Source organism: Pelobates fuscus, chromosome 8 (genome assembly GCF_036172605.1).
Source record: "Pelobates fuscus isolate aPelFus1 chromosome 8, aPelFus1.pri, whole genome shotgun sequence".
Taxonomy (NCBI): domain Eukaryota; kingdom Metazoa; phylum Chordata; class Amphibia; order Anura; family Pelobatidae; genus Pelobates; species Pelobates fuscus.
Window position 1 is genome coordinate 179,555,499 of NC_086324.1, and position 142,886 is coordinate 179,698,384.

At 44.6% G+C, this 142,886-nt stretch overlaps 2 protein-coding genes across 6 annotated transcripts; one reads left to right on the forward strand and one right to left on the reverse strand.

Moving 5' to 3' along the window:
- Positions 1 to 38,912: 38,912 nt before the first annotated feature.
- On the reverse strand, positions 38,913 to 56,657 carry PRR14 (proline rich 14). 3 transcript variants are annotated; one of them, XM_063430932.1, is made up of 9 exons: positions 56,492 to 56,657; positions 46,358 to 46,559; positions 43,099 to 43,130; positions 42,972 to 43,021; positions 41,536 to 42,478; positions 41,235 to 41,349; positions 41,042 to 41,157; positions 40,633 to 40,704; positions 38,913 to 39,626 (listed from the first exon to the last, which is right to left on the reverse strand). In XM_063430932.1, exons 1-9 carry the CDS (start codon positions 56,551 to 56,553, stop codon positions 39,362 to 39,364), a joined length of 1,857 nt encoding a protein of 618 aa, XP_063287002.1. In that variant the 5' UTR covers positions 56,554 to 56,657; the 3' UTR covers positions 38,913 to 39,361. The 3 variants fall into 3 exon arrangements, with proteins under 3 accessions (XP_063287002.1, XP_063287003.1, XP_063287004.1); XM_063430933.1 differs by having other exon boundaries at positions 46,358 to 46,533; positions 56,492 to 56,575; XM_063430934.1 differs by lacking the exons at positions 42,972 to 43,021; positions 56,492 to 56,657 and having other exon boundaries at positions 46,358 to 46,422.
- Positions 56,658 to 58,203: 1,546 nt separating this feature from the next.
- On the forward strand, positions 58,204 to 118,943 carry RUSF1 (RUS family member 1). 3 transcript variants are annotated; one of them, XM_063429127.1, is made up of 15 exons: positions 58,204 to 58,239; positions 59,829 to 60,005; positions 78,565 to 78,642; positions 80,307 to 80,421; positions 80,866 to 80,911; positions 100,267 to 100,299; positions 102,588 to 102,693; positions 104,662 to 104,763; positions 104,853 to 104,923; positions 107,298 to 107,482; positions 107,563 to 107,620; positions 108,379 to 108,449; positions 109,740 to 109,838; positions 117,858 to 117,929; positions 118,757 to 118,943. In XM_063429127.1, the coding sequence occupies exons 2-15, from the start codon at positions 59,862 to 59,864 to the stop codon at positions 118,843 to 118,845; spliced, it is 1,269 nt and encodes a 422-aa protein (XP_063285197.1). In that variant the 5' UTR covers positions 58,204 to 58,239; positions 59,829 to 59,861; the 3' UTR covers positions 118,846 to 118,943. The 3 variants fall into 3 exon arrangements, with proteins under 3 accessions (XP_063285197.1, XP_063285196.1, XP_063285198.1); XM_063429126.1 differs by lacking the exon at positions 58,204 to 58,239 and adding an exon at positions 58,546 to 58,653; XM_063429128.1 differs by lacking the exons at positions 58,204 to 58,239; positions 100,267 to 100,299 and having other exon boundaries at positions 59,825 to 60,005.
- Positions 118,944 to 142,886: the final 23,943 nt, after the last annotated feature.

Below are 142,886 nucleotides of genomic sequence, written 5' to 3' on the forward strand. Positions count from 1 at the left end.
GTGTGTGTGTATTCAGCAGACTGTGTGTGTGTGTGTGTATTCAGCAGACTGTGTGTGTGTGTATTCAGCAGACTGTGTGTGTGTGTATTCAGCAGACTGTGTGTGTGTGTATTCAGCGGACTGTATGTGTGTGTACTCAGCGGACTGTATGTGTGTGTATTCAGCGGACTGTATGTGTGTGTATTCAGCGGACTGTATGTGTGTGTATTCAGCGGACTGTATGTGTGTGTATTCAGCGGACTGTATGTGTATGTATTCAGCAGTCTGTGTGTGTGTGTGTGTGTATTCAGCAGACTGTGTGTGTGTGTGTATTCAGCAGACTGTGTGTGTGTGTGTATTCAGCAGACTGTGTGTGTGTGTGTATTCAGCAGACTGTGTGTGTGTGTGTGTATTCAGCAGACTGTGTGTGTGTGTGTGTATTCAGCAGACTGTGTGTGTGTGTGTATTCAGCAGACTGTGTGTGTGTGTGTGTGTGTATTCAGCAGACTGTGTGTGTGTGTGTATTCAGCAGACTGTGTGTGTGTGTGTATTCAGCAGACTGTGTGTGTGTGTATTCAGCAGACTGTGTGTGTGTATTCAGCAGACTGTGTGTGTATTCAGCAGACTGTGTGTGTGTGTGTGTATTCAGCAGACTGTGTGTGTGTATTCAGCAGTCTCTGTATTCAGCAGTCTTGTGTGTGTATATTCAGCAGACTGTGTGTATGTATTCAGCAGTCTCTGTGTATGTATTGCATTTGTTGGAGATACTAATAAATATAAGCTTAATTTTATCTATTTATATCATTATTTAAAATTTGTATTATTGAACTCTCTGCTGTTGTGTTCTTTTAAAACAAAAGTTGTTAATTAGTTCGGACAACACTACGAGTTGTTTTTTCTAAACTTAAACCTCAGTATTGAGGTTTAATTGCCGTGTTGGCACTTTAAGGAAAAAAAAGTTGGCATGTATTGCGGTTTGGGCACTCAGGCTCAAAAAGGTTCGCCATCACTGCTATAGGAGAACAGTATGAGGAACTGTTCCCTATTTGTGTCAAAAAAACTTGAAATAATTATATATGGTGTATACGTCTTTAAATCTGTTATAGACAGAGTTAAACTTTGTACTAGAGATATAAACCTCTTGTATTATGTATTAGATATACGGTATATATGGCTGTATTCTATAATGTAATATAAGCCATATCTCTTTAAAACCGTTAAAAAATATATATAAAAAAAGGAGAAAATGAATAAGTGAATAAATGCAGTAATGTGGAATTTATTGGATATAATTTGAAATTATATCCAATAAATTCCACATTACTGCATTTATTCACTTATTCATTTTCTCCTTTTTTATATATATTTTTTAACGGTTTTAAAGAGATATGGCTTATATTACATTATAGAATACAGCCATATATACCGTATATCTAATACATAATACAAGAGGTTTATATCTCTAGTACAAAGTTTAACTCTGTCTATAACAGATTTAAAGACGTATACACCATATATAATTATTTCAAGTTTTTTTGACACAAATAGGGAACAGTTCCTCATACTGTTCTCCTATAGCATCCTTTCCTGTTTGGAGCTTTAAATCAAAAGTATATTATTTGGTGTGTAGCAAAATTTGACTCTGCCTTTAGCAGATTTAAAGACATACACTCCATATATGCAAGTGCTGTGCTCCTTCTGAATCACCAGAATACATTAGAATAAGCCTTTCTGAATGAACTGACTCCTGGACCCACTGCACCTGATCTCTCTTTTTTTGATTTCAGTTGCGACCCAAAATAATGAATCTTGCTAGCCGGTTGGATTTCGCAGTAACGCTTTTCAATAATCCAGCGTCTTGAATCTGGCGCGGTCTCATTATGTAGCGTGGGGAGACCGCGTCAGAGAAGGGGGTGTGGCCAAGCTCCGTCAACCCGGAAGAGACATTGTAACGGTAATGCCGGCAGTTAAGACATGACAATGTCTTTGCGTATGGTTGGGGGCACAAAGTGGGAGGGCGTGATTATGTGAGTGGAAGTGCTAGGGGTTGGGTTAATGGTAATGCCATTAACGTGAGAGGGAGCTGGGGTGGGAACCTCTATGAACTGTTAACTGTTGAGGAGATTCCAATTTCTACAGCCTAGCACTAATGGTGTTAATTGAAGCAAGCATGGAAGACATTTATACCCTTGTGTAACAAAATCCCTCATTGCTTGTAGTGATACCGGAGAAACTGACGGAAGCGAAGCACAGAGAGATGGACACAGGTTTCTTCAGGAAGGAAGAGATTCTTTATTGGATCACCGATCGGGACTCAGAGGGACTAACGTCACCAAAATACAGCAAGTTCTGAGCCCCGGACAATAGTGCAGGCTCCCTATATAGGCACATAACTCCTCCCATATTAAGCTCCACCCGCACATTCTCTTAACCAATCAACACAAATAAGAATTAACTTCCTGCTGGACCGCATGGCTTGTCCAGCACAATGGAGTAGGGGAATACTATATCCTGTATTCTTGCAAATGCTCCGTACACTACTGATCGTATCTTGCCTCGTGCAACCAACTGATCGATACGTCAGCATATGCACGTACACATGCCACGTGGTAATCTCGGCCTACTAAATTTATTTTTACCGAGATTCCACCACATTCCCCCCTTTGATGCCTCTTGATATTTCACAATTACTTGAGGCATCACTTAACCTTAGTTTGCATACACCGCAAGTTACCTTGAACCAGACCAGACTTATTTTATGATGTGAATCTTCAACACTCATCTTCCTGTATTGGTTCTCCCTGATCTAGAGCCTCATATTTATAAATTGCCATTATCTGTGCAGCAGCCTTCCTCTCTGCTATATTTTCTATCAGGCTTTGCACAGACCTAACTACTAAGGGTATAAGACACGGCAGGAGTAGACACAACATTAAAATCAGTAGGACTCCACCTACCACTGCCTTAAGCCCTCCAAACCACTCATACCAGCTACCAAACCAACTACTTGGATTGTACCCTTTCCATACCTGAGTAGGCACATGCGCTAGTTTAACCATATGGCTAGTAAGCTCAGCTATTGCTTGCCCTTCGTCATCTATTTGAAGACAGCAATTGCTCAGGTTAAACTTCCCACATACACCTCCCTCTACTGCCAAAAGGTAATCCAAGGCTAATCTATTTTGATAGACTGCTGTCCTCATCCTGGTATTATGCTTCGCTAGAAGATTGAGCGCTTGTGATGTCTCGTTAGTAATAATCTCAACCACCGCCTGTAATCGTATAATACGGTTGAGCATATAAATAGGGGTTCTATAACCAAAGGTACCATCTTCTGCCCACGTGGCTGGCCCATAATAATCTATAATACGCTGGGGAGGCCATTCATTATCTTCCCAGGCGCCTATCTCTATGGGTCCCCTTTTCTTCCTATGATTCACATCATACACTTTAACACCTAAAGTCTCACCTGTTTCAATAGGTAACAAGAAGAAGGATGGTTTGAGCATACCCAACACACATGCCCCTTCCCAGTCCTGTGGCAACTCCGAATAGGCTTTCTTACCACAGATCCAGTACAAATTTGCTGGGGCTCTCCAGGTAGATGTGATGGATAGGTCAAACCACACATCCTTTAAATTGGCGTATCTAGCAAACGGGTTAGATGGTTCTGAGACATTTGAAGCCGACCACCAAGTTGTATTATTTGTATCATCATCATAAGCTTTTTGCCCTAGACAAGTTAATTCTCCTACAGAAGTATTATACATCATTCCTTTCCTTGCTATGCAAACATAACCTATGATGGAGGTCTTTAATCTCCACTCAGATTTACCTCTAACACTCATATGATAATCGGCTTGTGTAGATATTAATTGGTCAACTGCCTCAGAACCGGACATTACCTCCTTTGCTTCCCAAGGCCATTGGTCTCCCATGTTAGTACCTCCACACACATAGCAGTTGGTAACATTAAGACTACCGGCAATACTTTCGGCTAAATCAATGAACAGGTTTTTAGCATTATGGGGGATCTTATTATCTATACTCATCTCTTCATAAAAGGAATGGTATACTTGATGAGTTTGGGAGGATACCGTATCAGTCTCTATCCCTATAAACAATACTGTCCCAGGATCTAAACCCGTCCCATATATTTGAAACCCAAATAAATTACCATATGTATCTAAGAACTTGTCGGGGTTATTTATAAGTATATGGACTGGGTTGCATTCCATATACTTACAATATGGGCTGGTAGGCAACTTAGTCACTATCATGTCCTTGTCTACTGTCTGTCCCCAAGTTGCCCACCCCACACAAGACCAATATGGGCAAAAGTTATAATCTCTATTTGGGCATCTAGGACTCACATATTTATTTTTACTACTGGGACAAATATATTTATCATTAGACCCATACGTCCTATCCCATCTAAGATCCCCACATACATTCCACGGCTTTCTACCACTTGATATCGCCTTACATGCATCAAATAGCAGAACACCCGAAGAATGTACGGATTCTAACACCGTCTTGTTAATTAGGGTCCCCTGAGGATCTCCATTCCTGAGAGTCAACCAAATTGTACGAGGTTGATACTCCGGACTGAAGCACCTAGGTTCTCCTACTCCTAAATGGCACACACTATACTCTATATTTAAGTATCTACATCTTGATACATCTCCTTTACACTCGTATTGTGAATGCCAAATTAGGGTTTGGGAAATATGGTTACCTGTTCTTGTAGTCTTAATGCACACCTCACAGCTAGGAGTGTCGGTACCTCCACCTTCCTGAATATAAAAATACACATAAATAAACATTATCATAAACACATCTTTCGTCGTCATCCTCAGTCTTCGTCCGTGCGAAGGCACCTCAGCTTCCAGGATGTAAGGGCTGCAGGGAATGGAGTTCTGCTCGTCTTCACAGGAGTCCCTTCGAGACTTTCCTGGCTTATACACTATACGTCGGTGAGCGGACAGGCTTTATTATGGCCGTCTAAACACTCACTTCACCAAATCTCTGTAACAATAAAATTTATAATCCACAAAGTTCCTCGTTACTCCGACTGAGTCGTGCGTTTTAACCGGATCTTGCAGGGATTCTCTGGATCTGCTGTAACTTGCCAAGAATCGACTGCTGCTGGCTTAACCCTGGAGTGATGTATCCACGGAGTCACTTCGGCTACTTTTATCGCTGTAGGGGTAGACAAAAGAACAACATAAGGACCTCTCCACTTGGGCCCTAACGGTACATTATTCCACTCTTTAATCCACACTTGGTCTCCTGGATGGTAACCATGAACTGGGGGATAAATATTCACAGGTAATCTATCTTGTACCCATTTCTGTACCTCCTCCATAGTCTTACCCAACTCTACAACCTGCTGCCGGGTAATTCCTTCTCCCAACTGACTCAAATCCCCCCTTAAGTTACCAAGTACGGGAGGTGGTCGCCCATACATGATTTCAAAAGGAGAGAGGCCCATCCTTCTGGTAGGTGTACTGCGGATTCGCAATAGAGCTATGGGTAAGAGAACGTTCCACTTAAGTTGGGTTTCCTGACACATTTTAGCCAACTGATTCTTAATAGTTCTATTCATTCTCTCTACCTTACCAGAACTCTGGGGTCTATATGCCGTATGAAGCCTCCACTTTATACCAAGCATATGAGTCAGTTGTTGTAGGCACTGATGAACAAAAGCTGGACCATTGTCCGATCCTATAGAGCAAGGTAGTCCATATCGGGGTATTATTTCTCGTAACAGGAATCTCACAACTTCTCCTGCTTTCTCTGTACGAGTAGGACATGCTTCTACCCAGCCTGAATAGGTGCACACAATTACCAGCAGGTAACGATGTCCACCCGATTTAGGCATCACTGTATAGTCAATTTGTAGATCGGACATGGGGAGTTCCCCCATAAACTGGACTCCTGGTGGCTTTACTGGTCCTTGTCTTGCATTATTTTTAGCACACGTTACACATCTTCGTACAATGGCCTGAGTCAAGTTGGACAATCTTGGTATGTAGAAATGTTTTCTGAGAGATTCCTCTGTGCTGTCTCTCCCAGAATGTGTCCCGTTGTGATAATTTTGGACAATTTCTACCGCTAGTGATGCTGGAATGACTATTCTTCCATCTTCTAACTGATACCATTTGTTCTCCAAATACTTTCCAGGTTCAGTCTTTAACCACTCCTCTTCTTGAGCTGTATAAACTGGAGTCCATTGAGACAGTGGAGTTGGTATAAGAGCAGCTATATGCCCCACATATTCCTGTCTTCCCGATTCAGCGGCACGCTTAGCTGTACTGTCTGCCATCCGATTTCCCTTGGTTACATCACCATCTCCTCTCAGATGCGCTCGACAATGTATGATACCGACTTCTTTCGGCTCCCACACTGCTTCCAATAGTTGTAGGATTTCAGCTGCATACTTGATTTCTTTGCCTTCTGAATTCAATAGTCCTCTTTCTTTATACAAAGCTCCGTGGGCATGAGTGGTTAAAAACGCATACTTGGAGTCCGTGTAGATGTTCACTCTTAAACCTTCAGCCAATTGTAACGCTCGTGTCAGTGCTATCAATTCTGCCTTTTGTGCTGATGTTCCTTTCGCCAGTGGCCGAGCTTCTATCACCTTGTCTATTGTTGTTACTGCATATCCTGCATAGCGGACCCCTTCTTTCACATAACTACTGCCGTCGGTGTAATATTGAACATCGTGGTTCTGGATGGGAAAATCACGAAGATCTGGTCTACTTGAAAATACTTCATCCATTACTTCCAAACAATCATGTTGACTTTCAGTAGGTTGTGGCAAAAGGGTAGCTGGATTTAAGGTGTTTACAGTCTCTAAATGCACTCTTGGGTTTTCACACAACATTGCTTGATACTTGGTCATACGGCTGTTACTAAACCAATGATTTCCTTTGTAATCCAACAACGTCTGTACTGCATGTGGGACTCGTACATAAAGTTCTTGACCCAGAGTGAGTTTATCGCTTCAGCTACTAGCAGGGCGGCTGCAGCTACGGCTCTTAGACAAGGTGGAAGTCCGCTGGCCACTGCATCCAGTTGCTTAGACATGTAGGCAACAGGTCTTTGCCATGATCCCAAGTACTGTGTCAATACTCCCACAGCCATTCTTCTTTGCTCATGTACATACAGGTAGAATGGTCGTGTGTGATCAGGTAGACCTAATGCTGGGGCACTCATCAAAGCCTTCTTCACATCTTCAAATGCCGTTTGCTGTTCTTGAGTCCATAAGAAGGGGTCGTGCTCTGTACCTTTGATAGCTGCATACAGAGGTTTTGCCAATATCGCGTAGCTGGGAATCCATATCCTACAGAAGCCTGCTGCCCCCAAGAATTCTCGCACTTGTCTTCTATTCTTGGGTATCTGTATTTGGCACACAGCTTCTTTTCTCTCTGGCCCCATAATTCTTTGACCTTCAGAGATATGGAATCCCAGATATTTGACAAACACAACTGAGCCTTCTTTCTAGACACCTTGTATCCTGCCTTCCAGAGAATGTGTAGTAGATCGTGCGTTGCTTGCTGACATATTTCTTTTGTAACTGCTGCTATCAACAAGTCATCTACATATTGTAACAATACACACTCTCCTGGGATGGACTCGAAATCCAGTAGATCTTGACTTAGAGCTGAACCAAATGGGGTAGGTGAATTTTTAAACCCTTGGGGCAGTCTTGTCCAGGTCATTTGGCGTTTTGAGCCCGTTACAGCGTTTTCCCATTGAAAAGCGAAGATACATTGACTTTCTGCGGCAATTCGGAGGCAAAAGAAGGCATCTTTGAGATCTAAGACTGTAAAGTAAGTAGCCCCGCCCGGAATTAAAGCAAGCAGGTTATATGGATTGGGTACAACTGGATGTATACTAACAACCGCATCATTGACTGCTCTCAAGTCCTGCACAGGTCGATACTCATCTGTACCGGGCTTTTGAACAGGCAGCAGTGGGGTGTTCCAGGGGGAAGTACAGAATTTTAGGATACCATACCGTATGAACTTATCCAGATAAGATTGGATGTTCTTCTTAGCCTTCTGCGGGATGTGGTATTGTCTTAGGCTCACTGGATAAACCCCAAGTTTTAGTTCAATTTTAATATGTGGAATATTGCGGGCCAGTCCTGGTGGGTTGTTCTCTGCCCAAACTCCTGGTATGTTGAATAAGGATTCATCACTCCTAAGGTTTTGGCTAGTCAACGCTGTATAAAGTCGCCACTCTTCTTCCTTTGGTACGGATAATGTCATAATACCTGAAGGTCCATTAAACTTTAAGGATGTTGTTCCATTTGGTAGGAACGTAATCTGCGCTTGTAACTTAGATAGCATATCACGTCCCGGCAATTGGACTGGACATTCAGGCATATAAAGGAATTGATGTTTTACTACATGGCCTCCCAATGTACAGAGTCGACTTTTAAGAACCGGTTTTTCAGCACTTCTTCCAGTTGCTCCTATCACAGTAATAGTCCTTCCAGATGGAGGAGCAACTAGGTCAGTCACCACCGAATGTTCAGCACCAGTGTCGATCATGAACGCACTCCTTTTTCCCCCTATTGATACATCGACCATAGGCTCCGCTCGACCAAGGGGGATGGAGCCCGGTCGGTATCAATAGTCCTCCATGACCGTGTCAGCCAATCCTACAAAGTCCCTGCCTTCTCTATCGCGGGACCTTTGCGCTGCTGGGAAATACCTATCTTCCCTAACACTTCCTCTGTTCCCATTGCTCCCTCTATTACCATTACTCCCTCCGGGGCCTCCTCTACCTCTCGCTCTGCCTCTAAAGTTTCCATAACCTGCCCTGGGTTGGTCTCTCTCGTACTGCTCTCTTTGTGGACACTCGTTCCTCCAATGCCCTTCTTCCTTGCAATACGCGCATTGATTCCTACTCAAAGGCTCCCTATTCCATCTACTATCGCCTCTATCTGGGCCCCGTCTATCTACGCCTGCGATCGCTACCGCTAACATATCTGCCTTTTTACGCATCTTGCGCTCTTCCTCTTTCTTACTTTCTGTTTCCCTGTTCATATATACTTTATTCGCTACTTCCATTAGTTGGGTGATAGACATACCTGCAAACCCTTCTAACTTCTGTAGCTTGCGCTTAATATCTCCGTAAGCTTGGCTGACAAAGGCGGAGTTCACCATTCGGGAATTATCTGCGTCTTCCGGATTAAAGGGGGTATACAAGCGGTATGCCTCCAATAATCGGTCATAAAAGACACTGGGCGCTTCATCACTTTTCTGAATCACCTCAACTGTCTTCGACATATTAATGGCTTTCTTTCCTCTGGCTTTCATGCCAGCAATTATAGCGTCTCTATAGGCTCTGAGTTGAACCATATCAGCACCATTTACATTCCAGTCGGGATCGGTGTTAGGATAATGTGTTGCGGCCCATGCTGCTGGATTGGCTTGATTCAAAGCACGGGCTCTATCCTCTAGCGCTTTAATGGCCGCTTGATTAATCCTTGTCTTTTCCTCATTGTTAAACAAAGTCATTAATAACTGCTGGCAATCAGCCCATGTCGGGTTATGTGTCTGAACTATTGAGGTGAACAGATCGGTCATAGCTTGTGGTTTCTCAGAATACGAGGAATTGTGGGTCTTCCAATTTAAGAGATCGGTTGTCGTGAACGGGACATATACGAAGACTGGGTCAGCATGTGCCATTTGACCTGCGGCATCGATATAGGCTGACCCGGGATTCAGACGAAGAGGCATCTGATAATGTTTTAATTGTTGGGTACCGGTCAGTTGTCGGGTTAGTATGGGGCTACGTGGAGGGGCGTCAGTTAGAGGTTCCGGTTGGGGGGTAATAAAACATGAGGATGTGGGAGCTTGGTTTTGGGAAAAGGTAGTAAATAAAACACTTCGAGCCGAGCTAGAAGAAGCTTGACCGGAAGTCTGAAGTGGCGCCAAATCAGGGTATTCAGATCTAATGGGGGTTGGCTCTGGTTCCGGAAGGGGAGATTTAGTACGAGAGGGGGTGGATTCTGTACTGGAGGGGGAAGCGGAAGTGGATGAGGGCAATGAGGGGAGGGGTGCAGGACTTCCTGCATTTGCGTCACTTCCTCTTAAAGGAAAGTAAGGGGGCGGCAAAGGGATCTCGGACTCAGGGGGCGTGTCCAAAATGGGCCTAACACCAGTCCTAGTGGACAAACAAGTCCTAGCCACCATGAGGCGACATTGCTCCTCGTGGCATGTCTGAATCCATTTTGGCGAGTCATTCACGGCCTGTCTCCAACAATCAATATAAGGAAACTGCCCGTAAAGTTCAGGCCTACCTGAAACAGCCACGTGTAAGCGCTGTACCAGAGTTGGATCCAAACTGCCACGTGGCGGCCATGCCGCAACCAAAGTAGGCCACTCCCTAGTACACAAAGTGACCAAACGTACAGGAGACATTTTAACCCCAAAATCACAAGTTTTGAATCCCTTTTTAAAATTCTTCACCATACAACCTAAGGGATCCGGAATCGTTGACTGCGACGCGCCCATACTTATCAATGGAACGTCGTTGACAACGAATACTATACACGCGTACTATTCAACAGTCACACCCGTTTCCTCTGGCAACAGCACCACGTGGTACGGTTACCAAGTGAAACGTACACAATAACACAATAAACACTCAAGGAATTCCCGTACACACACAGCTGTTACACCAGTCACTATATAATCAATATTATGCCCTTTGGCGAAACTATACAGTCACCCACGCTATAATTCTCTATATATGAATTACCCGTCTATAACACACCCCAGTAACATCGTCTTTTACAAATAGCGGTTACAGTACGGTTAGCATAGGTCAAAGCACAATTTAAGGTCACAATACAATTATTAGTGGTTATGGTGTTAAACATGCAATGGACGACAGTGATTAGTACTTATATACAGTGTCAGTAAATATACAGGGTTATGGTACCGTGCACTATAATACAGCAACACACTATTAACACTCTCGCTAGACGGCTGAGCTCGCGCTATCTAACAAGATATACACTTTACTAAACAATCTTTAACACATTTACAATTCCCAACTAAACTATTGGCCAGTACCTTGAATGGACTACCTAAAACTATGTACACCCGTTTTGGTTAGCCACACTGCCCAAGCACCACATATAGCGAGCTAGAGGACCGAATTTACACAGGCGCCTCTTAGTCGATAACTATCAAAAATCTAGTGGGTTCCAAATTTACACGCCTTCCCACTTAGCCAAGATAGGTTGAGAGCTAGCGAACCGAATTTACACAGGCGCCGCTTAGTCTCCCGGTCCCTCCGACCTAGCGAACGTAATATACACCCTAGAACGCTAGTCTAGACAAGACACCGGTGTCCGGCTAGGGCTATTTACACAGGACCCCGCCTGACTAACCAATTTAAACGGTCTGACTAAAGAGCGTTCGATTGAGCGGTGCGCCTTCACTCCTTCCCTCCGACAGAGGGGGCAGATTCCATACACAAATAACCCCTTATGGGCCTACCGCACAATCGGTATACCCCTAGTGGGTCTGCCGTCTAAAACAGCAGTTGTCTTACCTCCTCGTTCCTGAACCTGAGTTCACACTCATCGACGGGGACACCCCAGCACTTCTTACGTAGAGGCCGATGATCTCCTGGACAACAGACCAGTGGCGCCGAGACGAAGGGAGGTCCACGCAGAAGTTCAGGGGTGCAGCCGTAGAGAACGTGGGCAAAGATAGACCGTCTCACGCCTCTGCCTCTCAGCTACCGTTGAACGATGAGTTTCCCGGCCAATGCACCAAATGATACCGGAGAAACTGACGGAAGCGAAGCACAGAGAGATGGACACAGGTTTCTTCAGGAAGGAAGAGATTCTTTATTGGATCACCGATCGGGACTCAGAGGGACTAACATCACCAAAATACAACAAATTCTGAGCCCCGGACAATAGTGCAGGCTCCTTATATAGGCATATAACTCCTCCCATATTAAGCTCCACCCGCACATTCTCTTAACCAATCAACACAAATGAGAATTAACTTCCTGTTTGACCGCATGGCCTGTCCAGCACAATGGAGGAGGGGAATACTACATCCTGTATTCTTGCACATGCTCCGTACACTACTGATCGTATCTTGCCTCGTGCAACCAACTGATCGATACGTCAGCATATGCACGTACACATGCCACGTGGTAATCTCGGCCTACTAAATTTATTTTTACCGAGATTCCACCACAGTAGTAGTTATGGTGATTTTTCTCACAGTAGTGGTACTGGTGTGGAGCACGGTACTAGCATTGTATTCCAACCAAGAACACGCTCCTAGACTCTGGTTACCCTGGTACTATGGCCCCTGGAGTGCATTATCTGTTAAAAACGAAATTTCTGTTATTTTAAATCTGTTATTTTAAAACTGGTGTGACAAACTGCCATTTTTGCCTCTGGCTCTCCATGTGCCAAACTGCCCTGTTCCTCTGGCTTATGGAGAAGCCTGCTTGCCAGCTATATCACCAGCTATACCCTCCTGGAGGAGCGAGTCCCGCTCTACCCACTCTACAGGACCTTGAATTGGAGCTCTGCCGTGGTCTCCAGTACTGGGAAGGAGGACGCCCAGACGGCAGATACCCTACTCCATAGGGGTAACCGTCACACCTTGATTTCAGAATAATTTTCTAGTTGTAGGACAACTTCTGGCTGGGGAGTGCAGGTATTAGTGATGTATAGTCTATACAATTCAGCTTTGCGTGCTGTGGCCAGGAATGGGACCCCCATTTGTCTTAATTCGGTTGCGAGTCTAAGGATTGTCCAGTAATGTAGGGAATACGGGCTGGATGATTCCAGATTCTCAGTAGGGGTGCTTATACCGGCTGGGTGGAAGGTAAGATTCATCTGTAGGAAAAGGTTACTGTGACGAGAGCAATCTCGCCACATTGCATTGGAGAAGCCTGGCTGCCCGCCTGCTGCCTTTGGACTATGGCCCTGGGAGATTGGGCCCTTTAAAAACAGTATGCGGCCATACCAGAGTGTATGTCACTCATTCTGGCCCTTTAAATACAGTGGGGTCATTTGGTACTTGCCCTGTGTGAGCTGTGGTAACCCAGATAGCTATGCCATGGAGCCTATTCGTGTGGTTAAAGACTTTGGCTCTATGGCGATTAAACTGTATTCGGTTGGTCTGAGTGCCATTCACCTAATAATGTGCACTCAGACCTGAGCTATCTGGGGATATGTGAAATGTCTGTGTGTTATGTGTAAAATGTGACTTTATGTATTTTAAAGTGTTTTATGTCGGTTTGCAACCATGTGGTTAATGGAGTCTGCCTCTAGTCCTGGATAATTGGATTACTTCTCCAATTATCTCCAGGGCAGAAGGGAGGAAACCGGGATGCATTGTGGGGATGTTTTTTTCTGCCAGCCAGGGGGAACAAAAGATACTTTTACTAACTTTTGAACCCCTGGTCTGATTCATGCCATTTTTTAATATGTTGTTCCCCTGAATGGATTGATTGAGGATATGTATTTTTATGAATGTGATGTATGGTTTTAAAGTTACAGAGTATGTGTGGAAACTGTATTTTTACTGTATGTATAATGGGATTATGTGTCACACTAAGGGGAGGGGATGTGTGGGTTGCACCCGTGATACTATTGGTTATTTTATGCCTCCCCCTGGGTGTGGCCTGTATGTGTACTCATGTAATAAAAACCAGGCTGGGTGCCCCAGCACCTCAGACCACTGCTTGACCCTCAACACGGAGCCTTGTCTCGTTCTTGGGGGGATTCACTGTATGCTGTTGGAGATCGATTGCTAGGAGTGTAAGCTGATGTCTGCTTTTCCTGTTCGTCTGCTAGCAGCTATTCGTGAGGTTCCAGTTTGGAGTGCTATTTTGTATCCAGTTCTGGAGTTTGGTGTTCTGCAGTAGCTGTGCCTGTCTCTCAGAAAGGGGCATATCGCCTAAACGGATTTTAACCCCTTGTCTGCTGAAACGGTCCGTTACAATTGGTGGCAAGCGGCGGGATTGTTCCTACAGCCAGAAGGACAGCTACAGGAAACACCATTTCTTTGGATTTAGAAGTGGGGGCAACGCATGTCCCTGTACAGCGACTCTAAAAGCAACAGAATGGAACCAGCAGTGTTATACGAGGAGGGGGACCTGGATCGCCGGGATGCATTAAGGAAAAGCATCTGGTACCAGGCCCTGGATGTACAATATTAGCGGGGTGAGAGTCTCCCCAGTGAAGAGCAGCGGTTGCAGAAGCAAGTGGCCCTGCGGATGCCCTTCCTGGGAGAGCAGCCCCTGGAGGAATGGGTGAAGGAATTGGAGCTCCGAGTGTGGCAGGAGATTTGGCTGGAAGATGCCTACCAGGCACTCTGGTGGTATATGGCACAGTATATACCCTGGACAGCCGAGCATGACAAGCCAGAGGGAGAGGAGTTTGATGGTCCCGGCTTGTTATGGGAGTCCTTTGCAGAGACGGACTTCGGGAGCCCTGCGCAGACCAGACTTCAGGATATTTTCTACACAAGGGAGGCTAGGCATGACTGGGATGACCCCCATGAGGTAGGGCAAGACCTGCTTCACCTAGCAACCATGGAGTGGGAACTGGAGCAGGACTACCGAGATCTCTTCCACTCCATTGGGAAGGCTCAGCAGGACAGTAACGTGACAGACCCAGATCCAGACCCATTCCGCTGGGAAGATATTGTGGAGATTTACTGGGAAGAACCCCAGGTGGCCGGTAGAGATGGGACCGAGGTCTCTCCACCGGTCCTGCAGGGAATTGGGAGCCCAGTCTCCATTCCCCAGCGGCAGGCTGAGTTACAGGGGGCAGAGGTAGTTGGTCCTACCCCCCAGCAGCAGCGTGATTTTTTGGGAATAGAGAGCCCAGTCTCCTTTCCCCAGCGGCAGAGTGTCCAGCAGGGAATAGAGAGCCCAGTCTCCTTTCCCCAGCAGCAGGGCACTGTATTGGGAGGAGAGACAGTCGGTCTCCCTCCACAAAGGCGGAAAGTATGTATGGGAGAGGAGCTTGCGACCACCTCTCCCCAGCAGCGGATCCGTAATGTGCAGGGAATAGAGAGCCCAGTCTCCTTTCCCCAGCGGCAGAGTGTTCTATTGGGAGAGGAGCCTGTTACCCCCTCTCCCCAGCGGCAGCTTAAGGTACCAGGGGGAGACTGTAAGCCCCCCACCGGTGCAGATGGGACCGTGGTCTCTGCACTTACCACACAGGGGGTAGGGATGGTCGGTCCTGCCCCCCCACGACAGGGCTGTTTAGCCAAAGGGGAGACAGTCGGTCTCCAGCAGCAGAGCTGTGTAACTAAAGGGGAGACAGTCGGTCTCCAGCAGCAGAGCAGTGCAGCTAAAGGGGAGACAGTCGGTCTCCAGCAACCAGGCTTCAACCAGACTACTCCCGTGGTAGTGCTGGCATCAGGGCAGAGTACCGCTGGTCTCTGCCCACTCAGCAACCCACCAAGGCAGCCTACCAGTCCCCCACACAGCCATGGTGAGGCACCTGGACATGGACAAATTTCTCCTCTACCCAGGAGTAGTAACCAGTTATTGTGGGTGGGCTGTACTGCTGTTTCTGTTTTGTGGGTGGGCTGCTGGACTTACAAGGGCACTGACCGGCAGGAGGTCAGATACCCTGTTAGTCTGTTTGGAAAAGGGGAGAGATGTGACGAGAGCAATCTCGCCACATTGCATTGGAGAAGCCTGGCTGCCCGCCTGCTGCCTTTGGACTATGGCCCTGGGAGATTGGGTCCTTTAAAAACAGTATGCGGCCATACCAGAGTGTATGTCACTCATTCTGACCCTTTAAATACAGTGGGGTCATTTGGTACTTGCCCTGTGTGAGCTGTGGTAACCCAGATAGCTTTGCCATGGAGCCTATTCGTGTGATTAAAGACTTTGGCTCTATGGCGATTAAACTGTATTCGGTTGGTCTGAGTGCCATTCACCTAATAATGTGCACTCAGACCTGAGCTATCTGGGGATATGTGAAATGTCTGTGTGTTATGTGTAAAATGTGACTTTATGTATTTTAAAGTGTTTTATGTCGTTTTGCAACCATGTGGTTAATGGAGTCTGCCTCTAGTCCTGGATAATTGGATTACTTCTCCAATTATCTCCAGGGCAGAAGGGAGGAAACCGGGATGCATTGTGGGGATGTTTTTTTCTGCCAGCCAGGGGGAACAAAAGATACTTTTACTAACTTTTGAACCCCTGGTCTGATTCATGCCATTTTTTAATATGTTGTTCCCCTGAATGGATTGATTGAGGATATGTATTTTTATGAATGTGATGTATGGTTTTAAAGTTACAGAGTATGTGTGGAAACTGTATTTTTACTGTATGTATAATGGGATTATGTGTCACACTAAGGGGAGGGGATGTGTGGGTTGCACCCGTGATACTATTGGTTATTTTATGCCTCCCCCTGGGTGTGGCCTGTATGTGTACTCATGTAATAAAAACCAGGCTGGGTGCCCCAGCACCTCAGACCACTGCTTGACCCTCAACACGGAGCCTTGTCTCGTTCTTGGGGGGATTCACTGTATGCTGTTGGAGATCGATTGCTAGGAGTGTAAGCTGATGTCTGCTTTTCCTGTTCGTCTGCTAGCAGCTATTCGTGAGGTTCCAGTTTGGAGTGCTATTTTGTATCCAGTTCTGGAGTTTGGTGTTCTGCAGTAGCTGTGCCTGTCTCTCAGAAAGGGGCATATCGCCTAAACGGATTTTAACCCCTTGTCTGCTGAAACGGTCCGTTACAATTGGTGGCAAGCGGCGGGATTGTTCCTACAGCCAGAAGGACAGCTACAGGAAACACCATTTCTTTGGATTTAGAAGTGGGGGCAACGCATGTCCCTGTACAGCGACTCTAAAAGCAACAGAATGGAACCAGCAGTGTTATACGAGGAGGGGGACCTGGATCGCCGGGATGCATTAAGGAAAAGCATCTGGTACCAGGCCCTGGATGTACAATATTAGCGGGGTGAGAGTCTCCCCAGTGAAGAGCAGCGGTTGCAGAAGCAAGTGGCCCTGCGGATGCCCTTCCTGGGAGAGCAGCCCCTGGAGGAATGGGTGAAGGAATTGGAGCTCCGAGTGTGGCAGGAGATTTGGCTGGAAGATGCCTACCAGGCACTCTGGTGGTATATGGCACAGTATATACCCTGGACAGCCGAGCATGACAAGCCAGAGGGAGAGGAGTTTGATGGTCCCGGCTTGTTATGGGAGTCCTTTGCAGAGACGGACTTCGGGAGCCCTGCGCAGACCAGACTTCAGGATATTTTCTACACAAGGGAGGCTAGGCATGACTGGGATGACCCCCATGAGGTAGGGCAAGACCTGCTTCACCTAGCAACCATGGAGTGGGAACTGGAGCAGGACTACCGAGATCTCTTCCACTCCATTGGGAAGGCTCAGCAGGACAGTAACGTGACAGACCCAGATCCAGACCCATTCCGCTGGGAAGATATTGTGGAGATTTACTGGGAAGAACCCCAGGTGGCCGGTAGAGATGGGACCGAGGTCTCTCCACCGGTCCTGCAGGGAATTGGGAGCCCAGTCTCCATTCCCCAGCGGCAGGCTGAGTTACAGGGGGCAGAGGTAGTTGGTCCTACCCCCCAGCAGCAGCGTGATTTTTTGGGAATAGAGAGCCCAGTCTCCTTTCCCCAGCGGCAGAGTGTCCAGCAGGGAATAGAGAGCCCAGTCTCCTTTCCCCAGCAGCAGGGCACTGTATTGGGAGGAGAGACAGTCGGTCTCCCTCCACAAAGGCGGAAAGTATGTATGGGAGAGGAGCTTGCGACCACCTCTCCCCAGCAGCGGATCCGTAATGTGCAGGGAATAGAGAGCCCAGTCTCCTTTCCCCAGCGGCAGAGTGTTCTATTGGGAGAGGAGCCTGTTACCCCCTCTCCCCAGCGGCAGCTTAAGGTACCAGGGGGAGACTGTAAGCCCCCCACCGGTGCAGATGGGACCGTGGTCTCTGCACTTACCACACAGGGGGTAGGGATGGTCGGTCCTGCCCCCCCACGACAGGGCTGTTTAGCCAAAGGGGAGACAGTCGGTCTCCAGCAGCAGAGCTGTGTAACTAAAGGGGAGACAGTCGGTCTCCAGCAGCAGAGCAGTGCAGCTAAAGGGGAGACAGTCGGTCTCCAGCAACCAGGCTTCAACCAGACTACTCCCGTGGTAGTGCTGGCATCAGGGCAGAGTACCGCTGGTCTCTGCCCACTCAGCAACCCACCAAGGCAGCCTACCAGTCCCCCACACAGCCATGGTGAGGCACCTGGACATGGACAAATTTCTCCTCTACCCAGGAGTAGTAACCAGTTATTGTGGGTGGGCTGTACTGCTGTTTCTGTTTTGTGGGTGGGCTGCTGGACTTACAAGGGCACTGACCGGCAGGAGGTCAGATACCCTGTTAGTCTGTTTGGAAAAGGGGAGAGATGTGACGAGAGCAATCTCGCCACATTGCATTGGAGAAGCCTGGCTGCCCGCCTGCTGCCTTTGGACTATGGCCCTGGGAGATTGGGTCCTTTAAAAACAGTATGCGGCCATACCAGAGTGTATGTCACTCATTCTGACCCTTTAAATACAGTGGGGTCATTTGGTACTTGCCCTGTGTGAGCTGTGGTAACCCAGATAGCTTTGCCATGGAGCCTATTCGTGTGATTAAAGACTTTGGCTCTATGGCGATTAAACTGTATTCGGTTGGTCTGAGTGCCATTCACCTAATAATGTGCACTCAGACCTGAGCTATCTGGGGATATGTGAAATGTCTGTGTGTTATGTGTAAAATGTGACTTTATGTATTTTAAAGTGTTTTATGTCGTTTTGCAACCATGTGGTTAATGGAGTCTGCCTCTAGTCCTGGATAATTGGATTACTTCTCCAATTATCTCCAGGGCAGAAGGGAGGAAACCGGGATGCATTGTGGGGATGTTTTTTTCTGCCAGCCAGGGGGAACAAAAGATACTTTTACTAACTTTTGAACCCCTGGTCTGATTCATGCCATTTTTTAATATGTTGTTCCCCTGAATGGATTGATTGAGGATATGTATTTTTATGAATGTGATGTATGGTTTTAAAGTTACAGAGTATGTGTGGAAACTGTATTTTTACTGTATGTATAATGGGATTATGTGTCACACTAAGGGGAGGGGATGTGTGGGTTACACCCGTGATACTATTGGTTATTTTATGCCTCCCCCTGGGTGTGGCCTGTATGTGTACTCATGTAATAAAAACCAGGCTGGGTGCCCCAGCACCTCAGACCACTGCTTGACCCTCAACACGGAGCCTTGTCTCGTTCTTGGGGGGATTCACTGTATGCTGTTGGAGATCGATTGCTAGGAGTGTAAGCTGATGTCTGCTTTTCCTGTTCGTCTGCTAGCAGCTATTCGTGAGGTTCCAGTTTGGAGTGCTATTTTGTATCCAGTTCTGGAGTTTGGTGTTCTGCAGTAGCTGTGCCTGTCTCTCAGAAAGGGGCATATCGCCTAAACGGATTTTAACCCCTTGTCTGCTGAAATGGTCCGTTACAGTTACTGATTGCACAAGGTTTGATTTCCTGTTGGTAATTATAAGGCATTTGATTTGATTAGTTAGCTACTTGCTATTGATTGCTGTTTAAATTAGCTATTGTTTGCAAATAAGCAGAGGCCTACCCAGGTGTTAAACATTCCTAGTGGGTGGTGATTTTAGGAGTATAGAAGGGTTGTTGTCATTAGCTCGGCTAATAGAGCTTGGTTGCTTCATCTAAGTGTTGATTCTAAGTGTGTGTGGTTGGAGATATTCTGGAGAGTGCTGCTTCTAAGTGTGTGTGGTTGGAGATATTCTGGAGATAACCTGGAGGTAATCTGAGGTATTCAGGAGGATAAATAAAAAGTTAAGATTTGTTTGATTTAAATTATTCACCTCATTGGAATGGCAGACTTAGTTCAGTGTAATAGTTGTTATGCATTTGTTTCACGTTCCACTTTTTGGAGGTTTGGTTGTTGTCTAATCTGTAGACAGTTCTCTATCTTGCGGCAGGAGATTGTATTTTTGAAGTCTGAGATTTGTAAATTATCTGGTAAACTCAGGCTGGAACTGCTGCAAAGCCACTGCCGCAGAGACATACTAGGAATGGCAGATGGATCACTGTAGAATCTGGTTGTCTTAGAGTTGTGGATAAAAGGCATATTGCACAGTCTGTTGCTCTACATAATTCATTTTCTGCACTTTCAGAGTGTAATGGTGTTATGGAGACAGGCACTGAGGCTAGTGGTGTTGTGCAGAGAGGCGTTGAGGCTAGTGGTGTTATAGAGACAGGCACTGAGGGTAGTGGTGTTGTGGAGAGAGGCACTGAGGCTAGTGATGTTGTGGAGAGAGGCACTGAGGCTAGTGGTGTTGTGGAGAGAGGCTTGGAGACTATGGTGAGGCCTTATAGAAAGTAGTTGTTGTTGGGGGATTCCATCATAAGAGGTGTGGAGATGGACAATGGTGGTCTTGTGAGGTGTCTTCCCGGAGCTACTGCTCACAGAGACAGGAGATGTATCTGTAATATCGTTAAGCGAGCAAGGCAGGAAGGGGAATTGGATGTACTTGTCCATCTAGGGACAAATGACTTGGCTTGCAATGAGGTTTCAGAGGTTAAGGAAGTTTTTAGTGTTTTTGCCAATGATATACGGCAGGTTGCTTCCACACTGTCATTCTCTGAAGTTCTGCCTGTGCATAACACTCAGAACGACAGGCGGATGTGTATTAGGGACTTTAACTTGTGGCTTGGTGAATGGTGTCGGAAGCAAGGATTTGGCTTTATTTCTCATGCTAGCTCTGTTTGGAATGGAAATAAACTGTATAAAAAAGATGGTTTGCATCTTTCTCAAAAGGGAACAAATGTTCTCAGTGAGTAGTTTAGAGGTTTTGCTAGGATGTATTTAAACTAGGGGGAGAGGGGGGCAAAAGGGTGATAAAACATCAATCCAATTGTCCCCCAAAACAAGGACAGAAGGTGCCTGTAGCAAGTGTGTTAAAAAATGATAAGCTTAGAGTCATGTCTACAAATGCTCGCAGTTTAGGGAATAAGATCCATGAACTTGTGGCAATAATGGCAACTGATAGTGTAGATTTAGTCGCTGTTACGGGGACATGGTATAATGAGAAAAATGACTGGGACATAGCAATACCAGGGTACTCTTTATATAGAAAAGACAGGGAAGGCAGGAAAGGGGGAGGGGTGTCCCTGTATGTGAAGGATAGCATAAAATCTAGCCTAATAAAAGTTAGTGAGGCGAACATAGAGTCCGTTTGGGTTACGTTAGAATTTGGTAATCACAGAGCAACTCGTGTAGGTGTGATTTATAGGCCCCCAGGACAAATTGAAGAGTTAGATAATCTACTAGTTCAGGAAATAGCTAAAATGACAATGAAGGGGGAAGTTATCATCATGGGTGACTTTAATCTTCCTGATGTGAATTGGAAAACAAAAATAGCTGCTTGTGGCAGGAGCACACATATCCTAAACTCCCTACTGGGATTGTCTCTAAAACAAGTCGTTGAGGAGCCAACTCGTAAAGAGCCATACTAGATTTAGTGTTAACAAATAGAGATTTGGTATCAGATATTACTGTAGGTGAAAGTTTAGGATCCAGTGATCATCAGTCAGTGTGGTTTAATATAAGAACAGTGACTGAGTCACACCACACAAAAACAAAAGTTTTAGACTTTAGAAAAACAGACTTTTCTAAAAATTAGAATATGTGTAAATGAGTCATTATCAGACTGGAGCAATTTACATGGAGTCCAAGAGAAATGGGATTATTTAAAAGTTGCACTACTGAAGGCAACAGAAAATTGCATTAGGCTTGTCAGTAAAAGCAAAAAATTCAAGAAACCACTGTGGTACTCCGCAGATGTGGCCAAAATAGTAAAAAACTAAAAGTTAGCATTTAGTAATTATAAAAAAAACCAGAGTGAGGAAGACAGAATGACCTATAAGATTAGGCAGAAAGAGGCAAAGCAAGTTATAAGAACCTCCAAATCACACACAGAAGAGAAAATAGCACAGTCAGTACAAAAGGGAGACAAAACTTTTTTTAGATACATAAATGAGAAAAGAAAAGTAAAACAAGGATTGTTCGGTATTTACATATGAAAATGAAGGAGAGGGACCTCAGTTAAGAAAAAGGATAAATTAGTAATTTATTACATGTGAGTTTACAGAGGAAGAGGTTCTATTTCAACTGTCAAAAGTAAAGACAAAGAAGTCAATGGGACCTGATGGAATACACCCAAAGCTATTAAAAGAGCTTAGTGGTGTACTAGCAAAACCATTAACAGATTTATTTAACCAATCATTGATAACAGGAGTAGTCCCAGAAGATTGGAAGTTGGCGAATGTTGTGCCCATTCACAAGAAAGGTAATAGGGAGGAGTCGGGCAACTATAGGCCAGTAAGCCTTACTTCAGTAGTGGGGAAAGTGATGGAAACCATGTTAAAGGATAGGATTGTTGAACATCTAAAAACACATGGATTTCAAGATCAGAGACAACATGGGTTTACTTCAGGGAGATCATGCCAAACTAATCTTATTGATTTTTTTGATTGGGTAACTAAAATTATAGATCAGGGTGGTGCAGTAGACATTGCTTACCTAGATTTCAGTAAGGCTTTTGACACTGTTGCACATAGAAGACTTATCAATAAACTGCAATATTTAAGTTTGGATTCCAATGTTGTTGAATGGGTAAGGCAGTGGCTGAGTGACAGGCAACAGAGGGTTGTAGTCAATGGAGTATATTCAAAGCTTGGGCTTGTCACCAGTGGGGTACCTCGGGGATCTGTACTTGGACCCATTCTCTTTAATATTTTTATTAGTGATATTGCAGAAGGTCTTGATGGTAAGGTATGTATTTTTGCTGATGATACTAAGATATGTAACAGGGTTGATGTTCCAGGAGGGATAAGCCAAATGGCTAATGATTTAGGTAAACTAGAAAAATGGTCAGAGTTGTGGCAACTGACATTTAATGTGGATAAGTGCAAGATAATGCATCTTGGACGTAAAAACCCAAGGGCAGAGTACAGAATATTTGATAAGAGTCCTAACCTCAACATCTGAGGAAAGGGATTTAGGGGTGATTATTTCTGATGACTTAAAGGTAGGCAGACAATGTAATAGAGCAGCAGGAAATGCTAGCAGAATGCTTGGTTGTATAGGGAGAGGTATTAGCAGTAGAAAGAGGGAAGTGCTCATGCCATTGTACAGAACACTGGTGAGACCTCACTTGGAGTATTGTACGCAGTACTGGAGACCGTATCTCCAGAAGGATATTGATACCTTAGAGAGAGTTCAAAGAAGGGCTACTAAACTGGTTCATGGATTGCAAGATAAAACTTACCAGGAAAGGTTAAAGGATGTTAACATGTATAGCTTGGAGGAAAGACGAGACAGGGGGGATATGATAGAAACATTTAAATACATAAAGGGAATCAACACAGTAAAGGAGGAGACTATATTTAAAAGAAGAAAAACTACCACAACAAGAGGACATAGTCTTAAATTAGAGAGACAAAGGTTTAAAAATAATATCAGGAAGTATTACTTTACTGAGAGGGTAGTGGATGCATGGAATAGCCTTCCAGCTGAAGTGGTAGAGGTTAACACAGTAAAGGAGTTAAAGCATGCGTGGGATAGGCATAAGCCTATTCTTTTTTTTTTTTGTCAATCTTTCTTTTATTAAGGCACGGATGAAGGGTACAGAATAAAGAAAGGGAAATGCAAGGGTTTTCACAGAGTAGGATCGATACAACGATAGCACCGTTAGATACATTTCCACATTTTTTCAATGCCTCATTTTTATATTTTTGAGAGTCGCTTAGCGTACATTTATCTTATCTTAACTAAACATAAAACATGACTAAGTAGTTGTGTATATATATATATAACAAGAGGAGAGCAGGCTATTAAACACTGTTGATTGATCCATATCGGAATTCCAGTGAAACTCGTGACACTCAAGTAACCATAGCTAAGGTTCATCAAAGTGTTATATTAGCAAGTTATCTCAATGTATGGCTATTGCCGTCTGAAGCTTTACAAGAAAGAAGTACAGTGGGCTATAGCCCACCAACTAGGGGCTATGACTAGTAAAGCTTGTTCTGATGTCGCTTTGTCGTCTGGGGTGTAAGACCCCCTAACGAGAGTCATCTATGTATCTTAGGACAATATACAAGAAAAGAAAAGAAAGCTAAGTTGCTAACTGATTAACGGAACGATCTGTAAACTAAGTAAAATAAATAAGAATAATATTGTGACTATTACTGTGGTGATCATCTGCTGAAACAAACGAGGTATCCATTTCTATGTAGAGGTGCACAGGGAGGTTTCAGCGCTTAGTAAATGATCCCCTTGTTGGTAGTAAGGGTGTCTAAATATTAAGGACAATTAAGCACCATATACCATACATAAGGAAACTTAAAAATAAGATGAAAAATCAAAAAATAAGAACAACTATGGTCCAGACTATTTGTGGAAAAATACCAGTATAATGGGAGATTGAAGGTCTGCATAACCTGAGTGTATCTTAGGGGCTCATCAGGGAGGGGAGAGTACTGGAATATGGGACCTTAGCGGTTAGTCTGGATTGCTGGTTGTCGTCTGTTAGCTGGGGGTCTAGTGTGTTCCTTAACCGGAGGGGACTCCGGGGGGGAGGGTGCTAGGGAGTAGGCCTACGTGGGGCCCTTTCATGGACATCGCTATTAGTAGGGCTATGGTGGGCACAGACTTTTTCCGGGGCATTCGTCTAATCGGTGCAGTGGGGGTAGAAGTGGGGGTGTTCAATACGAAGGTCGGGTCAAAGGAGTACTAGATTCTCAATCTATGGCTGAGGTGTGATTCCCTATGTCACTGCTCCATGTTCATGTCGGGGGACAAAGGGGGTGACGTTGTCAACGTCCCATGTCCCACTGGTAGCTTGGGCCTTCCGCACTTGCGGGGCGTCTCCTATGCCAAGCGCTGTCAGAAAGGTGCTGGCCTCCGCCACATCGGTGGCCTTGAACTGGATGCCTTCTTTAATTACTGTGAGTGATCGAGGGGCAGTCCATCTATATGTTATCCCTTCTTCTTGTAGCCTTTGGGTGATGGGTTTCATGGTCTTTCTCCACATTAGAGTGGTGCGTTGAAGGTCTTGGAAGAGTGAGATCTTGTGGGCCTCAAAGTCTATAGGTGATTTATTATGGATAGCTCTCATCAAGGCTTGTTTGTCTTGCCTCGTTCCGCATCGCAGTATAATGTCCCTGGGTGCTGCAGGTGGCGCCCTAGGGGATTTTGCGATACGGTAAGCGCCGTCGTGTGTGAATTGCTTCGCCTGTTTTGCTGGGAGCAATGTAGTTATTAGGCGTCTTATGAGGTGCGGCAATTCCTCCGCTGTTACTGCTTCTGCGACCCCTCTGATCTTTATATTCTTCTGGCGGGTCCTTTCATCCAGTAAGTCTAGTCTCAGAGACATGTGTGAGTTTTGCTCTTGTAGTTTCCTCACGGTGTCCCTCACCTCTGCCAGGTTGCTTTGCAGGTCAGCTATGTTTGTGTCCGATGCCTGGATGCGGGCAGTGACCGCCCGTACCTCGGTCCGCACTGCTGCTATGTCTGCGGTGAACAGTTTTTGGATTCTGTCGAAGAGGTTATCAATGTCATGTTTTGTTGCAGGTTCAGTGTTGGCTGGGGTTTGTGGGGATGGGGGCCCTTCTGTGGGTGGTCCCTGTGTATTTTCACTCACCCCTGCTGTCATCTGGTAGTTATAGGCCTCTGGTTCGGCCTGTTCCAGCTCTTTGGGCCTGGGTGTGCGTTGAAGCAGCTTGCCGATGTCCTGTGAGTCATGAGGAATGGGTGCCTGAGATTTGTGGGATTTTTTGCCCATCTCTTCTGGCTCTGGTGCCTGCGCTTGCTGTTGATCGGGTGTAAGCCAGTCTGTATCCCACCAGGCCGCTGTTGCATGCGGCCTGTATTTCTGGCTGGCCGCGTGGGAGACCCTTGGGGGCCGACGTTTCTGTTTTGCACCCTGTTGAAAGAAAGGCATCGATGTGTGCCTTACGCTCTCCTGGAGCTGATTCTGGTCGCCCCGGTAGTTGGGGTGTGCTCGTTTAGGCGTTATTCGCTAGTTTCGTTGCTGGATTAGCGGAGCTCCCGAAATGGCGTCTGTGCCGTTTGCCCGCTAAGCCCCGCCCCCGGCATAAGCCTATTCTAACTATAAGATAAAGTCAGGGACTAATGAAAGTACTTAGAAAATTGGGCAGACTAGATGGGCTGAATGGTTCTTATCTGCCGTCACATTCTATGTTTCTATGTTTCAACTGGCTCTGGCTAAATCAGAGTGGAAAAAATTATCTGGACTACAGACAGGGGAGGACGTGATGACGTAGACCGTAAGGTGTACGGACCGCAAGGGGGAGGGAGCCGTTGGAGATGATCGATGCTTGGTAGCAGCCTCATGAAACCACGCCAAACCACGCCAAGCACGATATTATGGTACATGCCGAGCACACTGCTTAAACCGCTTAATCCCCAGTGGAAGGACGGCTTAAATAATCGTTAAATAACCCTACCTACCTCCTGCTTTGTCTTGCCTGCCGGGGGCTGAGTTGGGGGGGGCTGCCCTGCACGAAGGAGATTTCTGTTTGCCGCCGTTATGCGGATCGAGGGATGAGGCTCCCAGCGTACCTGTACTGATTCGGTTCAGCGCTGTTTATTGTCCCGTGGTCATTTGAAGGAAGGCATCGAAGGAGAAGGTGGAACTAAAAGGGCAAGTGTATCACATAGAGGTATTTCTTTGGGGGAAAAAAAATATATATAATATATACTTGCCTGAAAAAGAGGGCAAAGAAAGAAAGAGGGGAAAAGAGAGAAAAAGGGAGACGAGAAAGAGGATGAAAAGGGAAAAAGTGGGAAAAAGATAAAGCAAAGGGGTAAGAAGGGGTAAGAACAAGGGGCGAAATTAATTGAAAAATATATATTCCATATACACCCCACACCCCAATATTTAAACAAAGGACTTATCCCCATACAATTCCGATAGCTCTAAAACAACTCCTTTCATAAAAAAAAAAAAAAGGAGCAAGAGACCAAGACGAAAAACAGTTAATGGACATATCGCCTAAATTGTTAAAAATTGCTAAAAATTGGCTAAATTGCTAAAAATTGTTAAAAATAATCGGAGAAACAAAATAAAAGCAAGAAAATAAAGAAAATAAAGGAGAAGTCTATACAAAGACGAGTCCAGAACGGTAAACTCCACTCCAAAAAAAAAAAAAAAAAAAACCTCGGATATTAAGTCTGAATTTAAAGCCATACCCACCTTAGTTTCCTCCTAAAATGGCTTCTAAACGATCGCAGGAACCTAAAGTTTCATCAAAAACTGAAAAGAAATCTTTAAAACAAGAAAAGAGACTTTCTACATTTTTTTCTCCTCAAAAAATTCAAGATACCAACGAAGAACCTTCTCCAGACTCCTTCAATGAGATGATCCTGCCAGCTATAGAACCACCGATTATCTCTATAGAAATCATAAAATCACTGTTGGATAACACCTCAAAAGAGATAAAAAAAGAGATCCAGGATAATTCTATTGACCTTAAAAATGATATTTCTAAAGTACTAACAAGAATACAAACAATAGAAGAAAAACAGGATCATACAGAATTTCAGATCCAATCCTTTAAAGATTCTCATAAAGAAATGGAGCGCAAATTGGAACAACTGGAAGTCAAATTGGCAGACTTGGAAGATCGGACTCGAAGAACAAATTTAAAATTTAGAAATATTCCAGAAAGTATAACAAATGAAAAATTAAAGGATTTCCTTAAAGAATTATTCATTTCTCTCAAGATATCAACAGACCCCCATGAATTAACAATGGATCGATGCCACAGAATTTTTAAACCTACAAATATCAAAAACGACTTTCCAAGAGATGTAATAGTGGCGTTTCATTCATATGATACTAGAAACCAAATTCTGTTGGCCTTAAAAAATAATAGATCCACAGAAGGAAAATTTAAAGAGATATTTGCTATTCCAGATATCTCTTATTATACAAGAGCCAAAAGACGAAAATTCTCACCAATATTTCAAACGTTAATAAAACACAATCTGAGGTTTAGGTGGCGACATCCTTCTTCTCTCCAAATATATCACCAGAATGAATGGTTCTCATTTACAACATATGAGAAAGCCAATGAGTGGCTATTACAACTAATAGAAAACTAAAAACTAAAGATTGGAATGATAGGAAGAAGGAAAAAAGAAATAAAGAAGACAAAGAAAAGGAAGGAAAGAGGATGTGAGAGGAAGGATGAAAAAAAAAAAAAGAAAAAAGAAAAACAGCAAGAGGGGAAGAAAAAAGAAAAAAGAAAAAAAAAAAGAAAAAAAAAAAAAAGAACGGACTGGAAAATTAAAACATCAGACATTCACTACAAATTGCCTACTACTCCATCATGAGTATCAAACGCTAAAATCATATTAATAGCATATTAACATCATAGTCCTGGAAGGATATTAAAGAAAAAAAAAAAAAAAAGAAGACGTTGAAAAATACCTAAAGTATCCATACATTATAAGCTATTTACAGGACTATAAGATTAGACTTACCGTAATTCTCCACCAAAGACTAGAATCACAATTTGTTTGAAAATATTTTGGCAGAAGTTCAAATAGAAAATATATACCATAATGTATTATTACAGTATAAGATTTAATATAATATAACACAAGGAAAATATGCACTGTTAATTAAGTAATGTAAGCTAGCGCAAAATATCACGAGAAACTATGCACTTTTAATTCATGGAAAGTAGTACGGTTATCTACACAATGGAAGTTAAAGCAATATATCACGATAAATTAAACACTGTTAATTAAGGTTAATGAATTAATGTAAGAGATCACAAATGTTAATTATTGCAATTTATTATTAGAAATTAGGCACTGTAAATTAATGATAGAAAACATTGGAAATTATGTATAGTAAGTTAATGAAACATAACATATGAAATTACGCACTCTAATCTAAGGTGATATAATAAGACAAATCATACATTGTAAGTTAAAGAAATATAGTATTAGAAATGAGGCTACGCTAAAGTAATATAGCACAGGAAGTACGCACTAGAAGTCTAAAATTATAATTGTTTTGAAGTAGAAAAAAAAAGGCAAGGTGGTAACACCAGGGAACAATTTAACTATTTGTCAATTTTTCCTTTTTGTGACATATTATCCCCTCCTGTCTCCAACAAAGGCTCCCTCCCTGTGGGTATCTATATGATACTTTGATGTTGGAATCTAGTTGTATTCCAATACGGAGGTGCTGCAAAATCGCCAGCACCTACGCAGCTTGGATGCTTTTTAGTATCTTGAATGATTTGTTGTTTGTTTTTAAATGTTGTTGTATATATACCTGGTTGAAAAGGGAATGGTTAATGGGAATTGCTAAACTAAGGTGTTCGTTATGGAAACCAACTACTAAAAATGTTAAAATTAATATCAATTAATGTGCAGGGACTTAACTCCCCAAACAAAAGAGCTTATTTATATAATACCTTATTAAAAGAAAAAGCCCAAATCTCCTTTATCCAAGAAACACACTGGAAAAAAAAAGATAATCATCACTGGAACTATAAAAAGTTTAATATTATTGCTGAAGCTTCAGATCAATTTAAAAAAAAAAAGGGGGTTGCAATATTGTTTTCTAATTCGATTAATTATTCATGCGACTATTCCGAAACAGATATCGAAGGGAGATCAATTATTTGGATAGGAAAGATTAATGAGATTCAATATACCTTACTTAACATATACCTACCAAATAAAGCCCCAGTTAAACATCTATTGAAAATAATGAGAAGAGTAGAAACAATCCGCAAAGGAATACTCCTGATAGCGGGTGATTTCAACTGTGTGGCTGACCCTAAATTAGATAAACAAACAAAACCTGGTCAACACATAGATGGAAACCTGGTAAACCAAGCAGCCTCCCTAAGTAAATTAGCAAAAAAAAATGATATCTTTGATTTATGGAGAATATTCCATCCCAGTGACCGTAATTACACTCATACTTCTACGGCCCATAAAACCTCAGCAAGGATAGATATGTGCTGGGGAGACCTGGATCTTTTAAAACGAACAAAAACTATCAAAATTGAAATTAATACATGGTCAGATCACGATCTCCTTATACTAGAAATCAAAGAAAACGGGAAAAAAGAATTTTCACCATGGAAACTTAATGATTCCTTATTAGTAAAAAAACAAAATATAGAACATATAAAAAATCTTTCTGAAATGTTTTTCAAGGAAAATACTCCTGAAACAACATCTAATCAAAATGTATGGTGTACATATAAAGCAGTCACCAGAGGTTATTTTATAAAGCTTGCCAGCTATGAAAAAAAAATCAGAGGGGCCCCAATATCTGAACTTTATCTACAATTATACAAATTACAAGCTCAAAATAATAAAAATTTTTCTCAAGATACAATAACTCAGATAAAAAAATATAAAAATATGATAAATCAAAAGATTCTTGAAAGAATAGAATTTAATTTGAAAAGACTTAAAATTAAATTTTATTATCGAAGTAATAAAATAGATAAATTACTGACAGATCGTCTTAAAAAAAACAAAATGGACAATAAGATTTATAAAATTGTTGATGGTGGGAAAGTTTTGCTGTCTCCGGAAGATATAGGCGATTCATTTAGGAAATATTATGAAAAATTATACAATCTTCAATATATATCTACAGAACAAGCAATAGAAAAATATTTAAATAAAATAAAAATTCCAAAAATTACATTAGCTCAAAAAGAAAAATTAAATCAAAAAATATCCCAGATGGAAGTAGAGGAAGCTATAAATAATCTACAATTATCAAAAGCTCCGGGTCCGGATGGATTTTCAAATTTATTCTTTAAATTATTTAAAAAAACTATAAGTCCTAATATGACGGCAATGTTTAATGAGGCTGCCTCATCTGGTAAAATAACTCAAGAACTATTGAGAGCCAACATAAAACCTATCTTGAAGCCAAATAAATCACCAACAGAAATAACAAACTATAGGCCTATTTCTCTAATAAATATAGATATAAAATTATATGCTGCCATACTGGCTAATAGAATCAATTTAATACTTCCCGATTTGATACATATAGATCAAATAGGGTTTGTCAGAGGTCGTCATGCGAGCGATAATTCTAGGAGAATCATCGACTTGTTTGAATACGCTCATTTGACGGAGACGCCCCTTCTGACCCTGTCGATTGATGCAGAGAAGGCTTTCGACAGGGTCGGATGGGGATATATGAACGGAGTTCTAAGTGCATTCGGTTTTGAGGGCTGGATTGCACATGCGATTAAGGCTCTATACAAGGGTCCTTCTGCGAGAATAATAGGATATGATATATGCTCTGAATGGTTTGATATAAACAATGGAACGAGACAGGGGTGCCCATTGTCTCCCCTGTTATACGTTCTCTCAATTGAACCGTTAGCTACTGCTATCAGAGAAAATAAGGGAATAAGAGGTGTGATAATTGATGAAGTAGAAGCAAAGATATGCCTATACGCAGATGATGTATTAATTTCAATAACAGATCCGAAGATATCTCTTGGTAATTTAATGAAAGAGATTAAGAACTACGAGGATGTATCTAATTATAAGATAAATCTCCATAAAACCACAGCTTTAACAATTAATATAGACTTGTGTACCTTAGCATATCTCCACGAAAAATATAATTTTCACTGGACAAAAAAAGAGTTCCAATATTTGGGAATTATGGTAACGGCGAATCCTCAGAACATATTAGAATGTAATTTTCTAAAATTACTTAAAAATACCAACAAAATTTTAAGGGAATGGCGTCCTCTGGAAATTTCATGGTGGGGAAGAGTCAACACAATAAAAGCTTATGTTATCCCTAAATGGACCTATTTGTTTAATATGATTCCATTGAAAGTCCCAAAACCATGGTTGGATATGCTCCAACATTCCTTTTCTAATTTTATTTGGAAAGGGAAATCACCAAGAATAAAATCACAAGTTTTAACAAAAAAAATTAATCAAGGAGGAATGGCCCTCCCACTAATTAAAGATATATACAGCGCTAACATAATTTCACATATACATAAGTTCTACAGCTCTGACTCAAGGAGACAACCTTGGTATCAGATAGAATCAACAAGGATAAAAGAGAAAGATCTATCACTTATGATTTGGGATGATAAAACTAATTATAATATACATTTAATGCAGACCAATTCTATGGTCGTTTCTAATTTGATCGGAGAATGGCAGCGAATCAAAAAATTACTCAAGATATCCACAAAGATAATCGAGGGAGCAAACATAAGGGTCATCGAAAGGATTATCCCTGACATAAGTCTCTCCAAGTGGAGAGGAGAACGGGAGATATGGGTCAGAGACCTTCTCCAAAATAGAAGCTTATTGCCGTTTAAGGATCTTAAATCCAGTCTAAATCTGTCTGATACAGAGATTTTTACTTATCTAAGAGTTAGAGGATTTATAAATGAATCTCTATTAAGAAGAGATAGTGGCTTGAATAATTTGGTATATAAGATTTTTGAGAAACAAACAACAAAATCGATTTGCTCCATGGCTATAGATCTGATCAGACAAACTTATTCGGATATTCTTCCTACTGCTAAAAAACAATGGGAGAAAGATCTCAATATAGTATTGACTGATTACGATTGGTGCACTCCTATGAAAATATTGAGAAAACATATACATTGTTTAAACCTAATAGAAACTTTTTTTAAAGTCTATCATAGGTGGTATTTAGTACCAACAAGATTAGCTAAAATATCTATATCTAATTCTTCTTTATGTTGGAGATGCCATAAGCATGAAGGCGATATGCTACACATATGGTGGACCTGCCCATTAATTTCTAACTTGTGGGACCAAACATACAATTTTTTTGAGTTTTTTAATATCAAAGTCAAAAAATGCCCACAAGTAGGCTTATTACACCTTAAATGTGATAGACTCCCAAGAGTTCATTTAATATTAATTATTCACTCTTTTATTGCAACAAAGATATTAATTGCAAGAACTTGGAAACAAACCCATATACCTGACAGCAGACAGTTTATAGTACAATTATTGCACCAACTAGAAATGGAAAGAGGAGTTGCATATTCTAACAACAACAGGAAGTATATACATCATCTAGATAATTTGATACTTAAAATTAGAGACTGTTTTAGTTGATTTGACCCTCTCTCTCTTTCTATTAAAAATTGTTTAATATTAACTATACTGATATCAGCTGAAAAAAAAAAAAAAGTACTTACAAAGCAATGTACTTATACAAAGTTTCATTTAGTAGTCTGGCTCAAAATGAAAAAAAAAAAAAAAAAAAAAAAAAGTGCCGGATACTTTAATAACGATAGATAATAGATTTATTACTCTAATAATGTGGTATCTAACATGGAAGCTCATCTTGGTTAATTGACCCATGCTTGTTATTCCCTGCTCTATCCAGGTATTGTTAAATGTTTGTTAGGATATGTGATGATACCATCTGGGTAGGTCACTCAACAGGGAGCTACCCACATCGTATCATTAATATACGTAGGCGAATGTATATGTATGTAGTGATATATGCATATTTATGAATGTTTTTTTTTTTTTTCTTATGTCATTGTACTGTAAAAAAAAAAAAGGAAGTTATCCCAATAAAAAAGTATTAAACCTAAAATTATCTGGACTACAAGGAAAATGAGGCCCTGCTAGTGCCAAGAGAGGCTCTATCTATGAGGAGGGCCGAGTGGGCGGGGACCACTGAATGATGTGGCAGGAGCGTTGGCTTCACGATGACAGACAGAAGACATAATATAAGTGTGACTTTGTGAAGCCCTGACTAGTAACTGACAGCGGTTAATGGGCCGAGGGGCGTATACCTCCATTGAGGATGGGTGTTGGCCTCACAGGAGTAGATTAATTACAGTAAGCTATGGACAATACAGCCAGTTGACCAATCCTAGCCTATGGTGGGACAGTAGTATAATGTAATGATGGAGAAGTACATAGCTTACGGTATTTTCTTTACAGACAAGGATGAAAACCTAAAAAGGGAAATGTGGAAGATTACGTCATATTTGGGCCTAATTTTTTGTACCGTATTGTGAGAAAAACTCACCTGGAGAAAGAGGACAGTGATACGTAGTGGAGTTGCTAGTAGTGATTATCTGAGGATAAAACTAGTAAAGAATAGAATGATAAAAGGTTATGTGTCACTAGGTATACCTGTTAATTGTGGATGGAGTAAGAAATCCAATGAATTACCCAAACTTCTGGGGGAGAGTAGGAACGGTAACAAAAAGACCTAAAATAGAGTATGGACTCATGCATGGTGGAAATAAGATGTTAACATGATACACCAGGTATACAGTTTACTTAGGTCATCGTTATAAAAAAAGGGGAAGGGGTGTAGGGGCCTACAAATCCCTAGGAATGTGGCCAGTGAATACCCAATTGGATGAAAAGTGGCATCGGTACATTGGGGCAGATACGGCGATGGATAACGTGATGTATGTTGTAGAGCATTTTTGGAATAAAGTGATACATGGTGGTATGTTTCCTGAAAACAGCAATGCTAAAGAGAATACACAATTATACGTACCCTGTGTATGGGAGAGATTTACGTCACTAAGGGATGCTCAGTGGACTGCTGCAGTCGAATGAGACTGTGAGGGATTTATACGGTTTTGATAATACCTAGCATTAGGAACATGTAATAATACAAGGGAATTGGTAAACTAGGTACAGAAGGAGTGAAACTTAATACAGTATGACAAAACTGGATAAAATAACATTCTAATGTCTAAATAAGGACTAACCACTATCTTATATGTAAAACTAATGCATTTATTCCAACAACAGTAACTTGTGATGCAATTCTCAAGATTTACAAATAAAATGCACCTAATTTTTTTAAACAAGTGAATACCGGTGAAATAATTCATGAAGATTTGGATTTTTTAAACTGTCCTAATGAAGTTTGGCCACTAGGGCTTGTAAGTGAGCCATCTAGAGCCTTGTATTCGGTGAGTTAGATACTAACAAATGCCCTCGAACAGGAACATGAAACATAGAACAGAAATGTACGAATTGGATGGGGACGAACAAGCGTTAAGGTTAGAGGTCAGCCTGGCACTATTTCTGGCAGGCACGAGGAGTAGAACGGAGCGTACGGCTGTAGCAAGGTAGGTTAAACGTCGAGGAGCTGGGTCTGCCAGGTAAGTATTCCTATCAGGCTGAATATTCGTGGCTGTGGGCCAAAGTAGTCTTTCTTGCCTGGGAGAACTTGGCTTGAAGGAGACAGCGTGGGAACGAAGCCTCAGGTGAGTGCACCGGAAGTCGAGGGTTCTGAATGAACCCAGCGGTGACTGTTCTGTCAGTTTTTATAGCCGGGTAACCCCTCCCACAGTTACAAGCTACGCCTTCATATATATCAGAGGTTGTCTTCTGTTATAGAGTGTTGAGTATCTAAAAAAAAAAAACAAACCTACAATAGTGTAAAATGGATATTGAATAACTAGATAGCAAACCTATAATGAAGGTGTACTCACAATTTATAGAGCTGCTGAGAACTCTACTGTATTCAGCATGGATGGTACAATCCTGGTCTTAGGAAATATATATTTTTTGCAGTAGTGATGGTATATCTCCAAACAATAGTGTGATATGAAATGATAAAAATTAGAATATCCAATGGTACAGTATGAATAAATGGTTAACCATATATAAAAGGTAGGTCTCCTATTCACATGTAGCAGAGCAGATAACCTGCTCTGGTGTAATATAGCTCTGGTGGTACAACCCCTACCTGGGATGTGTGGAGTCAGGAAGCCATTAGGATGTAAAGTAAAATCCCAAATACATTTAAAGGAAATCTCCAGTGCCACGAAAACAATCCGTTTTCCTGGCACTGGAGTTTCCCTCTCCCTCCCACCCCCCCATCCCCGGTTACTGAACGGGTGAAAACCCCTTCAGTCACTTACCTGAGGCAGCAACGATGTCCCTTGTCGCTGTCTCCTCCTCCTCCGCGCCGCTCCTCCTACTGGCTCCGTTGGCCGGTTGGCGAGACTGTTCCCGCCCACCGGCCGAGGAGACCTAATGCGCATGCGCGGCAATGCCGCGCATGCGCATTAGGTCTGCCCATAGGAAAGCATTGAAAACGATTTTCAATGCTTTCCTATGGGGATTTGAGCGACGCTGGAGGTCCTCACACAGCGTGAAGACGTCCAGCGACGCTCTAGCACAGGTTTTCTGTGCTATAGAGCAGGAAGTTCCCTCTAGTGGGAAGACAGCCACTAGAGGTGAAGTTAACCCTGCAAGGTAATTATTGCAGTTTATAAAAAACTGCAATAATTACACCTGCAGGGTTAAGAGTAGTGGGAGTTGGCACCCAGACCACTCCAATGGGCAGAAGTGGTCTGGGTGCCTGGAGTGTCCCTTTAATTTAAAAGGCAACCAAGGGGTAAGCGAGTGTAATAATGAGGTTGCATAAGTATTAAGCTTTCAGTAGTTTTCAATGCATTCTAGCTATCAATATTATAAACCCTCTTAATAGAACTCATATTGACCTCAAAAAGGTTGGCTGATCTGACCGTCTGAATCTAGAACCTGCAGCCACCTCTACATATGGAGCACATGCTTGTGTAACTTAAGGGGTGTGAAAACAGCAGAGAACATATACAATTGCTTGGAAACAAAACCTAGAGAACTTTATTTTTATAACAGTTTATACAAAACTTTTTTTTAGGTTGACTTTCAATTTCAATTCACAAAAAAAAAATTGAAATTTTTAGAAAAACACATTCTCAAAAAAAGCTGACATACAGTATAGTTATGGGAGATGACAAAATGCTCGTGGTTTGCAATCTACACTGAAGGCGAATGTATAATATAGTCAGTGGAAGGTGAAGGTATGCAGAGCAAGACATTCCTTCAGGTGGACGGGAAGGTGGGTTTAGACAAATTCCATTCCTTCATGTGGACGGGAAGGCAGGTTAAGTCAAACGCCAATCTTTCAGGTGGATGGGAAGGCCATTCCTTCAGATGATGGGAAGGTGGGGTTAGTCAGACTATTCCTTCAGATGATGGGAAGGTGGGGGTTGTCAGACTATTCCTTCAGATGATGGGAAGGTGGGGTTAGTCAGACTATTCCTTCAGATGATGGGAAGGTGGGGTTAGTCAGACTATTCCTTCAGATGATGGGAAGGTGGGGTTAGTCAGACTATTCCTTCAGATGATGGGAATGTGGGGTTAGTGAGACTATTCCTTCAGATGATGGGAAGGTGGGGTTAGTCAGACTATTCCTTCAGATGATGGGAAGGTGGGGTTAGTCAGACTATTCCTTCAGATGATGGGAAGGTGGGGGTTGACAGACTATTCCTTCAGATGATGGGAAGGTGGGGTTAGTCAGACTATTCCTTCAGATGATGGGAAGGTGGGGTTAGTCAGACTATTCCTTCAGATGATGGGAAGGTGGGGTTAGTCAGACTATTCCTTCAGATGATGGGAAGGTGGGGTTAGTGAGACTATTCCTTCAGATGATGGGAAGGTGGGGTTAGTCAGACTATTCCTTCAGATGATGGGAAGGTGGGGGTTGACAGACTATTCCTTCAGATGATGGGAAGGTGGGGTTAGTCAGACTATTCCTTCAGATGATGGGAAGGTGGGGTTAGTCAGACTATTGCTTCAGATGATGGGAAGGTGGGGTTAGTCAGACTATTCCTTCAGATGATGGGAAGGTGGGGTTAGTCAGACTATTCCTTCAGATGATGGGAAGGTGGGGGTTGTCAGACTATTCCTTCAGATGATGGGAAGGTGGGGTTAGTCAGACTATTCCTTCAGATGATGGGAAGGTGGGGTTAGTCAGACTATTCCTTCAGATGATGGGAAGGTGGGGTTAGTCAGACTATTCCTTCAGATGATGGGAAGGTGGGGTTAGTCAGACTATTCCTTCAGATGATGGGAAGGTGGGGTTAGTCAGACTATTCCTTCAGATGATGGGAAGGTGGGGTTAGTCAGACTATTCCTTCAGATGATGGGAATGTGGGGTTAGTCAGACTATTCCTTCAGATGATGGGAAGGTGGGGTTAGTCAGACTATTCCTTCAGATGATGGGAAGGTGGGGTTAGTCAGACTATTCCTTCAGATGATGGGAAGGTGGGGTTAGTCAGACTTTTCCTTCAGATGATGGGAAGGTGGGGTTAGTCAGACTATTCCTTCAGATGATGGGAAGGTGGGGTTAGTCAGACTATTCCTTCAGATGATGGGAAGGTGGGGTTAGTCAGACTATTCCTTCAGATGATGGGAAGGTGGGGTTAGTCAGACTTTTCCTTCAGATGATGGGAAGGTGGGGTTAGTTAGACTTTTCCTTCAGATGATGGGAAGGTGGGGTTAGTCAGACTATTCCTTCAGATGATGGGAAGGTGGGGTTAGTCAGACTATTCCTTCAGATGATGGGAAGATGGGGTTAGTCAGACTATTCCTTCAGATGATGGGAAGGTGGGGTTAGTCAGACTATTCCTTCAGGTAAATGGGAAGCCGGGGTTAGACTGACTCCATTCCTAGGGGTACACGGGAAAGCAGAGTTAGTCAGACGCCATTCCTTCAGGAGGATGGGAAGGCGGGGTTAGTCAGACACTATTCCATCAGGTGAACAGGATGGCGGTTTAGTCACGGCACTTTTCTTTAAGGTGGAAGGTATGGAGGCATTAGATTCCATTCCTTTAGGTGGTCAGGAAGGCTTGTTTAGTCAGACTATTCCTTCAGGCAGATGGGAAGGCGGGTTAGTCAAACTTCTTTCCTTCTGGAGGACAGGAAGGTGGAGTTAATCAGACACCATTCTGGCAGGTAGGCTGGAAGGTGGAGTTAAACACCATACCTTCAGGCGGAAGGGAAGGCGGGGTTAGCCTGACGAGAAGGCAGGGTTAGTCAGACAACAATCTCGCAGGTAGGCTGGCCGGCGGAGGTAAACGCCATTCCTTCAGGCGAAGGGAAGGCAGTGTTAGCCACTCAGCTGTTTGAGGAAATCATGCACTAAGGTTACCAGTGGTGCAAACACTTCAATAAAAATTACAAACCATGAGGCACCTGTAGGTTGGCATTAGGTTCTATTTGGCACTATAGCTCCTGAGACTTACTACCAGCTCCAGATGCAGTACTTCTAAAGGCATGCTGCTGGTGAAGGCTGATGGTCAAGGCTAGCCAAATACATTAGTGCTGGAGACTAGTATATAGAATATACAATTTTCCTAAGCAACTGCAGACAATTGACCGAAGCCCCATTTCAGGTGTAAAAGAACCCCTTAAGAAAGCTCCAGTTCTTCTGCCTGCAGTGCGGCCTCAAGCTGTGCCAGTTTATGTTCTAACAAGCATTCTAAATTGTTCTTTTCCTCCACACTGCTGGTCTTCCGTCTGTGGCTCCGCACTCCTCCTTTTCCTTTTCTCCTGCGCTTTCGAGGACGGACACTGCCATCTCTAAAAACAATGAGCCTTTTCAGAGGGCGCTGGCTAGTCAGAACAAGGTTACCACTCTTCATTACAGGTTCCTCAAATATGGTCTCAAATGTTCTACAAAAAAAAAGAGAAAAGGGAATGAGAAGGGAGAAAACACCATCATCATGTTGAAAGACTACACATAGGCTTAAAGGAAAACTCCAGTGCCAGGAAAATGATGTCCCTCGCCGCTGCCTCCTCCTCCGCGCCGCTCCTCATACTAAATCCGTTGGCCGGTGGGCGAGACTGATCCCGCCCACCGGCCGAGGAGACCTAATGCGCATGCGCGGCAATGCCGCGCATGCGCATTAGGTCTCCCCATAGGAAAGCATTGAAAATGATTTTCAATGCTTTCCTATGGGGAATTGAGCGATGCTGGAGGTCCTCACAAAGCGTGAGGACGTCCAGCGACGCTCTAGCACAGATAATCTGTGCTATGAGTCAGGAAGTTCCCGCTAGTGGCTGTCTAGTAGACAGCCACTAAAGGTGGAGTTAACCCTGCAAGGTAATTATTGCAGTTTATAAAAAACTGCAATAATTACACTTGCAGGGTTAAGAGTAGTGGGAGTTGGCACCCAGACCACTCCAATGGGCAGAAGTGCTCTGGGTGCCTGGAGTGTCCCTTTAATGGTTACATTTTGTAATCGTCCCCACCATCACTTGCACATTCTATTTAGTAGATTTCACCATTGCCCCCAAATCAATGACCTGTCCAGTCTGTTCAATAAATTTGATCTTTGCTCTCCAAACCCTGGTAAATGTTAAGTAGATTGAGCGTGGGATTAGGTGCAGTGTCCTACTCAATCTGTTGCAGCTCAGGCTATTCAGTAGAGTTGAGCATTGTCCTCTAATACCTTGCTTAGTCTGTCCAGTAAATTTGGGATTTGTCCCCTAATCCACTCTCTGTCTGCTGAGTAGATTTGGGCGTTTTACCACAATCCTCAGAAACACAAAACTGGTGCAATTTGCCATCCCATAGATGCTGGACCCATATCAATCCTTAAAAACATCAAGTGCTAAATCTCCTCCCAAGCAGGTCCATTCTCAAACTCTATGCAGTTGGCATGTTAACTACTCTGACCTTTTTTCCGTGGGAGTTCGGTAGTTTTTATTGGTGTAGATCTCTTCCAGGCTAAATTCCTCCTTCTGTAACCTAAAAAAAAGAAAATTTCTAACAATCTGTCCTCATAAAAAAAAAAAAAAAAAAAAAAAAAAAAAGGAGAAGAAATGCATTCACTTTCACATGATGAAATAGAGCGTGTTTGTATATGAATTGGAGAGTAATAAGGCTATACAGACAAATTGAAGGCACACAGGTATTAGCACAACCTTGAAGGTTAAAAAACAGTATATACTGTGTGTGCTGATCCCTATGTGGTTCCAGATTCAGAAAGGGGATCAGAGGGTGAGTTTTATCATGGACTTGGTGTGATGGGGGCCAGATATTACCAATTTCCTACAGAAACCCCTCTGGATATTTCCCCTTGTACCTTGCTCTTTTTGGAAGACCCAGAGGGGTCAGGTTTCCCTCCTGTTTTGTTGGCCTCTTTCGAATTTGGAAGTCAGACACCTTCCGCACGTTCATGGGGAGATTATTTTCTTGCTCCTGAAATTAAGGTAAAATGTGAGCTTCTCCATCCAATCGCTTACATGGCACAATTGGACAGGTTTACCCAGTCTCACCTTTACTTCACAATCAGAAATGGAGGCATGTTCTACTGGGGTTTGGAGGATCGGCTGTCTTAAACATTTCTTCATGAAGCAGGGTCTCTGAGAGGATCTCTCACTGAACAAGGTGCTAAAGGACAAAATGAATAGAAGTGAGTACCGTACATAGGAAACGAGGATGTGAGGCTTACGCAGAGTAAAGTGGGACATTTCCATTCTTATGATAAAAAGGTGACCTAGTCTGTGCACTCTAATGCCTGGTGCCCACTGCAGTGATCTTTTCCCAATGTTTCCCTTCCCAGATCCAATGGCTTACCTTCCCAGGTGATGCAGTTTCCCAAATTGCTCCTGCTGGTATCGTATCCCTGAACTAGCTGCTTGGCACAAAAGGTATGGATGTTTCTCTTTCCGCAGGCATGAAAGAGATAAGACAGAAAGTGATGTCTCTCTGTTCTCCTCCATAGTGCTCACACTGTGTCGTCGCTTGTGAGAATGATGTGCACTGTAGGGTGATCGGGAGTAGAGTGTGGGCTCACTGCTCTCTCCCAGTATCCCCAGACGGGCTGGCGCAGAGCTGGGAGCAGACAGTATTGGAGATAGGGGCAGAGAGGGGCAAGAAATGCAGCGCTGGAGTGGAGGACGACAGAGTGCATGGACAGGACGTGACATTGCAATCTTCAGCTGAATGTTCAAACCAGTCCTAGTTTTTGGGGTAGTGTAGGAACTCCTGAGATCATTTAACTCATGCTCCCCTGTACCATCTCTATACTGCTCCTGCAAGTCATCTGAGTGAACACTGCACACCCTTTCTTCCTGCACATCCAATGAGTGTGAGAGAGGTGGAGTGATTGGAAATATTGAGTCATCAACCTGCTCACACGGCGTGTGCACTAATGGATGTGAAGAGGATTCCCAAATCCTGTCCTCTACTTTTTGTTTTTCTTGTGATTGTTCCTCTTGCACTTGTTGAGGTCTCTCCTTTATTCTCTCTGTTCCAAGAGGTCTGAACTCTTCACCTGTGCCTCTTCCTGAGCAACTTCTCTCTTCAATCTCTGGGTTCCTACGGCTCTTCATTGGAGTGAGAAAGATTTCAGCAAAGCTCTCTATTTTTGAACGGACGCTGTGCAGGAGCGGAACCAAACTCCATCCTGTCACTTTAGCAGTGCTAGCTGGAGGTTCTGAAGGGGAAGAGAGTTGACACAGATCTGGAATAGGAGTGAAGTAGGAATGGGACGGGAGGACAGCTGGTGGAGGTGACTCTGCAACAGAGGAAGCATGAAAGAGTCATAATCAAACAATTAAAGCAATGCAAAACTTTAATAGTGCCTCCAGTCCCCCACAAAAGAAGGGAAGAGGTAGGTGAACAGTGTCCATGAATCCTATCCTGGAAGTACATAATGCTATCTATAAAATAAACATTAACAGTAAACAAGCAATAGTGCAGTTAGGTTTTAAATTAGTTGTGGTCGGGATCAAAAGGCCAAGGCATACAATAAGGATTGATTCATACCAGTCGTAGCAAGTCGGTTGAGGTGTGCCAAAACTGATGAAAGGGGTAGGGCCTGAAAACCATGGCCCACCTATTAAATGAGTATAAAGCGTGAGAGGTGGGTGGGTTCCAAACTTTGGCGGACGTCAGGAGGGAGCTGGGAGTATATATAGGCTGATAATAAACCCTCCTACAACTACAGGCATTCTGCCTTAACATTTATGGATTGACAGATACCCCTGACATTCCAATGCCAGCCTTACCCAGCCTCTTTGATCTTTCCTCGGGGCTCAGGACACATGATTTGCTAACACTGTAATTAGAGAAACATAGAGTTAAAGCAAGGTGTGGGGCCACCCAAAATTTACAGAGTGAAGCTATTGTTCATACCTGTCATGTGGTCCTGATTGAAGTATATCCCCCTGCGGAGACACACAAAAAAAATACAACATAAGCATTCTCCAGCATAATATTACTAGCATGGAACACAAAAATCCCACTGTATGGCCCAATCCCCATTATAACCATATGGAAGATAAGTCTAGCCTATGGCCCAATCCCCATTATAACCGCATAGAAGATAATCCCAGCCTATGGCCCAATCTCCATTACAGCCGAATGTAAAATAATAATCCCAGCCTATGGCCCAATCCCCATTATTACCGAATGTAAAATAATAATCCCAGCCTATGGCCCAATCCCCATTATAACCGCATAGAAGATAATCCCTGCCTATGGCCCAATCTCCATTATAGCCGAATGTAAAATAATAATCCCAGCCTATGGCCCAATCCCCATTATAACCGCATAGAAGATAATCCCAGCCTATGGCCCAATCTCCATTATAACCATATGGAAGATAAGTCTAGCCTATGGCCCAATCCCCATTATAACCGCATAGAAGATAATCCCAGCCTATGGCCCAATCTCCATTATAGCCGAATGTAAAATAATAATCCCAGCCTATGGCCCAATCCCCATTATAACTAAATGAAAGATAATCCCAGCCTATGGCCCAATCCCCATTATAACCATATGGAAGATAATCCCAGCCTATGGCCCAATCCCCATTAAACTAAATGGAAGATAATCCCAGCCTATGGCCCAATCCCCATTATAACCATATGAAAGATAATCCCAGCCTGTGGCCCAATCCCCATTATAACAGAATGAAAGATAATCCCAGCCTATGGCCCAATCCCCATTATAACGATATGGAAGATATTCCCAGCCTATGGCCCAATCCCCATTATAACCGAATGAAAGATAATCCCAACCTATGGCCCAATCCCCATTATAACCATATGGAAGATAATCCCAGCCTATGGCCCAATCCCCATTATAACAGAATGAAAGATAATCCCAGCCTATGGCCCAATCCCCATTATAACAGAATGAAAGATAATCCCAGCCTATGGCCCAATCCCCATTATAACAGAATGAAAGATAATCCCTGCCTATGGCCCAATCCCCATTATAACAGAATGAAAGATAATCCCAGCCTATGGCCCAATCCCCATTATAACCATATGGAAGATAATCCCAGCCTGTGGCCCAATCCCCATTATAACAGAATGAAAGATAATCCCAGCCTATGGCCCAATCCCCATTATAACCATATGGAAGATAATCCCAGCCTATGGCCCAATCCCCATTATAACCATATGGAAGATAATCCCAGCCTATGGCCCAATCCCCATTATAACAGAATGAAAGATAATCCCAGCCTGTGGCCCAATCCCCATTATAACCATATGGAAGATAATCCCAGCCTGTGGCCCAATCCCCATTATAACAGAATGAAAGATAATCCCAGCCTATGGCCCAATCCCCATTATAACAGAATGAAAGATAATCCCAGCCTATGGCCCAATCCCCATTATAAACAGAATGAAAGATAATCCCAGCCTATGGCCCAATCCCCATTATAACAGAATGAAAGATAATCCCAGCCTATGGCCCAATCCCCATTATAACAGAATGAAAGATAATCCCAGCCTATGGCCCAATCCCCATTATAACAGAATGAAAGATAATCCCAGCCTATGGCCCAATCCCCATTATAACAGAATGAAAGATAATCCCTGCCTATGGCCCAATCCCCATTATAACAGAATGAAAAATAATCCCAGCCTATGGCCCAATCCCCATTATAACCATATGGAAGATAATCCCAGCCTGTGGCCCAATCCCCATTATAACAGAATGAAAGATAATCCCAGCCTATGGCCCAATCCCCATTATAACCATATGGAAGATAATCCCAGCCTATGGCCCAATCCCCATTATAACCATATGGAAGATAATCCCAGCCTATGGCCCAATCCCCATTATAACCGAATGAAAGATAATCCCAACCTATGGCCCAATCCCCATTATAACAGAATGAAAGATAATCCCAGCCTGTGGCCCAATCCCCATTATAACAGAATGGAAGATAATCCCAGCCTATGGCCCAATCCCCATTATAACAGAATGAAAGATAATCCCAGCCTGTGGCCCAATCCCCATTATAACCATATGGAAGATAATCCCAGCCTATGGCCCAATCCCCATTATAACAGAATGGAAGATAATCCCAGCCTATGGCCCAATCCCCATTATAACCGAATGAAAGATAATCCCAACCTATGGCCCAATCCCCATTATAACAGAATGAAAGATAATCCCAGCCTGTGGCCCAATCCCCATTATAACCATATGGAAGATAATCCCAGCCTGTGGCCCAATCCCCATTATAACAGAATGAAAGATAATCCCAGCCTATGGCCTAATCCCCATTATAACAGAATGAAAGATAATCCCAGCCTATGGCCCAATCCCCATTATAACAGAATGAAAGATAATCCCAGCCTATGGCCCAATCCCCATTATAACAGAATGAAAGATAATCCCAGCCTGTGGCCCAATCCCCATTATAACCATATGGAAGATAATCCCAGCCTATGGCCCAATCCCCATTATAACAGAATGAAAGATAATCCCAGCCTATGGCCCAATCCCCATTATAACAGAATGAAAGATAATCCCAGCCTATGGCCCAATCCCCATTATAACAGAATTAAAGATAATCCCAGCCTATGGCCCAATCCCCATTATAACAGAATGAAAGATAATCCCAGCCTATGGCCCAATCCCCATTATAACAGAATGAAAGATAATCCCAGCCTATGGCCCAATCCCCATTATAACAGAATGAAAGATAATCCCAGCCTATGGCCCAATCCCCATTATAACCATATGGAAGATAATCCCAGCCTGTGGCCCAATCCCCATTATAACAGAATGAAAGATAATCCCAGCCTATGGCCCAATCCCCATTATAACCATATGGAAGATAATCCCAGCCTATGGCCCAATCCCCATTATAACCGAATGAAAGATAATCCCAGCCTATGGCCCAATCCCCATTATAACAGAATGGAAGATAATCCCATCCTATGGCCCAATTCCCATTATAACCATATGGAAGATAATCCCAGCCTATGGCCCAATCCCCATTATAATAACTGCATTGAAGATAATAATCTCAGCCTATAGGACCCATTCACATTTTTACATATAAGGAAAATGTGATTCCTAATTGGGGACCAACATTGTCATCATCAAGGAAGATGGAAACCCCAGCCTCAGAGAAACCTTATCTTACCTCTTGAGCAATGTCTTTCAGCGCTACAGTCAGTATTCTCCTTTGTTGTCTCTCCAGTGGAGAGGAGGCTAGACAGACTCTATATCTTTCTCTCCTCTTCACTCCAACCCCTGGAGAAGCAGCAACTGCAGTGTCCATTTGGGCTCTGAGTGCACCTCTGCACAGAACAGGTGATGCTGAGGGTAAATTATCAGGGGATGGACTGTTAGAAAAAATATATATATAAAACAAGTCATTATAAGGGCACCCTTTAATAGCACAATCTAAAAGCCAGCCCCCCTCTGCTTACAGTTTTCTGTTTGTTTACAGAAAGAAAGAGAGAAATAAGGAAAAATGATAAAAACAAAAAAACAACCATTATTGAAACATGATAGGAGATGATATGATATGTTGGGGGGGAGGTTAGTGACGTTGGGGGGGGGGGGGAGGTTAGTGACGTTGGGGGGGGGAGGTTAGTGACGTTGGGGGGGGGAGGTTAGTGATGTTGGGGGGGGGAGGTTAGTGATGTTGGGGGGGGGAGGTTAGTGATGTTGGGGGGGGAGGTTAGTGATGTTGGGGGGGGAGGTTAGTGATGTTGGGGGGGGAGGTTAGTGATGTTGGGGGGGAGGTTAGTGATGTTGGGGGGGGAGGTTAGTGATGTTGGGGGGAGGTTAGTGATGTTGGGGGGGGAGGTTAGTGATGTTGGGGGGGGAGGTTAGTGATGTTGGGGGGGAGGTTAGTGATGTTGGGGGGGAGGTTAGTGATGTTGGGGGGGAGGTTAGTGATGTTGGGGGGGGGAGGTTAGTGATGTTGGGGGGGAGGTTAGTGATGTTGGGGGGGAGGTTAGTGATGTTGGGGGGGGAGGTTAGTGATGTGGGGGGGGAGGTTAGTGATGTTGGGGGGGAGGTTAGTGATGTTGGGGGGGAGGTTAGTGATGTTGGGGGGGAGGTTAGTGATGTTGGGGGGGGAGGTTAGTGATGTTGGGGGGGAGGTTAGTGATGTTGGGGGGGAGGTTAGTGATGTTGGGGGGGAGGTTAGTGATGTTGGGGGGGAGGTTAGTGATGTTGGGGGGGAGGTTAGTGATGTTGGGGGGGGAGGTTAGTGATGTTGGGGGGGAGGTTAGTGATGTTGGGGGGGAGGTTAGTGATGTTGGGGGGGAGGTTAGTGATGTTGGGGGGGAGGTTAGTGATGTTGGGGGGGAGGTTAGTGATGTTGGGGGGGAGGTTAGTGATGTTGGGGGGGAGGTTAGTGATGTGGGGGGGAGGTTAGTGATGGGGGAGGTTAGTGATGTGATGGGGGAGGTTAGTGATGGGGAGGTTAGTGATGGGGGAGGTTAGTGATGGGGGAGGTTAGTGATGGGGGAGGTTAGTGATGGGGGAGGTTAGTGATGGGGGAGGTTAGTGATGGGGGAGGTTAGTGATGGGGGAGGTTAGTGATGGGGGAGGTTAGTGATGGGGGAGGTTAGTGATGGGGGAGGTTAGTGATGTTGGGGGGGAGGTTAGTGATGTTGGGGGGGAGGTTAGTGATGTTGGGGGGAGGTTAGTGATGTTGGGGGGGAGGTTAGTGATGTTGGGGGGGAGGTTAGTGATGTTGGGGGGGAGGTTAGTGATGTTGGGGGGGAGGTTAGTGATGTTGGGGGGGAGGTTAGTGATGTTGGGGGGAGGTTAGTGATGTTGGGGGGGAGGTTAGTGATGTTGGGGGGGAGGTTAGTGATGTTGGGGGGAGGTTAGTGATGTTGGGGGGAGGTTAGTGATGTTGGGGGAGGAGGTTAGTGATGTTGGGGGGAGGCTAGTGATGTTGGGGGGAGGCTAGTGATGTTGGGGGGAGGCTAGTGATGTTGGGGGGAGGCTAGTGATGTTGGGGGGGAGGCTAGTGATGTTGGGGGGGAGGCTAGTGATGTTTGGGGGGAGGCTAGTGATGTTGGGGGGGAGGTTAGTGATGTTGGGGGGGAGGTTAGTGATGTTGGGGGGGAGGTTAGTGATGTTGGGGGGGAGGTTAGTGATGTTGGGGGGAGGTTAGTGATGTTGGGGGGGAGGTTAGTGATGTTGGGGGGGAGGATAGTGATGTTGGGGGGGAGGATAGTGATGTTGGGGGGGAGGATAGTGATGTTGGGGGGGAGGTTAGTGATGTTGGGGGGAGGTTAGTGATGTTGGGGGGGAGGTTAGTGATGTTGGGGGGGAGGTTAGTGATGTTGGGTGGAGGATAGTGATGTTGGGTGGAGGATAGTGATGTTGGGGGGGGAGGATAGTGATGTTGGGGGGGAGGATAGTGATGTTGGGGGGGAGGATAGTGATGTTGGGGGGGAGGATAGTGATGTTGGGGGGGAGGATAGTGATGTTGGGGGGGAGGATAGTGATGTTGGGGGGGAGGATAGTGATGTTGGGGGGGGGAGGATAGTGATGTTGGGGGGAGGATAGTGATGTTGGGGGGGAGGATAGTGATGTTGGGGGGGAGGATAGTGATGTTGGGGGGGAGGATAGTGATGTTGGGGGGGAGGATAGTGATGTTGGGGGGAGGATAGTGATGCTGGGGGGGGAGGTTAGTGATGTTGGGGGGGAGGTTAGTGATGTTGGGGGGGAGGTTAGTGATGTTGGGGGGGAGGTTAGTGATGTTGGGGGAGGATAGTGATGTTGGGGGGAGGATAGTGATGTTGGGGGGGAGGATAGTGATGTTGGGGGGGAGGATAGTGATGTTGGGGGGGAGGATAGTGATGTTGGGGGGGAGGATAGTGATGTTGGGGGGGAGGATAGTGATGTTGGGGGGGAGGATAGTGATGTTGGGGGGGAGGATAGTGATGTTGGGGGGGAGGTTAGTGATGTTGGGGGGGAGGTTAGTGATGTTGGGGGGGAGGTTAGTGATGTTGGGGGGGAGGTTAGTGATGTTGGGGGGGAGGTTAGTGATGTTGGGGGGGAGGTTAGTGATGTTGGGGAGGTTAGTGATGTTGGGGAGGATAGTGATGTTGGGGGGGAGGATAGTGATGTTGGGGGGGAGGATAGTGATGTTGGGGGGGAGGTTAGTGATGTTGGGGGGGAGGTTAGTGATGTTGGGGGGGAGGTTAGTGATGTTGGGGGGGAGGTTAGTGATGTTGGGGGGGAGGTTAGTGATGTTGGGGGGGAGGTTAGTGATGTTGGGGGGAGGTTAGTGATGGGGGGAGGTTAGTGATGTTGGGGGGAGGTTAGTGATGTTGGGGGGGAGGATAGTGATGTTGGGGGGGAGGTTAGTGATGTTGGGGGGAGGTTAGTGTTGGGGGAGGATAGTGATGTTGGGGGGGTGGTTAGTGATGTTGGGGGGAGGTTAGTGATGTTGGGGGGAGGTTAGTGATGTTGGGGGGAGGTTAGTGATGTTGGGGGAGGTTAGTGATGTTGGGGGGGAGGTTAGTGATGTTGGGGGGGAGGTTAGTGATGTTGGGGGGGGAGGTTAGTGATGTTGGGGGGGGGGGGAGGTTAGTGATGTTGGGGGAGGTTAGTGATGTTGGGGGGAGGTTAGTGATGTTGGGGGGAGGTTAGTGATGTTGGGGGGAGGTTAGTGATGTTGGGGGGGAGGTTAGTGATGTTGGGGGGGAGGTTAGTGATGTTGGGGGGGAGGATAGTGATGTTGGGGGGGAGGATAGTGATGTTGGGGGGGAGGATAGTGATGTTGGGGGGGAGGTTAGTGATGTTGGGGGGGAGGTTAGTGATGTTGGGGGGGAGGTTAGTGATGTTGGGGGGGAGGTTAGTGATGTTGGGTGGAGGATAGTGATGTTGGGGGGGAGGATAGTGATGTTGGGGGGGAGGATAGTGATGTTGGGGGGGAGGATAGTGATGTTGGGGGGGAGGATAGTGATGTTGGGGGGAGGATAGTGATGTTGGGGGGGAGGATAGTGATGTTGGGGGGGGAGGATAGTGATGTTGGGGGGGGAGGATAGTGATGTTGGGGGGGAGGATAGTGATGTTGGGGGGGAGGATAGTGATGTTGGGGGGGAGGTTAGTGATGTTGGGGGGGAGGTTAGTGATGTTGGGGGGGAGGATAGTGATGTTGGGGGGGAGGATAGTGATGTTGGGGGGGAGGATAGTGATGTTGGGGGGGAGGATAGTGATGTTGGGGGGGAGGATAGTGATGTTGGGGGGGAGGTTAGTGATGTTGGGGGGAGGTTAGTGATGTTGGGGGGGAGGTTAGTGATGTTGGGGGGGAGGTTAGTGATGTTGGGTGGAGGATAGTGATGTTGGGGGGGGAGGATAGTGATGTTGGGGGGGAGGATAGTGATGTTGGGGGGGAGGATAGTGATGTTGGGGGGGAGGATAGTGATGTTGGGGGGGAGGATAGTGATGTTGGGGGGAGGATAGTGATGTTGGGGGGGAGGATAGTGATGTTGGGGGGGAGGATAGTGATGTTGGGGGGGAGGATAGTGATGTTGGGGGGAGGATAGTGATGCTGGGGGGGAGGTTAGTGATGTTGGGGGGGAGGTTAGTGATGTTGGGGGGGAGGTTAATGATGTTGGGGGGGAGGTTAGTGATGTTGGGGAGGTTAGTGATGTTGGGGGGAGGATAGTGATGTTGGGGGGGAGAATAGTGATGTTGGGGGGAGGATAGTGATGTTGGGGGGGAGGATAGTGATGTTGGGGGGGAGGATAGTGATGTTGGGGGGGAGGATAGTGATGTTGGGGGGGAGGTTAGTGATGTTGGGGGGGAGGTTAGTGATGTTGGGGGGGAGGTTAGTGATGTTGGGGGGGAGGTTAGTGATGTTGGGGAGGTTAGTGATGTTGGGGAGGTTAGTGATGTTGGGGGGGAGGATAGTGATGTTGGGGGGAGGATAGTGATGTTGGGGGGGAGGATAGTGATGTTGGGGGGGAGGTTAGTGATGTTGGGGGGGAGGTTAGTGATGTTGGGGGGGAGGTTAGTGATGTTGGGGGGGAGGTTAGTGATGTTGGGGGGAGGTTAGTGATGTTGGGGGGGAGGTTAGTGATGTTGGGGGGGAGGTTAGTGATGGGGGGAGGTTAGTGATGTTGGGGGGAGGTTAGTGATGTTGGGGGGGAGGATAGTGATGTTGGGGGGGAGGTTAGTGATGTTGGGGGGAGGTTAGTGTTGGGGGAGGATAGTGATGTTGGGGGGGTGGTTAGTGATGTTGGGGGGAGGTTAGTGATGTTGGGGGGAGGTTAGTGATGTTGGGGGGAGGTTAGTGATGTTGGGGGGAGGTTAGTGATGTTGGGGGAGGTTAGTGATGTTGGGGGAGGTTAGTGATGTTGGGGGGAGGTTAGTGATGTTGGGGGGGAGGTTAGTGATGTTGGGGGGGGAGGTTAGTGATGTTGGGGGGGGAGGTTAGTGATGTTGGGGGGAGGTTAGTGATGTTGGGGGGAGGTTAGTGATGTTGGGGGGAGGTTAGTGATGTTGGGGGGGGAGGTTAGTGATGTTGGGGGGGAGGTTAGTGATGTTGGGGGGGAGGTTAGTGATGTTGGGGGGGAGGTTAGTGATGTTGGGGGGGGAGGTTAGTGATGTTGGGGGGGAGGTTAGTGATGTTGGGGGGGAGGTTAGTGATGTTGGGGGGGAGGTTAGTGATGTTGGGGGGGAGGTTAGTGATGTTGGGGGGGAGGTTAGTGATGTTGGGGGGGAGGTTAGTGATGTTGGGGGGGAGGTTAGTGATGTTGGGGGGGAGGTTAGTGATGTTGGGGGGGAGGTTAGTGATGTTGGGGGGGAGGTTAGTGATGTTGGGGGGGAGGTTAGTGATGTTGGGGGGGAGGTTAGTGATGTTGGGGGGGAGGTTAGTGATGTTGGGGGGGAGGTTAGTGATGTTGGGGGGGAGGATAGTGATGTTGGGGGGGAGGTTAGTGATGTTGGGGGGGAGGTTAGTGATGTTGGGGGGGAGGTTAGTGATGTTGGGGGGGAGGATAGTGATGTTGGGGGGGAGGATAGTGATGTTGGGGGGAGGATAGTGATGTTGGGGGGGAGGATAGTGATGTTGGGGGGAGGTTAGTGATGTTGGGGGGGAGGTTAGTGATGTTGGGGGGGAGGTTAGTGATGTTGGGGGGAGGTTAGTGATGTTGGGGGGGAGGTTAGTGATGTTGGGGGGGAGGTTAGTGATGTTGGGGGGGAGGATAGTGATGTTGGGGGGGAGGATAGTGATGTTGGGGGGGAGGATAGTGATGTTGGGGGGGAGGTTAGTGATGTTGGGGGGGAGGTTAGTGATGTTGGGGGGGAGGTTAGTGATGTTGGGGGGAGGTTAGTGATGTTGGGTGGAGGATAGTGATGTTGGGGGGAGGATAGTGATGTTGGGGGGGAGGATAGTGATGTTGGGGGGGAGGATAGTGATGTTGGGGGGAGGATAGTGATGTTGGGGGGGAGGATAGTGATGTTGGGGGGGAGGATAGTGATGTTGGGGGGGAGGCTAGTGATGTTGGGGGGGAGGATAGTGATGTTGGGGGGGAGGATAGTGATGTTGGGGGGGAGGATAGTGATGTTGGGGGGGGAGGATAGTGATGTTGGGGGGGAGGATAGTGATGTTGGGGGGGAGGATAGTGATGTTGGGGGGGAGGTTAGTGATGTTGGGGGGAGGTTAGTGATGTTGGGGGGGAGGATAGTGATGTTGGGGGGGAGGATAGTGATGTTGGGGGGGAGGATAGTGATGTTGGGGGAGAGGATAGTGATGTTGGGGGGGAGGTTAGTGATGTTGGGGGGGAGGTTAGTGATGTTGGGGGGGAGGTTAGTGATGTTGGGGGGGAGGTTAGTGATGTTGGGGGGAGGTTAGTGATGTTGGGTGGAGGATAGTGATGTTGGGTGGAGGATAGTGATGTTGGGTGGAGGATAGTGATGTTGGGTGGAGGATAGTGATGTTGGGGGGGGAGGATAGTGATGTTGGGGGGGAGGGATAGTGATGTTGGGGGGGAGGATAGTGATGTTGGGGGGGAGGATAGTGATGTTGGGGGGGAGGATAGTGATGTTGGGGGGAGGATAGTGATGTTGGGGGGAGGATAGTGATGTTGGGGGGGAGGATAGTGATGTTGGGGGGGAGGATAGTGATGTTGGGGGGGAGGATAGTGATGTTGGGGGGAGGATAGTGATGCTGGGGGGGGAGGTTAGTGATGTTGGGGGGGAGGTTAGTGATGTTGGGGGGGAGGTTAGTGATGTTGGGGGGGAGGTTAGTGATGTTGGGGAGGTTAGTGATGTTGGGGGGAGGATAGTGATGTTGGGGGGGAGAATAGTGATGTTGGGGGGAGGATAGTGATGTTGGGGGGGAGGATAGTGATGTTGGGGGGGAGGATAGTGATGTTGGGGGGGAGGATAGTGATGTTGGGGGGGAGGTTAGTGATGTTGGGGGGGAGGTTAGTGATGTTGGGGGGGAGGTTAGTGATGTTGGGGGGGAGGTTAGTGATGTTGGGGGGGAGGTTAGTGATGTTGGGGAGGTTAGTGATGTTGGGGAGGTTAGTGATGTTGGGGGGGAGGATAGTGATGTTGGGGGGGAGGATAGTGATGTTGGGGGGGAGGATAGTGATGTTGGGGGGGAGGATAGTGATGTTGGGGGGGAGGTTAGTGATGTTGGGGGGGAGGTTAGTGATGTTGGGGGGGAGGTTAGTGATGTTGGGGGGGAGGTTAGTGATGTTGGGGGGGAGGTTAGTGATGGGGGGAGGTTAGTGATGTTGGGGGGAGGTTAGTGATGTTGGGGGGGAGGATAGTGATGTTGGGGGGGAGGTTAGTGATGTTGGGGGGAGGTTAGTGTTGGGGGAGGATAGTGATGTTGGGGGGGTGGTTAGTGATGTTGGGGGGGAGGTTAGTGATGTTGGGGGGAGGTTAGTGATGTTGGGGGGAGGTTAGTGATGTTGGGGGGAGGTTAGTGATGTTGGGGGGAGGTTAGTGATGTTGGGGGGAGGTTAGTGATGTTGGGGGAGGTTAGTGATGTTGGGGGGGAGGTTAGTGATGTTGGGGGGGGAGGTTAGTGATGTTGGGGGGGAGGTTAGTGATGTTGGGGGGGAGGTTAGTGATGTTGGGGGAGGTTAGTGATGTTGGGGGGAGGTTAGTGATGTTGGGGGGGAGGTTAGTGATGTTGGGGGGGAGGTTAGTGATGTTGGGGGGGAGGTTAGTGATGTTGGGGGGGGAGGTTAGTGATGTTGGGGGGGAGGTTAGTGATGTTGGGGGGGAGGTTAGTGATGTTGGGGGGGAGGTTAGTGATGTTGGGGGGGAGGTTAGTGATGTTGGGGGGGGAGGTTAGTGATGTTGGGGGGGGAGGTTAGTGATGTTGGGGGGGGAGGTTAGTGATGTTGGGGGGGAGGTTAGTGATGTTGGGGGGGAGGTTAGTGATGTTGGGGGGGAGGTTAGTGATGTTGGGGGGGGGAGGTTAGTGATGTTGGGGGGGAGGTTAGTGATGTTGGGGGGGAGGTTAGTGATGTTGGGGGGGAGGTTAGTGATGTTGGGGGGGAGGTTAGTGATGTTGGGGGGGAGGTTAGTGATGTTGGGGGGGAGGTTAGTGATGTTGGGGGGGAGGTTAGTGATGTTGGGGGGGAGGTTAGTGATGTTGGGGGGGAGGTTAGTGATGTTGGGGGGGAGGTTAGTGATGTTGGGGGGGAGGTTAGTGATGTTGGGGGGGAGGTTAGTGATGTTGGGGGGGAGGTTAGTGATGTTGGGGGGGAGGTTAGTGATGTTGGGGGGGGGTTAGTGATGTTGGGGGGAGGTTAGTGATGTTGGGGGGAGGTTAGTGATGTTGGGGGGAGGTTAGTGATGTTGGGGGAGGTTAGTGATGTTGGGGGGAGGTTAGTGATGTTGGGGGGAGGTTAGTGATGTTGGGGGGGAGGTTAGTGATGTTGGGGGGGGAGGTTAGTGATGTTGGGGGGGAGGTTAGTGATGTTGGGGGGGAGGTTAGTGATGTTGGGGGGGAGGTTAGTGATGTTGGGGGGGAGGTTAGTGATGTTGGGGGGAGGTTAGTGATGTTGGGGGGGGAGGTTAGTGATGTTGGGGGGAGGTTAGTGATGTTGGGGGGGAGGTTAGTGATGTTGGGGGGGAGGTTAGTGATGTTGGGGGGGAGGTTAGTGATGGGGGGAGGTTAGTGATGTTGGGGGGGAGGTTAGTGATGTTGGGGGGGAGGTTAGTGATGTTGGGGGGGGGAGGTTAGTGATGTTGGGGGGGAGGTTAGTGATGTTTGGGGGGAGGTTAGTGATTTTGGGGGGGAGGTTAGTGATGTTGGGGGGGAGGTTAGTGATGTTGGGGGGGAGGTTAGTGATTTTGGGGGGGAGGTTAGTGATGTTGGGGGGGGAGGTTAGTGATGTTGGGGGGGAGGTTAGTGATGTTGGGGGGGAGGTTAGTGATGTTGGGGGGGAGGTTAGTGATGTTGGGGGGGGAGGTTAGTGATGTTGGGGGGGAGGTTAGTGATGTTGGGGGGGGAGGTTAGTGATGTTGGGGGGGAGGTTAGTGATGTTGGGGGGGAGGTTAGTGATGTTGGGGGGGAGGTTAGTGATGTTGGGGGGGAGGTTAGTGATGTTGGGGGGGGAGGTTAGTGATGGGGGGGAGGTTAGTGATGGGGGGGAGGTTAGTGATGGGGGGGAGGTTAGTGATGTTGGGGGGGGAGGTTAGTGATGTTGGGGGGGAGGTTAGTGATGTTGGGGGGGGGAGGTTAGTGATGTTGGGGGGGAGGTTAGTGATGTTGGGGGGGAGGTTAGTGATGTTGGGGGGGAGGTTAGTGATGTTGGGGGGGAGGTTAGTGATGTTGGGGGGGGAGGTTAGTGATGTTGGGGGGGGGGAGGTTAGTGATGTTGGGGGGGGGGAGGTTAGTGATGTTGGGGGGGGGTTAGTGATGGGGGGGGGAGGTTAGTGATGTTGGGGGGGGAGGTTAGTGATGTTGGGGGGGGGGGGTTAGTGATGGGGGGGAGGTTAGTGATGTTGGGGGGGGGAGGTTAGTGATGTTGGGGGGGAGGTTAGTGATGTTGGGGGGGAGGTTAGTGATGTTGGGGGGGAGGTTAGTGATGTTGGGGGGGAGGTTAGTGATGTTGGGGGGGAGGTTAGTGATGTTGGGGGGGAGGTTAGTGATGTTGGGGGGGAGGTTAGTGATGTTGGGGGGGAGGTTAGTGATGTTGGGGGGGAGGTTAGTGATGTTGGGGGGGAGGTTAGTGATGTTGGGGGGAGGTTAGTGATGTTGGGGGGGGGGGAGGTTAGTGATGTTGGGGGGGGGGGGTTAGTGATGGGGGGGGGTAACATTTACCGGTAGACCAGCGCTCTCCTCCGCCGTTTCCTGCTCTGAGGCTCCGGCCTGTCTGCCTCCATGATTCACTGACTCCGGTTGTTGGCCCCGGGGGCCCATGGGGGGATCCAGAATCTCATTTCCGGCTGTTTCCATTCACTTCCGGTTACCAACGGCACGTCATAAGAGCGCGACTAATAAAACAACCCGACATGCTCTGCGTGACCAATCAGAGAGCGACAGCAGAGACAGCCAGAGATACAGCCATACTGTGTGAGAGACAGCCAGAGATACAGCCATACTGTGTGAGAGACAGCCAGAGATACAGCCATACTGTGTGAGAGACAGCCATACTGTGCGAGAGACAGCCAGAGATACAGCCATACTGTGCGAGAGACAGCCAGAGATACAGCCATACTGTGCGAGAGGCAGCCAGAGATACAGCCATACTGTGTGAGAGACAGCCAGAGATACAGCCATACTGTGTGAGAGGCAGCCAGAGATACAGCCATACTGTGTGAGAGACGGCCAGAGATACAGCCATACTGTGTGAGAGGCAGCCAGAGATACAGCCATACTGTGTGAGAGGCAGCCAGAGATACAGCCATACTGTGTGAGAGACAGCCAGAGATACAGCCATACTGTGTGAGAGACAGCCATACTGTGTGAGAGACAGCCATACTGTGTGAGAGACGGCCAGAGATACAGCCAGAGATACAGCCATACTGTGTGAGAGGCAGCCAGAGATACAGCCATACTGTGTGAGAGGCAGCCAGAGATACAGCCATACTGTGTGAGATACAGCCATACTGTGTGAGATACAGCCATACTGTGTGAGAGACAGCCATACTGTGTGAGAGACGGCCAGAGATACAGCCAGAGATACAGCCATACTGTGTGAGAGACAGCCAGAGATACAGCCATACTGTGTGAGAGACAGCCAGAGATACAGCCATACTGTGTGAGAGACAGCCAGAGATACAGCCATACTGTGTGAGAGGCAGCCAGAGATACAGCCATACTGTGTGAGAGGCAGCCAGAGATACAGCCATACTGTGTGAGAGACAGCCAGAGATACAGCCATACTGTGTGAGAGACAGCCATACTGTGCGAGAGGCGGCCAGAGATACAGCCATACTGTGTGAGAGACAGCCAGAGATACAGCCATACTGTGTGAGAGACAGCCATACTGTGTGAGAGGCAGCCAGAGATACAGCCATACTGTGTGAGAGGCAGCCAGAGATACAGCCATACTGTGTGAGAGACAGCCAGAGATACAGCCATACTGTGAGAGAGACAGCCAGAGATACAGCCATACTGTGCGAGAGGCAGCCAGAGATACAGCCATACTGTGTGAGAGGCGGCCAGAGATACAGCCATACTGTGCGAGAGGCGGCCAGAGATACAGCCATACTGTGCGAGAGGCGGCCAGAGATACAGCCATACTGTGTGAGAGGCAGCCAGAGATACAGCCATACTGTGTGAGAGGCAGCCAGAGATACAGCCATACTGTGCGAGAGACAGCCAGAGATACAGCCATACTGTGCGAGAGGCAGCCAGAGATACAGCCATACTGTGCGAGAGGCGGCCAGAGATACAGCCATACTGTGCGAGAGGCAGCCAGAGATACAGCCATACTGTGTGAGAGGCAGCCAGAGATACAGCCATACTGTGTGAGAGGCAGCCAGAGATACAGCCATACTGTGTGAGAGACAGCCAGAGATACAGCCATACTGTGTGAGAGGCAGCCAGAGATACAGCCATACTGTGTGAGAGACAGCCAGAGATACAGCCATACTGTGCGAGAGGCAGCCAGAGATACAGCCATACTGTGCGAGAGGCAGCCAGAGATACAGCCATACTGTGCGAGAGGCAGCCAGAGATACAGCCATACTGTGCGAGAGGCAGCCAGAGATACAGCCATACTGTGCGAGAGGCAGCCAGAGATACAGCCATACTGTGCGAGAGGCAGCCAGAGATACAGCCATACTGTGCGAGAGGCAGCCAGAGATACAGCCATACTGTGCGAGAGGCAGCCAGAGATACAGCCATACTGTGCGAGAGGCAGCCAGAGATACAGCCATACTGTGCGAGAGGCAGCCAGAGATACAGCCATACTGTGCGAGAGGCAGCCAGAGATACAGCCATACTGTGCGAGAGGCAGCCAGAGATACAGCCATACTGTGCGAGAGGCAGCCATACTGTGCGAGAGGCAGCCATACTGTGCGAGAGGCAGCCATACTGCGCGAGAGGCGGCCAGAGATACAGCCATACTGCGCGAGAGGCGGCCAGAGATACAGCCATACTGCGCGAGAGGCGGCCAGAGATACAGCCATACTGCGCGAGAGGCGGCCAGAGATACAGCCATACTGCGCGAGAGGCGGCCAGAGATACAGCCATACTGCGCGAGAGGCGGCCAGAGATACAGCCATACTGCGCGAGAGGCGGCCAGAGATACAGCCATACTGCGCGAGAGGCGGCCAGAGATACAGCCATACTGCGCGAGAGGCGGCCAGAGATACAGCCATACTGCGCGAGAGGCGGCCAGAGATACAGCCATACTGCGCGAGAGGCGGCCAGAGATACAGCCATACTGCGCGAAACATGCAGGTAGTCCTCTGCATAATGATTGTAGTTGTAGAATATATTAAAAGTGACACTATAGTCCCCAAAACAATTTTAGTTTTGGTGTACACATCATGCCCCTCTAGTCTTGCTGCTCAATTCAATGCCATTTAGGAGCTAAATCACTTTTGTTTCCGTTTACGCAGCCCTAGCCATACCTCCCCTGGCTGTGACTTACACAGCCTGCATGAAAAGAAAATTATTTCATTTTCAATCAGATACTTTAAATGTTATATTTTTTTTTCTCCTGCTCTGTAAACTCAACTTTAGACTAGCAATCTATTAACAAAACAGGATTTAAGAAATTCTAAATTAGACAGAATTTGCAATAAAGGAAGTGTAAAAATTAGATTACTCTTTAAAGGAAATGATTCAGAAGGATGTGCAAGTCACATGCAAGGAGGTGTGGCTAGAGCTCGCAAAATAAAGTGATTTAACTTCTAAATGGCAGAGAATTCCATAGTGAGACTGCAGGGGCATGATTTATACACCATAACCGCTTCATTAAGATATAGTTGTTTTGGTTACTATAGTGTCCCTTTAAAACTAAGGATGACCAACTAAACTGGTTAGTCTACTCTAGCCAATAATCTGCAGTTCTCTTATGAATTCAGAATTCAATAAATGAATATCCATCAAAGCATTACAGAGTAGAAAGAGTGTGTGGAAAAAGAAACATTTGACACAAAATCAATCAGTGTTTGTGCTGGTTTCTTTTTGCACGTCTCATCAGGACTCCTCCGTGAAGGCCATTTGTGACTTTGACATGTCGGGTGGATCCAGGATGATTTGCACGGAGCGGTATGGTTCTGGTTTTTCTCAACGCTACTTCCATGGAAAGAATGGGGCCCTGGTGTGTCAGAGAGAAGGTGCACAAAAGACTTATGGCTCACTGAAAGATGTTTTTGTGGTAAGATGTGACCGATTTACCTCTGTGTCTATCTTTAGAGTTACAGTCCCAGCTGTGACTGTACAATCTGTTACTCCGTCAAGCATTCCCTTCTTCCCATAAAATAAAATCACCAAGTAATCCACAGAGTAATAACTTGCTGGTCTCGCCAAATAATCCACACATGAGCCAAAGCTTAATGCTGGAACAAGACTGATTTACTGGCACACAGAACTCACAATTTATGCAACACAAACCTCCTCCTCTGGGCCAGGCTAGATAATTGAGTTTTAGCAATATACATAGCTCAATTATCTGCTGGCCAGAACATTTACAGTTTAACATACTTTTTACCTAACATTCATAACTATAAAACCATACATCACATTCACATAAAAATGACATATTCACAATCAATCCATTCAGGGGAACAACATATTAAAAAATGGCATGATTCAGACCAGGGGTTCAAAAGTTAGTAAAAGTATCTTTTGTCCCTTACTGGCAGCATGGCAATCTGGTTTAAACAGGTTTTACAGAGGCCTCTTTCCTGGAGACAATGGGAAAAGTAATCCAATTATCCAGGGCTAGAGGCAGACTCCATTGAGCACATGGTTGCAAAAAGACATAAAACACTTTAAAATACATAAAGTCACCTTTTACACATAACACACAGACATTTCTTTTATACATTTTAAACCGAACAGATACAGGTGTTTAAACAGCAGGGAGAGGGTTTAACTGAGGGCCCACAGGCAAGTACATGGAAAATCCTTCACACCAGCTTGCTGCCATTTTACATATATCGGCAGGATTTGTTTAGTTATAAGGCAAAGTCATATGGAATTGGTAATGTTTGCTCCAATTAGGGTTTTACTAAATTGAATCATAATGGAGGTGAAAAAAGAATTGGAAATGTCAGGGTACCTGTAGTCTCTACCTCTGATAAGAGGAGAGACTTAGACGTTTTCCCGTTCAGAAGGGCTGTTTCCTCGCGGTCCCTCCGGTCGGTTACACGCCGGCCGCGAGGGATCCACGCCCTTTTATGACGTGACGCTCAGTAGCCGACGTCATGACGCCAAGCCGGCTCGATCTGTCACTCAAACCCTGAACACGAACCAGGACTCGTCGGGGGCGTGATTACCTCCTAGAACCGGGGTATTTAATAGAGCTTGCCGCATTTGCTCATTGCCCTGTCGTGGTTCTAGCCAGTCTAGTCACTCAGTGCTCTTGTATGTCTATTGTCTCTTTGGTTCTGACCCGGCTTGTTTGTATCACTCTGCTTATCTCTGTTATCCTTTGACCCGGCTTGTCTCTCGCTTACCTGTCTTCTCGTTCCCTCGACCTCGGCTTGTCTCTGACCATTCTCTACTTACTCCTTACGTTAAGTCCGGCCATTCTAAGGTCCGGTATACGTACCTACTACACTTTGTACTCTGCGTGTTGGATCCCTGTCCCGATCCTGACATTACGACAGGGCCAATGGATCCTGCAGGTACAAGTAGTCAGCTTGGCCCTTCCGATCCTAGGTTTGACGCCATGGAACATAGAATGGATCAGATGGCCTTAGCGCTACAGGCGTTATTATCTCGTCCTAATAACCCACCAGAAGAGATGCGTAATAATTCTATCTCCCCTGTAAGTTCAGGTTTAGAGGTAGCCACTGTAGGTGCCTCCTCTCGTATTACCCCTGTTGCGCCTTAGACAAGATAACCAAACTCTTGTGGAGTATGCACTAGAGTTCAGGTCCTTGGCGGCAGAAGTTAAGTGGAATGAACAGGCTTATATAGACGTATTTTTAAACGGATTATCAGATGTAATACTTGATGAGGTTGCTACTAGAGAGCTTCCTGAGAATTTGGAGGATTTAATTTCTTTTATCTCTCGCATTGATGAACGCTTAAGAGAGAGAGAGAACACTCGAGATAGAACCTGTAGACCTTCCTTCAAACTAGCTTCCTCATTTCCAAGCCCTGAGATCAAAACCTTACCTTTTCCCGAACCTATGCAGATAGGCAATACTCATCTCTCAGAAGAGGAGAGACAGTACAGGAGAAGGGAGGGGCTGTGTATGTACTGTGGAGTCAGAGGCCACTTAAGACTAAATTGTCCTAATCGATCGGGAAACGCTCGCACCTAAGTCTCTCTAGAGGACAGGTCTTAGGTGTTTCTATTTTGTCCTCTACTCATAATTATAAAGATCATAGGCTTGTGCTACCCGTTTCCTTAACTTGGGAGAGGGGAGTAGTAGAGACTGTGGCATTGATAGATTCCGGAGCTGCTGAGAGCTTTATCGACCAAGTTTTTGTCACTAAACACACTATTCCATCTCAGTTAAGGGAGACGCCCTTGGCCGTTGAGGCCATAGATGGTAGACCTTTAGTTGAGCCTGTGATTTTTCGTGAAGCCATACCCGTTAACTTAACTGTTGGTATTTTACACGAGGAAGACATATCTCTGTTACTCATTTCATCTCCTTCTGTTCCCATAGTCCTGGGGTATTCTTGGTTAAAGAGACATAACCCTATTATTGATTGGGAATTAGGGGAGATAATCTCATGGGGTCAGAATTGTCAGGAGAAGTGTTTACAGAAAGTCTCACCGCTTTGCATAGTTAATGCATCCACTCAGTCTACCGACCCTACAGAAGTACAAATACCGCCACTGTATCTGGACTTAAAGGCGGTATTTGACAAAAAGAAGGCCGATACTTTACCCCCACACAGGTCCTTTGATTGTAAGATTAATCTACTCCCTGGTACCATGCCTCCCAGGGGCAATGTATACCCTTTGTCTACCAAAGAGAACTTAGTCCTAGAGGAGTATATTCGTGAAAATCTAGACAAAGGATTTATTAGGAGATCTTCCTCCCCTGCCGGGGCTGTTTTTTTTTTTTGTTAAAAAGAAGGATGGTACGCTGAGACCTTGCATTGACTACCGAGGTTTGAACAAAATAACCGTTCGAAATGCCTACCCGATTCCTTTGATTACCGAGCTCTTTGATTGTTTAAAGGGTTCCAAGATTTTCACCAAGTTAGATCTCAGAGGGGCATATAACTTGGTGAGGATTCAGCAGGGCCACGAGTGGATGACGGCGTTCAACACTCGATATGGGCACTACGAGTATACCGTAATGCCTTTTGGTCTCTGCAATGCGCCGGCAGTATTTCAGGACTTGATCAATGAAGTTCTTAGGGAGTTTCAACATGACTGCGTTATTGTATACCTGGATGATATTCTTATACATTCTAGGGACATTGAGACTCACCACAGACAAGTCAGAAGGGTTTTGCGTAAACTTCTTCAACATGGCTTGTACTGCAAACTGGAGAAATGTAGTTTTGATCAGTCTCAGACAAACTTTCTTGGTTATGTGATTTCTGGGGAAGGGTTTAAGAGGGATCCGGATAAACTCCAGTCCATTTTAGACTGGCCCTTACCTAAAGGTCTCAAGGCCATTCAGAGGTTTATTGGATTCTCCAATTATTATAGGCGCTTCATTAAGGGTTACTCGTCAATTATTGCTCCTATCACCAATATGACCAGACAGGGGGCTGACACTAAGAATTGGTCTACTGAAGCACTGCTTGCTTTCAAAACACTCAAAGAACTTTTTGCTTCCGCACCAATTTTAGTTCACCCTGATACTACTCTGCCTTTCCTACTCGAAGTAGACGCCTCAGAGACGGGTGTAGGCGCTATCCTGTCCCAAAGGTTAGGTGTGGATAAACCATTACATCCATGTGGTTTTTTTTTTTCCAAAAAGCTATCTGGCCCGGAGAGCAGATATGACATTGGTGACAGGGAACTACTAGCAGTTATCATGGCTTTAAAGGAGTGGAGACATTTATTGGAAGGGACCTTACATCCTGTTACTATTTTGACGGACCACAAGAACTTGTCCTATATTGGGGAGGCCAAGCGATTATCCTCCAGGCAAGCTCGTTGGTCTTTATTTCTCACCCATTTCAATTACGTACTCACTTATAGACCTGGTTCTAAGAATTCTAAAGCCGATGCTTTGTCTCGCCAATATGAACCTTCTACTGTGTCTGAGCCAGTGTTGTCCTCTATAGTCCCCAAGTGCAATATTATCGCCAACACAAGTCTTAAAATTCATTCTCCACTGCTTGACCGAATCATGAAGTTGCAACATCTGGCGCCTGGGCAGACTCCTGTGGCAAGACACTTCGTTCCTCCTGAACTCCAAAGGGAGCTCTTACAGTGTTTCCACGAGAGTAAGGTGGCGGGGCATCCTGGAATTCGCAAGACATATTCCTTAATCTCTAAAGATTTCTGGTGGCTTCTTTACGAAAGGATATTAAGGATTTCATTGCAGTGTGTGAGATGGGATACCTTCCGAAATTATTTCTGATAGAGGTTCCCAATTTGTTTCACGTTTCTGGAGATCCTTCTGTTCTCAACTGGGCATCAAATTGAATTTTTCTTCTGCTTATCACCCTCAGTCTAACGGAGCTGCTGAAGTACTAATCAAAAAATTGAACAATATTTGCGTTGTTTTGTCTCCGAACATCAGGACGATTGGGTCGGTTTGATTCCTTGGGCAGAGTTCGCACACAATAATCTTGTTTGTGATTCCACTCGTTCTAGCCCCTTTTTCATGAATTATGGCTTTCATCCTTCCATTCTTCCCTCGGTCTCTCCTTCCCAAGGGGTACCGTCGGTTGATGTTCATGTTGCCAATCTGAGGAAGTTGTGGGATCAAACTCGACAAATTCTCCTACATAATTCCATGTTGTTCAAGAAACACGCTGATAAACGCAGAAGGGCGGCTCCTGTTTTTGTTCCTGGTGATAGGGTATGGTTGAGTACAAAAAACATCAGTTTAAAGGTTCCTTCTATGAAGTTCGCTCCTCGTTACATTGGTCCTTACAGGGTCCTGGCTCGTATTAACCCGGTTGCGTATCGTCTAGTACTTCCATTTGCCTTACGCATCCCTAACTCTTTTCATGTTTCCTTGCTGAAACCGTTAATTTGCAACAGATTTTCCTCCACTATTTCCCCCCCTCGCTCTGTTCAGGTTGAGGGTCAGGAGGAGTACGAGATCAACTCCATCATCGATTCTCGAATTTCTCGAGGGAAGTTACAGTATCTTGTCGACTGGAAGGGATATGGTCCTGAGGAGAGGACTTGGGTACCTCAGGAGGATGTTCATGCTCCTCGCCTCCGCAGGGCTTTTCACTCCCGCTTTCCATCTCGTCCCGGTTGCTTCCGCCCGGTGGGCGTTTCTGAGGGGGGGGGGGTACTGTCAGGGTACCTGTAGTCTCTACCTCTGATAAGAGGAGAGACTTAGACGTTTTCCCGTTCAGAAGGGCTGTTTCCTCCGTTCCTCGCGGTCCCTCCGGTCGGTTACACGCCGGCCGCGAGGGATCCACGCCCTTTTATGACGTGACGCTCAGTAGCCGACGTCATGACGCCAAGCCGGCTCGATCTGTCACTCAAACCCTGAACACGAACCAGGACTCGTCGGGGGCGTGATTACCTCCTAGAACCGGGGTATTTAATAGAGCTTGCCGCATTTGCTCATTGCCCTGTCGTGGTTCTAGCCAGTCTAGTCACTCAGTGCTCTTGTATGTCTATTGTCTCTTTGGTTCTGACCCGGCTTGTTTGTATCACTCTGCTTATCTCTGTTATCCTTTGACCCGGCTTGTCTCTCGCTTACCTGTCTTCTCGTTCCCTCGACCTCGGCTTGTCTCTGACCATTCTCTACTTACTCCTTACGTTAAGTCCGGCCATTCTAAGGTCCGGTATACGTACCTACTACACTTTGTACTCTGCGTGTTGGATCCCTGTCCCGATCCTGACAGGAAATCACTTCAATTTTGCTTATTTACCAACTTTCCTATGTTTTCTCATTCCCTTAGTAATCAGCCTGTTTGGGGATTTACTAAATACAAAAATACACATTTTTGCTTTTTTTCTTGAGGCCATAAACTCACTTTTACAATGTTTTATAATTAGTCTACCACCGCAGACTTGCACCATTAAATTACTGATAAAGTGTGTCTGTCCCCAGAACCCCAGTAGTGACCGCCAGCTGCCCTCAGCCTCTCCCTGTGACCATAATCACTTAGGCTATATAGTGAGCTAAGGATTTATATAGTGTGTCTGTTCCCAGAACCCCAGTACTGACCGCCAGCTGCCCTCAGCCTCTCCCTGTCACCATAATCACTTAGGCTATATAGTGAGATAAGGATTTATATAGTGTGTCTGTCCCCAGAACCCCAGTACTGACCGCCAGCTGCCCTCAGCCTCTCCCTGTCACCATAATCACTTAGGCTATATAGTGAGATAAGGATTTATATAGTGTGTCTGTCCCCAGAACCCCAGTACTGACCGCCAGCTGCCCTCAGCCTCTCTCCCTGTCACCATAATCACTTAGTCTATATAGTGAGATAAGGATTTATATAGTGTGTCTGTCCCCAGAACCCCAGTACTGACCGCCAGCTGCCCTCAGCCTCTCCCTGTCACCATAATCACTTAGGCTATATAGTGAGATAAGGATTTATATAGTGTGTCTGTCCCCAGAACCCCAGTACTGACCGCCAGCTGCCCTCAGCCTCTCTCCCTGTCACCATAATCACTTAGTCTATATAGTGAGATAAGGATTTATATAGTGTGTCTGTCCCCAGAACCCCAGTACTGACCGCCAGCTGCCCTCAGCCTCTCCCTGTCACCATAATCACTTAGTCTATATAGTGAGATAAGGATTTATATAGTGTGTCTGTCCCCAGAACCCCAGTACTGACCGCCAGCTGCCCTCAGCCTCTCCCTGTCACCATAATCACTTAGGCTATATAGTGAGATAAGGATTTATATAGTGTCTGTCCCCAGAACCCCAGTACTGACCGCCAGCTGCCCTCAGCCTCTCCCTGTCACCATAATCACTTAGTCTATATAGTGAGATAAGGATTTATATAGTGTCTGTCCCCAGAACCCCAGTACTGACCGCCAGCTGCCCTCAGCCTCTCCCTGTCACCATAATCACTTAGGCTATATAGTGAGATAAGGATTTATATAGTGTCTGTCCCCAGAACCCCAGTACTGACCACCAGCTGCCCTCAGCCTCTCCCTGTCACCATAATCACTTAGGCTATATAGTGAGATAAGGATTTATATAGTGTGTCTGTCCCCAGAACCCCAGTACTGACCGCCAGCTGTCCTCAGCCTCTCCCTGTCACCATAATCACTTAGGCTATATAGTGAGATAAGGATTTATATAGTGTCTGTCCCCAGAACCCCAGTACTGACCGCCAGCTGCCCTCAGCCTCTCCCTGTCACCATAATCACTTGGGCTATATAGTGAGATAAGGATTTATATAGTGTCTGTCCCCAGAACCCCAGTACTGACCGCCAGCTGCCCTCAGCCTCTCCCTGTCACCATAATCACTTAGGCTATATAGTGAGATAAGGATTTATATAGTGTCTGTCCCCAGAACCCCAGTACTGACCGCCAGCTGCCCTCAGCCTCTCCCTGTCACCATAATCACTTAGGCTATATAGTGAGATAAGGATTTATATAGTGTCTGTCCCCAGAACCCCAGTACTGACCGCCAGCTGCCCTCAGCCTCTCCCTGTCACCATAATCACTTAGTCTATATAGTGAGATAAGGATTTATATAGTGTTTGTCCCCAGAACCCAGTACTGACCGCCAGCTGCCCTCAGCCTCTCCCTGTCACCATAATCACTTAGGCTATATAGTGAGCTATGGATTTATATAGTGTCTGTTCCCAGAACCCCAGTACTGACCGCCAGCTGCCCTCAGCCTCTCCCTGTCACCATAATCACTTAGTCTATATAGTGAGATAAGGATTTATATAGTGTCTGTTCCCAGAACCCAGTACTGACCGCCAGCTGCCCTCAGCCTCTCCCTGTCACCATAATCACTTAGGCTATATAGTGAGATAAGGATTTATATAGTGTCTGTCCCCAGAACACCAGTACTGACCGCTAGCTGCCCTCAGCCTCTCCCTGTCACCATAATCACTTAGTCTATATAGTGAGATAAGGATTTATATAGTGTGTCTGTCCCCAGAACCCCAGTACTGACCGCCAGCTGCCCTCAGCCTCTCCCTGTCACCATAATCACTTAGGCTATATAGTGAGCTAAGGATTTATATAGTGTGTCTGTTCCCAGAACCCCAGTACTGACCGCCAGCTGCCCTCAGCCTCTCCCTGTCACCATAATCACTTAGGCTATATAGTGAGCTAAGGATTTATATAGTGTGTCTGTTCCCAGAACCCCAGTACTGACCGCCAGCTGCCCTCAGCCTCTCCCTGTCACCATAATCACTTAGTCTATATAGTGAGATAAGGATTTATATAGTGTGTCTGTTCCCAGAACCCCAGTACTGACCGCCAGCTGCCCTCAGCCTCTCCCTGTCACCATAATCACTTAGTCTATATAGTGAGATAAGGATTTATATAGTGTCTGTTCCCAGAACCCAGTACTGACCGCCAGCTGCCCTCAGCCTCTCCCTGTCACCATAATCACTTGGGCTATATAGTGAGATAAGGATTTATATAGTGTCTGTTCCCAGAACCCCAGTACTGACCGCCAGCTGCCCTCAGCCTCTCCCTGTCACCATAATCACTTAGGCTATATAGTGAGATAAGGATTTATATAGTGTCTGTCCCCAGAACCCCAGTACTGACCGCTAGCTGCCCTCAGCCTCTCCCTGTCACCATAATCACTTAGTCTATATAGTGAGATAAGGATTTATATAGTGTGTCTGTCCCCAGAACCCCAGTACTGACCGCCAGCTGCCCTCAGCCTCTCCCTGTCACCATAATCACTTAGGCTATATAGTGAGATAAGGATTTATATAGTGTGTCTGTCCCCAGAACCCCAGTACTGACCGCCAGCTGCCCTCAGCCTCTCTCCCTGTCACCATAATCACTTAGTCTATATAGTGAGATAAGGATTTATATAGTGTGTCTGTCCCCAGAACCCCAGTACTGACCGCCAGCTGCCCTCAGCCTCTCCCTGTCACCATAATCACTTAGGCTATATAGTGAGCTAAGGATTTATATAGTGTGTCTGTTCCCAGAACCCCAGTACTGACCGCCAGCTGCCCTCAGCCTCTCCCTGTCACCATAATCACTTAGGCTATATAGTGAGCTAAGGATTTATATAGTGTGTCTGTTCCCAGAACCCCAGTACTGACCGCCAGCTGCCCTCAGCCTCTCCCTGTCACCATAATCACTTAGTCTATATAGTGAGATAAGGATTTATATAGTGTGTCTGTTCCCAGAACCCCAGTACTGACCGCCAGCTGCCCTCAGCCTCTCCCTGTCACCATAATCACTTAGTCTATATAGTGAGATAAGGATTTATATAGTGTTTGTCCCCAGAACCCAGTACTGACCGCCAGCTGCCCTCAGCCTCTCTCCCTGTCACCATAATCACTTAGGCTATATAGTGAGATAAGGATTTATATAGTGTGTCTGTCCCCAGAACCCAGTACTGACCGCCAGCTGCCCTCAGCCTCTCCCTGTCACCATAATCACTTAGGCTATATAGTGAGATAAGGATTTATATATTGTGTCTAACCCCAGTACTGACCAGCTGCCCTCAGCCTCTCCCTGTCACCAGAAACACTTAGGCTATATAGTGAGATAAGGATTTATATAGTGTGTCTGTCCCCAGAACCCCAGTACTGACCGCCAGCTGCCCTCAGCCTCTCCCTGTCACCATAATCACTTAGGCTATATAGTGAGATAAGGATTTATATATTGTGTCTAACCCCAGTACTGACCAGCTGCCCTCAGCCTCTCCCTGTCACCATAATCACTTAGGCTATATAGTGAGATAAGGATTTATATAGTGTGTCTGTCCCCAGAACCCCAGTACTGACCGCCAGCTGTCCTCAGCCTCTCCCTGTCACCATAATCACTTAGGCTATATAGTGAGATAAGGATTTATATAGTGTCTGTCCCCAGAACCCCAGTACTGACCGCCAGCTGCCCTCAGCCTCTCCCTGTCACCATAATCACTTGGGCTATATAGTGAGATAAGGATTTATATAGTGTCTGTCCCCAGAACCCCAGTACTGACCGCCAGCTGCCCTCAGCCTCTCCCTGTCACCATAATCACTTAGGCTATATAGTGAGATAAGGATTTATATAGTGTCTGTCCCCAGAACCCCAGTACTGACCGCCAGCTGCCCTCAGCCTCTCCCTGTCACCATAATCACTTAGGCTATATAGTGAGATAAGGATTTATATAGTGTCACCATAATCCCTGTCACCATAATCACTTAGGATTCACAGGAGGGATATTTAAATTCACTAATCTTTTCTAATCATTGCCCTGTCGTGGTTTCCCTTTGCTGGTTATCTGAGAGTGTGTTCCTGATCGTGTTTCTGTGGTTGTTGACTTTGGCTTTGTTCTGACTTCCCTGAACTTTGGTATTCCTGACTACTGGCTATTCCTTGCAACTGTGTTTCGTTCTGTGTTCCTGACCTCGGCTACTATTTCGTCTACTCTCTGGTACGTTAAGTCCGGCCATTCTAAGTTCCGGTTAGACGTTATCCTTATTCCTAAGTGTGAAGCTAATACTGCATGTTGGATCAGTTGTAATCCTGACACCTTTCCTCCCTCAAGTGTTGCTACTCCCATGTCTGTCTCCCTCTAAGTCAAAAGTGCCACCATCATCTCGCAGGATCGCTGCCTGGGTGTTCTCTTTAACTCCAACCTCTCCTTCACCTCTCATGTCCAGTCGTTGGCCAAATCCTGCTGCATCCGCCCCTAGTTAACACCAGACTCAGCTAAGGGGCTGGTCCATGCCATTGTTCTTTCTCGCCTTGATTGCTGCAATCCCCTTCTCAGTGGTCTTACGTGTTCCTAGAATGCACTGCTGCAATCTATAATGAATGCAGCGGCGAGGCTCATTTTCCTGTCCACCCATGCCTCCCTCCTCTGTCAGTCCCTACATCGGCTTCCAGTTAGATGTAGGGCTCAATTTAAGATTCTGGTGCTTGCTTATAAGTCCCTACATCAGGGGTAGGCAACCTATGACACGTGTGCCATGCATGGCACTTGAGGTGCCTTTGCACGGCACTCAAAGCTGCTAGAGCCAAATCAGGAGTCCCAGTGAAACTTCAGATATCTGCTAATTCGAAAAGATGGTGATGGACAATGTATTATCAATTTATTTAAATGTATGCATTGCAGCACGTAGAGAAAGTGAGCTCAGATCCCTTCCTCCCAGCACTTGTGCAAGGGAATCCGCACTGTAGTACAGAAGCCGCAGCTGCTGTTGCAGCTCCTGTCCATGAGCTGTGCCTGGTCCCCACTGGAACCCACACTGCTAGATATACACAGAGCTGCAGAGCCCCTCATACAAATAATACAAACAGCCCTCACACAAACGCAATCCGCACAAACTCAACAACAACGACATTCCACATACAGGCACACAACCCCACATGCAATTCCCCAAACTGCCCCACACATACACACACTACCAAATATACAATGTGACATATCTAGCCACACACACAATTCCACAAGCAGCCCACTTTCATAGGTACACAACACCACAAACTACTCAAGGACATATACAATATAATAGCTCAAATACAACGATACAAAGAAACTGCAGTATAAATAAAACAAGCCGAATACGGCAGCATGCACACCTCGTTACAGAACATCACAATCTTATTTTGTCACAGTGCTGCTAAAAGGTTGCCTACCCCTGCCCTACATAATGCAGCTCCAACCTACCTATCCTCCCTAAACACCTATACACAATTATGTCCCTCCGAGGCCCCTGCGCTCTGCCGAAAATCTACGTCTATCCTGTGTCTGTTCTCCCACATCTGATGCTCACTTCCAAGACTTCTCCAGGGCTGCATCTTTTCTGTGGAACTCCCTTCCCTTCTCCATAAGACTTTCACCCAGTCTCCACTCCTTCAAAAATAATTGAAAACACTCTTCTTCAGAAAAGCATATCGTTTAAACTGTTAACGTTTATTTTATTTCCCTACCTTCCCCTGCATGACTCCTCTGCTGCAACTGTCAAACATAACCTACTAAGTTCTCAGTTAAAACTTTTCTAGCAACCTATTTCATTACCCCTACTTATACCCTTTGTGTCACATTACCCCACTCCCTCTAACATGTAAACTCACTGAGCAGGGCCCTCAATCCCTCTGTTACTGTGTCACATTACCCCACTCCCTCTAACATGTAAACTCACTGAGCAGGCCCTCAATCCCTCTGTTACTGTGTCACTATACCCCACTCCCTCTAACATGTAAACTCACTGAGCAGGGCCTCAATCCCTCTGTTACTGTGTCACTATACCCCACTCCCTCTAACATGTAAACTCACTGAGCAGGCCCTCAATCCCCCTGTTACTGTGTCACTATACCCCACTCCCTCTAGCATGTAACCTCACTGAGCAGGGCCTCAATCCCTCTGTTACTGTGTCACTATACCCCACTGCCTCTAACATGTAAACTCACTGAGCAGGGCCTCAATCCCTCTGTTACTGTGTCACTATACCCCACTCCCTCTAACATGTAAACTCACTGAGCAGGGCCCTCAATCCCTCTGTTACTGTGTCACTATACCCCACTCCCTCTAACATGTAAACTCACTGAGCAGGCCCCTCAATCCCTCTGTTACTGTGTCACTATACCCCACTCCCTCTAACATGTAAACTCACTGAGCAGGGCCCTCAATCCCTCTGTTACTGTGTCACATTACCCCACTCCCTCTAACATGTAAACTCACTGAGCAGGGCCCTCAATCCCTCTGTTACTGTGTCACTATACCCCACCCCCTCTAACATGTAAGCTCACTGAGCAGGGCCCTCAATCCCTCTGTTACTGTGTCACTATACCCCACTCCCTCTAACATGTAAACTCACTGAGCAGGGCCCTCAATCCCTCTGTTACTGTGTCACATTACCCCACTCCCTCTAACATGTAAACTCACTGAGCAGGGCCCTCAATCCCTCTGTTACTGTGTCACTATACCCCACCCCCTCTAACATGTAAACTCACTGAGCAGGGCCCTCAATCCCTCTGTTACTGTGTCACTATACCCCACTCCCTCTAACATGTAAACTCACTGAGCAGGGCCCTCAATCCCTCTGTTACTGTGTCACTATACCCCACTCCCTCTAACATGTAAACTCACTGAGCAGGCCCTCAATCCCTCTGTTACTGTGTCACTATACCCCACTCCCTCTAGCATGTAAGCTCATTGAGCAGGGCCCTCAACCCCTCTGTTACTGTGTCACTATACCCCACTCCCTCTAACATGTAACCTCACTGAGCAGGGCCTCAATCCCTCTGTTACTGTGTCCCTATACCCCACTCCCTCTAGCATGTAAGCTCATTGAGCAGGGCCCCCAACCCCTCTGTTACTGTGTCACTATACCCCACTCCCTCTAACATGTAACCTCACTGAGCAGGGCCTCAATCCCTCTGTTACTGTGTCCCTATACCCCACTCCCTCTAGCATGTAAGCTCACTGAGCAGGGCCCTCAATCCCTCTGTTACTGTGTCACTATACCCCACTCCCTCTAACATGTAAACTCACTGAGCAGGGCCCTCAATCCCTCTGTTACTGTGTCACTATACCCCACTCCCTCTAACATGTAAACTCACTGAGCAGGGCCCTCAATCCCTCTGTTACTGTGTCACTATACCCCACTCCCTCTAACATGTAAACTCTGAGCAGGACCCTCAATCCCTCTGTTACTGTGTCACTATACCCCACTCCCTCTAACATGTAAACTCACTGAGCAGGGCCCTCAATCCCTCTGTTACTGTCACTATACCCCTCTCCCTCTAACATGTAAACTCTGAGCAGGCCCTCAATCCCTCTGTTACTGTGTCACTATACCCCACTCCCTCTAACATGTAAACTCACTGAGCAGGGCCCGCAATCCCTCTGTTACTGTGTCACTATACCCCACTCCCTCTAACATGTAAACTCTGAGCAGGGCCTCAATCCCTCTGTTACTGTGTCACTATACCCCACTCCCTCTAACATGTAAACTCTGAGCAGGGCCTCAATCCCTCTGTCACTGTGTCACTATACCCCACTCCCTCTAACATGTAAACTCACTGAGCAGGCCCTCAATCCCTCTGTTACTGTGTCACTATACCCCACTCCCTCTAACATGTAAACTCACTGAGCAGGCCCTCAATCCCTCTGTTACTGTGTCACTATACCTCACTCCCTCTAACATGTAAGCTCACTGAGCAGGCCCTAAATCCCTCCGTTACTGTGTCACTATACCCCACTCCCTCTAACATGTAAACTCTGAGCAGGGCCTCAATCCCTCTGTTACTGTGTCACTATACCCCACTCCCTCTAACATGTAAACTCACTGAGCAGGCCCTCAATCCCTCTGTTACTGTGTCACTATACCCCACTCCCTCTAGCATGTAAACTCACTGAGCAGGGCCTCAATCCCTCTGTTACTGTGTCACTATACCCCACTCCCTCTAACATGTAAACTCACTGAGCAGGTCCCTCAATCCCTCTGTTACTGTGTCACTATACCCCACTCCCTCTAACATGTAAGCTCACTGAGCAGGCCCTCAATCCCTCTGTTACTGTGTCACTATACCCCACTCCCTCTAACATGTAAACTCACTGAGCAGGCCCTCAATCCCTCTGTTACTGTGTCACTATACCCCACTCCCTCTAACATGTAAACTCTGAGCAGGGCCTCAATCCCTCTGTTACTGTGTCACTATACCCCACTCCCTCTAACATGTAAACTCACTGAGCAGGCCCTCAATCCCTCTGTTACTGTGTCACTATACCCCACTCCCTCTAACATGTAAACTCACTGAGCAGGCCCTCAATCCCTCTGTTACTGTGTCACTATACCCCACTCCCTCTAGCATGTAAACTCACTGAGCAGGGCCTCAATCCCTCTGTTACTGTGTCACTATACCCCACTCCCTCTAACATGTAAACTCACTGAGCAGGGCCCTCAATCCCTCTGTTACTGTGTCACTATACCCCACTCCCTCTAACATGTAAGCTCACTGAGCAGGCCCTCAATCCCTCTGTTACTGTGTCACTATACCCCACTCCCTCTAACATGTAAACTCACTGAGCAGGCCCTCAATCCCTCTGTTACTGTGTCACTATACCCCACTCCCTCTAACATGTAAACTCACTGAGCAAGCCCTCAATCCCTCTGTTACTGTCACTATACCCCACTCCCTCTAACATGTAAACTCACTGAGCAGGGCCCTCAATCCCTCTGTTACTGTGTCACTATACCCCACTCCCTCTAACATGTAAACTCACTGAGCAAGCCCTCAATCCCTCTGTTACGGTGTCACTATACCCCACTCCCTCTAACATGTAAACTCACTGAGCAGGGCCCTCAATCCCTCTGTTACTGTCACTATACCCCACTCCCTCTAACATGTAAGCATACTGTGCAGTGCAGGGCCCTCAATCCCTCTGTTACTGTGTCACCATACCCCACTCCCTCTAACATGTAAATTCACTGAGCAAGCCCTCAATCCCTCTGTTACTGTCACTATACCCCACTCCCTCTAACATGTAAACTCACTGAGCAAGCCCTCAATCCCTCTGTTACTGTCACTATACCCCACTCCCTCTAACATGTAAACTCACTGAGCAAGCCCTCAATCCCTCTGTTACTGTCACTATACCCCACTCCCTCTAACATGTAAACTCACTGAGCAGGGCCCTCAATCCCTCTGTTACTGTCACTATACCCCACTCCCTCTAACATGTAAACTCACTGAGCAGGGCCCTCAATCCCTCTGTTACTGTCACTATACCCCACTCCCTCTAACATGTAAGCATACTGTGCAGTGCAGGGCCCTCAATCCCTCTGTTACTGTGTCACCATACCCCACTCCCTCTAACATGTAAATTCACTGAGCAAGCCCTCAATCCCTCTGTTACTGTCACTATACCCCACTCCCTCTAACATGTAAACTCACTGAGCAAGCCCTCAATCCCTCTGTTACTGTCACTATACCCCACTCCCTCTAACATGTAAACTCACTGAGCAGGGCCCTCAATCCCTCTGTTACTGTCACTATACCCCACTCCCTCTAACATGTAAACTCACTGAGCAAGCCCTCAATCCCTCTGTTACTGTCACTATACCCCACTCCCTCTAACATGTAAACTCACTGAGCAAGCCCTCAATCCCTCTGTTACTGTCACTATACCCCACTCCCTCTAACATGTAAATTCACTGAGCAAGCCCTCAATCCCTCTGTTACTGTCACTATACCCCACTCCCTCTAACATGTAAACTCACTGAGCAAGCCCTCAATCCCTCTGTTACTGTCACTATACCCCACTCCCTCTAACATGTAAACTCACTGAGCAAGCCCTCAATCCCTCTGTTACTGTCACTATACCCCACTCCCTCTAACATGTAAACTCACTGAGCAGGGCCCTCAATCCCTCTGTTACTGTGTCACTATACCCCACTCCCTCTAACATGTAAATTCACTGAGCAAGCCCTCAATCCCTCTGTTACTGTGTCACTATACCCCACTCCCGCTAACATGTAAGCTCACTGAGCAGGGCCCTCAATCCCTCTGTTACTGTGTCACTAAACCCCACTCCCGCTAACATGTAAACTCACTGAGCAGGGCCTCAATCCCTCTGTTACTGTGTCACTATACCCCACTCCCTCTAACATGTAAGCATACTGTGCAGGGCCCTCAATCCCTCTGTTACTGTGTCATTATACCCCACTCCCTCTAACATGTAAGCATACTGTGCAGGGCCCTCAATCCCTCTGTTACTGTGTCACTATACCCCACTCCCTCTAACATGTAAGCATACTGTGCAGGGCCCTCAATCCCTCTGTTACTGTGTCACCATACCCCACTCCCTCTAACATGTAAACTCACTGAGCAAGCCCTCAATCCCTCTGTTACTGTCACTATACCTCACTCCCTCTAACATGTAAACTCACTGAGCAGGCCCTCAATCCCTCTGTTACTGTGTCACTATACCCCACTCCCTCTAACATGTAAACTCACTGAGCAGGGCCCTCAATCCCTCTGTTACTGTGTCACTATACCCCACTCCCTCTAACATGTAAACTCACTGTGCAGGGCCCTCAATCCCTCTGTTACTGTGTCACTATACCCCACTCCCTCTAACATGTAAACTCACTGAGCAATCCCTCTGTTACTGTCACTATACCCCACTCTCTCTAACATATAAACTCACTGAGCAGGGCCCTCAATCCCTCTGTTACTGTGTCACTATACCCCACTCTCTCTAACATGTAAACTCACTGAGCAGGGCCCTCAATCCCTCTGTTACTGTGTCACTATATCCCCACTCCCTCCAACATGTAAACTCACTGAGCAGGGCCCTCAATCCCTCTGTTACTGTCACTATACCCCACTCCCTCTAACATGTAAACTCACTGAGCAGGGCCCTCAATCCCTCTGTTACTGTGTCACTATACCCCACTCCCTCTAACATGTAAACTCACTGAGCAGGCCCTCAATCCCTCTGTTACTGTCACTATACCCCACTCCCTCTAACATGTAAACTCACTGAGCAGGGCCCTCAATCCCTCTGTTACTGTGTCACTATACCCCACTCCCTCTAACATGTAAACTCACTGAGCAGGCCCTCAATCCCTCTGTTACTGTGTCACTATACCCCACTCCCTCTAACATGTAAACTCACTGAGCAGGGCCCTCAATCCCTCTGTTACTGTCACTATACCCCACTCCCTCTAACATGTAAACTCACTGAGCAGGGCCCTCAACCCCTCTGTTACTGTGTCACTATACCCCACTCCCTCTAACATGTAAACTCACTGAGCAGGCCCTCAATCCCTCTGTTACAGTGTCACTATACCCCACTCCCTCTAGCATGTAAACTCACTGAGCAGGCCCTCAATCCCTCTGTTACTGTGTCACTATACCCCACACCCTCTAACACGTAAACTCACTGAGCAGGGCCCTCAACCCCTCTGTTCCTGTGCGTTGATTTGTCTGGTTACAATTACGTGTCTGTTAGTCCACACATTGTACAGCACTACGGAATTTGCTGGCGCTATACAAATATAATATTCAACATATCCTTATATACACATTATACTTTTTTTATTTTTGTCTTCTAATATTATAGTGTTTGTTCTGCTTAAACATCTAGGGATAAAAGTGGTTTTGTTAAGATGTAGTGGTACCAGATTGTCTTGTACATAATGAGAGGTAATGACTTGCTGAGACGCATGGGAAATATCAGGAGGTTCAGAGGCACAATGCAGGTAAAGCACCCAGTGCTATATAAGAGCAAACATGACATGTATCCAGCATTTCAGAGGCAGCTAAATATCCAACTGTAATGCTGTATGTGCTGTGTTGATGGATAAACATAATTTGAGTGGAGGCATTGTTCGTACCTGAATCTGACATTATCATACATGGGTCTCTTTATTTTAACTTTTTCACTAGTAGTATAATTACTTCTCAAAGTTTCTATTCTTTTTTTTTTTTTTTTTCAGCAATTTATTTCTGACTCTTTTTATTCTCTCTCTCTCTTCCTCCCAGTCTCTCTTTCTTCCTCATGGCTTCCCGTACAGTGTCAGCGAGGATTATCTGGAGTACCAACTTTGGGACACATTGCAGGTCATTATCCATTCCTCTCTCAAATGCAGTGCTCACTTATCCAAATGGTGTACTCATTCCTTCTCTACTGGCATCCCCTCTTCTCACATCCTCCTCCTCTCTACTCCACCAATTCTTCTCACATCCTCCTCCTCTCTACTCCCCCAATTCTTCTCACATCCTCCTCCTCTCTACTCCACCATTTCTTCTCACATCTTCCTCCTCTCTACTCCCCCAATTCTTCTCACATCCTCCTCTCTACTCCCCCAATTCTTCTCACATCCTCCTCCTCTCTACTCCCCCAATTCTTCTCACATCCTCCTCCTCTCTACTCCCCCAATTCTTCTCACATCCTCCTCTCTACTCCCCCAATTCTTCTCACATCCTCCTCTACTCCACCAATTCTTCTCACATCCTCCTCTCTACTCCACCAATTCTTCTCACATCCTCCTCTCTACTCCACCAATTCTTCTCACATCCTCCTCTCTACTCCACCAATTCTTCTCACATCCTCCTCTCTACTCCACCAATTCTTCTCACATCCTCCTCTCTACTCCACCAATTCTTCTCACATCCTCCTCTCTACTCCACCAATTCTTCTCACATTCTCCTCTCTACTCCACCAATTCTTCTCACCTCCTCCTCTCTACTCCACCAGTTCTTCTCACATCCTCCTCTCTACTCCACCAATTCTTCTCACATCCTCCTCTCTACTCCACCAGTTCTTCTCACATCCTCCTCTCTACTCCACCAGTTCTTCTCACATCCTCCTCTCTACTAAACCAGTTCTTCTCACATCCTCCTCTCTACTCCACAAGTTCTTCTCACATCCTCCTCTCTACTCCACCAGTTCTTCTCACATCCTCCTCTCTACTCCACCAATTCTTCGCACATCCTCCTCTCTACTCCACCAATTCTTCTCACATCCTCCTCTCTACTCCACCAATTCTTCTCACATCCTCCTCTCTACTCCACCAATTCTTCTCACATCCTCCTCTCTACTCCACCAATTCTTCTCACATCCTCCTCTCTACTCCACCAGTTCTTCTCACATCCTCCTCCTCTACTCTACCAATTCTTCTCACATCCTCCTCTCTACTCCACCAATTCTTCTCACATCCTCATCCTCTACTCCACCAATTCTTCTCACATCCTCTTCCTCTCTAACCCATCAATTCTTCACATCCTCCTCCTCCTCCTCTCTACCCCATCAATTATTCTCACATCCTCTTCTCTAACTCATCAATTCTTCTCACATCCTCCTCCTCTCTACCCCATCAATTCTTCTCACATCCTCCTCCTCTCTACCCCATCAATTCTTCTCACATCCTCCTCCTCTCTACCCCATCAATTCTTCTCACACCCTCCTCCTCTCTACCCCATCAATTCTTCTCACATCCTCCTCCTCTCTACCCCATCAATTCTTCTCACACCCTCCTCCTCTCTCACCCATCAATTCTTCTCACATCCTCCTCCTCTCTAACCCATCACCTCTTCTCTCATTCCTTGTACCCGGTCACCACGTCTGTCTCCCTCCATCAACTCTTTTTTTTTTTTTTTTTTTTTTAATAATTAAATCCCTTCTTTACCTGACCGCCTCTTCTCTCATTTTTTCTCTACCCAAGCATAGTATTTTCCCTCTTCATGTTACATACTTAGACTTTTTTCCTCTGAATTTTCCTCAGGCCTTTGCCAGCAGCGTTACTGGTTCACTAGCAACACACTCTCTGCTCCGTGGATCCGGAGTTGGAGATAGCACTGCCTCCGTTACAGCTGCCACCATTACGTGGATTCTTAGGGGTACTCCTGTGCATACGGGGAGATTTGCTAATACTTATTTTATTTATTGTTCCTGTGAACGTTCATACAGAGTGTTATTATCCTACACTTATCCAACTCTCTTTCACTCACTGTGTTTCCAGCTCTCTCTCACTCACTCACTCTACCTGTTCAGCATCTCTTGTAATTTCTTCCTTATATAGCTTGTCTGTCACTCTGGCTTGTCGGACGCTCTCTGTCTCTCTGGCTTGTCGGACGCTCTCTGTCTCTCTGGCTTGTCGGACGCTCTCTGTCTCTCTGGCTTGTCGGACGCTCTCTGGCTTGTCGGACGCTCTCTGGCTTGTCGGACGCTCTCTGGCTTGTCGGACGCTCTCTGGCTTGTCGGACGCTCTCTGTCACTCTGGCTTGTCGGACGCTCTCTGGCCTGTTGGCTCTCTTCCTGACGCTCTGCCCTTTCTATTGCAGATGGCACAGGGATGTTAGGACGGATCATTTTTGCCTGGCTAAAAGGGTATGTGGTAAGTCTAGGGATGTAAAGGCAGGGGCCAGGAACATCTTTATGTTGTTGAACTGCAAAGAAAAATAGAGGAAATTCTGCTAACAAACCATACACATAGTGTATAATAAATTATAATCATAAGTTTTCCAATTGGCCACTCACACTTTAAATGCCAAATAATGCCTCGTGAATGAATAGATATATCGTGTTCACAATATTCACTCTCTGCAATCACAAACCCTGGTTTTAGAGAGCAGAAATATGCAAAACTATAGTGCAAGTAAAAGGTGTAACTAAAAAACAATTTATTCCCTTATATACAGCAGGTAATCAATAGTCACCACACACTGTTCTATAGTGCTGGAGGACTGTGGTACAAGTACTCGTCAGGTCCAAAGTACTAAGTGGCTACAGTGTTTGTTCGTTCCTGCGCGTTTTGTGAGCCATGCGCTCACATCCCCAGGGAATGCAAATGATCACCGAACTACAGGCTCTTTTTAAATGGAAATGTCATAATAGTATTGCATTCAATTAATCTCAATGCCGGAACGATTCAATCGATGATGTTCTATTAGTTATATTAGTAATAATATTAGTATTGTGTGCAGATCAATGAAATGTTGCTCAAAAATAGGAAAGATCGAATAATTTATCATCCGGTGGCCGAGGGGGGGCAGGTAAAGGTGAGTTTATTTACCTGAACCTGTTCCTCGCAGGCGCCGCTATCTTTGTCCTCCTCCGCATTGAAGTCCTTGCTGGGAGACAGTGGGATCTTCCATAGACACAGCCATTTCCCTTCAGCTGTCATTGAGGATGGCTGCAGGAATTGACACTTAGACTCTGCCTCGTGTCAAAGAAAGTCCGGTGGAGGAGAAATGGAAGGGGGTTTAAATATCAATTTGATACTGTATAATTTATAAAAATAAGAATGTAAAAAACAATTTCATCTTTACACACAATGGGGAAAGAAGGGAAAGTAATAAAAGGGTATAGGGGAAATATTAAATTGTAACACTATACATTCAATATCAAGATATATATATATATATATATATATATATATCACTTCAAAAAAAATTACATGAATATGTATTTAATTTATTAAAGTTCTAAAATATCCAAGATAAAAAAAAATAAAAAAAATAATAATTATATTTGTATTCGGGGCAACATTGCTGGAGTAGTTTGATACCACGGTGAACCCGGATACTGGAGAGACGGATACCAGCGTTCTAAGTAGCGGAAATGGCGGTCTGTGACACAGCAGCTTGTCAGACCAATCACAGTAGGGTAGGGAAGGGGGGGGGGAGTCCCTTTAAAGGTCCATAAGCCCCTCCCACAACTTCATGCCAAGCCTTCCAATATATATATATATATGTATATATATATAGATATGTGGCAAACCTAGCCACTTCTGAACTGTTCATGTCAAAAGGTTGTCTGTATTCTCTGCTGTACTCTGTATGTAATTTTGCCTGTCTTATGTGGCCATTGGGATTCGTGTGTTAGCAGCCGTACGCAGCTAACATCCAGATACTTCGTTTCACGAACAGCGGCTATCCCGGCTGTTCGTGAAACGAATGCGGGCTCCCCTGATAGCCCAGACACTTAGAGACGTGTGACAATGTCACTTAGAGACAATGTTGCAATCGGTAATTAAAGGCTCTCCTAGGTGGCCGCCGTTCGACTACCGACCATGCGGTGGTCGGCCATCTTGGATCCTTTGTCTCTTCAGCGGTGTTCGGTCGTCGAGTGCCTGGAACTGAAAACGGCTACTCGATGATACGAACACCGCTGGACTTCCAGAGCGTTCGGGAGTTCCGCTCACATCGCATTATGTTCCCCATCGGTGTTCGGTAGTTTCAAACCGAACTCGATGGTTAAATGTATTTCGTGCCAAGATCCAGACTTAAGTGCTCTCTCTGGGTGTCCGCCATTCGTATAACCAAACACACGTGCTACAGTAAATGGCGGCAGGGCCGGACTGGCCCACGGGGGGGGGGGGGGGGGAGACAAATAGAGGGGAGGGGGGGACAAACAGACGGGAGGGGGGGACAAACAGACGGGAGGGGGGGGACAAATAGAGGGGAGGGGGGGACAAATAGAGGGGAGGGGGGGCAAATAGAGGGGAGGGGGGGCAAATAGAGGGGAAGGGGGGAGAGACAAATAGAGGGGAAGGGGGGAGAGACAAATAGAAGGGATGGGGGGGCAAATAGAGGGGATGGGGGGGCAAATAGAGGGGATGGGGGGGCAAATAGAGGGGATGGGGGGGCAAATAGAGGGGAAGGGGGGGACAAATAGAGGGGAAGGGGGGGACAAATAGAGGGGAAGGGGGGACAAATAGAGGTGTAATAGAAAGACAGGGGATGGGGGGACAGAGAGGGGTATTAGAGAGACACAGGAGAAGGAGGGGCACAGAGACAGATGGGGTAATAGAGAGACACAGGGGATGGGGGTACAAAGAGACAGATGGGGAAGAGAGACACAGGGAGGAGATGGGGAAGAGAGACACACTGAAGGTTTGTTGGGGGGACAAAGAGACATACAGTAGGGAAGGGGAACAAAGTGACACAAGATTTGTGGGAGGCAACACTGGGCTGGGGAAAAAGACAGAGAGTGGCTGGGAGAAGCGAAAGAGGCACACAGAGTCTGGAGTTAGAAAGAGACACACAGATGAGATTTAAAAGGGGAGAAAGAGACAAAGTGGCTGGGGCTAAGAACAACACAAAAGGGGCTGGGGAAAGAGAAATACAGAGGCTGGAGAAGGGTAAAAAGAAACACACAGGGACTGGGATGAAGTAAAAGATGCACAAGGGTCGCTGTAAGAGGAAAAAAAAGGAGACAATTGGAGACAAGATACACTAAACGAGGTAAAGGTAATAGACGTAAATTGATGTGATCCTGACAGTAATACACACACATATATATTGATGTGTGTATTAGTAACATATAATTATGCCTATAATATTTACACATATAGTAATATACATTTATATATGCATAATACACACATAAATGTCATATATAGTACAGTGTGAAATACCATAAATGTAGGATAATAAAAGAGCAAGTCGGTTGTGGTGTGGCGGAACCGACGATGAGGTAGGCCTGAGAAATAAGAGGACAACCAATACAGATACATTGTAGCGGAGGAGAGGTATTATCCAAGGTATCTCCGCTGGTAGACAGGAAAGGTAATCCAAGACAGGTAGCGTAGTTACAATCCCTTCCCTCCAAGAACTAGACGACACATAGCTTGGAGGTCAACTGACAATTTTTATTTCCGGCTCCAGGAGTTAACTGTCAACTGTCAAAATGTTCTGCAATGCAGTAACAGCAAGACGCCATAGACCTGCAATACATTACACACGCATACCCTTGGTTCTTAAAGTGGTACATACATATTAACGAAAATACAGTTTTAAAGATGGCTGCTGCTGCCACATACATTTTATCAACCAGACATGTTTTTGAAAGCATCCCTTAATTCTTGTACTGGGTTCGGTATGTACCGAGAGTAAGCGGATGACTTCCAGCACCCCAGTGTTTTGATAACATGAGTTGGGATGTTGACACTGGAGGCTGTGGACGCGGCTCCTATACGAAAGGAGTGCCCTGAGTAGTTGGCTGCGTTGAGGCCCAGTTGTGGGAGCAAAGACCTGACGTAGGTCATGAAGGTTGTAGTGGTGAGTACTGAACCTTGCAGCTGTAGTAATGGTTGTGAGGGTAGCAAGTTATGATGCTGTATGTAGGCATCAAGAACTCTGACGGGACTCCATCTGTTGTGCGTGGGATAGTACGGAATGTTTACGCGTATGTGCTGACTGGTTTTGGAGTGAGGTAAAGTCAGGATGTAATGATCCCCATGTTTTGTCAAGTGGGAATAGAGGAGGAAAGGAGTAGTTTGGGTCGTGGAGGTTGTAGTGAATTCTCTCGGTCTTAGAAATCCATAGAAAGCTATGTATATTGCTGTTTTGATGATAAAGTTTGTATTGGTGTCAAGCAGGTTAGATAATGCTTTAAAGATATGGTTATCTATATGTAGCCTCTGATTTCTGAATACCTCTGAGTATGGTCTTAATTTGGTGAGAGGCCATGAAACTGTTGTTCTTTGGGTGTAAGATTAGCATGTGGTGTTGAATGCCAGTGAGATAGAGTTTGATGGTGTTATATGACATTTTAAGTTTAAGGTGGCAAAAGGAACCAAACCCCCAAAAAGATTTCATAACAAATGGTTGCATGATGTTATGTTCCAGAAGGAATCTTTTGAATAGTGTGAAAGCCCTGTTGTATGTTTTGTGTATTGTTTGAAAGTGCCAATTGGGACAATGTCCTGCTATGCTGCATGATGGTTTCTAGTCCAGTATGAGTTGTTGAAATGTTGTAGTGATGGTGGCTGTGGGCGCTGCTGACGGGAGTGCTTGATGAAACGCCTGAAATTTAAAGTGAGACAAATTGTCAGCAGCTGTGTTACATACACCTGGAACATGGAAACAACATAGGAAAAAATTATGACAAGCTGCCAACCAAGTGAGTTTCCTCAGAAATCTCATGATCCTAAGAGATTTGGAACGACCTTTGTTGATGATGTGACGGGTTGCCTGGTTATCTGAGTAGCAACGAACTGGCATGTTTGCCCAAAAATGACCCCATGCTACGGCAGCCGCCACGATGGGATAGATCTCAAAAAGAGCTGAGGTAGTGGAAAAACCTTCCAAATCCTGAACTGCTGAAGGCCAGCTGCCCCAAAGCCATTCGTTACCAAAAATTGCTGCAAAACCAGTGGTAGATGCCGCATCTGACCAAATGGTGGGAGATGAGTCAGTCAATTGAGGGAGGAACATACTTTTACCATTCCAAGTGGATAAAAATCTCTTCCACATGTTTAGATCTGCCGTAGCTTGGGTATCTAAGGACAACCTGTGCGAGTCATGTAGGAAAAGTGGTATGATGCGCATAGCAAAATTTAGTGATTCCAGCAGAGACTGTAGCTCTTTGCGGTTGCAAGTACCGAGCTGAAGGTAGCGGTTTATGTAAGTGAGAATATTCACTATCTTATCGTGTGGTAGGCTCGCTTGCATTGTGGCGGAGTCTAATTGGATACCCAGAAAAGTGATCACCGTGTCTGGCCCCTCTGTTTTCTTAGGGGAGATAGGTACACCTAGTTGCTCAAATAGCTTAGTGGTAGCTTTGAGACTAGTAGGAAGTGTTCTCCTCGACCAGTAGGAAATCGTCCAGGTAATGTAATACCGTAGGGCATCTGGCTATGTTCAATAGTAGCCAGCATAATGCTTCGGCAAATGTGTCGAAAATAGCTGGGCTACTTTTGGACCCAAAGGTTAACCGGGAGAAAAAATAGTAGTTCCCGGACCACTTGATGCCATGCAGGTGCCACAGTGTGGGGTGGATTGGTAGTAATTTAAAGGCGTTGGTAATGTCGGTCTTACTGAGCCAGGCTCCAACCCCTGCTTGTATGATAGCGGTAATGGCGTGATCTATGGTGGTGTATTGCAGGGAGAATTCCTCAGAGGGGATGAGGGAATTAAGACTGGGGTTGGCCGATGAGTGGGGTGCCGATAAGTCAATGATGAGTCTCTGTTTTTGGGAAGATTTCCCTGTGACAATACCAATGGGGTTAGTGCGCCATTCTGTGAATGGGGGAGTTTTGAAAGGCCCCAATACGAAGCCTTCAGCCACTTCTTTAGCTATGAGGGTGTCAACCACTGTGGGCGGATTGTAGATTAGGGCATTCCAGAGTTCCAATTGGTAAGTGTAGGATACCTGTGTGGAAGCCTTCTGTTAAACCAGAGATAAGAAAGTCTACTAGGTGTCTAGATGGGTGCTGAGACATAAATGCAGTGAATACTGGCATATTAATGGACGTTAGGTAAGGCTTGGAAAACATTTTATTTGGACACATGGTCTTTGCATGTGCCCTAAAACATTTTGAACAGACATGCAATAGTCTACATCCACTGTAATTACAAGACCCAACATTAAAATTATTACATATCTTGGACTTGCCCAGAAACTTGATTGGGCGTCCCAGTTTGTCTCGTGACAACTTCTCTGGAACCCCAGAGGAACTAGCTCCTTGCGTGGAGGCATGTTCGTCCGCCGTGTTGGGACAAATGTTTGTAGTATGGGCTTTGGAGGAGCAGTATGCACAAGCCGGTGTTCTTAGACCTGCAAAGTGTCTGCAAAAAATGGCGGTATCAATCCTTCCCCAGTTGGATCGTGTTCCGTACTGGGAGAAGGCTCCAGACACTTTTGCAGAAAAAGACCTATGGTAGTCATAGAAGGCTGAACCACCATATTTGTTGCCCAGGTCTACCAGCTTGTCCATATAGAGATCAAACTCCTCTCTTCTGTTGGGATAGACCGCACAGATGACATCCCTGTAAATACCAAAAGCTAGTACAAATTCAGGGATAGTCAGTTTCCTGTTTAGGCGGGCATCCCTAGACCTGACAACAACAGATACATCATCATAAGCATACGTTTTATTCTCAACAATATCCTGGGAGGCAATCAACAGGGAAGCCAGTTTGACGTCTTTACCTTCCAGGATATCCCTTTTTATATGCTCAGGTATCATATGAGCCGGGCTAACTTCCTGGTCATCCAGGGTGATGGCTGGAGCAACTAATGGCAAGTCAGCTGGTGCTTGTGAAGCAGCAGCGGGTGGCCCTGCTAGAGTAAGGGCCGTGGTGACCGACTCAAGTTTCTCCAGCCTGGAGTTGACCTTGCTCATGGACGCCATGAGTGAGGATAACATGGCATGTATATCTCCTGGGTTGGACTGGCTAGGTCCTTCCCCGGCATCCATGTTATTTGTAGATGTGCGTAGCAGTTTGAAAAGTTCTGCTTTCCTTGCTGTAGCGGGATAGGGGATTTGTCGTCTCCTCAATTCCGTGGTTAAACGCGGGATCGTCCAGGATCTGATCGATACTGGATTGGCTAGCTCTCCTCCTTGTGTGGGAGTGACAGCTCTAGCCGGGGTGCTAGGCAGGGAGAAATCCTCTACCCCTTCCTGAGACATACTATAAACAAAACAATTAATTAGTATAGGAAACCACCAAATTGTACTGGCAGGCTAGCTAGGCCGGATGGCGAAAACATTATACTTGTTTGGTGACAGATGAGGCCCTGCTAATTGCCAAGCGGCTTGAGAGGCTCTATCTATGCGTTGGCGCGAGGGGATATTGAGGCCACTCGTCGTAGTGGCAGGAGTTTTAGGCCTCTCGGTGACTGTAAGACAGAAAACAGGGGAATGGAGTGACAGGTGAGGCCCTCTCTATGCAACATGTGAGGCGGCTAGCTAACGTGTGGCCTGATGGGTGTTTGCCTCTGAAAGGCTTGAGGCGGGGTGTTGGCCTCGCAGGACCACTAACTGATGGCGATTGCCACGAAGGTGTAAATACCTATTGGGATGCCTGTGACCCTATTGCCAGCACTCTAACCTAGGGGGATGAAATGAAATGTATGGTAGAAATACCATATGAGCAGGTGTACGTACCTGGTAGTATGACAAATTCACAGGAAAAACCCGTGTGGAGCAAATATATATAAGCTTGACAGCCTGAAATGGGTAAAAGAAAGTAGTATGGTGAGTGTGGATTGTTGGAAAGAAAACAGATTTATAGCCTGTAGCAGCAATGTTTTAAGGTTAGCTTGCGTATGATTGCAAATAAAATGTTGATACTATGCAATAGATATGTGTTACTCAGAAATGTTGGCATGGCTTTAATATCTGAGGGAGGCCTTGGCCTATGTACCAACAACATATGTGTTATATAATAATGGTGAGTAAGGGGAACATAAAATGTAAGTTATATATATATGTATATTACTGTGCAGGAAACGTATGATTGGTTGGATCAGTACGTGTGATTCAACCCGAGTATGCATGAAAAGGAATTAAATCCTTATGTGTCATGGTTAACAACAAAGAAATGAGGCCTGTAACGTAGGCTGATTTAATTGTAATGAAATGGAAAACTCCAGTAAGCGTGGGAGTCCAATGGTCTATACAGAAATGTTAGCTGGTTTCATACCCTTGATGTAATAAGTGATACCTTAAAAATAGCATGAAAATGGTCTGTCTATTTAACCAAGCAACTTTTTAACCAAATGTAAATACATGAAATGATGAAATGTAACTCACGAAAAAGATCTATGTGAATACATAGCAGAATAAACGAATCTTAGTATGAAGGGAAACAGAAGTTAGCATGAATAGCTTAACCGAATGCATTTTAATGCGAACAGCAAGCGTGCATAGAATATACTATGAATAAGTGCCGACCAGAAAACACAAACCGAAATGATAATCGTTTAAATGAAGCAAGGGAAAAACAGTTTGTACGAATTGATCGCTTCTCTAATACGCATAATTTAGCTGAACAATTTGTAAGAAATGAAGCCGCGAAAAAGGCTTTGAAATGCAACTGTGCAGAGAAAACCATAAAGCGAGGACCCGTGCTGTACCGTGCGCCGTGGGAACCGATCCTGGCGTGACAGGTAGGTCTGACTTACGGTTTAGGAGTCCCTGGGACGCGATCTACGACGAAGACCCGGGTAAGAAGCTGGACGGACGGAAAAGGCGTGCAAGAGGATTCCTGGACACCGCTTGCTGCAGAAAAACTTGTGGGTAAGAAAACCAAGATGGCGTCTGAGAGAACTCAGAAGTGGATCCTCATTCAACTCTGACCTCGAATGATAATGAGCAAGGTAAGGGGAGTGCCTTAAGTAGGCTAGAGGTAGCAAACCAGCCCCTCCCACAAATCGCAGTCGGTCTCCCCTGTCGGCGTGGGAGGAGCGTTGGGCGGACCCTAAACCACCGCCGAGGGACATCCGGTAAGTCAATGAAGGGGTTTTCACCCCTTCAGCAACCTGGAATGGGGGGTGAGAGAGAGAGAGAGAGAGAGAGAGAGAGAGAGAGAGGACCTGCAGTGCCAGGAACACAGATTGTTTTCCTGGCATTGGAGTGTCCCTTTAAAGGTAGGCAGACAATGTAATGGAGCAGCAGGAAATGCTAGCAGAATGCTGGGTTGTATAGGGAGAGGTATTAGCAGTAGAAAGAGGGAAGTGCTCATGCCGTTGTACAGAACACTGGTGAGACCTCACTTGGAGTATTGTACGCAGTACTGGAGACCGTATCTCCAGAAGGATATTGATACCTTAGAGAGAGTTCAAAGAAGGGCTACTAAACTGGTTCATGGATTGCAGGAAAAAACTTACCAGGAAAGGTTAAAGGATCTGAACATGTATAGCTTGGAGGAAAGACGAGACAGGGGGGATATGATAGAAACATTTAAATACATAAAGGGAATCAACACAGTAAAGGAGGAGACTATATTTAAAAGAAGATGTTTAAAAAACAAACAAAAAACTTTTGTATTCTGGTAGGGGCTTGCGATAGTAATTCCACTTTTATCTCCTAACCTCATGTCTCTATCTCTTGCCCTGTTTATGTTTTATATCCAACTGAAGTGTGTGTGTGTGTGTATATGTGTATATGTGTATATATATATATATATATATAAAGAGAAAAATAATCTTGCACTCCACTCCCAAGGTATGTATGCCCGGTGCTTGTCCAGCAAAATACAAAGAATCCAAATAAGATAGCACTCCCAGGACTTGTAAATACAGATAAAACTTAGCTTTTAATTCTCTTGAAAAAAGATCGACGTTTCAGTCTGCTAACCACAGACTTTCATCAGGACTAATGTACAAACCATAAAAACACATATATATACAAATATACATATTGGCAATCAACTTACCCACCACCGAGATAATTGCATCTCCCTGTCAGCTCGGTCTGAGTTTCCCGCGGGTTCTGCCGACGTCAGTGCGTGCGTCAAAAAAATGACGTCATAACGTGGCGCCGGCGTCATTACCGCTACACGTGATCAGGACCCCCTATAGAATTCACATTAGAGCTTTTGGAGATAGTCCTTTCCCAGAACTATTTCAGATTTGAGATGGAATGGTATAGACAGATAGCTGGGACATCCATGGGGGCAGCCATGGCGCCCATGTATGCCAATGGCTATATGTTTGGCTTTGAAACCAGATACATTCTGGAACCCTATAAAGACAGCATTCTAAAGTATGTAAGATACATCGATGATATCTTTATGTTGGTCACTGGCTCTCTATCTGAAGCAGAGGAGATGGTTCGATCCATCAATTCAAGCACTGATAATATCAAATTGACGGCGGTGATGAATGAAACATCTGTGGACTTTTTGGACATCAGAGTATTGCGCGAAGGGATGTGCTTGGCCTATACTTTGTATTCGAAGCCAACGGACCGCAATACAATACTCCAGGCTAGCAGCTTTCACCCTGGTCCTTTGAAAAATTCACTGCCCTACTCGCAATTCCTACGGGTCCTGAGGAACAACTCTGATCCACAAAGAGCCCAAGAACAATTGGATATAATGTGGGAGAAATTTCGGCAACGGGGATACAAGCGCCAAGTCTTACAGAAAGCACTTGATCGAGGATTGGCCACAATTGATACTCCTGCTCTAAAGACACAGAGTGATAGACTGATTTTTCCAACCACATTTACTACGTCATCCCTTAAGTTTAGACGGATTGTTGAGGAAAACTGGAGAGTACTGAAGAATGATGTGACACTACCTCCAATTTTTCAGAATCCTCCCATGTTCTGCTACAAGAGGAACAAAAATTTGAGAGATTTGCTAGTTAACACCGATCCATCACACTGCTACACCAAGGGAAGCACTCCACAAAACTTGGGATGCTATCGCTGTCTAGGATGTGTAACGTGTGGACACATGATTCCTGGCAAGACGTTTACACATCCTTATACAGGAACTAGTTATCGTATCCAACACCGATTAACGTGCACCAGCGATTTCGTGATTTACAAGCTGACGTGCCCTTGTGGCTTAACGTACATTGGGAAAACGGACTTACCATTGAGGGAACGCATCCGGAACCATAGGTCCAGTATTAGAACAGCATACAGGGACCACAAGTCGGAGTTACCAGTAGCAAAGCACTTCCTTGAACTGGGTCATACTATGCCATCTATGAAATTGATGGCTATCGACCACGTCCCTATGCCTAGGAGAGGTGGCGACCGCAAAAAGATGCTCCTTCAACGAGAACTATTCTGGATAAGGACACTACAAACAGTTCATCCGCATGGACTAAATGAAAAATATTCATTATCTGCTTTTTTGTGATCTTGAAATATTTACAACCTGATGAATACTGACATAGGAGATGGGGGCTCACCCTTGGGGTTAGGCCACCTCTCTATATATTCAGTTTCGAGGATGGTTATTCTCTTCTCACTCTGTCTCGGTGGTTAATAATATAGATTCAGCGATGGCATGGGTATCCACTTTTTGGTGGAATTACCACATGTATTATCCTCTGTTATTGCCTTGAATTATGAGTATAGCATCATCTTAAATTTATTGATATATCTAGGTGACTGGATGTAATGTATTTTGGGGTTAATTTGCCTACCTGTTGTGATAGGTATTTCTCTTTACTCCTCATTGATAACGACTAAAGAAGTCTTAATTTTCCTTGTTAGGTCTAGCTTTCTCGCTCTAAGTAAGTGGACAGGGTATCTACATGCCCAAGTGAGTGGTGGCAGTAATCTTGCCCCTACTTTGCATACTTGTATATTTGTATGTTTGCTCCTTCATATATATTATTGCCTAGGACATATTTAAATTTCTGTATTTCTTTAATTTTTTTATTTTTTTTATTGCATTTTTCAGTAATGAGGAAATTCTTCATATACTTTGGCACTCATGTGTGCTGGCCCTTAAATGATATATTTAGGACAAGTGGGTCTTGATAATAACGTAATAACTATGTCCATATCTCTAATTTCCTTGGTTTATAAGGATGGACATTATAATATGGGTCTATATGCAATACTATTTAATTTGGTTTGATCTCTACTGCTTCCTCAGTCTTCTGTGTTTCTGTTTTTAGTTGTTGCCATGGATTCTGTTACCACGGCAACAGCCTCCCCATGATGCTTCCGGTCGAGTGATCACGTGTAGCGGTAATGACGCCGGCGCCACGTTATGACGTCATTTTTTTGACGCACGCACTGACGTCGGCAGAACCCGCGGGAAACTCAGACCGAGCTGACAGGGAGATGCAATTATCTCGGTGGTGGGTAAGTTGATTGCCAATATGTATATTTGTATATATATGTGTTTTTATGGTTTGTACATTAGTCCTGATGAAAGTCTGTGGTTAGCAGACTGAAACGTCGATCTTTTTTCAAGAGAATTAAAAGCTAAGTTTTATCTGTATTTACAAGTCCTGGGAGTGCTATCTTATTTGGATTCTTTATATATATATATATATATATATATATATATGTGTGTATATATATATATATATATATATATATATATATATATATATATATACAGGGAGTGCAGAATTATTAGGCAAATTAGTATTTTGACCACATCATCCTCTTTATGCATGTTGTCTTACTCCAAGCTGTATAGGCTCGAAAGCCTACTACCAATTAAGCATATTAGGTGATGTGCATCTCTGTAATGAGAAGGGGTGTGGTCTAATGACATCAACACCCTATATCAGGTGTGCGTAATTATTAGGCAACTTCCTTTCCTTTGGCAAAATGGGTCAAAAGAAGGACTTGACAGGCTCAGAAAACTCAAAAATAGTGAGATATCTTGCAGAGGGATGCAGCACTCTTAAAATTGCAAAGCTTCTGAAGCGTGATCATCGAACAATCAAGCGTTTCATTAAAAATAGTCAACAGGGTCGCAAGAAGCGTGTGGAGAAACCAAGGCGCAAAATAACTGCCCATGAACTGAGAAAAGTCAAGCGTGCAGCTGCCAAGATGCCACTTGCCACCAGTTTGGCCATATTTCAGAGCTGCAACATCACTGGAGTGCCCAAAAGCACAAGGTGTGCAATACTCAGAGACATGGCCAAGGTAAGAAAGGCTGAAAGACGACCACCACCGAACAAGACACACAAGCTGAAACGTCAAGACTGGGCCAAGAAATATCTCAAGACTGATTTTTCTAAGGTTTTATGGACTGATGAAATGAGAGTGAGTCTTGATGGGCCAGATGGATGGATTGGTAAAGGGCAGAGAGCTCCAGTCCGACTCAGACGCCAGCAAGGTGGAGGTGGAGTACTGGTTTGGGCTGGTCACATCAAAGATGAGCTTGTGGGGCCTTTTCGGGTTGAGGATGGAGTCAAGCTCAACTCCCAGTCCTACTGCCAGTTTCTGGAAGACACCTTCTTCAAGCAGTGGTACAGGAAGAAGTCTGCATCCTTCAAGAAAAACATGATTTTCATGCAGAAGAATGCTCCATCACACGCGTCCAAGTACTCCACAGCGTGGCTGGCAAGAAAGGGTATAAAAGAAGAAAATCTAATGACATGGCCTCCTTGTTCACCTGATCTGAACCCCATTGAGAACCTGTGGTCCATCATCAAATGTGAGATTTACAAGGAGGGAAAACAGTACACCTCTCTGAACAGTGTCTGGGAGGCTGTGGTTGCTGCTGCACGCAATGTTGATGGTGAACAGATCAAAACACTGACAGAATCCATGGATGGCAGGCTTTTGAGTGTCCTTGCAAAGAAAGGTGGCTATATTGGTCACTGATTTGTTTTTGTTATGTTTTTGAATGTCAGAAATGTATATTTGTGAATGTTGAGATGTTATATTGGTTTCACTGGTAAAAATAAATAATTGAAATGGGTATACATTTGTTTTTTGTTAAGTTGCCTAATAATTATGCACAGTAATAGTCACCTGCACACACAGATATCCCCCTAAAATAGCTATAACTAAAAACAAACTAAAAACTACTTCCAAAAATATTCAGCTTTGATATTAATGAGTTTTTTGGGTTCATTGAGAGCATGGTTGTTGTTCAATAATAAAATTAATCCTCAAAAATACAACTTGCCTAATAATTCTGCACTCCCTGTATATATATATATATATATATATATATATATATATATATATATATATATATATATATATATATATATATATATATATATATATTGTGTGTGATTATACTGGTGTAATAACTATAGAAAAAGATGTAAAGATGTATAGGTCATCAAAAAAAATTAAATAAAATAAGTGACAATATTTCGATATACGGCAGCTTCACACAATGCACGAGCGACTAATATAAACAGAAAAAATAAAAATATGGTGTGAGCGCTCCTAACAACAAAAGGTGTCTATAAGATAATAGTAAAAGAAAATATTTAATGATAAAATACAAAAGGTGGCTATTCGATAAAATGAATTACAAATAGCAACATAATTATCCAACATTATATATCAATACACTTCAGATCGACACCTCTACCTGCTACACCCTAGCATTAGAACCTGGAATGTCTATCTGTTACTTTACTCCTCTACTATTTTCTCATTGAATTTTATTGATCTTAATGTCACATTTCTAACCCAATACTTTGTTTCATTCTGGTTCTGGTTGTTTGTACCATTAGTACCCTGAATGTTGCTAATTCGAATTGTGATTCATTTGTCTTTATCTATTTAGAACTAAGGTTTTAAGAGACAGCTGATGTTGTATTATTATGTTATTTGTAATTCATTTTATCGAATAGCCACCTTTTGTATTTTATCATTAAATATTTTCTTTTACTATTATCTTATGGTCACCTTTTGGTGTTATAACTATACTTGGTATTAGGAAATTAAATTACATTTTCTTTTTTCTGGGACAACAGCGAGATCTTCAGTCTCTGTAATTTTCCCTTCCAAATATAAATAGTAAAACTTTGTTGGAACATTTTTAACCAGTTGTTGGAGATTTTGAGAGGGAGCATTTGAAACAAATATGGCCATTTAGGTATGAGTTGATAAAATATGTCCTTCCGATCCAAAATCTTCCTACATTTTCCCGTTGTTTTAAAGCATGGTTAGTGATGTGATGGAGCCATCATACTCCGACCGAATACCTCCAAGTCTCTTCCAAGCCACTTTCAGGGACCCTGGAATGCTTCAGCACCTTGACTGGGGTTACTCTGGAGCTCCTCCACCTGACCAGGCTGCAGCTTTCTCCTTAGTGGCAGGTATTGTCCCCTCTGCCTATTCTGCTGCAGATCTTTTTCCCAGGCAGGTATCCACTCCTCTGCCTGCACTGTTAATAGCTCTTCCCTTTATAAAGGCACGTGTGGCTTCAGGCCTAGTTCTCTATTTGTACTTGTCCCAAGCTACAGGGACCGTACAGCCAGCCAACAGGTCAGAAGACTGTTATTAGGATCCCTCAACAAATTAGACACATGAGATACCATTCCAAAAGGAACTAGTATGCAAAACTTGATTATGAACAAGGATAGCCTTTGCAGACTAGTCCTTAAGCATGTGGTGAAACCCATAAAAATATACACTACAAATATTAATGTGAAGAACAAGCAGAAAATGAATTACTCCACATTACAACTTCCCAGTCTATGAGAAAACCGAGATATACAGATGCAACTTGTCAGTTTTTACAATATCCTAATTTGCATATTGTGATTTATGCCAATAATACATTTTTCCCAACCTTGCACACCCAAACCAGGAGGGAAAGTAGTCCAAATGACCCATGTGTAGCTGCCTTTCAAAATAAGAACCCAATTCCATGCAAAGGCCCATCGTTGGTGGGAAGGAGTTTACATAGTTACATAGCGTCCATCAAGTTCAACCTTCCTCACATTTGTTTTTTTGCTGTTGATCCAAAAGAAGGCAAAAAAAAAACAGTTTGAAGCACTTCAAAGAATTCCTTCTTGACCCCAGAATGGCAGTCAGATTTATCCTTGGATCAAGCAGTTATTACCCTACATTGAAAGATTATATCCTTGAATATTCTGTCTTTGCGAGTATGCATCTAGTAGCTGTTTGAACGTCTGTATGGACTCTGATAAAACCACTTCTTGTTTTGACCTGCAGTCCTCTCCAGGAGTGAACCACATTGTTTGTTTATATCCGCCTTCAGTTTAATAAAATAGCCCCTCATCACTGATATAAAAGTCCACTATGTTTCATTTGGATTATTATCTTCAAACAAATGTTTTATCTACTTAACAATGGTTTAATTAGTTTTGTCTTTTAGTAAGAAACTATTTCATTTCCAAGTAGATCTACTTCTTTTCTTGGATATTTCTCAACTCCAGAAAAACAAGACTAAGATCTGACCATGTGTTATCCCTAATCCAGCAATTAACCAATTTCTCCAAGTAGAGTTGTCGTCCCAAAAGATGTCTATCTTGGAGTAAGAGAGGTGGATAACCGATAGATGGGTATGTTCATTTGCAGGTGGGCGTATTATTCTCCATAAATCAAAGAAGTCTAGTTTCCATGTAGTTTGTTTTATCACTCTTAGAGCTAATTTTTATCTGCTAAAACAATTTGTCCATGCCAGAAGTCTTTAAGGGTATCTGGGAAACCCTATTTGAATTTTTTTTATTCTATTGTTTTTAAAGAAAATGCGACTGTAGAAAATGAGTTACATCATCATCTTGTTTGAAAAGAAAGCTCTTGTAATATTAACATATTTTAAAATTTGGGATTTGTTGATGAATATTCTCTGTTTGTTCGAGGTAAATTCTCTTCAAAATGCATCCTTTAGGTTTCTATAAACAATGTATTCTTTCAGTCCTATCTCCAAACGTATCGTCTCCAGTGAAAGCTCCTTCAGGAACCTTTAACATAGGATTTTAGATTAGCGTCATATACATCTTCTAAAATCTAAATCTAACCTTTGATCTTCTTGATCTATTTTCTAAATCATTTATTTTGAAATCCATTGATTTTGTTTGATTTTGACAGTAGCATTGAAATTATCTTGCCCAATATAAGAAAGAAAAATGTTCTGCTACGTTATTATTTCTTGAATTTTTATTTATTTCTTTAGTGTTTGAAACGGACCGTCTAGGCTAGGGTTTGAAACGGACCATCTCGTAAATTCTTTCATGCTTTCTGAGCTCCCTCTAGGCTAGTGACTGTCTAGGCTAGTGTTTGAAACGGACCGTCTCGTAAATTCTTTCATGCTTTCTGAGCTCCGTCTAGGCTAGTGACCGTCTAGGCTAGTGTTTGAAACGGACCGTCTCGTAAATTCTTCCATGCTTTCTGAGCTCTCCTCTTTATCTAGACCTGCTTCTGTCATTGTTATAGAGGTATCTAACTTTTCCTTATCCAATAAATTCTCATTTGAATTGATAGAAAATAATCCAGACACGTGCTTTTCAGGTTTGGTAGTCTTTATTTACTGAGTCCGTATTCATTAGAAAGTTTAGTCGCAGTGGCCAGAGATTTTCATTTTTTTCAAGAAAAAAATAAAATAAATTATAGCAAGAGTCTTAGATTACATCTGTAATCTTCTCCGCAATGGGGATATTCCATTTATTTTTCCCTTCCTTTTTCTTCTTTCTTCTTTCTTCCTTCTTGTGGGTTTTGTGAAGCTTTCTGAGCACTTTTTATTTTACCAATAAATGTAAAAAGTAACTAGGAGTAATCCCTGAAGGGTTTAGGTGCGAGATTTACAATGGAGGTATAAGCCAGCACAAAAAACACCAATCTCCAGAATAGCAAAAGGTTTGCACTTCGTATTGCTTGTTCTATATTTCCCTGGTTTGTACATTCACTATGTAGAAAATTTAGCTGATTTTAGCCGCTTTCTGGAACGCAATTTATAGAAGCTGTTAGCAACCTCTCTCTACTGTTTACCAGACTCCACAACAGCAAATAATTATAGTAGACAATTTACCTCACAGAATGATTCTAAAAGGGTTACTAAAAACAGCCCATAGAAAACAGGCTTCTTCTGGAATGACCTCCCAATTGGCTTCCTTGCGGCACCAGTATGCGGCACACATAGATGAGTGAAGAGCCCTGAACGCTGTTCGGTGTTAGCCTTGAGGGCCGTGGCCATGGCCATGTCCTCACTCCTCCTGTTTGCTCTCCATTCTTAGTCCCTCCTCTTCCTGGTCCACAGCTATCCGTTGTTCGGCTGCTGAGCGTTATAGTAGGTCGCCTCCAGGAAAGCATGCTGGGAATCAGCTCCTCTCCATCGGATTTTCTCCTCCAGTGCATGACCTGCCACACAGACGCTTAGGCCAACTACTCATCTAAATGCTGCACCTTCCCGGCTATCGACGAGCAGACGTGCCATCGTTGATCTGAACCCAAAAGAGAATGAAAGCATTTTTAAGGCTCAATCCGGATTTGAACCTGGGACCTTTCGCACACTAAGCAAGAATCATGCCCCCTAGACCAACGATCCGCTGTCTGTTGGATTTTTATATAATTTACGTAAAAAAAAATAAAAATGGGATAATTGAATGTTGATTGTAAAGATATTCTAAATTTTCTTTGAGAGTATGTTTTCCTTGTAAGCTGAAACTAAGAATGTGACGGCAGATAAGAACCATTCGGCCCATCTAGTCTGCCCAATTTTCTAAATACTTTAATGCGTGGGAGAGGCATAAGGCTATAGTTAGGATAGCCTTATGCCTCTCCCACGCATGCTTAAACTCCTTTACTGTGTTAACCTCTACCACTTCAGCTGGAAGGCTATTCCCTGCATCCACTACCCTCTCAGTAAAGTAATACTTCCTGATATTATTTTTAAACCTTTGTCCCTCTAATTAAGACTATGTCCTCTTGTTTTGGTAGTTTTTCTTCTTTTAAATATAGTCTCCTCCTTTACTGTGTTGATTCCCTTTATGTATTTAAATGTTTCTATCATATCCCCCCTGTCTCGTCTTTCCTCCAAGCTATACATGTTAAGATCCTTTAATCTTTCTTGGTAGCTAATATAGATTGTAAAAGTGATTTAAGCTACAGTGTGTGTGATCTTCATTTAGTACTTGGGTTTTAAATAATGTTCCTGTTACATGCCTATCGCTCCCACCTTATATTGTCAATTTTATGTAATTTTAGGATGCTGGTGGTTCCTTCTTTATCCTGTTATCCAATTCCTGGAGTTCGTAATCATAACTTAACATGTTATTAAAAATTTCTAAAGCTTTTAAATCACTAGTTGTTTATTTGATAATCGGTAAAATATAAACTCCAAATTGTCTCTAATGCCTTCTTCTGAGCTTCTTCTTTCTCTTTCTTATTTTTTTGGGGGCAGTGTCTGTCTGGTAATCTAGAGGAGCAAATTGATTATCCCATTATTTATTTATATATTTCTTTTTTACATTAAGTTGTAATTGTCACATTATATATATTGTTGTTGAGCTTCCTGTACATACAGCATAGAAAGAAACCTATCTCACTTGGTTAATATTTTTTTTATTTTTTATTTTTTTTTATGTAGCAGTCGACTTGACTGTGATGCGAAAAGATGGAGGTAACTACTTGTGAGAAGGATGTCTTTATCTTTCGCTCCCCCTCTCTCTATCTCTAGTGACTCACGTCCTTTGAGTACTCAGGGTTATCCACAAAAGTGAGAAGCCAAAGTAGATTTTAAATTTTAAAGGGATACTTTAGCCACCAGAACAACTTGATTCAATTTAATTAAGCTGTTTTGGTGTAGAGATCATGCCCCTCTAGTCTCACTGCTCAATTCAATGCCATTTAGGAGTTAAATCATGTTTGTTTCTGTTTACGCAGCCCTAGCCATACCTCACCTGGCTGTGACTCACTTTGTTTCCGTTTACGCAGCCCTAGCCACACCTCCCCTGGCTGTGACTCACGTTGTTTCCGTTTACGCAGCCCTAGCCACACCTCCCCTGGCTGTGACTCACTTTGTTTCCGTTTACGCAGCCCTAGCCACACCTCCCCTGGCTGTGACTCACTTTGTTTCCGTTTACGCAGCCCTAGCCACACCTCCCCTGGCTGTGACTCACTTTGTTTCTGTTTACGCAGCCCTAGCCACACCTCCCCTGGCTGTGACTCACTTTGTTTCCGTTTACGCAGCCCTAGCCACACCTCCCCTGGCTGTGACTCACTTTGTTTCTGTTTACGCAGCCCTAGCCACACCTCCCCTGGCTGTGACTCACTTTGTTTCCGTTTACGCAGCCCTAGCCACACCTCCCCTGGCTGTGACTCACTTTGTTTCTGTTTACGCAGCCCTAGCCACACCTCCCCTGGCTGTGACTCATTTTGTTTCTGTTTACACAGCCCTAGCCACACCTCCCCTGGATGTGACTCACTTTGTTTCAGTTTACGCAGCCCTAGCCACACCTCCCCTGGCTGTGACTCACTTTGTTTCTGTTTACGCAGCCCTAGCCACACCTCCCCTGGCTGTGACTCACTTTGTTTCCGTTTACGCAGCCCTAGCCACACCTCCCCTGGCTGTGACTCACTTTGTTTCCGTTTACGCAGCCCTAGCCACACCTCCCCTGGCTGTGACTCACTTTGTTTCTGTTTACGCAGCCCTAGCTACACCTCCCCTGGCTGTGACTCACTTTGTTTCCGTTTACGCAGCCCTAGCCACACCTCCCCTGGCTGTGACTCACTTTGTTTCCGTTTACGCAGCCCTAGCCACACCTCCCCTGGCTGTGACTCACTTTGTTTCTGTTTACGCAGCCCTAGCCACACCTCCCCTGGCTGTGACTCACTTTGTTTCCGTTTACGCAGCCCTAGCCATACCTTCCCTGGCTGTGACTCACTTTGTTTCTGTTTACGCAGCCCTAGCCATACCTTCCCTGGCTGTGACTCACTTTGTTTCCGTTTACGCAGCCCTAGCCACACCTCCCCTGGCTGTGACTCACTTTGTTTCTGTTTATGCAGCCCTAGCCACACCTCCCCTGGCTGTGACTCACTTTGTTTCCGTTTACGCAGCCCTAGCCACACCTCCCCTGGCTGTGACTCACTTTGTTTCCGTTTACGCAGCCATAGCCACACCTCCCCTGGCTGTGACTCACTTTGTTTCCGTTTACGCAGCCCTAGCCACACCTCCCCTGGCTGTGACTCACTTTGTTTCCGTTTACGCAGCCCTAGCCACACCTCCCCTGGCTGTGACTCACTTTGTTTCTGTTTACGCAGCCCTAGCCACACCTCCCCTGGCTGTGACTCACTTTGTTTCCGTTTACGCAGCCCTAGCCATACCTCCCCTGGCTGTGACTGACGCAGCCTGCATAAAAACAAAATGGTTTCATTTTCAAACAGTTGTAACTTGCTTTAGAAGTTCTTGTCTTCTGCTCTGTATATTTCTGCAAAGTCTAGCAATCCATTAACAGTGCTGCAGATAAGAAATTCTACATTAAACAGAATGTGCAATAAAGGGAGATCTTCCTTTATAGGAAGTGTTCAGGAAGGTTGGGTGAGTCACAGCCAGAGGAGGTGTGCCTAGGTCTGCATGAACTCTGCTTTCAGGTCAGCTAATCTGAACATAAATTTTAAATTCTCTTTGAATTCTCACTTTAATTACTCTGTATATGTTGATAGAAATGCTTGTGTACACTCCGTGTGTCTGCATGAATGTATGTATGCTCCAAGCATCTGTAGTATTGTGTGTACACAATTTGTTTCCTGAGTACTCTGAGTAGGATTGTGTGTACACACTTTGTGTCTCCTGAATGCTCTGTGTGTGTTTGTAGGATTCTGTGTACAAAACATTTTTTATTAACAATGTACATACTGTTACATTTTTATATTCACTATGTTATTAATCTTTTTTTCTGCTTTATTTAGACTCTTTGCTGACCTCCTAAATGACATTGCAATCTTTATGGAGATACTGGCACCTGTCTTCCCATTGTGGTTTACATTGATAGTGTGTGCTGCGGGTGTATTCAAGGTAGCACAACATTCCCTGTCTGCGTGTGAATGGTGTGCTTTCCCCAACACTCTGCATCAGGGTTGTCTGCGTGTCCTGTGCGTCAAGTATATCTGCAAACCTCATCTGTGTGTGTCAGGGGAGAGTGCGTTAACCATCGGTGTGCGTCAGAGGAGAGTGCGTTAACCATTGGTGTGTGTCAGGGGAGAGTGTGTTAACCATCAGTGTGTGTCAGGGGAGAGTGCATTAACCATCGGTGTGTGTCAGGGGAGAGTGCGTTAACCATCGGTGTGCGTCAGAGGAGAGTGCGTTAACCATCAGTGTGTGTCAGGGGAGAGTGCGTTAACCATCGGTGTGCGTCAGGGGAGAGTGCGTTAACCATCGGTGTGCGTCAGAGGAGAGTGCGTTAACCATCGGTGTGTGTCAGAGGAGAGTGCATTATCCATCGGTGTGTGTCAGAGGAGAGTGCATTAACCATCGGTGTGTGTCAGGGGAGAGTGCGTTAACCATCAGTGTGTGGCAGGGGAGAGTGCGTTAACCATCGGTGTGTGTCAGGGGAGAGTGCGTTAACCATCGGTGTGTGTCAGGGGAGAGTGCATTAACCATCGGTGTGTGTCAGGGGAGAGTGCGTTAACCATCGGTGTGCGTCAGAGGAGAGTGCGTTAACCATCAGTGTGTGTCAGGGGAGAGTGCGTTAACCATCAGTGTGTGTCAGGGGCGAGTGCGTTAACCATCGGTGTGCGTCAGGGGAGAGTGCGTTAACCATCGGTGTGTGTCAGAGGAGAGTGCGTTATCCATCGGTGTGTGTCAGAGGAGAGTGCATTAACCATCGGTGTGTGTCAGGGGAGAGTGCGTTAACCATCAGTGTGTGGCAGGGGAGAGTGCGTTAACCATCGGTGTGTGTCAGGGGAGAGTGCGTTAACCATCGGTGTGTGGCAGGGGAGAGTGCGTTAACCATCGGTGTGTGGCAGGGGAGAGTGCGTTCACCATCGGTGTGTGGCAGGGGAGAGTGCGTTCACCATCGGTGTGTGTCAGGGGAGAGTGCGTTAACCATCGGTGTGTGTCAGGGGAGAGTGCGTTAACCATCGGTGTGTGTCAGGGGAGAGTGCGTTAACCATCGGTGTGTGTCAGGGGAGAGTGCGTTAACCATCGGTGTGTGTCAGGGGAGAGTGCGTTAACCATCGGTGTGTGTCAGGGGAGAGTGCGTTAACCATCGGTGTGTGTCAGGGGAGAGTGCGTTAACCATCGGTGTGTGGCAGGGGAGAGTGCGTTAACCATCGGTGTGTGTCAGGGGAGAGTGCGTTAACCATCGGTGTGTGTCAGGGGAGAGTGCGTTGACCATCGGTGTGTGTCAGGGGAGAGTGCGTTGACCATCGGTGTGTGTCAGGGGAGAGTGCGTTGACCATCGGTGTGTGTCAGGGGAGAGTGCGTTAACCATCGGTGTGTGTCAGGGGAGAGTGCGTTAACCATCGGTGTGTGTCAGGGGAGAGTGCGTTAACCATCGGTGTGTGTCAGGGAAGAGTGCGTTAACCATCGGTGTGTGTCAGGGGAGAGTGCGTTAACCATCGGTGTGTGTCAGGGGAGAGTGCGTTAACCATCGGTGTGTGTCAGGGGAGAGTGCGTTAACCATCGGTGTGTGTCAGGGGAGAGTGCGTTAACCATCGGTGTGTGTCAGGGGAGAGTGCGTTAACCATCGGTGTGTGTCAGGGGAGAGTGCGTTAACCATCGGGGTGCGTGCGTTAACCACTCGTGTGTGTCGGGGATGTGTGTTAACCACGGGTTGTTTGTATGGGATATGTGCATTATCCACTTGTGTGTGTCAAAGTGTGCTTGTTGACCATCTGTGTGTGCCAAGTGACTCACATGTGTGCTAGGGAGGTGTAGTGTAATACAGCAGTGTGTGTGTAATGTAGTGTAACTGTATAATCAGAGACACATAGGTTAATAATCCTCCAGAATGTTATCTTTCAAAGTATTTATTTCTTGCAGTGCATTGTGGGAGTGGCAGGAGGTGCCACACGTGCTGCTCTCACTGTCCACCAGGCCAGGCGGGACAACATGGCTGATGTGTGCGCTAAGGATGGAAGCCAGGTTAGGAGTTATAACCTTGTTTCTCAGTTAGGTAATGTTTTATGCTATGATTTCACACCTTCTGAAATGTGTATTTTTTTTTTTCTCAGGAGACTTTGGTTAACCTTGCTGGCCTATTGATCAGTCTGTTTCTTGTACCCCTGGTGTCAGATAGTCTTTGGTAAATATGAAGGAATTGGGAGCATCATTATATTATTGTGTTTAGTGTATCCTGTGTGGGAAAACTAGCCACTAACAGACTGGGAAAGAACTGTCCTGCTACAAATAGGCTATGTTCGGGACTTTTAAAATGGCCGTATCGGTATTGTATGTATATATGCCCCAGGCAATCGTTTCCCGAACCATAACTCTGTCCTGTTCGGGAAACGATTAAAACTACCGAATGAGGGACCACCCCGGTGTGGTTGTGTGCCGCTCATTAACAGAATGAAACAATGTTGCCAGTGTTAAATAGGGTTCGTGTGTGGCCGCCGTTCATATGCCGAACACGTGGCGGCGGCCATCTTAAACGCACGAATAGCGGTGTTTGGTCGTCGAGTGTCTGGAACTCAAATCGGACACTTGACTAACCAAACACCGCTAAGACCTCCAGGGATACCGAAAAGACCGATTAAAACCCACGATCGGCCCGCCGTTCGGTCGGATAAATCCCACGAACCAGGGGATTCATCCGAACGTTAAATTAACACTGGATGGCATTGACTTTCGGGACTTTTGATGTGTGAACTTTGCCCGTGCGGTCGGTCAAATCTTTAGCCCTCCATAACTCCCGAACCCCTTGTCCGATTTGGGTGATTTTTTTAGTATGTTTCTCACCTAGATCAGGGCTACCATCATATCTGGGGTAAATCCAAAACTTGGGGAAAAATGTATACTTTAATCACGGCCCCTGATGCTGCGTCACTTCCGGGGCGACACAAGTTAACGTCTAGGACGATTCCGAAAGAACTTGCAATCGGCTCACCACAAGAAGTATATACTTATGTTAAGATGTATTTTCCTTTTATCACTCCAATGGAACGCAACATTACTTTAGTAGTTCTGTATGCGTTCCATATATGGAACACAGATTTAACAACGGATCCATCACGCCGCGTCACTTCCGGTATGACGCGTGCGTTCCACCGTTGGTTACAGGAAATTACAATTACACAAACCAGGAAGAAATCATCATTATTAGGACTCTGATATAAACGAATGGGACCAGGACATTTTCCACACTTCTGAGGAAGCCTTTTTACAGGTGAATCGCGTCAAGTGGACTTTTATAGACTTTATACATATATTTTTAATTTTTTAATATATTTGTGTTAAATAAATTATCCTTATCCTTTGTACTACACTTGGATTTTATTATTTTTTTTCTCCTGGTTACCATCTTGTTCCTTGGTGGGGACTATACCACCTATGCCATTGAAACTAGAGCAAGTTCTGCTCTAACAAATGTGAGTACGATATTTTATTATCTATTTATATATTTTATCAGTACATACTGCACCATCTGGATTTTCTTATTTTTCTACATATCGCCTACCTGAGACTGTCAAGATATCTACATATCCTTAGACGGGGATTGTTCCGTCCAGGCGTGTAAACAGCTGAGCTCTAAGTTAGCTCTGGGCAATGTGAGTGTGGATTATTCCTGATATCTATCCACGCACCCACTATACCTGACATACTTCACTATTATCATTTTATGTTTTGTTTTCTTTGAGGTCAACTGCACAAGAGACCATAATTACTACTTCTGTGTACGTATATATATATATATATATATATATATATATATATATATATATATATATATATATATATATATATACACATCTGTATATATTTAGGGCGCGGTTTCCTCCCTCCTCTTTTTTTACATTCTATTCGTTAGTTACCAGAGGCGTTCCTCAGAGGTCGGTCCTAGTGCAGCCTTTACATTCTATTCATTAGTTACCAGAGGCGTTCCTCAGAGGTCGGTCCTAGTGCAGCCTTTACATTCTATTCATTAGTTACCAGAGGCGTTCCTCAGAGGTCGGTCCTAGTGCAGCCTTTACATTCTATTCGTTAGTTACCAGAGGCGTTCCTCAGAGGTCGGTCCTAGTGCAGTCTTTACATTCTATTCGTTAGTTACCAGAGGCGTTCCTCAGAGGTCGGTCCTAGTGCAGCCTTTACATTCTATTCGTTAGTTACCAGAGGCGTTCCTCAGAGGTCGGTCCTAGTGCAGTCTTTACATTCTATTCATTAGTTACCAGAGGCGTTCCTCAGAGGTCGGTCCTAGTGCAGCCTTTACATTCTATTCATTAGTTACCAGAGGCGTTCCTCAGAGGTCGGTCCTAGTGCAGCCTTTACATTCTATTCGTTAGTTACTATTTGTGTTCTTGATCAATATTTGTGTTTATAAGAAATCCTCCAAACCTATCCAATCCTCTTTTGCTGTACATTTTCAAAACAGTGAAGCCGTGATTGCATTGTTTTTTCTATGTATATAGAGACTGATGCCCTGGCTTTGAATGTTTAATTGACTCTCTGATGCTTAATAGGGTCACATACCTCATCTTCCTCCTCCTGACCTTGCTTCATCTCTATGCAAATTATCGAGCTGTCAGCTCCATTGTCATGGAAACCCTCAACCAATCGAGGCTCAGCATTGTGCTTGATTATTACCTGAGAGAGGGGCGGATTCTGAGTCCTGCTGAAGCCAATCCCCAGGAACCTCTCCTACCAGGTGATTTTGGAGTGAATTATAATACATTGAGGGTAATTGTGTCATTTAAAGAGATGTAACGCCTCATTTCTCTGTGACAGGCTTAGGTTTTCAGGTCACTGTCAATCTTGGTGTGCCTTTAAAGTCTCTGGTCACCAGGTAAAGCAGTTCACTGTGGTCTAATTTTTCCCGTGTTACTGTTGTGTATGTCAGTCAGCTTTGCTTTTTCCCTGTCTCTGTCCCTCATTATCTTTTGCTGTCTGTGTCACTGTCTCAGCCTACCTAAATCATTTTCTCTGCCCCTCAGTGATTTCAGTGTTGCTGTCTCTCTCTGGCTGTCTATATAATTGTCTCTGTCCCTCAGTGCTGTCAGTGTTACTGCCACTCTTTCTCTCTCTGTATGACTGTCTCTGTCCCTCAGTGCTGTCTGTGTCACTGTCTCTGTCTGGCTGTCTACATAATTGTCTCTGTCCCTCAGTGCTGTCAGTGTTACTGCCACTCTTTCTCTGTCTGTATAACTGTCTCTGTCACTCAGTGCTGTCCTTGTCACTGTCTCTCTCTGGCTGTCTACATAATTGTCTCTGTCCCTCAGTGCTGTCAGTGTTACTGAGTACTGCCACTCTTTCTCTGTCTGTATAACTGTCTCTGTCCCTCAGTGCTGTCTTTGTCACTGTCTCTCTCTGGCTGTCTACATAACTGTCTCTGTCCCTCAGTGCTGTCTGTGTCACTGTCTCTCTCTGGCTGTCTGTGTAACTGTCTCTGTCCCTCAGTGCTGTCTTTGTCACTGTCTCTCTCTGGCTGTCTACATAATTGTCTCTGTCTTGCTGTCTTGCTGTCGGTGTTACTGTCTGTCTGTCTGTCTATAAAATTCTGTTCCTCCATGTGACATTTTTTTTTATTAATTCTTTGTCTCTCAGTGTGTCTCAGATGGACAAGTTAATGAATGGGAACCATTCTCGTTATTTGCTGGGTTGGAGAGCAGACACAGGTGAGAATTCAGTAAGATCATCAATCCTGCAAAGACAATGTTGAGTTTAGTTATTATTAACGTCTTTTCCACAGAAATATCGAGGACTCGTTCAATATCCTAGAATAAGATTGTATGACCTTAACAATTATTATTATTATTATTATTATTATTATCGCCATTTATAAAGCGCCAACAGGTCCCGTAGCGATTTACAATATTATGAGAGGGGGGATGTAAATAGGACAATTACAAGAAAACTTACAGGAACAATAGGTGGAAGAGGGCCCTGCTCAAACGAGCTTACAGTCTATAGGAGGTGGGGAATAAGACCCGTTAGGACAGGAAATATCAATCAAAAAAGGTGTGAGTGACGCAGAGCTGGAGGAGAGAGTAAAGCACTGCTCTATAGGAGAGAGCAAGGGACAGGTATGTGAGGTAGCGGTTACTCTGGGAGACCATAAGCTTTCCTAAAGAGATGGGTTTTAAATGATTGAAGACTAGGGGAGAGTCTGATGGCAGTAGGCAGGCTATTCCATAGGAAGGGAGCCGCCCGCGAGAAGTCCTGCAAGCGCGAGTTGGCCGTACGGGTGCGAGCAGCGGTCAGGAGAAGGTCACGGGCAGAGCGGAGGGAACAAGGAGGGGCATACCTATGGATCAGTGAAGAGATATGAGGGGCTAGAATTGTTCAGTGCTTTAAATGTATGGGTTAGCACTTTGAATTGACTCCTAAAGGATACAGGAAGCCAATGTAAGGACTGACAGAGGGGTGAGGTGTGAGAGAACCGACAAGAGAGGAAAATCAGTCTGGCGGCAGAATTCACAGGAGTCGTATCCCAACACGCAGGAAAGAGGAAACCCACAAAAGGTGGATCTGAAAGACGTATTACCGAGCTTTAGAATGGCTGGACTTAACATATTAATACAACAAGAAACATTGCGGTGCCTTTGTTCTTCTGTAATATCACTTAAGTGGAGTTTCTGATTCCTTGATAGCAATATACATTTTCATCAACCCTGGTTATCAATCATTGAAAGTATAAGTGTCAAAGCATGCAAAATCAATTTGACTCCTCAATGTATGGTGGTGCCAGGGACCGTCCGGCACCATAACTTCTATAGCTGGCTACCGTGCTCCTTACAGTCTGTAAACAAATCTATGACTTACATGGTATTTACTTATAAAGTTAAAAAGCTCTGATGTGAGATATCCTTGAAGCGTACTCTGCATTTTGACCCTGAATGTCTAATTTGTATCAGATCTCTAGTGTAGACTCCATTTAGAAAGACACTTTATTCTTTTATTTGCAGGCAACCTGGCTGTGGTATTACACGAGCAAGCACGCAGCATTGATATGATCAGAGCTACTGTCCATGCTGAGATTCTCCATCGGAAGACCAGGAGCACAGGTCTTACTGCCACACTCCTTTAATCACTCAAAATCTTAACACTGCTATCATTACACAGATCCATCCCACACAGACACACCACCCATGCTGTAATAATCATACACATCACACACTTCCCTTATCCCACTCAGACACACCACCCATGCTGTAATAATCATACACATCACACCCTTCCCTTATCCCACACAGACACACCACCCATGCTTTAATAATCATACACATCACACGCTTCCCTTATCCCATACAGACACACCACCCATGCTTTAATAATCATACACATCACACGCTTCCCTTATCCCACACAGACACACCACCCATGCTGTAATAATCATACACATCACACGCTTCCCTTATCCCACACAGACACACCACCCATGCTGTAATAATCATACACATCACACGCTTCCCTTATCCCACACAGACACACCACCCATGCTTTAATAATCATACACATCACACGCTTCCCTTATCCCACACAGACACACCACCCATGCTGTAATAATCATACACCTCACACGCTTCCCTTATCCCACACAGACACACCACCCATGCTGTAATAATCATACACCTCACACGCTTCCCTTATCCCACACAGACACACCACCCATTCTGTAATAATCATACACATCACACGCTTCCCTTATCCCACACAGACACACCACCCATGCTGTAATAATCATACACCTCACACGCTTCCCTTATCCCATACAGACACACCACCCATTCTGTAATAATCATACACATCACACGCTTCCCTTATCCCATACAGACACACCACCCATGCTGTAATAATCCTACACATCACACGCTTCCCTTATCCCACACAGACACACCACCCATGCTTTAATAATCATACACATCACACCCTTCCCTTATCCCATACAGACACACCACCCATGCTTTAATAATCCTACACGGGGGCGGGGCTTACCGGCGGAGCGAGACGGACGCCATTTCTAGCAGCTCTGGGCGACTCAAACTGAATCCGTCAAACATCACCGAAACTACATGCCATCCACGCAAATAAATACTTGCATTGCCCGGGGGAGATCATTCTGCATCGCCCGATGCCATTTAAGTACAATCCGAGGCAGGCAAAGCCCAAAACGAAAATCCGGGCCTACTACACGCCAAACTACCGCGGCCTGGAGTACTTGTGGGGCGGAGAGAGCCTGGGAGACCCAAGCAACGATCATCCACAGGACCCTGACCAATCCCATGAGGAGATGGGGCGCAGATCACAAAGACCACACCAAGGTACTGCCACAGCACAGCCTGATATAGGGGCACTGCTACAGAAACAAGCCCCAGCCAAAATGGCGCCCGACCAGGGCTCAGACCCCCCACAGGCAGACACCTCACCTGCACAAACCACTCAGGGGGACACTCAGAGAACCCCACAGCCCATACAGATCACAACCACTAAACCCATACCCCCACAGGGAACAGCAGACCCAGCCACCAAGCAGGACCTGCAGCAGATGCAAACTATGCTGCAGGATATACAACGCCTGCTGGCAGCAGACCTACCTGCGCTCAAAATTAGCATGCAACAGATCACAGAAAAAGTGACAACCACTGAAAACCAAGTCAAAACAATACAGGGAGAAATCTCTACGCTACAAGACTCGTTCCACCAACTACAACACGGCCAGCAACACTTAGCAATACAAGTGGTGGCGCAGGAGGATAAAAACCGGCGCAACCACATCAAAATTAGAGGCATCCCGGCATCAGTGAGCAAAGAGGATCTCCAGCATTACGTGAGGCGACTCACACAATCATTACTCCCTACTGCAGTAACAAAGAAACTCGCCTTTGCAGGGATTTACCGCCTACCCACGCCTCTCAGAGCCGCAGCAACGCTAGCCGGAGACGTCATCGTCCGTTGCATCCTACCCCAAGACAAGGGGCACATCATGAGCGCAATCAGGGGTAAGACCCCGCTTGACTTCGAGGAAGCCCAATTAACTTTTTATCAGGACTTATCCAAGGCCACCCTCCAGTGGAGAAAGTCGCTGACAGAACTAACCGGCCACCTACGCACAGCGGGGATACCATATAGATGGGGAAGCCCTCGCTCCTTGCTCATCACCCACCAGGGGACCACCCATAAACTCACCTCAGGGACTGAGGCCCCTACACTGCTTGCAAAATTGGGCCTACAAAACTTGCCCAACCCGGGCACTCCCCACGTCTGGAATCCAGATGTCTCGGAAACGTTTGTGCCAAGAGGGCAGAGAATGGACACGCAAGCCACCTGACGGACAGGGGGAGAGAGGTCTCTTACCCATGCCCGCTCAACGGCAATACCCATATGCCTTGCCTAACACAACCTGTATTCTCCCCACCTTCCCCGCAATACAATGCTGAAGTTTACGTTACTACCCGTTTACCGCAAGTTAGAGGAGATAGCCGGTGACACTGGCGCGATGCCTCATTACCAGACCACAAGCCATAGCCTAAGCCAAAACCTACCCCCCCCCCCCCCCCCGACAGCCCCTAGGTTAGGGCCACCACCTCTCACGAGTGGTCTCCAGTGGAACTAGACGACCAGGCCACTTCAGAAAGTAGAAATGAGCACCTGTACCACTCACCAGACTACCTGACCGACAAAACGACACCCAGTGCACCCACACGGGCCCTAGCACCACTACGCACCTCCACGCAACTACTTTCTAACACCTATAGGGTCACGCCTCCGACACTGACCCACGACCTAGGTACCGCACCCGCAGACGAATTGCACGACTAAACCCTTATACGACCCCAACCTCGACCTAGGATCTTACGCATGTTATACTAAACAAAAAAAAAATTGTGCTAAAACTTATCAAATGCATTATTTACCCAATGTTAAAGCCTGTTACCCTCTCAAACGATGCATATGTTGCACCATGTATAAGTCTTGTGCACGCAAAAATAAAGAATTTAAAAAAAAAAAAAATAATCCTACACATCACACGCTTCCCTTATCCCACACAGACACACCACCCATGCTGTAATAATCATACACCTCACACGCTTCCCTTATCCCACAGACACACCACCCATGCTGTAATAATCATACACATCACACCCTTCCCTTATCCCATACAGACACACCACCCATGCTTTAATAATCATACACATCACACGCTTCCCTTATCCCACACAGACACACCACCCATGCTGTAATAATAATACACATCACACGCTTCCCTTATCCCACAGACACACCACCCATGCTGTAATAATCATACACATCACACACTTCCCTTATCCCACACAGACACACCACCCATGCTTTAATAATCATACACATCACACCCTTCCCTTATCCCACACAGACACACCACCCATGCTGTAATAATCCTACACCTCACACGCTTCCCTTATCCCATACAGACACACCACCCATGCTGTAATAATCCTACACATCACACCCTTCCCTTATCCCACACAGACACACCACCCATGCTGTAATAATCCTACACATCACACGCTTCCCTTATCCCACACAGACACACCACCCATTCTGTAATAATCATACACATCACACGCTTCCCTTATCCCATACAGACACACCACCCATGCTGTAATAATCATACACCTCACACGCTTCCCTTATCCCACACAGACACACCACCCATTCTGTAATAATCATACACATCACACGCTTCCCTTATCCCATACAGACACACCACCCATGCTGTAATAATCATACACATCACACGCTTCCCTTATCCCATACAGACACACCACCCATTCTGTAATAATCATACACATCACACGCTTCCCTTATCCCACACAGACACACCACCCATGCTGTAATAATCATACACCTCACACGCTTCCCTTATCCCACACAGACACACCACCCATGCTGTAAGAATCATACACATCACACCCTTCCCTTATCCCACACAGACACACCACCCATGCTGTAATAATCATACACATCACACGCTTCCCTTATCCCATACAGACACACCACCCATGCTGTAATAATCATACACATCACACGCTTCCCTTATCCCATACAGACACACCACCCATGCTGTAATAATCATACACATCACACCCTTCCCTTATCCCATACAGACACACCACCCATGCTGTAATAATCATACACATCACACGCTTCCCTTATCCCACACAGACACACCACCCATGCTGTAATAATCATACACCTCACACGCTTCCCTTATCCCACACAGACACACCACCCATGCTGTAATAATCATACACATCACACCCTTCCCTTATCCCATACAGACACACCACCCATGCTGTAATAATCATACACATGACACACTTCCCTTATCCCACACAGACACACCACCCATGCTTTAATAATCATACACATCACACGCTTCCCTTATCCCACACAGACACACCACCCATGCTGTAATAATCATACACATCACACGCTTCCCTTATCCCACACAGACACACCACCCATGCTGTAATAATCATACACATCACACCCTTCCCTTATCCCATACAGACACACCACCCATGCTGTAATAATCATACACCTCACACGCTTCCCTTATCCCACACACACACACCACCCATGCTGTAATAATCATTCACATCACACCCTTCCCTTATCCCACACAGACACACCACCCATGCTGTAATAATCATACACATGACACACTTCCCTTATCCCACACAGACACACCACCCATGCTTTAATAATCATACACATCACACGCTTCCCTTATCCCATACAGACACACCACCCATGCTGTAATAATCATACACATCACACGCTTCCCTTATCCCATACAGACACACCACCCATGCTGTAATAATCATACACATCACACGCTTCCCTTATCCCACACAGACACACCACCCATGCTGTAATAATCATACACATCACACCCTTCCCTTATCCCATACAGACACACCACCCATGCTGTAATAATCATACACCTCACACGCTTCCCTTATCCCACACAGACACACCACCCATGCTGTAATAATCATTCACATCACACCCTTCCCTTATCCCACACAGACACACCACCCATGCTGTAATAATCATACACATCACACCCTTCCCTTATCCCACACAGACACACCACCCATGCTGTAATAATCATACACCTCACACGCTTCCCTTATCCCACACACACACCACCCATGCTGTAATAATCATTCACATCACACCCTTCCCTTATTCCACACAGACACACCACCCATGCTGTAATAATCATACACATCACACCCTTCCCTTATCCCACACAGACACACCACCCATGCTGTAATAATCATACACATCATACACTTCCCTTATCCCATTTAGAGACACCACCCATGCTGTAATAATCATACACATCGCACGCTTCCCTTATCCCACACAGACACACCACCCATGCTGTAATAATCATACACATCACACCCTTCCCTTATCCCACACAGACACACCACCCATGCTGTAATAATCATACACCTCACACGCTTCCCTTATCCCACACAGACACACCTCCCATGCTGTAATAATCATACACCTCACACGCTTCCCTTATCCCACACAGACACACCACCCATGCTGTAATAATCATACACATCACACACTTCCCTTATCCCATTTAGAGACACCACCCATGCTGTAATAATCATACACATCGCACGCTTCCCTTATCCCACACAGACACACCACCCATGCTGTAATAATCATACACATCACACCCTTCCCTTATCCCACACAGACACACCACCCATGCTGTAATAATCATACACCTCACACGCTTCCCTTATCCCACACAGACACACCACCCATGCTGTAATAATCATACACCTCACACGCTTCCCTTATCCCACACAGACACACCACCCATGCTGTAATAATCATACACATCACACACTTCCCTTATCCCACACAGACACACCACCCATGCTGTAATAATCATACACCTCACACGCTTCCCTTATCCCACACAGACACACCACCCATGCTGTAATAATCATACACATCACACACTTCCCTTATCCCATACAGACACACCACCCATGCTGTAATAATCATACACATCACACGCTTCCCTTATCCCACACAGACACACCACCCATGCTGTAATAATCATACACATCACACGCTTCCCTTATCCCATACAGACACACCACCCATGCTGTAATAATCATACACATCACACGCTTCCCTTATCCCACACAGACACACCACCCATGCTGTAATAATCATACACCTCACACGCTTCCCTTATCCCACACAGACACACCACCCATGCTGTAATAATCATACACCTCACACGCTTCCCTTATCCCATACAGACACACCACCCATGCTGTAATAATCATACACATCACACCCTTCCCTTATCCCACACAGACACACCACCCATGCTGTAATAATCATACACATCACACGCTTCCCTTATCCCACACAGACACACCACCCATGCTGTAATAATCCTACACATCACACCCTTCCCTTATCCCATACAGACACACCACCCATGCTGTAATAATCATACACATCACACCCTTCCCTTATCCCATACAGACACACCACCCATGCTGTAATAATCATACACATCACACCCTTCCCTTATCCCATACAGACACACCACCCATGCTGTAATAATCATACACATCACACCCTTCCCTTATCCCACACAGACACACCACCCATGCTGTAATAATCATACACATCACACGCTTCCCTTATCCCATACAGACACACCACCCATGCTGTAATAATCATACACATCACACGCTTCCCTTATCCCATACAGACACACCACCCATGCTGTAATAATCATACACCTCACACGCTTCCCTTATCCCATACAGACACACCACCCATGCTGTAATAATCATACACATCACACCCTTCCCTTATCCCACACAGACACACCACCCATGCTGTAATAATCATACACCTCACACGCTTCCCTTATCCCACACAGACACACCACCCATGCTGTAATAATCATACACATCACACCCTTCCCTTATCCCACACAGACACACCACCCATGCTGTAATAATCATACACCTCACACGCTATCCTTATCCCACACAGACACACCACCCATGCTGTAATAATCATACACATCACACGCTTCCCTTATCCCACACAGACCCATCGTACGCTTTCGTTATCCTACACAAACGCATTACATGCTTTCGTTCTCACACACAGACCCATCACCCTTAGAGATGACTGTTTAAATTGCTGTTATTTATAGTCTATGCTGAGGGATGATTGGTTGGAGCAAGTGATGTCACCAGCTGTTACCTGAGTATTCCCTCCTGTTCGATGGTTTGGATGGATTGTACATTTTTTTTTGTTTTTTTTTTATGTTTGCTGCTATTGGGAATAAAATAAAGAGATAAACATAACATGCTCCTTAGTGTATTGTAATACAATTATGAATTGTCTGTAATAATTAATTACTGTTTTGTAAATCACATATTACCGTATTTAGTATTGTGGAAATTATTTTGAGATTAGTAAATATCCCCCTATTTTTTTTAATTTTTTTTTTTAAGGAATTAAGCCACACCTCCCCTGGCTTAGACGCACACAGCCCCTCTACACACATCCTGAACAATAGTCTACATTTTAACTCCCCCTATTTAGAATTTCGTATCTCCTGCTCTGTTAATAGCCTGCTAGAGCCAGCAGCAGCCTACAATTAAGAGTAGAAAACCATAATCTTTAAAGTAATCACACTGTGTTGTAAACCATTTTCTGTGTCTAGGCTGCGTAAACAGAAACATAAGAGATTTTAACTCCTAAATGGCAGTGAATTGAACAGTGAGACTGCAGGGGCATGATCTATACACTCAGACTGCTTCAATAAACTAAAGTTGTTTTGGTTCTTAGAGTGTCCCTTTCATTTTCCTAGAATTGATTGCTGTTGTTAAATGTCTGCGCCCCAGGAAGCTTTGTAATATTTCTTGTAGCGGGGTGTTAATTTGGTGAATAGCATTAGGCCCTTTCTATCCTGTCTGGAGAACGAGACTAGGGTTTCACTTCTATTCCAATATGTGTTACAGATCCGCAACGTTTCACCATTCTCACAGAGACCCACAGACAGCTTGACCAAATCTTCCCGGACTTTCATCACGGTAAGGTGTACAAATTAGGGGATGGTCTGAATAGAGACACATGACCCATCCGGAGTTTGTTCTCCAAAACAATATAATCATATAGTGAGAAATATTGGCTTGGGAGTAAGAGGAGAGGGCAGGAAAACATTCAGAAGTTAAAGGGACACTATAGTCAGCAGAACAACTACAGCTTTTATGGTGAGTATAACAATTCCCTTCAGGCTTTTTGCAGTAAACAGTCTTTTCAGAGAAAATGCAGTGTTTACATTACAGCCTTGGGATACCTCCACTGGCCACTCCTCAGATGGCTGCTAAAGGCGCTTCCTGGGGCAGTGCTGCACAGTGTGACTGACATTCAGTGTCTCCTCCCTCTGCATGCAGACTCTGAAATTTCCTCATAGAGATTCATTGATTCAATGTATCTCTATGAGGAGATGCTGATTGGCCAGAGCTGTGTTTGGCTTGTGCTGGCTCTGCCCCTGATCTGCCTTGACCGTCTCAGCCAATCCTATGGGAAAGCATTGTGACTGGCTCCGAGAATCACTTCTAAGGATGCCAGCCAAGCAGACAGATCAGAGGCAGATCCAACAGCCGCCACAGACTGGAGTAAAGGGAAGCTTTTTACTATATTTACGGGAGCAAGGGAGGGCTAGATAGTGGTTTTAATACGATAGGGTCAGGAAGACATGTTTGTGTTCCTGACCCTATAGTCTTCCTTTCAATAAATAATATGGCAGTGTTTCCAGATATTACAGGGTTTGTATGTGCTCCTCCAGCAGCTACACAAACCAACAGGTGATTTCTCTAAATGTTTTAATCTGTCTTTATCTCATGCTCCATCATAGGTCTGTGTGTATTGGGTTGGGTGACTGACCGGAATCTGCTGGACTCTGACGATTGGAGAGTTAACTGGGATCAGATCAAAGAGCAATGATTGAGGAATGACTAGGAAACACCCCTGTCCACTGCTTGCAGCTCTGATATCTCCCTGGACAAATTATGTAAACGTTTAAATAAAGTGCCAACGTATCACATCGTGTCGTTACTGATGTAGATTAATTTAGAAATAAACAAATATGTTTAAATGACTATCTGTTCCTGTCCAAATCTGAGATGATTAAATTGCGTATACGCAGAAGTAAGCTCACACTGACACATGGAGTTCAGGTTAAAAGCACTTCAGAAAATTTAATGCAATCTGGTTGGAAAACAGTTGTGCAGATCTTTTTAAAAGCAAAATGACATCATCATTGAATATCAGATAATAACAAATAAACATCATTAATTGGATTAAACGTTATGTGACTATATCAGTGTCCACCCATCAATATTATTAATTGGCTCAGGGATTTGAGTGACCAGCTAGGTGTCCTCCCACCGGGAGGTGGTATTGTTCTGGACAAGGGTGTGGACAGAAGGCTCAGGCGCCATCTTTCCCAGCATGAGGTTTACTCGGTGGAAAGGGGGGCTTGAGCGTCATTTTACACAGTCAGTGATATCGGGCCTCATGTCCAGGTGCAAGGTCTCTTATGAATAGAACATTTCATTACTACTGTGTTCTCGTGGCCTTCAAATTATACTATGTTGCAAGTTAGGGGAAAGTCAGTAAAGTCAGCAGTTCCTGAGTTAATCATATCTTTATAGAGAATACAGTCTTTGTCTATTGTATTAGATGTGCTGGGAAATTCTGTCATGTAATGTAGTTTTAAAATGAACAAGTTAGGTTATGAGGACAAAATGGAGGATTGAAGAAGTCAGGTTAGGAGGACAAAATGGAGGATTCACAGTATGCAGTTAAAATGGAGTTAGTACAATAATTCAATACAAGTTCAATAAAGATTTTTAATAATTCTACATCAGTCCCCCCTATGAAATGTTAATATTCTAAGAGATAAACTTTATTAGTTAGTTTCAGAAGACAGGTTAGCCCAAAGGCACAAAACCCTATGAAGTAACGGTTCTTAAAGTCTTCTGAATTCTTCAGAGGGACATCATAAATAGACAAGCTTACATTACCATATGGACCTGTGTTATCTGGAATATAGGCACAACAAGTCATGGTGACAGGTAAACGTTGTTGGTTGCAATAGATATAATAAATGCAAATCAAAATATTATTATTATTATTAGCAGTGACGGTTGGGAAAATGGACTCAAACTTTCCCTTTACTGCAAAATCATCTGGTACCCCCCTTGGCACACCTATGGCATCAATATATATATATATATATATCAAACTTTCCCTTTAGAGGGGTGCTCCTTTTTATGTTCTGAAGCATGAATGTGGTGTGTCAAGAGTACCTTGTCATGTATTATGTGTATTGACATAATAACCTTGGCTAGGGTGTAGTATTAAACCTGTCCCACGCTACATCAGCGTAGGTGGACTCGGATCATTTAGTCAATATTAATATCACCACAAACTCAGGATGGGCAAATAATCCTGAGGAAGCTTGGCATTTGGATCTCTTCAGCTTCACGAGGTCTCCTTTTGGGGTCCTCGGCTTTCCATCGATGGCAGGTGGTCAGGCATTATTATGGCCATCAAACACCTACTTGCTGGTATCTTTTTATTTAACAAGTCATTTTTTTTTTTTTCTTTAGAGTCAAAAGTGTGTCAAAATCAACAAATGTTACTTCTCATGTTGCAGAGATAGAGAGAGTCTTGAATCTGGAACAATGAATCCACTGAGTGATCTCTGCAACTTTCACAATGCATTACTGGGTATATGGTCTTGGATGTCACATTGATGACCGGCTAGGCTTCTGGCCATCCTGACAAAATGTCTATGATAACTAGTGCATATTTGACCCAGTAGCTCTTTGTCACCTGGATTCTTGAAAGGGATATTGAGAGTTAGCTAGGTGCTTAGGGGTATTTTAGAGATCAAAGAGTTCATGAGGGTCTTGGATAGGTATAAAGTTCCATGGGCTCACTGCCCAGTACATGTTTTTGGGTAAACAGAGCTTAAGAGCGTTGGAGTACAGCCCGTCTTCAAGGGTTGCCCCTTTCTGTTTTTCCAGCTTTGTATTTCTTCAGGGTCAGTAGCTGCTTGTCATTCTTTCAGAAGCTTGAGATCTGTAGGTAGGATCTACATGGTGAGTATGGAAGTTTCTTTAGCGGACACCATTCTGTCCACTTCCCTTGGTGCACTTGTGGCTTGGTTGGCAGCTTTTAGTCAGCTGAGTGGTGCTTCTTATCTTCCAGATTGATCCAAAATAATGTGCTGCACCCAGGGCATGTCTTGAGTCAGTGTAGATATTGGCATGTCTTCCTTCAGGCATTTTGTATGCCACTGAGAAGGCTGTCAATTCAGCGTCTTGAGCAGATGTGAGTGAGGAAAGTGAAGGTGCTTGACGTACCTGATCTTCTGTAGCAACAGCAAATCCAGTATGGTACCTTAAGAAAAAACATGAGGGACAGCCACCTCCCTTACTTCCATGGGAATCTGGGTCAGGGCCGCACTATTTCCTTGAGAGTGCCCAAAACAGTTCTTTCAGTGTGGTATTCCCCCCTGGGAAGTGGCGGAAGAGTGGCCAGAGCAACTTTTCTTCAAAATATAATGTTGTCAGGTAGAGGCAGAGTTGTCTATGGGTGGAGGAAATTGGTAAGGAATAAGAAGGGAGGAAGCATATAAAGGATATAGATATGGTGGTGGGGAGATGGAAGAATGAGTAGCGGATAGAGTGAGAGGGAAGAAGGTGGAGTAGGAGGAGGAGAAGGAGGAGTAGAGGAGAAGTAGGAGGAGAGAGGAGAAGGTGGAGTAGAGGGAGGAGTAGGAAGAAGAAGGAGGAGTAAGAGCAGGAAGAAGGAGTAGGAGGAGGAGAAGGTGGAGTAGAGGGAGGAGGAGGAGGAGGAGGGGAGAAGTAGGAGGAGAGAGGAGAAGGTGGAGTAGAGGGAGGAGTAGGAGGAGAAAGTGGAGTAGAGGGAGGAGTAGGAAGAGGAGGGAGGAGTAAGAGCAGGAAGAAGGAGTAGGAGGAGGAGAAGGAGGAGTAGAGGGAGGGGCAGTAGGGGAAAGTGGGGGACTGTAGATGAAGGGGAGGGATCGGTGGGAGGAATAAGCGGGGGTGGGCAGGTAAGGGAGCAAACAGGTGATGTAGCAATGGAGGATACATCAGAAATCAAGACTAGGTAGAAATGCAATGGAGGCTGCAAATAGCCCATGTACAACAACTATTAACTGGCCCTATGCTTTCCCTAGAGAAAAATAATAAAAGGCTAACATGCTCATCTTGTCTCCACAAGCCTCGAACGTTTCACTCCCATGGGTGGCCCATGATGGCTTGCCCACCACTTCTCCACACGGGGTCTTGTGCCCGCGGAGACAGACGCTATCCCTGACTCTCGTTCTTAATTTAATAATTTATATCTAACATCTCAAAATGTAATTTCTACTTATATCACAAATATACATTATCACAATTTTATGTCTCGTAAATGGGATAAAATTTATTCTACTCTTTACTGATAATGTATTTTTAAAACATACAAAATAGACAAATAACATTGCCTTCTGCAAAATAAATGGAAAAGATAATGGAGATTTTGTTAAGCTTATAAATGGCTATACATTAATTCACACTTCTTGTACTCCAGTTTCTGGCTGTTAATGACAATGTACAATGTAATAGAGCAGCAGGGAATGCTAGCAGAATGCTTGGTTGCATAGGGAGAGGTATTAGCAGTAGGAAGAGGGAAATGCTCATGCCATTGTACAGAACACTGGTGAGACCTTACTTAGAGTACTGGATACAGTACTGGAGACCATATCTTCAGAAGGATATGGATACCTTAGAGAGAGTTCAAAGAAGGGCTACTAAACTGGTTCACGGATTGCAGGGTAAAATTCACCAGGAAAGGTTAAAGGATCTTGACAGGTATAGCTTGGTGAAAAGATGATAAAAGCATTTTAAATACATAAAGGGAAACAACACAGTAAAAGTGGAGACTATATTTAAAAGAAGGAAAAACTACCATAACAAGAGGACATAGTCTCAAAAATAGAGGGACAAAGGTTTAAAAAAAAATAATATCAGGAAGCATCACATTACTGAGAGGGTAGTGGAAACATGGAATAGCCTTCCAACTGTAGTGGTAGAGGTTAACTGGTAGAAGTGTTTAAGCATGCGTGGGATAGGCATAAGGCTAAGCACTTGCTGCTAGTAACAGATCTAGAATTAATATACTATAATGCCCAAAGTCTCAATTCCTATGCATATGCAATAATAAAATATCTGGGCTTACAACAAAAAAATTATGTTAGTCAGTCTTTTAATCTGGAGGCAAACATTATCCAGTAAAAACATTTTGAAACCAATCCCTAATTGTATTACCATTTGTTCAAGAAATCTTGGTTTATTAGAACTTTCTTTTAGTAAATGTTCTTTAAGATAACCCTTCTTTCAGCATGTTATCAATCTTTGTACACAAAGCTAAAACACACTTGTTACTTATACGTGAAACGATAGACATATATATTCTATCTACATATTAACCAATACTTGTCACAGACACCTTCCTGACACAGGGAAACTAATAGCAGGATAATCCTAGTAACCGTAACCTTTTTGTTCATAATATATGGGAATTAAGGAAGACAGCATGTCTTTAAGATAGGATGAGCATGACACAATACACGGGCGGAAAATAAATAAATAAATAAAATAAATAAATAAACTCACGGAATGCAAACAATATACCTACAGCCATTAATCACTTTTCCTCTTCACAATCTAGCTTAACAACTTTGCATATTCCCTCTATCCACATTGCATAGCAATGCAACAAATCACACTTGCCTTTACATTTTTAACTCGTCCAAATAATTCTCTATTCCTGCATCAGATTCACTTTCCTAACCTTCGTAATAAACATTGAGCTACATCCCTGACTCCTTATCTTATACAACAGTCTTGGAGAAAATACTTTGTTCCATTGCTAAATCTTATTAGTTTCTGAATAATTTTACTGAACGCAGAACTGAAAAACCAGGAATGTCACCCCTCCCTCTCCCCCCTCGCGTCTCACAGAAGGCAAGGAGAGAGCCAGCATGAAGTTTTTTAACCATGTCAGCGCTGGAAAGACAGTTACGTTACAATTATTGCAAAAGCAAAGAGACACAAAAACACAACATTTAATAATACTCTTCAGTGAAACTCAATACAAAACCCCCACCCTCTACCAGGGTAATGGCTAATACAAAATACAAAAACAATTATTATGATATACATACATTCTTAACCCTTTGTGATCTAGTTCTTCCTCAGCCCAACCTTCCTGCTGAATTGCATTGCTACTCTGTACCAGTAAGCTTGCTTTCTTCTCTGTCAGTAATCTACCACGTGAAGGCACAGCAATTTTACACACTTTAGCAATCTCTATCTTCAACTAGATCACACGCGCTAGCCAGCCCTTACTGGGCTTGCTTAAATCCTGCCCCATAATCCCTTTTTCCCCTATACCAGCGTCCTAGATATAGGGAGAGAGAAGGAAAACTGAACAGGAACGTCTACAATGCTCGACTGCCACCCGAGAACCGTGGGTCTTTCTCAGGTGCGTCTTCCCAAAAGGTAGACTAGTCACTGAATCCGCCTACCCGGGGTGGTAGACACGGATTGGAGCGAGGTGAGAAGTGTGTGACCAATCACTTCCCTTTTAAGAGAAATGGGAGTGGATAGTATAATAATATAGAAAGTGTAGAAAAGATGAAAGGCAAGGAAAATCCTTAGAGACAGACACAGGAGTTCATGAGACTCCTAATTAGACAAACAAGACAACAAAACAATTGAAATACAGTGCATGCATCACAGTTCAAATAAAATCAACAGTAATCCCTTTCCTTTACTCGTGTGCTTACTCCAAAGTCACCTCCCTCAATCCCGTAGTATCTTACTACCAGCGGCCAAGGATAACAGCTAACACCGGTCCGAAATCCATATGCCTCCCTCGTCACAGCAGCCCACTAATAGTGTCTGCGCTACCCTCACCCTTGTACTGCCCCTATAAAAACCCACTTTATAAGTCTCACTACTCCGTGGTGATGAAGACAGCAATGCCTGCCCGAATTCACGCACCACAAATAAAAATTGGAATGGCTCCAGCTCAGCGCTCAAAGCTGGAGGGTACCACCACTCTGCAAGCAGAGTAACGTGCACAGAGAAGCTAGCTAGGCTATCAAAGTGACACAAGAAGGATCCCCAGGAAACTATGAGTCTACACAATCTCCACAGATCCAACACACCTCTTTTTCCCTACAGCCCCAGCCACGAGGCTCCTAAAAGAGTTAAACAGGAAAAGATGACCCCCAGGAACACATCCACAGGTCAACCCCCCTTTTTCCCTACAACCACAGCACCGTGGTTCCTAAAAGGGGTAAAACAGGCAACAGAAGACCCAGGCAAATCCCCTCAGGTCCACCCCCCTTTATCCCAAAAGGGGTAAAATACAAACAGATAGACAGATATACTGAAGACCCAGGCAAGTCCCCTCAGGTCCACCCCCCTTTATCCCAAAAAGGGGAAAACAAGCAAGACAGAGAACCCCAGGCAAATCCCCTGCAGGTCCCCACCCCCCCTTTATCTCAAAATGGGGAAACAGGCAAACAATTCAAACACACCCAGGCAACAGATAGACTAAAATGCAGGTAAACAAGTGAGTAACGAGGCACCGGGCAAGATATTACCTGTCTTTGATGTCCTCCCGGGAAGCAGTCACAGACACGTGGACGGGTCAATCAAAGGGGCCGGAACATACCGGTGGCTCTGCAGAAGTCTCTACCGTGTACCTGGAGGTGATCAATCTCCTTTCCTACCCCCAGGATTCCCCCGTCCAACCTTGTCTTCCTTAGGACGGCTCACCGGCCAGAGGCCATAGCCCGATGCCCCACGTTGGATGCGCCAAATTGATGTAGATTAATTTAGAAATAAACAAATATGTTTAAATGTCTATCTGTTCCTGTCCAAATCTGAGATGATTAAATTGCGTATACGCAGAAGTAAGCTCACACTGACACATGGAGTTCAGGTTAAAAGCACTTCAGAAAATTTAATGCAATCTGGTTGGAAAACAGTTGTGCAGATCTTTTTAAAAGCAAAATGACATCATCATTGAATATCAGATAATAACAAATAAACATCATTAATTGGATTAAACGTTATGTGACTATATCAGTGTCCACCCATCAATATTATTAATTGGCTCAGGGATTTGAGTGACCAGCTAGGTGTCCTCCCACCGGGAGGTGGTATTGTTCTGGACAAGGGTGTGGACAGAAGGCTCAGGCGCCATCTTTCCCAGCATGAGGTTTACTCGGTGGAAAGGGGGGCTTGAGCGTCATTTTACACAGTCAGTGATATCGGGCCTCATGTCCAGGTGCAAGGTCTCTTATGAATAGAACATTTCATTACTACTGTGTTCTCGTGGCCTTCAAATTATACTATGTTGCAAGTTAGGGGAAAGTCAGTAAAGTCAGCAGTTCCTGAGTTAATCATATCTTTATAGAGAATACAGTCTTTGTCTATTGTATTAGATGTGCTGGGAAATTCTGTCAAGTAAGGTAGTTTTAAAATGAACAAGTTAGGTTATGAGGACAAAATGGAGGATTGAAGAAGTCAGGTTAGGAGGACAAAATGGAGGATTCACAGTATGCAGTTAAAATGGAGTTAGTACAATAATTCAATACAAGTTCAATAAAGATTTTTAATAATTCTACATCATTACAATATGTTAAAATATTCATCGTGACTGATGACATATTGATCCTAACTAATGGAGACGGTATTCAGGGCCTTTATTACTTGAACTTAGAAATATACTTCTTCAATGGGTTTAAAACCGTAGGACTATATTTTGGTGCTTTGACAGCGGAATAAAACTAGTTTGAGAGGTGAGAGCTTAGCTGTCTGTATTTTCTGCTACTCTCCCTAATCGGATAGAAGCTGTTCCAACCTCGTTTTCTTCTGTGTACACTCGTATATTCCGGTGTGCGCGGATCTAATGCTGTGTGCTGTGTGCGCGGGTCTATGTGCGGGTGTACACTCGTACATGTTGGTACCAGTCCCATCTGAGAGTTGAAGAACTGTTTCTGCACAGTGGAATACCAGTCCAGGAGGTGCTCTGTAAATCACATATTGTGATTGGCTGCTAACCACGCCTGCTTCCAGCAACGTTTATTAAAGGGACACTATATTGATCTCATTGAAGTGGTCTGGGTGCAGTGTCCCTGTCCCCCTTAACACTGCAGTGTAAAACATTGATGCTTTACATTGCAGGTTTAAGACTGCTTTTAGTGGCGTTCTTCCAGACATCCACTAGAGGAGCTTCCTGCTCTTTCACGGACTTTAACTACATGAAACAACGTCTAGCGTCTTCTGAATCCCCATAGGAGAGCATTGAGTCAATGCTCTCCTATGGGGAAGGCCTAATGCACTGATGGGGCTCACCATGCATGCATATTACATTCCCCCTCTGGATGGATGATGTCTCACAAGGCGGATCCAGCGTCTAGGGATTTTGGCGCTGGAACAAGGTAAGTGCTTATAGGGCTTTTAACAGTTTCACAGCTGTGGGGGATGGGCAGAGGGACACTATAGTGTTAGGAATACAACTTTGTGATGGCTGTCTCCACAACAAAACACTGACAGATCTTTAAGTAGTAATTTCAGCTGAATTATTGATTTAAACAGATTTATGGAAATAATTTGTCAGGTAACCGTGATGCTTTAGTGGTTCCATCAAATTGTAAAAGTGTGCCACACAACAGACAATGATTGAAGGTATCGGAATCTCTTAACGTCTCAGAGCTGAGAGGAGACAAGTGTTGTCATCACTAAAAGGTTTTACTACTTACGGTAAGGGGTGCAATGGCAACATAACCACTAAAGTTTGCTGTAGTGGTTATGGTTTCTGTCTGTACACCAAACAGTTGATGAGGTGGATGAGAACACTACTTTAATTATTCACAAAGCTCTCAGAAATTAGACACTCGTGAAATCACTATATAAGGAAAATGTAAACCATACTAACCGTATATTTTTTTTCTGACTATCAAGGCAGCATCACTTATGGGTAGCTCTGCCCTCAGGAAACAGAATTCAAATGAGACCAAGTGTATAAAGGGTCCCTCCGCCCCTTTACACACCAGTTCATTATAAAGTCCAAAGCACTTAGGGAGGGAAAATGATGCTGCTATGATAAATAGCCAGGAAAAAGAAAATTACAGTGAGTATGGTTTCAATTTTCCTTATTCCTGGCTAATCATGACACCATCACTTATGGGTAATACGTAAACAAATTCGTAAGAAAAGCCACTTTAAAAAGATTTTTTATGGGAAATGAAACTACGTCCCTTCCTACCACCCCTACCCAACCCACCACCACCCTTAACATCATCAATACCCACCTTAAACCACAATCTAAATTTTATCCATCAAATTGCAAGTCCGGACCTTTAGAGGTTTTTGAAAAACTTGTTTTAAAAGACCTTGATAAAATTAAGAAAAAAAAGTCAGACAAACTTAACTTAAACCCCCAAGAACTAAAAGCACTTAAAGAATTACAATTAGACGAAAATATTGTTATTAAACCAGCGGACAAGGGAGGCGGCCTTGTAATCCTCTCAAAAGAAATGTATATAGAAGAGGCCCACAAACAACTAAACGACACTAATGTATATGAGAAGCTAAAAACAGACCCCAGCCCTCAAATCCAAGCCACTTTATATAATTACTTACTGAAAGGGAGTAACTCCAACATTTTAAACAAAAAAGAATTTAACTACCTCAATAAATCACACCCTAAAATCCCAGTAATTTATTTTCTTCCAAAAATCCACAAAAATGAAACCAACCCCCCAGGCCGCCCCATTGTTTCTGGCATCAACTCTATTTTATCAAACCTATCGGAATACATTGACATTTTACTCCAACCATCTGTAAAAAATATGAAATCCTACCTCAAAGATACTATGTCCCTTCTCCTCTTTTTTAAAGATTTTACATGGCACAATGACTACATTTTAGTGACTTGCGACGTTACATCACTCTATACAATTATCCCCCACGACAAAGGTTGCAAAGCAGTCACAACAATACTTGAAGCCGAAAAGAGAATACCACAACCCCAAATTGACTTCATCATAGAAGGTATTAATATCATTTTAAAAAACAATTTTTTTTGGTTTTTAGATTCTTTTTATATTCAAAAAAGAGGCACGGCTATGGGGACCAGGTTTGCCCCCAGCTACGCTAATCTATTCATGGCAGACTGGGAAACTGAAGCAGTCTGGGGTAACCATGATTGGAGGGCAAACCTGGTCTCATATTTCCGTTACATCGATGATTTATTTTTTATTTGGAAAGGTACTGAAAACTCCTTAAAACTCTTTTTAAATCACTTAAGCAATAATGACAAAGGCATTGTTTTAACCACAGAATTTAGTAAAGAAGAAATCAGCTTTTTAGATCTAAACATTTTTATTAAAGATGGTAAATTAAACACGAAAACTTTTTTTTAAAAAGTGTGTACAAACACAGTCATCGATCAAAACAGTTGTCATTACACTCCCTGGCTAGATAGCGCTCCAAAAAGCCAGTTTCTAAGACTCAAAAGAAACTGCACACTTAACGAAGATTTTAACGAACAAAGCAACATTTTAAAAAACAAATTTTTAGACAAACATTATTCAGAAGAAAAACTTGAAACCATTATCACTAAAATCAAGTCTGGTGAAAGGAGTAGTCTGCTAAAATACAAAAATAAAAACTCCACCACTACCCCTTCCCTACCCATCATTTTTGACTATAATAACAAGAACAAAGACATAAGGAAAACTATCCACAAACATTGGCACATTTTATCTGAAGACCCTGTTCTCAATAAAATGATCCCTGAAAAACCTAATATCATTTTTAGAGGTGCCCCTAATTTTAAAACGCTTTTAACAAAAAATTTTACAAAGACCAAACCATCAAAAAAATTATCCACCTTATCTAACATCAAAGGTTTTTTTAAATGCAGAAAATGTATTGTTTGTAAAACTACCCAAACGTCAGTCCCAAATAAAACCACAACATTTAAATCCAATATTACCAACAAAAGTTATAATATCAAACAGTTCATTACGTGTTGTACGAAAAATGTTATATACCTACTGGAGTGCCCTTGTGGCCTCCAATATGTAGGCATGACGTCAAGGTGCCTAAAAATTAGGATATCAGAACACTGTCGAAACATCAAAAATGGATTTGAAAATCACACAGTGTCCAAGCATTTTCTGACACACCACCAAAAAAACCCCAACGTTCTTAAATTCACCCCTATTCAAATATGCAATATTCCATGGCGAGGCGGCGATATAAGAAATATTCTGGGAAAAGTCGAAATGGAATGGGTTTTTAATCTTAAGACACTAACCCCAGATGGCTTAAATGCAGAATTTGACCTTTTTAATTTTTTGTAATTCTTTGTATTGTTTCATAATAATTTATATTCACTTTTAATTAATATGGTTATTAGGATTATTCTTTTAATAGTAGCAAAATACATTGTAACCTTTATTAGTAATATTTACCCATATACAATCTGCAACTTTATTTTCCTCTTTTTTTAACTTTTTTTTTTTTTTTTTTTTTTATATTTGCACATAAAATTGTATTATATTGTCACTGTTTTTTAATATGTTTTAATATTCTGTATGTTCTCCCCCAACCATAATTACATTCCACCCCTTTGCCCTTTAAATATAGTGCCCACCCTTACATTTCACCCCTTTTGCCCTTCAACAATATGGCCGCCTTCTATTTACACTCCACTCTACTAAGATGGTCCCAGGGCCACGCCCTTGCGACCTTTAACCTTTCATTTCACAACCTAATTTCTTCCCTCCCTCACATAAAAGCCTATTTCTTTTTATACCCCTCAGGTCATATGGGGGCTTAGTACTACCCTATACTATTAAAATATAAAAACGATTATTTTTTACTGTTTTAACTTGTCCACCTATTATATGTGTAAACCAATGTCATGTGACCAGGACTACATTTCCCTGCATTCCCAGCGAATACACACAGCATTATGCCGACCCCGCCCACCTTTTTGGTTTAAAAACGGCCACGCCCTCGCGACCTTTAACCTTTCATTTCACAACCTAATTTCTTCCCTCCCTCACATAAAAGTCTATTTCTTTTTATACCCCTCAGGTCATATGTGGGTTTAGTACTACCCTATACTATTAAAATATAAAAACGATTTTTTTTTCACTATTTTAATATGTCCACCTATCATATGTATAACTGAAAGTCATGTGACTGCAGTCACATGGTAATGATGCCATTTTGGCGCCAATCTTTGAAATTCATTGCAAATTAGCTGCCTATATAATGTGAATAGCCAGGATTATTTATTCTACACTTGAAAAAGCCTACTGTTTGGCGAAACGCGTTGTGTATTTTTACTCTGTTTTATATTAAAGTATTTTGTTACTACCTTTTACTTTGGGTTAGTTCATTTACTTTATATGCTGCTGTTTTATCCTGGCTGATCTTTTTATCATCATTTTTAACAAGATCCAGTACTGCAAAAGAAATCCCTGGTGGGGATTATTCCACCTACGCTTGGTTCATAGAGCAGTGTGGCTGCTCTGAACACTGTAAGTACGTTTCTTTTTATCACTTTGTCATTTTTACATAAGGAAAACACTATGGGCCCTCTCTTGTGATTTTATTTTCATAAGACCGGCACTACAAGCATCACTAGAGGAATATCCTACACGTGGGGAGTTTAAATACCACTGTATGCTGTTTTACTCAGAGCTGGTTATAGCTCTCTAAATTGTAAGTTGGCACTCTTAGGACCTCTGTGTTGTCTGTTGTTGCAGTACTACCTAAGTTATTGCACCATTGGGTTTTTTTCTTTTATATATTTTATATGCTGACGTCTGTCTCAGAAGTTTTAAAGAATCGTGTGGAGACTCCAATTGCCCAGTTATATCCTACATGTGGGGAGTATCAAATACCACTGTAAGCTGTTTTACCTAGAGCTGGGCTTAGCTCTAAAAATTGTAAGTTGGCATTTCTCTACGTCTGTGTTGTTCGTGATCCTCTCTACCATACGGTTTTGCACTATTGGTCCCCCCCTTCTCTGCTTTTGTGTTTCATATCCAACCACTGCGATTCCAAAGCAAGAACAGAAGAACATTTACTCAAGGTCTACACTGTACCTATAGAGACTTTCCTTTTTGTGTTATCGTTTTCGTTTATTTTATCCAGCGCACCCTGTATTTGTTGTTTTTTGTTTTCTCCATGGGTAATACCCAAGCTAATTTAAGAAGGGTGGAAGAAAAAAGAATAATTCACAAAAAAGCACCAAAAGTGATTATTTTTTATTTTTTTATAAGCTGTGAACCGAATACAAAACACAACTACCAAATTTTATAGAGGAGGAGGCCAAGTCCAACGTGTAGTGTTTACTGCATGTCACTGAGGAAGACCAAGTGGCTGCCTTGCAGATCTCATCCGGAGGCACCTCTGCCCAGTTGGCCCAAGTTATAGAAAGAGTTCTTAAACAGTGAGCTCTGATCTTGGCCAGTAGACATTTATTATTCTTCCAGTGTGCATCTGATCCAACGTCTAAGAGTTGAAGAAGAGGCTGCTTCCCCTTTCTTGGACCCATTGGGAAGGATGAAAAGTTTTTCCCACTTCATAAAGTCTTTTGTAGTTTCCAAATATTTGATTTAAATATTCTCGAATATCCAGTTCATGACGTTTTACTTCTACTGGAGTTTAAGGATTTGGCATGAAGGAAGGTAAAACGACTTCATCACCCACGTGGAAAATGGATACCACTTTAGGAAGGAACTTTTGAACAGGTTTAAGAACTATTCTGTCATGGAAAATTCAGAGCATGAGAGTCTAGAGATGAAAAGGCTTGAAGTTCGGAAATACATTTAGCAATTGTAATTGCCACCAGAAAAAAACGTTTTGGAAGTAAGATGTTGGATAGAAATCCGTAAGAGATCATTATAAAATGTAAATGAATCAAGGATGTATACAAGGCATATTATCTTTTTTAATGTAATTGTAATAGAATAAATATAAGAAATCAAAAAAGGAGGTTTTATATGAACTTGGTCTATTGTACAGGGAGTGCAGAATTATTAGGCAAATGAGTATTTTGACCACATCATCCTCTTTATGCATGTTGTCTTACTCCAAGCTGTATAGGCTCGAAAGCCTACTACCAATTAAGCATATTAGGTGATGTGCATCTCTGTAATGAGAAGGGGTGTGGTCTAATGACATCAACACCCTATATCAGGTGTGCATAATTATTAGGCAACTTCCTTTCCTTTGGCAAAATGGGTCAAAAGAAGGACTTGACAGGCTCAGAAAAGTTAAAAAATAGTGAGATATCTTGCAGAGGGATGCAGCACTCTTAAAATTGCAAAGCTTCTGAAGCGTGATCATCGAACAATCAAGCGTTTCATTCAAAATAGTCAACAGGGTCGCAAGAAGCGTGTGGAGAAACCAAGGCGCAAAATAACTGCCCATGAACTGAGAAAAGTCAAGCGTGCAGCTGCCAAGATGCCACTTGCCACCAGTTTGGCCATATTTCAGAGCTGCAACATCACTGGAGTGCCCAAAAGCACAAGGTGTGCAATACTCAGAGACATGGCCATGGTAAGAAAGGCTGAAAGACGACCACCACTGAACAAGACACACAAGCTGAAACGTCAAGACTGGGCCAAGAAATATCTCAAGACTGATTTTTCTAAGGTTTTATGGACTGATGAAATGAGAGTGAGTCTTGATGGGCCAGATGGATGGGCCCGTGGCTGGATTGGTAAAGGGCAGGGAGCTCCAGTCCGACTCAGACGCCAGCAAGGTGGAGGTGGAGTACTGGTTTGGGCTGGTATCATCAAAGATGAGCTTGTGGGGCTTTTCGGGTTGAGGATGGAGTCAAGCTCAACTCCCAGTCCTACTGCCAGTTTCTGGAAGACACCTTCTTCAAGCAGTGGTACAGGAAGAAGTCTGCATCCTTCAAGAAAAACATGATTTTCATGCAGGACAATGCTCCATCACACGCGTCCAAGTACTCCACAGCGTGGCTGGCAAGAAAGGGTATAAAAGAAGAAAATCTAATGACATGGCCTCCTTGTTCACCTGATCTGAACCCCATTGAGAACCTGTGGTCCATCATCAAATGTGAGATTTACAAGGAGGGAAAACAGTACACGTCTCTGAACAGTGTCTGGGAGGCTGTGGGTGCTGCTGCACGCAATGTTGATGGTGAACAGATCAAAACACTGACAGAATCCATGGATGGCAGGCTTTTGAGTGTCCTTGCAAAGAAAGGTGGCTATTTGGTCACTGATTTGTTTTTGTTTTGTTTTTGAATGTCAGAAATGTATATTTGTGAATGTTGAGATGTTATATTGGTTTCACTGGTAAAAATAAATAATTGAAATGGGTATATATTTGTTTTTTGTTAAGTTGCCTAATAATTATGCACAGTAATAGTCACCTGCACACACAGATATCCCCCTAAAATAGCTAAAACTAAAAACAAACTAAAAACTACTTCCAAAAATATTCAGCTTTGATATTAATGAGTTTTTGGGTTCATTGAGAACATGGTTGTTGTTCAATAATAAAATTAATCCTCAAAAATACAACTTGCCTAATAATTCTGCACTCCCTGTATAGATGTTTTGTCTGTCATAACACGTGTAGTTGTCCCTAGGGGCAGTGTTTACATGAAAATGCCTGAAGTGAGCTATTCTACTCACCAGAACATTAAGCTGTAGTTGTTCTGGTGACTAAAGTGTCCCCTTTAAAAAAAAGAAATCTGTGAGAGAGAGGCATATGGCGGTTCCGTTAAAACTTGCAGATCTAGAAGAAGATCCCAAGGAGGAGCGGTATTACTTGCTGGGGGACTGATTCTCAGAGCTGCCTTGAAAAATCTTTAAATAAGTTGGTGTGAAATCCAGGGTGTATCCTGGAGCACAGATAAAGCTGAAGACTGGACCTTGAGAGTACTTAAACCAAGTCCTTCATCGAGACCTGCTTGTAAAAATTAAAAAAATTGAATGTGTGATGGATTTACAGAGTCTATAGAAACCAAACCAGCCCATAATATGAAGGTTTCCCAGATTTTGTAGTGACAGGAAGAAGTAGCTTTTTTTCCTAGATTTAAGCAGTGTATCCACAACTTTATCTGATAGACCCTATTTTAATAGAGTTGATAGTTCAGAAGCCATTCTCCCAGATTCCATGGAGATGGGTTCAGATGATGTACTAAGCCTTGGACTAGAATGTATGTCCTGGGAGGAGTTTCCAAGGACTGGATATGGCCTTCTTAAGTAGGAAAGGAAACCTGGGTCTTCTCGGCCATACAGGGATAATGGCAATGATCTTTTTCCTTTCTTTGCGGATCTTCAATAGGCGAGGAATGATAGAACACGTACCCCAGATCAAATTCCCACAAGTATCTTCCTTGGATTCTTTCTTTTGAAGGAATTTCTTCTATAACCCTTTGGTCTAAGGGTTTGGAGAGTATTAGTACTATAGCCTCTTTCTTTGTGGGAGTCGAGACCTTTGACTCTTTGAAAATATTTGATGTTGGAAACTCTGTAAATTCCAGGTTGTACCCTTCTTCTATTATTATTTAATTTGTTTTTATTATTATTTTTTTTGTAGATTGTAGATTATGCTAACGTAGTGTACCTATAATCTTAATTTTAATAATGACAGAAGGCGAGTATTTTGCATAACTTTCTTTACTTTATGCCTCCAGCAGCACAAGTCAATCAGAAAACTTTAAACCAATCAGTAACAGGCATCACATCTATATATAAAGCCCTGACAGTCACATGATTTCCTCTTTCTTTGATGCGAAAGCAGTCTAATACAACGTCAGGGAATCCAAATAACAGTCCTGAGCAACGTGTAGAACATAACTGGGAACCTTCCAGCTTTATCTTGTCGAATCCATCTATGATGATTACGCTGAAAAGAACAGAAATACGTGAAAGGTGATGGAAACCAACTGTTGTCCACATTAAATCCAGTACTATACGTATCTATATTTATATTAATTTAATATACTGAAACATTAAACAGCCATAGTATACTTAATAATCAACCCGGATCTAACACATGTCAACCAGATCAGCATCCCATAAATCTACTGAAATACCAAAACCTTATAATTACACTGAGAAAATGACAAGCCAGAATATTAAAATTTCCCAGAGTATAGGGAGGGAAAATATTTGCCTCCTGTCATTATTAAAATCAAGATTATAGGTACACTACGTTAGTATAATCTGCAATTTTATCACATGACAGCAGGCTTCATATTTTGCATTTTTAAAGCTGTGGTATGAGCGAGAAGGATGCGTGTTTGGTTGACGAAAATATACGGAAGTAGTCTATCCGTGTCCAATTCGTCGCTGTAAAATATAGAGGGCCCCCCCATGAAGGCCTGAGAAGCAGCTGTGCCTCGTACTGAATGAGTACCCAAATCACGTCTCCACCCCCGCTAGCGATAACAACCAATGAACCCATCAAGACAGAATGTTCATGGTAACTGGCTTGTATGGTTGGTATAAGACCAGCAGATGTCCTGAATGTGACAATCTAAGTGTTGTTGTGATCTCCATGTAACGAAGTACCGCTTTAACTGCACAAAGACTGGGAAACCGCCGGGAACAGGGTAAGATACGGAAGATTTAGTTCTACAAGACACCGTAGAAATCATTCCTTCCGGTGATACCGAAAAGACCGTCTACGTCGAACTCCAGTACAACTGATACCCGACGAAAAGACCTAAAAGTAACATGACTATTGTAACGGATCCACTGGCACCCCGACCGGGTACCTCCATTGAAAGATGCTCCTAGCGCTTCCAGAGGACTCCAAGCACTCCACCAGACACCATAAGCACCGCAGGCTGCAGCTATCTCCCTTCAGAACGAAGCAGGAACAAGCTCTTACAAGAGCTCAGTGATTATAGTAAGGGAATATGCCTAGCATAGCATTCCCTTGTAGCAGATTCCCCCAATAAGAGACAGGACTCAAGTTGAGGGTAAAAATAGAACTCTCTGGCTGCTAGCTTGCAGACCTTTTTATTAGGTGCTCCCATGAAGGGGAGGGACACACACAGTAACGTACATTAACCAATCACACAATAGTTACATCCCACACATAGCCCTCCCCTCTACCTGTAAACTAATTATCTGTACACACAGGAAAATACAATTATCATAGGTAGGGAAAATACAGTTTTTACACAACATTCATAACTCCCAAAATATACATCACATTCGCATAAATACATATTCACAATAAATCCATTCGGGGGAACAACATACTCAAAAATCATACGAATTGGACCAGGGGTTCAAAAGTTAGTACAAATGTGCATTTGACCTTGTGGAAGCATGGTTTTTCCAGCTCAAACTAGTTCCCCAGAATCCTCTATCCTGGAGACAATGGAGAAGCTGATTTAATTATATCCAGGGACAAACACAGCCTCCATTAAGCACATGTTACCAGCAACCACCAAAAGACATAAAAATACATAACTCCTGTTATACTAAACAGAACCCCCACATTCAACCCATCCCCAGATGGCTTGGATCTGAGCGCTCAACATATCCAAACAGCGCTCAGATGCCACAAACACAGTTCAAACGCCATGGGGTTTAAGTTTCGTATGGGCTGATGAGAGGGCCCATAATCCTGGGGCAGCCCAATAACCCACAGTATGCCCAAATACCGTGCATAAAGGGCCAAATCGCCCAGGGACCGTAGTCACAGGGTAAGAGGCGGGCAAGCAGCCCCCTCCAAAACACAGTGGCGAAGTGGCTTTCGCTACATATCTTCCCATTCGGGGGTAGACTAACCAGGTACCTGACCTTCTGCCGGTCAGTACCTAGATTAGTCGGGCAGCCCACCCATAAAACAAAATTAGCAGAGTAGCCCCCCCACAATAAAGAATTCACAGAATGGCCCACCCACGGTACATAGTTCACAGAGGGTCTAACCCACAAAACAAATTTAGCAGTGTAGCCCCCCACAATAAATAATTCACAGAATAGCCCCCCCACAATAAGTCATACTGGCCTGTAGGTCCCAAGTTGTGGGGTGAAACTGTGGCACCAATCATGTAATTTTAATTAACACAACATCTAAACCAGCTCATTAGACATTTCCTGGAACCATCCAATAAAAATAATCTACCAGATTCTACAAGCTGAAATTTTAACTTGCCTAAACAGATATTTTATCTTATTTTAGAGCAAATCAATACACCTGGATAAATATCACAATATGCTAACATGTGATTGTAACCACATTAATATAAAATTATTATTTTCCCACCTGCAGAATGGGATGCTATAACTATATATTCTTTAGTAACTAAGATTTCTAAATATCGAAATCTGATCGTGATTTATCCAGTCATACATCATGCCATTAGAAACTTTTTAATTAATTTAGATTAATTAAATTAAACCAGTATAATTACCAGTTAGGTAGATATTCTCATCATATGAGTAAGTAGTCTCAGGAACTTGTTTGGATTTCTCGCTCTGACTCTGCTTTTCTTTCTTGGCCTGCGATCCTGACTTCTTACAATCGCCTCCACTGCTCACATCCCCCGACTCTTTAACTTAGCCCTCTCTTCCCTTTGTCTTAACTTTTTAAAGGGAAAAATTCTCTGTTCGTCACTAGGTGAGAGACCAATAGGGAAACTGGGGGTATGGTTACCTTCCAGATAGCAATTTAGGTATTTGGTCCATAGAGGGCAGTCTCGTCCCACTAAACATACCTATCCAGGAAAGAGTTAACTTTTCCCGGTGGCTATTCTGACGTTATTTGGCTTATCTATATGGCTGCCATAATTTTAAGTTTACTTGTCAGTTCAAAGAGTTTGCCTCAGTCTTTGTGTCTGCAATTTCTGTCGTAATTTCTAAAATTGACAGTTTAAACTTAATTTCAACTTTTGCTTTACAATGGGGCCTTGTGAAATTTAGAAAGTAAAATTTAATTATTTAATCTTCTCTGTCACGAGTGTCTGGGTTTAGAATTATTTCTATTCCATTAACATTTAGACAGTCTTCCATCCCCCGTTCTCATTTCTTATCACTTGGTTTGTATATACAATGCATTCTTTAGCTCCGGCTAGGTCAGTCACAGAAAGGATAGAAATTTGTGTCTTTGTTAGCTTGAAATCCAAAATGGAGTCTGCTCTGTTCTGAGTGATTCAGGCAGTATACACTTTTAATTTCTATCATAGCACAAAATGTCTGCCGATATAAATATCCTGACAATCCGCACATGGAAATGTGATTAATAGCATTTACTGTTCTGTCAGGAAAAGTTGTGCCGAGCAACATTGGTAACCTGGTAACTGCTTTTGGGGTCAAAGGCCGGTTACAACCAATCAGATGCACAGGCGGGGTATTTAGGCCCAGTTCTCCTCTTGCTCAGTGCCCTGTCGTGGTTTCCCTTGTGGTTGTCCGAGAGCGCATTATTGATTCTGGTTATTCTGGTTATTTGACTTTGGCATTGATTTTGACTTCCCTGTTTTCTGGCATCCCTGACCCCTGGCTTTTCCTTATCGTTGTGTCTCTTTCTGTATCCCTTGACCTCGGCTATTTCTGACTATTCTTAGGTACGTTAGTACGGCCATTCTAAGGTCCGGTATACGTTACCTATCAGTTCTCTGTGTTACACAATTCTACGTGCTGGATCATATTGTAATCCTGACATTACGGTATGGCCATAGATCCTGTAGAATTGTGTAAGCACATAACTGCTTGCGAAAGGAAACTGGAGGATAATGATCACCGCTTGGATCAATTTGCCCAGGCCTAGTATCTCCCTATCTCCTCCCCTGCATTTTGATGGTAATATTCAAGAATGCCGGGGATTTCTTAACCAAATGGAGTATCATTTTGAGGCCTCACCGGGATCTTTTCCCAGAGACAGAGCTAAAATTGGTTACCTAATGAATCAGTTAAAAGATAAAGCTTAAGCTTGGGTCAATCCATTATGGGAGAGAAATAGGAGTGTGGCACACAATTACCAGGAGTTCCTTACGGAATTCAAACTTACGTCTCTACTGCCCTGATGCATATCAGACAAGGGAACCGATCTATTTCGGAATATGTCATAGAATTTCGTACCCTAGCTTCCGAGGTAGACTCGACTAATAGTTGGTTAATCTCTGCATTTAAAAAGGGACTATCTGAAACTATGCTAGATGAGATTGCTGCCAAAGACTTACCCAAAAAGCTTAATGAATTTATCACTTTTGTCACTTTTGGCTTTTCCTTATCGTTGTGTCTCTTTCTGTATCCCTTGACCTCGGCTATTCCTGACTATTCTTTGGTCCGTTAGTCCGGCCATTCTAAGGTCCGGTATACGTTACCTGTCAGTCCTCTGTGCTACACAGTTCTACGTGCTGGATCATACTGTAATCCTGATATGTTTTTACCGACTGCACGCATGGTCCCATGCCCAAAACAGTTACAAAGAATCGCGGCTAAGTGCCGCTGCGGGACCGACCAGGAACCGCAAACTCTTCATGACAAAAATAGTTCCAAGGCATTCGCGGGTAAGTCCCCCTGAAATCTATTTGCAGTTTCGGTCCATGCGAACGGCTGCCAGGTGTGGTGGCATTTTGTCATCAAACTAATATGGTGACCAGGGGTCATGTGACCAAGCTCATGTAGTTCTTTCTTACAGAGGGATATGCTTTACCCTTTGTTATAGTAATTGGGCAATTCAATACCTTTACAAGTCAGGAAAGAGATAACAACTTCCCCCTATCTGTATCCCTCCCTGTTCCTTCTTGGCTGTGCTACTGATTTTTATAATGGTGAACTATGAGTGGGATCTGGTGACTTTTATAAGATTTAGTTGTTACTGTTAGTTAGTTAGATTGTTGTTGCTGTTGTTGGTATAGTTAGTTAGATTGTGTGTCCTTATTTGTATGTTGTTGTTGTTTTGTCTCTGAATAAATATTTGTTAAAGTAGACGGACCAGAGTTTATATATTTATGTTTATATAATAAGTTATAGAGTTTGGTAAAATACTACACCAGGGAACAAATGTTCGGTTCTATGGAAAGTGCCGAACCAGAGCGAATAAAATATGGGTCTTTACAGTCGTTGACTTGGCCCATAGTCTTTTGACAAGAGGCTGGCCAGAAGGTCCCTCCAAGCACCCGTGATGAGGTTCAGTTCATCACACTCCCCCTGACCGGAGATCCAAGCTATAGTACCTTCTAATCCCACCCCTTACCGGGGGCCACCCAGACATCAGCCCACCCCGCCTAGAACCAATCTTCGATGTTACCGTTGCCAACAGCTAGGACATGTCCACAGCAACAGCCCCTTGGAGCCCCCTCAACCTTCCTGAATCACAGCCAGATGAGTGCTGGAGGGTACTCCACGAGGTCGACCCCGTTCAGGCAGCTAACCAGGACAATCGACAGCAACACCAACAAGCAGTGTGGGTAAACGGCCAGTCTGCTAGTAGAGGTGCCGGGGCAAACCCCGCTCCGAGAGCCCCCCTACCGTATCCCTGAAGCAGTCCGAGAAGGAATGCGGAAGGAGATACAAGAGATGCTACACCTAGGAGTTATCGAGCACTCTGACAGCCTGTGGGCTTCGCCTGTGGTTCTTGTACCATAGAAAGATGGGACCACCCGGTTCTGCGTGGACTACAGGCGACTGAATGATTGGACCACCACCAATGCGTATCCCATGCCCTGGGTAGAGAAGCTATTAGATTGTATAGCCAGGGGACGGTATCTGACCGCAATCGACTTATGCAAGGGATATTGGCAGATTCCCCTGGCCGAGGAGGCTATCTCCAAGTCGGCCTTCATCACCCCGTTTGGCTTGTACCAATTTAGAGTCATGCCATTCAGGATGAAGAATGCCCTGGCCACCTTCCAGTGCATGGTGGATAGGCTCCTCGATGGCTTCCAGGATTTTTGTACCAGGACGACATTGTGATCTACAGTGAGTCCTGGGAAGAACACTTTGTTCATGTAGGGGCAGTGCTAAATAAGATTCGGGCCGCAGGCCTGACTCTGAAACTGGACAGGTGCCATCTTGGCATGGCAGAGGTCCAGTACTTGGGACACCAGGTGGGGTGTGGGAAACAGCGGCCAGAACCCGCTGAGATAGAAGCGGTAGCTAACTGGCCCACACCCGCACCAAGACCCAGATATTAGCATTCTTAGGGACCACCAGGTACTACAGGCGCTTTGTACCAGACTATAGTACTATAGCTAAACCCCTGACTGACCTGACAAAAAAGAGTTTACCCAGGCAGATCCTGTGGTCTCCCGCATGTGAAGCCGCTTTTCAGTCTCTCAAACAAGCTCTAGTGAATGCCTCTGTCTTGGCTGCCCTAGTCCCTAATTAAAGTTTCATTGTCCATGCTTCCATGTTCAGGCTGGGGGCCGTTTTAAGTTGGAGAAGATGGAAGAGAGCACCCTGTAGCGTATTTCAGCAGCAAATTGTTACTCAGGGAGGTGAGCTACATGGCAATGAAAAAGGAGTGCTTGGCATTGGTTTGGGCTTTACAGAAATTGACTCCTTACTTGTATGGACAAGAATTCGCCTTGATTACCGACCACAACACGTTGGTGTGGCTAAACCGGGTCACAGGGGATAATGGCCTATTACTACGGTGGAGTTTGGCCCTGCAACCCTACAACTATACCATCCACTACCAACCAGGGAAGCAAAACGGCAATGCCGATGGGTTCTCCTGGCAAACAGAGAACACCAACAGAATAAACCCCGGGCATCCCCAAGTTGACCCGAAAAAGGTAAAACCGAGTCTGCTTGAGTGTTCCACAAGGAGGGAGCACTGTGACAGATCCCCTATCCGTGGATTGTCCCCCTTTTAATTTCTGTTACTTGCTACACTGGGTGGTTCGGTATATGG

What these genes read in the sequence shown, in the direction of transcription:
- PRR14 (XM_063430932.1), bottom strand. Translation starts at nt 56,553, where the DNA reads ATGGAGGCAGACAGGCCGGAGCCTCAGAGCAGGAAACGGCGGAGGAGA. An exon ending in CAATCAGGACCACATGACAG is followed by an intron (nt 43,022 to 43,098) that starts GTATGAACAATA and finishes CTCTAATTACAG; the next exon opens with TGTTAGCAAATCATGTGTCC. An exon ending in AAACTGCATCACCTGGGAAG is followed by an intron (nt 41,350 to 41,535) that starts GTAAGCCATTGG and finishes TTTGTCCTTTAG; the next exon opens with CACCTTGTTCAGTGAGAGAT.
- RUSF1 (XM_063429127.1), top strand. Translation starts at nt 59,862, where the DNA reads ATGTCGGGTGGATCCAGGATGATTTGCACGGAGCGGTATGGTTCTGGT. An exon ending in GCGCTAAGGATGGAAGCCAG is followed by an intron (nt 104,764 to 104,852) that starts GTTAGGAGTTAT and finishes TTTTTTTCTCAG; the next exon opens with GAGACTTTGGTTAACCTTGC. An exon ending in TTAAAGTCTCTGGTCACCAG is followed by an intron (nt 107,621 to 108,378) that starts GTAAAGCAGTTC and finishes TTTGTCTCTCAG; the next exon opens with TGTGTCTCAGATGGACAAGT.